Here is a 138,282-nt window from a genome sequence, read left to right as displayed (position 1 = left end):
ATGGGGTACTGAAGATTGGGAATTGGGAGTTGAACGGAATGGTCGACGAGTGTTCCGTACGCAGTGTGTGACGCGTCTCCATCTCCGTGTTTACCATCAGTTGAACCCGAAAAATATTTCACACCTTTGTTACCCACGCATTCAAATACAGACAGATGGAAATATGTACATGTACATGTACATGTATGTACATATGTGTGTGTGCATGTGGGTATAAGGTATGCTGCGTGTGTGTGTGTGCGTAGGATTGCTCGTTTGGCTGTCACTTTGCTCTGGCACTTTACCGTTCGCAGCGCTCGTTGAAATTCATTATGGCAAGCGGGAGCAGCGCCGCAGCAGCAGCGGTTGTCAGGCAAAGGAAGAGCCGGGCCCTGCCACTGAAAGGACAGCGACAGAGAGCGAAGAGATTGTCGGGTCTGGGCTGGGCTGAAGCGTGTGCTGCTGGAGAGAGGAGAGGCAGACAAAAGGCGGCGTGACAAACGTAGCGTAACTTAACGGAAGACAACAGACACCAGGCAAGCAGGGCAAGCAGAGCAAGAGAGGGAGATAGCGGCAGCCTCCGGGGAATGACTGAGTAACAAAAAGAAAAGCTCGCTACGTGGCCGAAGCTTTAGATACTCCTGCAGATCCATATTAAACTTTAACTCCACGACCGATAGTTATATGCAAGCAGTATCTGAAGACAAGCGGGCACCAGAGAGATCCTCCCAGATCCTGCCATCTACTTTCCAACCACAGCCACCCCGAATTACATCATACAATAAGTAATCGAAATCATAGTTATCGATGGCACCACTGGGTAGCAAATTAAATGCCACAATATATTCTGTAGAATCGGATATCACAGTGTGAATATCTTCTGATTTTCCATCTCTTGCTGGCTCCGAGTTTATTTGGAATTATGTTCGGTACGTTTTAAACATCTCAGCATTATTAATCATTGCACACCGTCTGTAAGGGTATAGAAAATACATATATATGAGATAGAAAATTGTCCTGGGGTATGACTAAAAACAGGCAGAGAACCCGAGCCCGAGCCCAGGCCCGGTCCAGAGCCAGACATGCGGATGGAGCGAATGGGAAACTAACTGACGAGGACTCTGCTCTGTCTCTGTCTCTAACAGCGCTCCTCCTCTGCTCCATTCAACGTCGTGTCTAAATGTCGACGACAGGCCATTTTCTATAACTTATCTGATTTTAATTGCTTCAAACATGTGCGTGCCACATCATTGTCCTCCTATCTATCTATGTATCTATCTCTCTTTTCTCTTTGCATCTCTCTCTGTGTGAATGAATGTGTGTGTGTGTGTGTGTCGACCATCCTTTTTGGCGCTGTCAACATTATTTCACGTTGAAGCGTTGCCAGAGCACAAAATGGTGGGTAGCGGATGGTCGCCAAACGCTCACGTCGTCACTCCAGACAAGTTGATGACCTCCAACTCCCTACCCACTGGTGCTACTTACTATCCGCCACCCACATCGCAGGCGGCGTCTCTCTCATGTGAGAGCTTTGTTTATCTCGCCCAAGCTGCAGCTTCTGGCTTCTTTTTATGAGCTTTGTCGGGCTTTGATGTTAATTACCCTGTAACAAGCGACGTCTTTCTCTGCCCGTGCCCGTGCCCGCGCCCTGCCCCCGTCACAGTTCCCCCCAGTCTTTTGTTCCACCCACCCCGCTGGCAGTTTGGTAAACAAAACAGTAGTCCCTCCCCACCCCCAACCACCAAAAATTGGCCCTCTATTTCTGGGTGTGTGTGTGTGTGCAGCGCTCGGTGGCCGAGATTATCTCCAAGGACCTATAAATCCAGTCATTAAAGTCAAAGTCACAAGACGCTGCCACAGCCAGTGCCTTATCAGCTTGGATAGCCTTGGATTGGGAGCGGCGTTGGGGGGCTGGGTATATCTCTTGAGCTGTCCCCATGGTCTGCGTTCTTTGGTTTTATAATAAAATTAAGTAAAATTCTTGAACCACCGCACACACGCTGCGAAATGTCTGCGCAAATCAGACGGTGCCGGGGCATATCCAGATCCAGCTGCTGCTGTGTCCTTTGTGGCTCCACTTTTTGAGTTTTCAGGCACTCCAGCCACAGCGCGATGTCTTTATTGTTGCCATGTTTGCCATATGGTCGCATCACCAGGCATCACCACCTGCTCGCGCCACTTATCCTCCATTCCAGCTGCGGCTATTACTTGGGGGCTGCTGTTTAAATTTTAAACTTTAAAGACAAATATGAATGTTTTAAAATATATTTTCTAGGCTTCATTAACCCATGGGTACATATGGCTCTGTCCTCTATAGACCTGTCCTTGGGTTCTGGCTCAAAGCTCAAGAATGTCTAGCATAATTGAAGGAATAATGGCCTCTATGGCCATCGATCCATAAGTGGTTTTTGTTTTATTAAAAGTTAATGTACATTTTCTTTGTAGCACTCACCTAATCCTTGCTATGAGTCCTGGAAGCAGTGAGCATTGAGCAGTGAGAGTCAGGAAAACTTTGGCTAACCCACATACATACATACACACATACATATGTACATACACTGTATGCCTTAGGTCTGCCGCTTGTTATTTGCGCTGTAAGTCCTGTGCAATCTCAGCCTCAAATCAGTATCAAATTTTGTTGTGGGCCGCAGGCCAATCGACCGACCCCCCAGTTGGACACTCCACTTAACCCACTGCCGTTGAGCTACACCCTCGACGGACTCTCTATTAAAAATGCTCACAAATGCGCTTAGCAGCCTGAAATAAATCTCCATACGTAAGATGACAGCTCGGAATAGTGGGATGGAATGGAATGGGAGTGGATTGGCAATCGGTTGCTGGGTATGGAGTTGGAGCGCGTTCTTGATGCCTATTTCGATGCCGATTGCGATTCCAGGCAGCAGATCTGGCTGTCACTTAAAAGCCATAAATAACTCATGCCCCGCTACGCTCATTTCGATTGCTGTCGATAGCTATCGATGCCTGCCGAGAGATTTCCGAGAGCATGGTCAGCGCCAGCTGGCGCCACTCGCATGGCCTCTAAAGGAATGGAATGGAAGGGGAATATAAGGGGAATGGAAGGGGAATGGAATGAGATAGGAATGGCAATCGTGAGGAGTGAAGCTATTGTTTTTTATTTAGCTTTAACTTTAATTTCGGATATGCGGGGGGTGGGTGCAGCACTTCCAATGCCAGCGACAGTGCCAGTGCCAGTGCCAGTTGTGATTTTACTAATTTGTCGTCGTGTTGACTGTCAAATTGGATGCCATGTGTGGGTGTCATTAATGTCAACCCCCATGGATGCGGGGCGACTCCGGCAGACAGACACAGAGACGACTCATTAATGCCACTCATCAAAACTATAACGAATGTTGAAGGGTCCAAACCCAGCCCCCACCACGCATTGGCAGCAGAGGCAGCAGCAGCAGCAGGCGGACGACACATCCAGAGACACATGAATATCCTGACACTATAAATTTGGGTTACCCTAACCAAGTTGAACCCATCCCAAACACAGACAGACAAACAGACAGACAGATACGACGGACGGAGAGACACAAGAAACAGAACGTAAACGGAGACAGTGGAAATGTGTTTTTGTGTTGATGACGCTGCTGATGGCATTTGTCGCCGTTCTCTGGCCCGTTTCCATTACGGTTTCATCCACGTCCACATCCTCATCCTCATTCTCATTCTCTGACGCCTCATCCCCATATATTCGTAGGCATTTTGCTATTTTCGCGTAAATTGCTGCTAATTTTGTTTATCGCAGGACAATTATCCAAGCGAACGAACTGACAAATGAGCCGCACACACTTGCCCCCCAAAAACCCAAGCCCAAACACATATACACGCTCGAAGGACATGTGTCCTTTGTTCTGTCCTCAAGGTACAAGGGCCATACAAACGGCATTGCTTGGCATTAAGGGATAATCTCAGTATTGAACTGAAAAAAAACTGCATTCATGGCATAGATTTATCAAGTTATATGCACGAGTATCCAATAGAAGCATAGACTGCAACTCGATCAGCTGCACGAATAACTGTTAAGATTCTGAACTGCTTTGCAATGCCTATAAATATGTAGAGCTGCTCTCTGCACTCTGAGAAGTCTCTCTCAATGCACTGCCTTCGCACAAGCAAGCAGTGCTAAGTACTTACAGTGCTGTGCAGCGGTTAGGCAAAAGCTTTCAATGCATTTGCACTCTTTGAAGTTGGGCAAATGCATAGTTTGCCACGATTTCCATTAAAGCTGTTGAATTTCAATATGGACACACTTTATGGATGGCCCTGGCCCTGGCTCTGGCCCCCGCTCAGCCACACGTTCGCTTCTTTATCCAATTATGAATTTTTGTCATTACGCGCCATGGCAATGGCAATTGGTCCTTCCGTACGGTACGTATCCCCTGCCCCACATTTCCATCACCACGCGCCCCATCCCCTTGCCATGGCCATCGCATTACCATTCACCATCTCATTCCCAATCCCCTGCCCGTCGCCGTCGCTGTCTCTTGCTCCTCTGCGGCGACAAAAAACGAACGCAAAAATCTCATTATGATTTCATTTCGTTCAAATGAAGCTCTCGTGCTGGGACTGTGTCCGCATCCGCATCCGTGCCGTGCCGCTGCCGGTGTCGGTGTCCTTGTCCAGCTGCCAGCGGGTGGCAGTCGTAGATGCTAGGTAGCTCCGGCTCGGCATTGGATTGGGAGCCGACAGTGGCATTGGTCTCATGTGTTTGCCCGCTACATGCCGCTGCCACCTTCATTGTTGTCCAGCAATTGCCGCTATGGGGCATTATTGCATCCAAAACCAAAACGAACAGCAATAAGAAACGAAGCATGGCAGCATCAGAGAGCAGAGCTTTTAATGCCCTTGCAGCTATTTTTTTTTTTGGAAACTATATAGCAAGCAATAATAATATGTAAGGGAATATATTTCTCTGCGCTACCAAATGTTCTTTAAAATCATAAGACCCCATTTTGAGGGTATACAAGAACTTGACTCTGCGGCTATTCCTATTCCTGTTCCTGGTGCTGCTCCTGCGACTTCTCCCACTACTGCCATCCCACGGCCGCCGCGGCTGCCGTGGACAACGGATAAGGCGATAAATTTATTTTAAAATAAAATTTACTTCCCCACTGTTGACTGCGTCTTCCCAGTCTGTCCTGGCCTGGCCTGTAATACCCTCCCCCCAGTTGTTCCTGCTGTTTAATTTTGTTTGCGTCGCCGAGATCCTGTTTAAATATGTATTTTTTTTTTGTTGTTTTTTATTCTTCAGCCCCGTTCTGATGTCCTTTGGTTGTCCCCATTGTTGCTGTTGTACCTTCTGCTTACCTTAACGGCAAAAAAATATTGTTGTGTCCTGCCGTATTTAAATTAAAATGTTATTTATGTCAGCTGTTTGATTTCTTAACTTGTCCCGCCCCATACACCCCCTCCTCTCCGCCATCCACGTTGGAAGGGACAACGCGCCCAGCCCCGATTCAAGGGACACAGGGCATTATTTTTTTTCCCCGTTTCTTCGTTTTCTTTTCCTTTGCTTTCCTTTGCCTTTCTACATTTCTTTTGTTGTATTAGAAGTCGAAGCGTAAGCCGCTTAGTTAGTGTTAAACGGCTGGTAGCGATACGTACCCCGCCTGAGGGCAAGCAATCGCACCACGTGGAGTGGGGGGTGGTGGGAAGGGAAGGGCCTCTGGAACATACTTCCACAATTGTGAGACATTTTTTTTTGTTGGGAAAAATATTGATTATAGAAATTTATTTCGACTTTTCTGCAGATTTTTGCTTAGTTTTTGCTAGAAATTTAAACCCAAACAATTTAATTGCATTTGTGGATTATTCGGTGAGTGCGATCTGCAAATCCTCAGCTTACCCGTTACAGTGCCTGTTATTTGCATTTGTTTCGCTTTAATTACATGACATACAAAATATTTGCTGGCATAACTGTTGATTCAGTAGCATTCCGTTGAAAATCCGTGGTAAATCAAACCAAATTGCGACTCATAAACCACAATTTAATGGCATTCCCCAACCACTGCTTAGCACTGCTTACCACTGGCGTGTTCCGCAAGGCCAGACCCACGACCCACCGCTCCACCGCTCCCTCCCACCGCTCTGGTATAGGCCTTATGGCAATTGTGCACTTGATTGTTAGCGCCTTGTTGGGCACCCAACAGGCCGAAGTATCCCAGACCGCATTGCCTGCCATATGGCTAACAATGTTGTTATTGTTGGCAATGGTAATGCCGGGCATTCGGATGCACTGGGCCGGAAGCCGCAGCCGGCAATCGGCAGAGAGCGACTTGAGAATGCACTTGACTTGAAATGTAAAGAATCAGCTAAGAGCACGCCGCAAAAAAATACGCATAAAGAAATAAAGAGGGAGCCACACCCCCTCCCCCGCCATACACACACACACACACACACACCAAAGCGAACAAAAAGTTTGCTCTCATTGTTTGGCAGAGATGTGCAAATTTTTCAGCTTTGCGCTGAATCGCTCACTCACTCTCTCTGTTTGCATACCCTTGCGATGAAGATGCTATGATTATGAGCAAATGTTCGCAACGCAAAGAAGGATCGGAGCATCCATATTAGAGTATCCAAATCTCCATATCCATGGAGGCAATCGAACGAAATCAAGTGGCGATATTCCAATCGAATTAAATAACCTGAAGTTTCATTTGGCTTCTCCATGGCTCAGAAAAATTGCATCCAAACCGGATGACCATTCCATATACATATGTACATACATACATTGCCACCATGTGGGCAATTATTCGTTCTTCTTGTGCCCCAAAGCTACTGCAAGTCTATTAATTTCTACTATACGTAGACGAGTATTACGTAGACTTTAATAACAGCCTGTATGGGTGTATGGGTGGTGTGCTGCATTAGATTTGTATTAAATCGTGAGGAATAACTAAGTTTGCGTTAGAGGCAACAGGCAACAGGCAGCAGCTACAATGAGACGCGACTAACTGTTTCTGTCTGTTCTTCGTAATTGTATTAACTACACATCTGTTCGCTAGAGTGAGTGAGCGGGAGAGCGAGAGCGAGAGTGTGTGTATTAGCGAGAGTGGGTGCGGAAGAGACAGTGTGTCAGCGAAAGTGATGGGGGATGGGAGTGGTGGAGTGGCGCAGCATCAGCTGCCACAACTAATTAGCAGGGGCCCACATGCATAGGCAAACTGCGTTAATGGAGTGCGTAATGGGTTAATTTTGGCCTGGCAATTCTCTTTCGCTCTCTTGCGCTCTGCTCTCCCGCATTATGCCTCCTCCACTGCTTTGCCGTCTGTCAATGTTTGCACTTTTGTTTAGCCTGAGCCGCTGCTGCTCTGTGGGAAGGTGTGGGTTGCATGGACGAGGGCGCTAGCTGTAACGTGAAACGTGTCGACGTCACATCCAGTGCTAGAGGCGGAGAAAGTGGCAGTGGCAGTAGCACAGTGACGGTCGGTGCCGATGGCGCAGTGGCGCAGGAACAGAACGGAGTCAGATCCTCTGCGTTGACGACAAGTTAATCACATCGTGTCCAATCATGCGAGCTAATCCCTCTGACAGGCTGCGCCGCTGGTTCGCTTCGCTCTTAACTTTGATATTTTCTTTTCCATACTCTTTCTATCAAACGGTACAGGGTACTATGGCTTGGATTCTGCTTGGGCTCTGCTTGGATTCTGCTTGGACTCTGCTTGTATTTCCATATGTATGTATGTTTGTGCCTTCGTTAAGAACTGGCCCATCCATCCAACCCTCGGTGTGAGGGTATCAAAACTTCGACAAAGGGGAGGATAACAGATTCCACCTCCTCTGATTATTATTACTATTATGGATGTAAACCTCGCAACATCTGCTGCATATCAATTTGTGGCCTCTATCCGAGCGCTTAACCTGATCCATGTCAGGTCGCCTCTTCCTAACACCCAAACAGCCGTCCACCGCCCCGAAATCACCGAGCGAGCGAGCGCCCGTCCCGTCCCACAGTTAGCTGGCCCAAAGTTTTTTTTTTTGGGTTATTGGGCTTAGGCGGCTAAGCCCCGTTCCGGACATTGGCAATTTGCATTTCCCGATTCGACATCATCGACATTTCCTAGTGGCCAATTATCGCTTAAGCTCTGCTGTGCTCAGCTCTGCTCTGCACTCCAGCCACACGTTTTCCAGGGCCTTTAAAGAGCTTTTGTTTGGGCCGTGCTGCTGTCACAGGGGGTAACGGAATGGACAATCCCTGAGACTGTTTAAAAATTCGTTTAAATTCCATTGCCAAAAGTGCCGGATCCCCTGGTTCCGTCCGCAAGTTGGAAAGTCAAAGCAAAGTGGAAAAATACGAGAAAAAGGCTGGGAAAATATGCAGCAACCGCGAAATTGAAATTTTGGCTTCGCCTGCCGCCGCGGCTTCTTTGCATTGTTGTTTGCTCCCCGACGAGGTCTGGGATGGGATGGCTCACCACCTGATCCTAAGTAAATACGGGGACAGGCCAGGCAGCCAAAGGGACACCCAGATATCCATGCATGTGGGTGTATATGGATATACTTACACTCTAAAAAAAAAACAATACGATTAACCTCAGAATACTCCGATATTATCCGTTATTAAGAACTATATACAAATTATTCAACTTAATTTACATATATTAAACAATTCACACAAAATTGCAATGTTTATAAATCCAATGGATGTCAATATAAGTTTAATTATTGCCAAACAAAATTTAATTAAATTGCATACATTTCATACAAAACTGTCCTGCTGAAGACCACTCTTTTCAAAATCATCAACTGGAGCATTCTACAAATATTTCATTTTATTTTTCTCAGTGTATATATTCGTAGGGTTTTTTTTATGCCTCGCGAGTTCGCTTTTCTTTTTAATTAAATGAAACCGGAGGAATTGACCCAAAACGCAGAATAAATAAATACTTTAGCAAGAGGATGAGGATGTGGTGGAGCAGAGGTGAAGGTGGAGGTGGAGATGGAGATGGGTTTGTCCTTCTAAGCATCTGTTGCTCCATGTTCGCCTCTTGTTTTTGTTAATAATTATTTCACTTTTTTCCCCCTCCGTCCAAGTCGAAGGAGGTGGAAAGAATTCAAAAGATGCCGCATAGCCATTGTTTACTGTAGAAACAAACCCGAAAAATGGCAAACAAAAAAAATAGAAACAAAAAAATTCCGAAAAAAAATAACAGAAACAACAATAAATATTTCACCTTCAATAAATCATTTTCCATTCCGCTGCTGGGTATCAAATCCCCCCCACACCTATCCACGCTGTCGAAATAAAAAGGGTTTCGTGTCAACCCCCAAAGTGTTTTTGCGTTTTTGTGTATATAAGATTTTAAAAAAAATTAAATCCAAAATATGTTTAAATAAAAACACAAGAGATGCCCATGCCCAAAAATCGCTACGATTTTTTTTTTGTCTAATTAATTGTAAGTAAACCGAAAGCTAAGTCGGGTAGACACATGAGTAATATAAAGATAGTAATTCTCTGAATATTTGTTTAGAGGCAAACAAAATTTGTTTATTTCGGATTTTAATCGTTTATCCAATTATGATCTGAGACAGATATGTATATAGCCAAGTCCATCTGTCCGTCTAGTTACCGGAATCTGTTAAAACAAAAATAGTTTTCTGTTTTAAAGCTCGGCTCAAATAAGTTTGATTTACATTTAAATTTAAATACATTTATCATCGAAATTGACTTTTTTGTTTGTTTGTTTTGGTTGTAACGAAATTTGAGCCACATCATTTGTCCCCAGTGGGATCTGGCTGGACTGGGCGTGTAATTAATTAAGTTCTTGAACCACTTGTGATGTGTCACCTTTTCTGGTTTTGTGCTGGTTAAGGCTCTCCTGACCATGGGCCATCATATTCAGACATATGAATGTGCATCTGCATAGGTCGTACTTCTCGTAGTTACTTCGTTACACATACATACATACATATGTACATACATACACATACTCGTATGTAACTTTTGGTTGGACATTGTAGAAGTTTCTGGTTGGTTGTTTGTTTGCTTGCTTGCTGGCTGATAAATTGCCACTCAAGTGGATTAAAAATGTTTGCAGCCGAATAAATCTGTGGCCTCGACCTGGACATTTTTCATGCACTGATGCGGTACAGTGGCGGTGCAGTGGGTGCTGCGGGAATGGTGGCTCTTACTCTCCCAAATGGCTGTCTGGCCGTGTCCTCTGCTCACATATTAGTTAAACTTGCAAAAAAGTAATCCCAAGTCAAGTTATGATAGACAGAAAACCAAAAAAAACAACAAAAAAAGGCGAACACAAATTAAAGGTTCAGGCGTTTCGCTCTATTGGAATTCCCCCCTGGCCGCTGTCTCACGCCGCCGCGTACTTTCTGGCAGTTTTTGGGGACTCATCAGCGACTCGAAGGCAACTTCAAAGGGCCTCAGAGGCAGCGCTTATTAGCTCGTCGGCATTTTTGGGCATGCAAAGGCATTTTTGAAGAGCGCTCATCTCATCTCCGGAGTCCGGACGCTGTTTTGGGTTCAGGTCAGTTCGGTTCAGCCAGCCTCAGTCTCAGCCTCAGCGCGCAGGTGGGTTCGGGTGGGTCTTCACTTTCATATGCTCACACAACGTTTTTATTTTGTTTTACAACTTTCAAGTTTTTGGTTTTTGTGTCTGTCTGTCTCTGTGTGTTTTTGTTGTTTTTTTTTTTTGTTTTCTTTTGGGGCTCAAAAATATTTCTCATGCATACATAAGTATGCTCGGGCACATTCATAAAATTCAGATTAACATATTACTTAATCGGTGAAGCTACCACCATTACCCACTCCTGCCGTCTCTTTTCATTTAACGAGTCTTACACGAATGCTGCAAAGACCTCGAGCCCAATCGAACCAGGCTCGACTGCTCGATCGCTCGATCGCTCGACCGCCCGACTCCAAGGCCAATGGCATTTTTAGTTCGACTTGGATCGATTCCATTTCGACACACATAGTTACCCCTCACGCAAATGGATGTACGTATCTGTTCAGATACTCGAAGTTATCTGTTTCTGCATCTGTTTATAAATTATAGTTGTAGCCACGTTCTGCATAGGTGTCGGGTGCGGGGAGCAGCGTACGGTGTGCGGTGTTCTGGCTTAATGTGCCTTGTCATTTGCGGGTCCAGCATCAACAAGCACGCCAAATAAAATTATTAAATATCAGCACTGTGGTGCGAGTACTGCCAAAATTGACTAGCAGATTCTGTGCAAAAATAAAAACTTAATTTACAGACATCCTGAATAGAGTTTGGGATTATAAAATAATAATAAATAATTGCCTGAACGCATTGAGAGTGCAAAATGCATGTGAAAACTGTAACTACATTTCAGATTTCTAACTATAAAATTATAGTTTCAAGTAATTCTATTTTCCATCTATGCTTTCTATATTTACAACAATATTTCCAATATTTAATGTAATTTCCACATTTAAATTTTCAACTTTCAATTTGCAACTTTCACCGACACGAGCAAAACCTCTCAACGTTTGTTATATTCCGCAGAAAAGATAAAAAAAATTAATTAAAGATCATATTGAAACCAGCCTCGAGCCACTGTGGCCACGAGTACAGCTTGATTTGGCCAAATTTGCGCAGTGTTCCGAAACGAAACCCAAAACATGTGAAATTAATGTCGATGTTTGATGGTGATGCTGGTGGCGAGCCGCTGCTGGGCTGAGTGGCAAAAAGCGACACCGAGACGGCGAGACTTTGAGACACACACACCAAAAAAAAAAAAAAGAATTAATGATGTCGAGAGACAAGTTAAGGTAAGAAAAAATTCGGCAAACAAGTTCGGCGCACGAGTTGGCCAACACACGGAGCTAACTGAGACACTCCAACACTCCGTTCGATTCGGATGCTAGTGCTGATGATGTTGTAATCTTAAAACTGGCAGCGTCGTGCAGCAGGCAAATCAGTTTGACTTCAAGAGCCAATGGCAATGGCAATCGTTGGGACGCGCACCTTGCTGCTGCTCTTGATCCACTGCAGCTGGAGTGGGGCACGCAATTCGCAGAGCCTGCACGTGCGCCTACCGCACGGCGGCTGGCTGATCGGCCGCCACTTGACCACGCACAATGGTCGCCACATGAGCGCCTTCATGGGCGTGCCGTATGCGGTGCCGCCGTTGGGCGAACTGCGCTTCAAGGCACCGCTGGCCGCACCTGGCTGGGAGGGCGAGCGATTGGCGGTCAAGGATGCGCCCATATGCATGCAGCGGGATCCCTTCCGGCGCGACATGCAAATCGAGGGATCCGAGGACTGTCTCTATCTGAACGTGTACACACCGGAGACGATCAACTCGGAGAACAGTTCGCTGCCCGTGATGGTCTGGTTCCATGGTGGCGGCTGGCAGTGCGGCGCGGGAGTGAGCAGCTTCTATGGGCCGGACTTCCTGCTGGACCACGACGTTGTCCTGGTGTCCGCCAACTTTCGTCTGGGGCCGCTGGGCTTCCTCAGCACGGAGACCGTCGACTGCCCGGGCAACAATGGGCTCAAAGATCAGCTGGAAGTGCTGCGCTGGGTGCGCACCAACATCGCCTCCTTTGGCGGCAATCCGCGCAGTGTGACCGTCTTTGGCGAGAGCGCCGGCGGGGCAAGCGTCACCTATCACATGCTGTCGGAGAAGTCGCGCGGCCTGCTCCACCGGGGCATTGCCCAGTCAGGCACCTACTTCAATCCCTGGGCCCAGCCGGCGCACAAAGGTGTGGCCGCCGGGCGAGCCACTAAGCTGGCCGAGCTGGTGGGCTGCGGCTCCTCCGGAGAGTGGCCCGCCAAGCTGGACTGTCTGCGTCAGAAGGCGGCCGAGGACATTGTGGCGTCGCTGTACGACATGTTTGTAAGTGCATTGCATTGACTCCTTAATCCCGAATTGAGAGCTGACCGTGACGGTGTTTGGCAGGTCTGGGACTTTGATCCCATGATACCATTTCCCCCGGTGATAGAGCCCGAGCATGAGGACGCATTCCTAACGGTGCCGCCGCGTCAGGCGCTGAAGCCGCATGGACTGGAGCTGCCGCTGCTGGTGGGCGCCACCGCTGAGGAGGGGCTGCTGAAGACCGCTGCCCTGCTCAATTTGCCGCAGCTGATGGACGACTTTAAGGCGCAGTTCGAGCAGGTGCTGCCCGTGGTGCTCAACTACGATCACCACGAGGATGCCGTGCAGCAGCAAATAACGAAGCGCATCGAGGACTTCTACTTCAAGGCGGGCCACGACTACGACAAGTCCAACCACCAGAACCTGACCGATGTGCGTATCGAATCTGCAAGAGGATTGTTTAATGGTTATACATCTACCAATGTACTAATATATATCCTTTTTTGCCTGCAGCTTATTTCGGATGGATGGTTTGTGGCTGGCATCGACGAGTATTTGCGTCTGCGCCTGTCCCAAAGTGGCGGCCCCACATATGTGTACCTGTTCGATCACAAGGGCGCCGCCAGCTTCTCGGAGATCTTCAAGGGGGAGCGCAACGAGTTCTACGGTGCCTGCCATGCTGAGGAGCTGCAGTATCTCTTCCCCATTGGCCGGGAGCTGTTCGTGAGTGCGGTGCCCACACGACAGGATCTGGAGCTGCGGGAACTCATGCTGAACCTGTGGGTCAGCTTCGCCCGAACGGGGTAAGTGCTATTAACTGAGCATTGGATGGGCATAAACATTTTCCGATTTCCACAGCAATCCAAATCCAACGAATGCCTCATTAAACCTGCCCCTATGGCAGCCCTCGCCCACATATCCGGTGGAGTTCGTTCGTCTGGGCACCAAATCTGATGAGGCAGCCGCTGCGCCGCTATTCCGCATTGAGGCTGAGTTAATGCAGCAGCGCGTCAATTTTTGGCGCGACCTCCAGCCGCATGTCCCCGCCAGCCATCGGCACAACGAGCTATAATCCAATGAGTCTATTTGTATACACATTCACATATTTGTGTTATTATATATCGGTGAATGGGCGTCCACCGCAAGTAAAAGAAGACAAGAAATGTTCAAATTACAATTAAAAAACAAAACTTTGCTAACATAACGGCGCGTAGATGCTACCAGACTGCTGAAATTCCAATTCCAACATGCCAGATGTGGCAAAATTTATCTAAGCCTTGTGCAGTGCTGCCATACCATTGAAAAATGGCTGAACGGTTAAATGCACAAAAACAAATGCATTGTATTTGAATATAAATAGAATGCAATGCGTAAAAGCACACAAAACATATGTTAAATAAAATCCATTATTGTTGTTTTAGTTACTTTATAAGAGCAATAGCGAATAGAAAATATATAAATTAACAGTTATTTTGTCATAGAAATAGAAGTATCGATAGTCAGCTGCTCGGGCTTGTATATACTTGTATATACAAGTATATACGGGAATGTACATACACAATCATTCATATAGTGACGAAATACCCATAGCATTTGAATTTCATTAGATTACTCATAACTGGCATAGTCCAAGGTCTGCCGCCGCCACCGCAAAGAAGGAGCTGCCTATCTGTATCTGATTGCCACAGCGAAGAAAACATTCTTTCAATTTCCGTCAGATACGACGGGCAAACGCAATTATAATTACCACGTGAACTCACGGACCGACCCCCTGGGTCGGCATTGCTAAACCACCGACAGATTCGCGGCGAGGAATAAACCAATGCCAGCCACTCACCTGATAACGACTTGGTCAAACAATCAAACCGCGTAACAGTCACACCCGCAAATGCACGGGTTAATGGATTTTCTGTTTACGAATCTCCACTGAATAAACCGCAGCGCCACAGCCCCCGAGCGATAAGGAGCGATTGAATCTCAGCTAAAGGTCTCCCCTCCCCATTAGATTTCCAGCTATGGCTGCGAACGGTGGAAGCGCTGAGACGACATCGGCGGCCCCGGGAGCCAGCAATCCCATTGACATCCATGTACGGGTGCCAACCCACGAGCGGCTCATGTCCATTGACAAGGGCATGGCACCGTCCTCGCCGACGCTGCCCAGTCCCACGATTCGGCGGAATAAGAGCGACGGCAAACTAATGGCCCAGGACATCAAGGAGGCACGGGTGCGTGTCATCTACACGGGCGGCACCATTGGCATGGTGCGCAACGAACGAAATGGTGAGTGCTCTGCCCCACCGCCTGCCCGAGCCTCTGGACTCGCTCATCTTAATTTCTCGTGCCATTTCAGTGCTGGCGCCCATACCAAATGCCCTAGTGCGAAGCATTCGCAAGTATCCGAACATCCATGACGAGGAGTATGCACTGCAGCGCTTTGGGGCCTCGGCATCGATGGCGCCGCTTGTCCTGCCCTTTGTCCAGGGTGTGGACAGAAGGATCCTATACCAGGTGACCGAGTACACGCCGCTGCTGGACAGCAGCAACATGACGATGAACGACTGGGCCCGCATTGCCAATGATATACAGGTACGTGCTTATGGTGGGATCAACGCATTGATGGGGAGAACTAATCCGCGATGCCTGATGCCTGATGCCCGCAGCAATCGTACGAGTTCTTTGACGGCTTCGTGGTGCTGCATGGCACCGATACGCTCTCGTACACGGCCTCGGCCCTGTCGTTTATGCTGGAGAATCTGGGCAAGACGGTGATCATCACGGGATCGCAGATACCGATCTTTGAGACGCGCACCGACGGCAAGGATAACTTCACGTCGGCGCTCATCATAGCCGGCAACTACATCATACCGGAGGTGTGCATCTTCTTCGGCCACAAACTGATGCGCGGCAATCGCACGGTGAAGGTCAGCTCCAATTCGCTGGACGCATTCGATTCACCCAATGTGCCGCCGCTGGCGCGGATTGGCATCGATGTGAATGTCGACTATCGTCTGATCTTTCGGCCCTGCAGCATCGAACGCTTTTGTGTGCATCTGAATCTCGACGAGAATGTCGGCCTGCTGCGTATCTTTCCGAGCATTTCGCTCTCCACATTTCGCGCCTTTCTGGCGCCCCCCATCAGGGGTGTGGTGCTGCAATCGTTCGGCTCTGGCAACATACCCTCGAATCGACGGGACCTGATCGCGGAGCTGCAGGCGGCCGCCGATCGTGGCGTGATCATCATTAACTGCACCCAGTGTCCAAACGGCTCGGTGGCGGAGATCTACGATACCGGCAAGGTGCTGTGCGATCTGGGCGTCATTCCCGGCTACGACATGACCCCCGAAGCGGCACTCTGCAAGCTGGCCTATGTCATCGGCAAGGAGAAGTGGTCGCTGGACGTCAAAAAGCAGGTAAGCCCCAATGCGAATCGCTCTCCCTTGGGGTTATCCCACAAAGTGTTGCATCTTTTGTTGCCAGATGATGCAGTCGAATCTGCGCGGTGAGCTGACATCGGTGACGGCCCCAAAGATGGAGGACTACGATCTGGTGGATGCTGTGGCGCGCTCTTTGCACCTGTCCTCGCCCCAGGAGCTGGACCAGCTGGGCGCCACCCTCTTCCCGGCCATGATCAATGCCGCCGTCGCCGAGGGAGACCTGAAGAAGATCAACAACCTGAAGGCATACGGCGCCGACCTCTCCGGCACCAATCACGACCAACGAACGGCCCTGCATTTGGCCTGCCAGCTGGGCAACGTCGATATCGTCAAATATCTGCTGCAGAACGGCGTCTCCGTTCACATACGCGACCGCTACGATCGTACCCCACTGCTGGAGGCCGTCTCCACGGACAGCCACGAGATCATCCAACTGCTCATCAATTGTGGCGCCCACCTAACCGGCTCCTCACGAGCCGTCGGCGAGCAGCTGTGCGCAGCCGCTGCCCGCGGCTCCCTCATCCGCGTCAAGTCGTATCAGTATGCGGGCGCCGATCTGTCCCAGCCGGATCCGTCGGGACGCACAGTGCTGCATGTGGCCGCGCTGCACGGCTTCCCCGAGGTGGTGGAGTACGCGCTGCCCTACTTCGAGAGGGCCAGCGAGAAGGATTTGCTCGGTCTGAGCGCCTTGGACTATGCAGAGCGTGGCGGTCACGCAGCCGTGGTGGAACTGCTGAAAGCAGCTTTATGCGCGGCCTAGAGTCGCCTTACTCCGGGCCACTGTTACTTAAGTGCAAGCGTCTAGTCTGGTCTGGTCTGGTCCTGTGGTTCCTTGTAGCCTAAGTATTAGGATATGCGTATTGATGTATTGTCTGATTGTTACTAGATTAATGTATATTACTGAGTAATTTTTAATAGAAAAAAAGTTTAGCTGATCCGCTGGATATTTGTGGGGCGGATTTTATTTGGCGCAAAACATTCTCCTCCCCCCATTGTATGTGAAATTCATGATTTTCAGTGCAGCCATAAAACTTGTTAGCTTCGTGCCTGTTGTCTACGCACACACACACACAAATAAAGATATTCAGGCAGAAGGAATACAGAAAATTAGAACATTTTTGTGTCTCCTTTCCCCTTCGCCAGAAAATCAAAATGGAGGAGAGTGAGCGTGATAAAAAACCCGAAATTTGTGGATCCAACACAGCGAAAATGGCTTTACCTGTTTCGTCCTGGCCGAATGAGAAAGCCCCGTGGCGCAGATTCCCACTGATCGGAGCAAACCATTTTGGCATTTCTTAGCATAGTTTTGGGTGTGTAGATTTCTGGGTAAGCAACGCCTGTGCCTCGGTGACGTCATCTCTACTACGTAGCTGCTGTTATATTTTTATAGCTTTGTGTTAGGTGGGCAAATAAATGGGTAATAAATAATTTAAATTATTGCTGTTGCTCATGCTCTCATAGTTTTCTTTCAGTCCAGATATTCGAGCGAGCATCCTTTAACCGAATAAATATTTTGTATTGGTGTGACACGCCCTGCTTGACTTTTCTTATGCTACGCTACTGCTATCTCGCTCTATTTCAAATCGATGAGCAAGAGCGAACGTGCGACAGAGAGAGAGAGAGAGAGAGTGAGAGGGAAGACCATTGGAGGGAGAAAGCGAATCTTTGATGTATTTTGGTTTTATTTAAATTTATTTCAAATGATATTTGATGTTTAATTAACAATGTTTCATTTTTTTTTTCCTTTGAGAAAAAAACACTTAGGTTCTTAAGATTCATGTTTTAAATATTATACTTTGTTGTTGTTTTGTTTCCCCCCGGTTCGTGTCGTTTTCTTTTGTTCTTTCTGCATTCTGCTTGGAACTGCTTCCTTTATTTTTTTTTTTTGACCATTATCTTTCTGTCGTGCTTGTGTGTGTGTTCGGGATGATTTCCATTAAATAATGCAATTGAAAGTTTGACGACGAGTGGGGGAGGACACAGGGGGCGGTAGGGGGGTGAGGTTTGGTACAACAACTGTTGAATGCTGATCTCGAAATCCATTTCCACACTTTATTATGATTTTCATATATCATTTTATATATGTATACATACATACATACATATATATATATATATATCTTTGCTACAGCTGACATCAAGTACATTTTGCTTATGATTTGCTTTTTCATCTTTTTCTTTTGTGTGTGTGTGTGTGTGTGTGTTTTCTCCTCGTTTGTTATTTTTCTCATTTCATTTAAATTTTCATTTCGTTTATCTTTATATTTATTTATAGGTTTTCTTTTTTGTTCTGTATTTCTAGGTTAAACATTTAAATACGATTTCCACATGCCTATGAAAATACAGCGCTCATACACGCATGTGTATATGCTCGTATGTATGTTTTTTATATATATAAATCTATATACCCTTTCAATGCTTTGCAAAATATTAAACAAAAATTTAAAAAAAAATTTAAAAAAAAACAGCCAAAAACAATCGCAATGAATAATAAGGAAATATATGTTCAAAAACAAATCAAAGAGAGGTTGCTCCTCCTACTCTTCTCTTTAGTTTTGTTTTGTTTATACATGCCTAAGAGGTTGCGGGGGAACGAAGGGTCTTGCTGGGGTTGGCGAAATATAGTAAACCATTCAAAATTGATTTTTGTGTGTTGCTGCTGTCAAATGTTTATAAAAACTTGATTGATTCTGCTGTAACTCTCCCATCATCTTTAGATATTCATACATATGCACATACACATATCCACAACATATCAGACCCATCTGCAGATCCTCTTGCACTGGCAGATAACATTTCGGACACATGTATGCATGTATAATAACGATTTCGATCATATAGACCTTACAATTATCCATACGCATAGTACATATTTAGTTTCTGGAATTGTTTTAATTAATCTTCAGACATATTTTATATAATATGTGATACATTAAGATCGCAAGTGTATGCTCATATATTTTCTAGATTTTCTTGCAGTTTATAATCTTTTGAATTGTGTTGTTGTTGATTTTGTTTTATAAAATGTGTGGGGGGGAGGTCTCTTCCAATTTAGCTGCTCAGTTGGTTGAGTAGATGTTTTGCTTACATAAATTCTTCACATCAAATCCATATATTTAAGTATCCAAACATACGTACATACATATACATATATATATATAGCAATACACTTTTTAGATTTTAATGTGGATGCATGGTATTGATTGGATTATAGGTTGAACCATTGAAATGACTAAAAAAAAACTACTTAAATGCAAAATGCCATCCGAAAAATAAAACTTATGATCCTTATATATCTTCTTTTTATATAATTCCCTTTTTATATGTGCTAATGGGTGAATGGGGATGGTTGGTGATAGGGGTAGAGACAGTAATGGATAGTGGGGGGGAGGGTGAAGCAAACTGTCCTTTATAGAGAGCGGCGCTGGCCTGGCAGAGCAGTTTTATTTTTTGTTTGTTTGTTTGTTTTGTTGTTTTGTTTTCGTGACATTCTTTTATTATTTATATGATTTTTCAAAGCGTTTTCCTGACTTTTTGTAATGCATTTTATTTTGCTCGTGGTTTTCCTTAATTATGCTTCTTCTTAGTTTTTTGCTTTAACAATTACATTTATCCAAGTTTTGTCAAAGCAAATAACAAACTCAATTAAAAATAAAACTGAAATCGGTTTGCATCCATTAAGAATGTTGGGTTTGTTTTTGCTTTTTGTCGAAAGTTTGTTTGTTTTTTTTAATATATAAGTTTTAGATTTTAAAAATATGTCTGATTGAAGAATAATAGAAAGAAAATAAGAGATGCGAGTTTCCACGACTCTAGACGTTAAATAATAATAGTTATCGTAAAGAATATTGTAATATTAGTTCAAAAAAAATATAAAAAAAATGCAATGGAAAATCTGAGCAATGCACTTTTTGGATTAAACTGGTTGTTTCTTTTTGCAGTGGTTTTGTTTTTGAATCATTTTAAGATTTAACTGCTTCATCTGCGAAGCCTTTACTTTCTGTTCGAGCGCAGCTCCTTTATCATCCTCCTTCTTCTTTATCCTCGAGAGCTAGTTTCCTTTTCGACTGCTCCTTCTGATGGTTTTAGTATCGCCGCCTCTTTCGTTTGCTTTTTTCTGTTGCTTCTGCGTTCGTTCGTTGTTATTGCTGCTATTGCGTCTTGTTGCGGTTTGATGGTGCTGCTGCTCCCTGATGCTGTTCTCTTTCTTGTTTCTTGTTTTTTGTTTTCTGTAGTTCTGTAGTTGTTAGTGATTCTGCTGCATGTTGGATAATTTATGGCATTCAGAGCAAAAATTTGCCCAGTAAGAGACCCAGTATGGCCGCAGCAATTGCAATTGCAATATAAAAGACCGGAATCTGTTTCTCAGCCAGCACTGGGGCATAGGGCTCGTTCGGCTGCTTGAGGACCGCTGAGCTGCGATAGCGTGTGATTTGATCCTGCAACAGAAAGATTTAATTTCCATTAATTCCATTAAGGGCAATCGTTACGGTGAACCAGGGACCCACCTTCAAGTGTAGATTCTCTTTTCGTAGTTCACTGTTGGACTCCTGCAGCGCCTTTAACTCATCGGACGAGTCCACATGCTCAGTGGCATCGGGCGAATTTGAGGCCTATGAAAAAGGATTGGTTTATTAAGAATAATTCTTTGGGAGCGCTACAAAGACACACACCTTCTCATCGCTGGACAGCTTCGTGTCTGCCCAAATTCCCTCGGCGATGACGGAACTGACATTGGTACCCGCAGTACCTCCGCCGGCGCTGCCGGTTCCACCGCCCACGGCTCCGCCGCTGGGGTTCTCTGCATTTGCCTCGGCACTGGGCATCTCGAATACGCATTTCAGCTTGGCATCCATTAGCTGCTGCGGCTCCAGCTCCTTCCACTGCAGAGGATGATATCAATGATAATGGAATGTTAATGGGGGCTTTGGTATGGTAGTCATTAGTCACAAGCCACTTACCAATTTATTCAAATCGGTCAGATCAGCATCCATCGGTGCGAGGACGCTTTGCACCATGAACTTGTGCTTGTTTTTCTCCTGCTGATCGTACATAAAGGGCTGCAGGCAGACTGTAATGGGATTGGGATTGGTATTAGATTGGTTTTCAGCCAGTCCATATGGATATTATTGAGTACTTACTTTCCACCTGGGTCGAGCGAAATGGCAGAATCTTGCCAATGTTTGGACGTACACAGTAGCGCTTTGGTGCGGTTGTCTTGATCTTGAAGACCAGTGGCACCGCCGCATTATTCCGAAGGGTCATTATTGTGACGACGGACCGATTGAAGGGACCTGAAGAAAAAGCGAATGCATTTGATTAGCAATCAATCGAATTAACAGAACCCGCCCCACCCCCCTCATTCCAAGCAACAACTGATTTGTGTCACGTCACGCCCATTGCGTCATTAGGCAAAGTTGGCAGCACCAAAAACGAAGGCAAGTTCAAATTAATTGAATTAAAAGCAGAAGCAACAAAAAGAACCAATAACTAGAAGCAGTGCACAAGAGAGCAGAGAAAAGGAGCCGAAACTTGAATACCCTCCCAAACTAATATTGGTGCTAGAAACTGAATGAATACCCTCTGAAACATCCAAAAGAATTAACAGGACAGACTGGGATGTCCTTCCATGTGGCTTAACATGGAAAATCATATTAGAGTTTCGATCTACGCGTGGGATGCAAGTGATCTGCAAGTGGGAAGAGTGCAAAAACAACAGCAGAAGCAGTGTTACGGATTCCTTTTACTGCGTGCGTGCGTGTTTCTTCCTATTCGCGTATACATTTGTGTATATGTATATGTGTCAGTGTGTGTGTCCATGAAGGAAATTTCATTAGACAAAGTCGCGTCATGCATGTGCGTCGCCCCCTATCCGCAACCCCATACTCTACACTTTACGCTAGTCAACGATCAAAGGCGGAGGAAGGGAGGAGGAAGGGCTGAGGACAAGAATGGGGCTAAGGCAGGGCTGACATAGGCACACACACACAGCAATATGAAAATATTTGTGCACAGTGGAACAAAACAAAAGTTAATTGGCGTTGCACGAGCAAAATAAATAATACTGATTCTCTCTCTTCCCTACACATGCATAGTTCTAGTTCTTTACACACATGTGTTTTGTGTGTTTTCCAATTAGTAACAATCGGGTAAATGCATTGCCACCGCCCACTGTGCGAGCTCTGTGCTGTCATATGGGATTATTGTTGTTGCTGCATCTGCCGCTGCTGCTATTGCTTTTTGGCCAAAATTCAAAAAGACAAAAAAGAAATTAAAAAATAAAATCGGCCCATGACAAGTTTTTGCGTATAAAAATAATATTGTAGCCAAAAAAGCAAGGAGAGAGAGAGAGAAAGAGACGGCGGTCAGAGAGCGCGAACGAATATCGAGAGTAAGAAAACAACGCCAGCTGCCGGCAACAAGAGCATAAGCAGAAGAAAGAAAGAGGGACGGCAGCAGTGACAGCGGCGGTCGGGACAGGACAGGACAGGACAGAAGGAGATGGATGAAAACATGGTGAAACAGCCGCACACCACACGTAGACCTAAAAAAATGTCAAAAATGTCCAACAAAAACAACGGAAATTATTGATAAGCTGCAAAAGAAAGCAGCGCCAAGTGACAAGGAAAATGAGACAAAGCAGAGACGGTGGTAAAAGAGCACCAAAGCGAGACGCAATCACACATCAAGCGGCTTGTGTGTGCTGTGTGGTGTGTTTGTTGGTGTGCGTGCGAACTTTGCAGTTTGCTCCCAGGCCCTTTTGACCTAACAAAATGAACAAATCTTGCAATAAATTGGAACTTGAAATTGTAATGGTTAAATGCTTCAACTCTTGGTGCTGCCGCCGCCGATGCGTCGTCGCCTACATTGGTCGATACATGAACAACATATGCATGTACATATGTATGTAGCAATGGGTGTGCGTGCGCGAGTGTGGTGTGGTTGGGCCAACATGCAAAATGGCCTTTCCCATCTCACACGCTCACGCGATGAATGGATGGGGAGAGAGACAAACAATAACAAATTGCTAAAGAATCAAGAGAGTTTCACTTTTTAATTTTTTACCAGTTCCACTACAAAAAGAAATATGAAAAAAAAACTCACCCACAAAACGCAACTCATGCTCCGGATCAATGGTCAGCGGAAGCTCGAAGTTTGGTTTGCTCATGGCTGCTGTTTGTATGGACTCCACTGTAGAAAAATTGCAACTTCTTGTCTGCTTTTCGGTATTCTTCCTTAATTCTTTTGTGCGTTTTTGCGCGCTGCTTGTCCTGGTTTTGCCTTCACCTTGTTGTCGTTGTAGTTGTAGTGGTGGCTGTTAAGGGAATGCGAATGCACACGGAATTGTATTACACACTCACTCAAACACACACACACACACAAACTCAGCAGAGACACGCAGCACGTAAAATTTTGCTGATTTTCGCTTACGTTCTTTTCGTTCTTCTTGCGTTTCTTCCCGGGCTGCTAATATTTTCCGAGAAAAACCTTTTTATGCTACCTTTTTAACTAGATTTCCCGATTGTTTTATTTTTTCTCTTCTCGACTTTTCATAAGCTGCGCGTTGCTCGTTTGTCGCTGCTGGCTCCGTCCGATTTGTCAGAGAGCGAGGCCAGGCGAAATATCGGTAAATTTATGCGACCACACACACACACACTCTCGCTCACGGTTAGAATATAAAGAATATACCAAACACAAATTCCGTGTTGTTGCGTACAAAAAAAAAACGATGATCAACCCTGCTTCGTGCAATGCAATTTTCTACTCGATTTGATGTCACTTTGATTCTGGCTCGGCTATTTCACTTAGTTAGTTTAGCTTTTCTTCGAATCTAGTAAAATTTTCATATGCAAATGCAGAGGCTAAAAATTCAGTCAGCAGAAAAACGCCCGTCAAACGCATGCGTTACCTTAGAGTTCTAGGCCGACCGGCAGAATTATTTAACAACGCCGTTGGCCGGCAAAATTCTGAAACAACGCCGTTTCGTTCAGCGTTGCCATACCGTTCCGTTCAATGCAACTCATGGGCACTAACCATACAGTATATAGATTTGCCAGTTCATACAACGAAAGGGGCGCAGCTGAGGTTTCTGTCCCAGCACCCCCAGGTCTTCGGCTAGGGTGCTGGGACCATTCGGCTGTGGTGCTGAGACGTTCGGGTCGTGGGCCTGAGTCGTTCGGCATTTTTTCGACATGTTCGATTCATGACGAGATGCGAAAGCAAGCTGAGAATTGCAAATGTATGTGTGTAAACAGACACGACAAAATTTTGTATCAATTCTTATTTTCCGAAACCGTTTTGAGTTTCGTTTCCAGATTACGTAAATGTGTGTGTGCCATGTATTCACACATACTGTGCTTGTGTGTGGGCTCTACAATTGTTGGCCGCTTGAATTCGTTTGAATTCGTTTTGTTTTGAGGGCTGATGTGATGTAGCGACCTATTCAGGGCCGGATCAACCCTAAGCCGGGCCCTGGGCAACCATCAATCTGGGCCCTCCTTTATTTTGTATTTTTCTCAGTGGCTATTATATTTTTTATTCATTATTTGGAGTTCTGTTTTTTTAACAAAATTTTTTTGTTATTCCTAGGGGGCCCTAGGCAACTGCTAATCCGGCCCTGAATCTATTCCCGTCGTAAGACTTCATATTTTCTTGGTGTGTTCTGTCGCTCGACTCGACGCGGGTCGGGTCGAGGCATTGACGAAGCCGTTCATAGAAATATCTTTTGCCTTGAAAAGCTGTTGTATGCGTCGGGCGCGCGGGCTAATTCTTCCATTCTCTTTTAGGCTAAACATTCTTTATGCGGCTTCGTCAATGCCCCGACCCGACCCGCGTCGAGTCGAGCGACAGAACACACCAAGAAAATATGAAGTCTTACGACGGGAATAGGTCCAGGGCCGGATTAGCAGTTGCCTAGGGCCCCCCTAGGGCTAACAGAAAAATTTGTTGAAAAAACAAAACTCCAAATAATGAATACAAAATATAATGGCCACTGAGAAAAATACAAAATAAAGGAGGGCCCCAGATTGATGGTTGCCCAGGGCCCGGTTGAGGGTTGATCCGGCCCTGAATCGGTCGCTACATCACATCAGCCCTCAAAACAAAACGAAAAACCAATTCAAGCGGCCAACAATTGTAGAGCCCACACACAAGCACAGTATGTGTGAATACATGGCACACACACATTTACGTAACCTGGAAACGAAACTCAAAACACGTTTCGGAAATAAGAATTGATACAAAATTTTGTCGTGTCTGTTTACACACATACATTTGCAATTCTCAGCTTGCTTTCGCATCTCGTCATGAATCGAACATGTCGAAAAAATGCCGAACGACTCAGGCCCACGACCCGAACGTCTCAGCACCAAAGCCGAATGGTCCCAGCACCCTAGCCGAAGACCTGGGGGTGCTGGGACAGAAACCTCAGCTGCGCCCCTTTCGTTGTATGAACTGGCACATCTATACTGTATGGTTAGTGTCATGGGCCATTCCCCACCCCAACCCTCTAACAGAATTTTGTCGTTCAAAAATTCGATATTTCCCGATTTCATTGGAAACAAATTAACCACATTTACATACATTTTTATTAATTATTTTGGGAGCATGGGGAATATTAAATTCAGCGAATTGTGTTTGATTATTTGTTTAATACTATGGAATTCTTTACTTTTTAAATCCATTTTTCTGGTATGGCAGTCCTATTAAGAGACGGGGCTGCCATATGTTCATTGGCGCCAAATTTGAACTTCAAATGAGTATTAATAGGTTTTAAAATATTAACAAAAGTCATAGTGTGTATGTACGTATCAATAAAAGATAAGTGAAAAAAAAAATAGTTATAGTTAACTTAACCTTGGCGATTTCAAATCGAAGCTCAAAGCTTAATCAAAACAGCAGCCCTGTGCATTTTTCCTCTCTCCATTAATTTACTCCAGTCCGGAATGGTCGGTCTATGAAACGTTATGCATACGATCCAAGCCCTCTACGTTTTTCGCCACGAGCATGTTTAGGATCATCCGCGCGGTTATGGCCGAATGCTCAAAGCGGCATTTGCTCGGCGCCAGGGCCACAATATCCCGTATGTGATCGGCAAGGCGATCAGACTTCGCGGGCTTCGACTGTTCTATGTATCTCATGAAGGCATACATGTAGTTGCGGAAGAAGAATCTATAGGCAGCTTTTGCCTGCGGTGCGTCGCACAAGTCGATTTGCCGCGAGATCTCCGCCATGATGGCGCAATCGGTCTTGTTTTCGATGGCCTTAAAAAACAGGTTAGTCGCCTCTATGGCGCTCGACTGCATTATGAGTATGATGCATTTATCCGCAAAGTCACGATCTGTCGACAAAATGTTTGTTATCTTCCAGCGTTCACCCTGCACCGAAGTGTCCACCTGGCCCAGCATCTTCTGGATGAGTTCTGCAAGGGCATAAGTAAATTAAGAATGGCAGTGCTGGCAGAGGGCTGCAGCTCGCTACTCACCAGGGTCTCCGCTCAGGATGGTCGGCGAATTATTTTTATAGTAACTTACAGCCAGGTTGAGGACATCGACGCGGATCTGGTCGAAGGTCGGTATAGTCCAGCGCAGGGCGTCTATGGTCTTCATTAGCTGCGACAACACTGGCCAACTGTTCTTGCGCCATTGGATAAGATGGGCATGCATTTTGACATAGGTTTTGGCCACTTTCACGCTGGCTGCCGATGCCTTATCCCTGGTCATTTCCTCAATTTGCTCCTTGCCGTTCATTTGGATGTATTCATCGGCTGATTCGACATTTAGAAGATTGTGCAGGATGCACTCGATGAGATGAATGTGATTCGAGTCGGTGAACTTGGCCAGTCCCGTGGCAAGGGCCTCCAGGTATCCGGACTGGGCGGCCTGCAGCTGCTCGACACTGTAGGGCATTGCGCCCGGCTGTAGATTCAGGTTGTAGTTGCACAAACCTTTGTTGACCCGTTCACTGAAGCTACGACTCGAAGGGGTGTGTAGGCCAGTCTTCATGCCGTTCAGTATCAACGGATACGCGTACAGGGAGAGCAGAAAGTCCGTGGAGTTCGGGCGCGTTATCATGTAGTCATCTTTGAAGATGTGCGCGGTGGTGCTCTTCATGTAGTGAATGGCGTGGGGGGCGAGCTGGCAGGCGAGGTTCCAGAATATGTCCATGAAACGTGAATGTGACATGGCCAGCTCGGCCAGTGCCTGCCAGGCCATCTGCGAGTCCTCGTAGCAAATATCCAGAAACTCTGAAAGGTTCGCCCGGTCAGGCTGGCTGTCGAGCCGGTTAAAGAAGAGAACGCGACGCGGGTTGGAGGCCCGATTGCAAAAAGGGAACGCCGTGGTGAGCCCAAGCTCATCGCGAAGCTGCAGTATCTTCTGCTTAGTTTCCACACTGGATCCGATATAGATGAGATGCGCGACCTGACGCACCACGGCATTGTATTGGCTTCTCTGCTGCTTTTTCTCTGCAAGGCTCAGGGTATCATCCTCTGCCTCCTCGGCCAGATATTCGGCCATATGGCTGAATATCAATTTGATGTGATCGTATCCCAGGAATTTCACATGTTTCGACATGGTGTCCACGCACTCGTCACTAACAAAACAAATGGGACGCTGAAAGAGTTCTTCCAGTCCGGCCAGGGTCTGCGCCTCGGTTATTTCGCCCCTATCACCGTCCAGGAAGCGCAATAGTTCGCGCAAACTAAGTTCTGCCAGGCGCGTTTTTAACGACTTGGCCGCTCCGGCGAAGTTTTTCAGTTGTCCGCAAATCAAGTGATCGCCCAGTTCTGGCATGTTCTTATTGATAAGGGTCAACACACCCGCTGACTGGCAGCAGATCACCTCCTGGTAGCTGTAGAGCATCTGGCTGGAGGCAAGCTCTAGCCAGCTCATGTATGTGTCCACGGTCACCAGCTGCAGGACACGCTGCAAGGCGTCCATCAGAATCGTGGAGTACCGATTCACCAACGGCTCAGCATTCTCCTGCTTTGGGGAGCATGTTTCATCGTAATCCATGAACTTATAGATTGCCCAATATTGTGGCTTCTCAGCGGGCTGCTGGAGGGTCGCGAGCAGCACATCGAGCAGCTGATTCATGGCCAGGGCTAGGTAGCGCTTGCGCGGAGTTGGCAGCAGTGCGCGCAATCGATCGGCGCTGTCCAGCAGATGGCGTTGAAGGAGGTTAGCCGTCTGGTCCAGGAGTTCGCTGGCATCATCATGCTTATAATAGGCAATGGCCTGCCGAGCGGACATGAGAAAACCCGTGAATAACGACAGGACATCAAAATTGTTGGAGACCAACTTGGGCACATTTTCGTTTAGATAATCGTAGAGCCGGCTGGCTAGGCAGCTCTGTCCGTAGGCCAGGCACTCGTTCAGCGGCTGTTGCAGACCGCATTTCAGGGCAATAGCAAGGGCCACGATTGTGGACATGGGTGGCACCTGGCCCACCAAATGCACGCAATCCGGATTATAGCGGTCCTCTTTCAGGCAGTCAGTGGTATTTAGTAATAGCAAGGCTAGGACGCCGCGCAATCCGTTCATGGTTTCAGTGCCAGAGGAGGAGGGTTCGGTGACCAGTTCGTCTTTCATTTTGTCATGTGGCCGTTGCACCACCAGGTTGTGCTCCATCAGCACTTTGTTGACCAGATTGCAGATCTCAGAAATGTGCTCGTCATCGCCTGTTAACGAGATGAGCTCATTTTACATGTTTTTGTTGTCTTTCTACCGCTATGTCTTAGACGCGCAACTTACCGCTTAAATAGACGAAGGTGTTGAGCCTCTTCGACTCTTTGTCATAGCGTTTGAGCGTATCGCCCAACTGGGCAAACACCTCGCAATTGTCCAGCGGAGACATCTTCACTTTAATAATCCTTGTTTCCAGCTAAATTCAAATTTAGACGCAAACTCTACGAACAGACGAGAAATATTGTGCCTCGCTGCTTTATGGACGGACTGTAAAGCAGCGACGTCGGCGGCGCTGCCTTGCTCGATTCCTCGATTTTGATATTCGATTTAATATTATCAGCTAGCTTGGACTCTCAACAGTAAAAATACAATTTTATCCTATAGATAAATAAATTTCCTACAGGATTGGCTGGTTTTCAGAATTCCCCTTGATTGGAATGCTTACAAAATAAGGTTCGGTTCAAACAAAAATGAAAGTGAAATGTGTGTGTGATGGAAGCCGCCATCCGATTTATACGATGATTTATATGACTGGTAACCGATATCTGTAACATCCACTAAAACGTCTAAAAATAATTGATGGTTTAATTTTGTATTTGGCTGATAGGTGTAAAATAATTAATAGCTGAATGTGAACATATTTTTCATTTGGCTGACTATTCAGCAAATAATATTGAATAATGTCAATCGATAGTCGAATTCCAGCGCTGCCAGTGAAGCCGATAGATGTGCTGTGCAATGTTTTTAGCAAACATTTAACAGGTGAGTGTGTGGAACATTAGCTGAATTTTACTTTAAGCCGTATACAACTTTACTTAATTAACTGCAAGGAAACCGCATGTGAAATGTCTACGTGGTGGAAACTTCGAAGGTCGCGGGCTTTGGCGGGCTAGTGCGATCAGCTGTCCGCCGCATCGATTAGTGGGCGCCTATCGGCCGGCTGCAGCAAGAAGCAAACGCGAAAGGAGAGGCAGCCAAGGCGAGCGCAAAAAGAAGCGAACGTGTGAAACGGGTCAAGCGAAAGTGGGCCAAGACCATGCAATAGGCAAACTAGTGAGAAGCCGCACACTGCCAAGACTACACAACAGCAAGGCGACAGTGGAGGAGTGTCATCATGGAACTGCGTGAGCTGCGCGCCAGCGGCTCGGCCGGCAACATCAGCAGCAGCAGTTGCAACAGCAACAGTGGCATCAGTGTCGGCGGCGGAGGCGTCGAGCTGGGAGGCATCTGTATTGGGAGCGCCGGCGGTGGTGGCGTCCAGCGTGTGCCAACCAAGGCGGACCTGTTCATGGAGCAGCTGAATGCCACAAATGCCAAAAAGGTGGCCCTACTCCTAGTCCTAGGCTTCGTCCTCTACCACGGCCTGCTCAATTGGAACTACGGTGGGTGTTTGTCTCTCTGTGTGCGTGTGTGTCTGTGTGTTCGTATCGATTTGTCCTGTTTAAACATGTAATTGAATTTGGCTTGTGGCGTTCCATTAACAGGCAGCGACTCCTGCCAGTGGCTGCTGTCGAAAGGCCGCTTCAAGGGCGACAACGAATGGCAGCCGTACGGGTGCATGGTGCACAAATACTCCCTCACGTGAGTGGCAATTCCGATTCCGAATTCAATTAACATTCTCCCATATTCCCACAATTATCATTGATAACTCTTTCTATCTCTATCTCTATCTCTATCTGTCTCCCCATGCAAATGACTCACCCACTGACCCACCCACCGACTGAAATTCCCTGCCATGCCACTATCTAACGCACTGACAGCGATACGCGGCGATGCCTGCGTTACCTGGCCTTCTTCGACAACAAGAACAACTTTGTTTTCATTGGGGACGAGAGCGTGCGCCTGCTCTACGAGCGGTTCATCGAGCAGCTGCGCCAGCTGCCACTTTCCTCCGACGAGGACAACAACGGATCATCGCGGGCCCACGACGACAGAGCAGCGGTTCGATTCGAGGACAACAAGCTGCACATGCTGGCCCAGTACATCAGGGCCGATGAGGTCAGTCCAGCGCTCATCGATCGCCTGTACCGACTGGAGACCGAGAAGCAGCTGTCCTCCGTCTACGTGGTGGGGCTGACCTACTCGGGCCTGCTCGGCGGTAATATAACCGAGGAGGTGCTGCGACAGTACAGTGCTAATCTCACCCTGCTGGTGGCCCCCTTCCACCGCCTGGTGGCTCAGACATCGCGTGTACTCTGGAAATTGGCTGATCGCGTGGACGAAGAAAAGCTGCCGGTCGCCTGGAAACTTCTAATCAATGAGGACATCGATCGGCTTAATTATGTGGCCCGCAACGTATTTCGCTACACGGAGGCCACCGTCTGGGAGTCGGCCTGGCACATTGCCAACGGGCTTCTGGATGCCGCCATTGACGGACATCAGCTGTGTGCCCACGGCCAGCGGCTGGAAGTGCAGCTGCTGTGGAACATGTACTGCAACGACTACATGAATTACAATGACGGCACATGCTGCAGCAGCTCGGAGCCGCACACTACGCTACAGATTGTGGCCTACGCCCTGTTCGGCGTGTGCATGACGCTCGTCTGCGGCATGTGTCTGCGTCGCTGGCTACTTCATCTGCGCGGCCACACGCTCTACGTGCCGCTGCAGCAGCATCAGCAGGAGCCGCATCAGCACCAGACAAACAGCGGAGGAAGAGGTGGCGCTCCCACCCATGCCCTGTCCGCACTGATCACCGACTATGGCACACCGATGGTCGCGCTGTCGCTGCTCGGCCTGATCATGGCCTATTTCTATGTATGCGACCGCACAAACTTCTTTATGAAGGAGAACAAATACTACTCGGAATTCAGCTTCTGGATACCCGTGGGCTATGTGTTCGCCCTGGGTCTGTTCTTCACGGAGGACTCGCGCTTCACCAAGGTCCTAAACAGAGATCAGACAGACGAGCTGCGCGGCTGGATATTGCTGGTGGTGCTGATCTACTATATGACGGGTGCGCAACGTGTGCTGCCCATTCACATGCACATTAAGCTGCTCATTTCGGGCTACTTCTTCCTCACCGGATACACGCACTTCACGCACCTCTGGCAGACGGGGGGCAGCGGCTCGCTGTTTGTCCGCTTCTTCCAGGCCATGTTCCGTGTTAATTTCCTCAGCGTGCTGCTCTGCTTCTGCATGAACCGTCCGTACCAGTTTTACTACTTTGTGCCACTCCTCTCCTTCTGGCTGTGCATCGTCTACTTTGTGCTGTCGCTGCCGCCGAGGATATCGTCCGCGTCGGTGGACTCCAATCCGCTGCACTATCTCTATCTGGTGTGCAAATGCATCGGCTGCCTGGGCGTGATCACGGTGCTGTTTATGTCTGAGGTCTTCTTCGAGCGCATCTTTGTGACGCGACCGTGGAAGGCGTTATTCGTCACCACCGACGACGACCTGCACGAGTGGTGGCACCAGTGGAAGCTGGACCGGTACACGGTCACCTTTGGTATGATGTACGCCGCCTGTTTCCACATTGCCCAGAAATACAATGTCTTCGATGACAACAACCATGGCAATTTGTTTGCGCGTCGCACATCCATCTCGGTGACGCTGCTGGCCCTACTGGGCGTCGGCATCTACACGTCCTTCTCGTTCCTGTGCCGCAATGTGCAGAACTGCGAGGAGATCCACTCCTACATCCTCTTTATACCCATTGTCGGGTATGTGGTGCTGCGCAACATCTCAGGGATACTGCGCACCAGATACTCCAGCTTCTTCGCCTGGTTCGGACGAATCTCGCTGGAATTGTTTGTCTGTCAGTATCACATTTGGCTAGCCGCCGACCGCCACGGAGTGCTCGTCCTGCTGCCCGGCTTCCCCACGCTCAACATGATAATCACCTCGTTCATTTTCGTTTGCGTCTCGCACGAGGTACACCGCCTGACCCACATCCTGCTGCCCTATGCCGTGCCCAATGACTGGCGTCTCGTCATGCGCAATTTTGTCATTTTTCTCATTGTGCTTATACCAGTGGCACGGTCCGACGGCATGTTCTGAGCACAATTCAATTGTCCTCGGCTCATGTGCAACGTGCACCCGTCACACAATAGCCTGGATATGTTTGTAGAGCGTGTCATTGCTGTAAGCCAATTGTGGGTACAACTTTTCGTTCATTCGACCAAAGAGCTTTAAAAGATTGGAGGCGGCACCATTTTCAAAACTTACTTGATTTTTGTTAGCTGACTTTCGCCATTCTATCCATAGCGTGCAATAATATTCTCCAACTGAATTTGATTATTTACTTTGTTCTTATTGGAATACTTCTAATCCCTTGCCATCCCTTTAAATTTGCTTTTGTTTTTCGTTCTTATTAATTGTTCAAAGACTGATCTAATTCCAGTTCAAATTAAAACTGAAAGTTATTTTCTAGCTAAATGGATTTCACACCATTCGATCGGTTGAAACTGAACGTGCAATTGTCTTATAGTTTTGAAACGCAATATATATTATATACAAACATATTTAGATATCTCTTATGCCCGTGAAAACATTTACATGCAAACATACATATATTGATATATTTTACGCATATGTATACCATTTAGAATTAATTTAGCCTTAGCCCTACGTACAATTTGCACAAATTACTTAAAGTTTCACTCATACAAATACACAACACACACACACACACACACACACACACACACACTCACACACGAAGCGGCAACCAAATGTATGTATAGCGCCAGGAAATAAAGCATTGAAAATACAAATGTTTTACTAGGTGATTTCAGTTGAGAATGCAACTGAATCCCCGGGGTATCCACACACGAGTATGGCCAGCAATGAGACTTGGTGGGGATGAGAGTTGCACATCCATGTAAGTCTGAGTTGCGGCTGCAAATTCACCAAAATTCCATAACACACAACTGGTGACATATTTTGCCTATTTGGATGTGCTTACGTATGTGCATCAGTGACAAAAAGTGACGGCGACTGGGCGCGGAAAGGGACAAGATGTATGAAAGGCTGGATGAGACATTAAGGGATAGAACAGCAACTAAGGCTAACCAAGCTAGCCAAGATTTTCAGCTAGCAAGACAACTCATGTCTATGTTATATTTTGAGGTATGTCAAGTTTCAGGAATGGATAGTAATAGTAGTGGAACGTGTCCTGACGTTACGTTACTACAAACAGAAGTGGATATTGCACTTGGGTTTACAAAATTGCCAAACTCTTCGCATTGGGAGGGGACTAGCTGCATCATCAACAAGTGGGGGACTCGGCGTTACATGCGCCCAAACGCTCCCAATAAAAGTAAGGGTAAATGGGGGTGGGGGTGCATGTGCAGGTGCTTGTCCAATCCGAGCACACGAAAGCTTCCCTGCCCACCTCGAAAGCCCTTCGAATGCCAGTCGCAGAAAGCTTTGATGCTTCGCTGGCTCTTCGGCTCCATTTAACGGCTACGGTTCCTATCAGTATCGGCTCCCGCGGCTCACAGGTTGCAGTTAGCGCCTGAACGTACGTCGAAACGGTTAGTTGGCATCGCACAACTTTCAGGGAATCCCCCAAAACCCCAAAGTGGCAGCAACAGGAACACCGCACCAGCTGAACAGCAAGAGCTCCAACGCCAAAGCCTAAGTTGGATTCCCGCGTTTATTTGCTGCCACTCTGGGGTCAACGGTTGAGTCCTGTCCAATTCTTATTCTATGTTTTTTCTGTGCTAGAGTGCAGTGCCGTGCCAACGAATCGTTTCGAGTCCTACTTGTCTTTGCAGATCTGCAGAAAGAAGTACGTGGGCGAGTGTTAAGAAATTTCAAAAAGTGCGTGTCAGTTCAATCTAATCACTTGTTTTTTTATCATTTTTTTAATGTTATTCCAGTCAAGGCCAAAGTTAAAGAAAAATCAAATGTTTAATCGATTGAAAATCGAACTTCAGCAAACACCATTATCACCAATTTAAAGACCACATTTAGTTTAAATAAAAAATATTGGAAATGAGAATTTTGTTTGTATTCTTATTAATTTATTTTTTAATTGGACACAAATCATTTCGAATCGAAACAACTGTAAAACACTTCAAGCTAGTGAAATTAGCCACAGCACAGTCTATGGGCTGTTGGTCAAACAATTACGACAACACTCCGATTGACTGCATAAGAGGTGAGTGTTATTGAGATTTGTTCTGCTCATTTTTATTTCTAGCCATATTTAAAAGGTTATTTATTTTATGTTTTATTTTTGGTTGTTTCTATTATATTTTTAATCTTTTATTATTGTTACTTGCAACGCTTTATAATCTCCAACCATGTAAAGTATATTTATTATTAGCAAGGACGACAATAAGCATCCGTCCCGAACCGTCCGTTTGATTTTTTTTAAAAATAGTTTTGAATCTGGCATCTTCTTACAAGAAAATTCTGCCGCTTCTGAAACTCGTCACAACACACATACATATATCCAATTTGTTATCCCTTCCAAAATACTCTAAAATATAGGCTTTTCTGTGAAGGCGAACGTCCCGACTGTCCCAGTCGTACGCATTGCAAGTGGTAAAAAAAACGGATTTTCAAAAGTGTTTTATCTTTTTGACTAGCCCTATAACATGGTGCTCAGGTCGATTTAGTTGACAAGTATTCGTTTCCGATATTTTAAAACCATGCTTACTCGGGACAAAAATTTCAAGGTTAAAAGCGCTTAAAAATAAATAGTTAGAACCGATTGAACCAGTTTACTCGTATTATTTTTAAATAGTTGAATATGTTAGAAAGATTTTGTGGAATAACTTTTCTTAAGAATTATCTTTTCTATAAGAGAGAATAGTAATAGAAAAAAAAAAAAAAATACAAAATGCAAAAAAAGTGCATTTTTGCTTATTTGAATAGGTCTTCACATCAAAGTTAATTAAATTATATGTCAATTGGGTGAATTATTTGTCGGCTATAATTAAGACTATAATATCGCAACAGAATGACATGAAAATGTGTGTAGATTTGCATTTATAGATTGCATCTTTTGGTCTCGGTGGACCTCGTCAGAGAAATGCCCAAATGAAACTTCTTTAGTTATGAACTTTTAGAGAACTGCTATTTCTTTGGGCTTAGGGAGCAGATCATACTAGCATAATTATTGAGTGCTTTCCACATTTCATCGATTGAACTATAATCCCAAGCTTGGATTTGATTTGTTCGTAGGTTGTTCTCTAGACCGACATTTCTCTTTGTTCATTTTAACGTTAAATGTAAAACTCATTACAAACAAAAATCCCTCAAAATAATCTTGCAGATATTTCAGTCTGAAACTTTTTAAGCACAGGCCGAAAACTCTTATAGTTTTACATTCATACATTTTGTTTGAGATTTTATGGTTTGTTGCCGATGTACAGTACGTATACGTATTCAAGTTATTGGTTTTCTTACGAAATTTCTATTTTTATTTTTAAGTGAGGGGGGGGGGGAGGGGAGAGGGAGGGGAGGGGTGGGGAAGGTTGGGGGGGGTGGGAATAAAATATTGTTTTGGGGGGGGGGAAGTGTTTGAGAAAGGTGGGGGGGGGGGGGGGGGTGGGGGGGGGTGGGGGGGGGGGGGGGGGGTTTTGGTTTTTTTTTTGGGGGGGGTGTTTGGGGGGGGGCGGCAAAAAAAAAAAAAAATTAAAAAAATTTTTATTTAAACTTCTCGTTTTTACAATGATTCAATGATTTTCTATGATTCTGAAATCAACATAACAAAAGTGGTTGTTCTTCATGGACTCTTAGAATTCTTTCTTGCATTGATTTTGCAGCTTTTTCTGCTGAATTAATTACTGTCTTGCTCAAATGTGTTTTTGTTCCATATCGTTTTCTTAGACTGAATCTATTGAATTTCGTCAAGATTTTCTCCTTAACCTAGAGGTAACATCATTGCGAGTAAAATTTAGAGTATTGCTGTTCCTTAGAATTTCTCCTAACAGTCTCCGATTGTATAAATTTTCTTCAGTTTCATTTGAAAGAACACTAAAATCAATATGAATGGTATTAATTAATTAACAACTTTAATTCTATGAGAGTGGAAATCAGATTGCTGGAACCGTAAATTTAAAAGCGATTGTTGAATATGAAGGATGCAATTTTTTCTTCCGAAAAATCAGGTGCATAGGAACTATTCAAATAATGTTTGAGAATCTGTAAGATTTGAGGAATAGTTTGAATGTTTGAGAAAAATATATATATTGTCGAGCTGAATCACAAATTGGATCGCCGAGACTAATACGTTCTTTAAGTAGGGAGGTAAGGTTTCTTGGGCCTCTTTTTTTTATGCTCAATAGGCAAGCATAAAATCAAGTTTTCTCTTAAATTTCAACCCGGAATGTTTAAGTATGTTTAATTATCTTTCTTTTAGTCACAATAGTTTTATCCAATATCTCTGAATTGGACAGACAATGAAAAAATTCCCATTTCCTCAAGATTATAAAAATATCGGGGAATTGTGAGCCACTTTTTTAAATGAAATAGAAAAAATATTTTTCTTACAAAAGGTTTATTAATATCTCTGAATGCCAAAATATTTGTTAATCAATAATACAAAAATTAAAAAATTATGAAAATCTATCTGACATGCAATGCTTGCAAATCCAACAAGTTGCGCATTTAAAATGGTCTGCTCGGTCACAGACGTTGCATTTTGCATTTACAACCGTAAAAAAACATTAAACAATAAAAGTTACCTTGTTGACTGTCAAAAACCGAGTGGATCACAATTCCCCGTAAAAACTGGCTTACGATTCCCCGGACCACTATTTTAAAAAATGGCCGCAGAAAAACTATGCCAAGCTAACTTCATGCAAAATTCCTTTTTTAATCCGAAAAATATTTGTCAAAATTCTTATCTGCGTGGATTCACAGAAATGTGCTACAATAATATACCACAAAATATGTGAAAATGATACTTTGAAAGCAACAAATTTTTGTTTGCTGGCAGCTTTCATTATTCACCAGGAGCGCTGGCAAACGATTCCCCGACCTCCCCTATGTGCAAACTGAAAAGTGTTCTACCTTCAAGGGAATTTTTATATTTAATTATTTTACATGCAAAACATATTCGTTACGTTGGCACTCTTTCTACGAAATCTCTTTTTTGCCATCTATTAAGAAGAGAAAAATGCAAAGAGACCGAAAAAAGGTTTTATAATGGTTATTTTGTTATGTTGCTTCTTATCTTCATATGTTCTAATCTTACACGCATCGAAAATATTCTCAAAGCTCAATCGAAGTGTCCTTAAATTAAGAATAAAGTTTGGATTGTGGTTAGTCCTTTTCAACGGATAAATATTGAAAACAAAATCGAATGAAGAAAAAAACATCAGCTTGTATAATTTTTGTTCTTTGTTCTTAGTACTTGATAATAATTCCAACTCGTCCACGCAGTATTAGGATATTACCCCCCACAATATAATACCGCTCACATGGCTCTGAAGGCAGTCAAACTATAATTCGTTTTGACAAATATCTTCGATATACATATAAAGAAAATGTCTGAAAATACTACATACACATATGTATAGCCATAGTCATATGAATATGACAAAAGGGTACGGACATCTCTTTGTTTCTTCCTTGAGCTGATGTGTTTTTTTTATTAATTACAGCCAATTAATGTGTGGAGTTTTCAAAATACTTTTTTTTATCTACTCTTACTTATTTTTATACTAGATGGACCTACTTCCTTCAATTCTCTTATTTTCGTTATTCATCCGTTGAAACGGATTTACCACAATCCATATTTTTTTCTTATTATAAGCACACTTGAGTTTTGAGAATTTTCGAGTCAAAGTGCCGCACGAAAACTGTTCATCAACAAGTTGCTTCGGCTTTTCATGCCACCCACACGCTCCCAATAAAAGTAAGGGTAAACGGGGGTGGGGGTGGATGCTTGTCCAATCCGAGCACACGAAAGCTTCCCTGCCCACCGCGAAAGCCCTTCGAATGCCAGTCGCTGAAAGCTTTGCGGCGTCGCTGGCTCTTCGGTCCCCATGTCTCGGTGCCGGCTTCGGCTCCTATCAGTATCGGCTCCCGCGGCTCACCGGTTGCAGTTAGCGCCTGAACGTACGTCGAAACGGTTAGTTGGCATCGCACAACTTTCAGGGAATCCCCCAAAATCCCAAAGTGGCAGCAACAGGAACACCGCACCAGCTGAACAGCAAGAGCTCCAACGCCAAAGCCTAAGTTGGATTCCCGCGTTTATTTGCTGCCACTCTGGGGTCAACGGTTGAGTCCTGTCCAATTCTTATTCTATGTTTTTTCTGTGCTAGAGTGCAGTGCCGTGCCAACGAATCGTTTCGAGTCCTACTTGTCTTTGCAGATCTGCAGAAAGAAGTACGTGGGCGAGTGTTAAGAAATTTAAAAAAGTGCGTGTCAGTTGAATCTAATCACATGTTTTTTTCTCATTTTTTTTAATGTTATTCCAGTCAAAATCAAAGTTACTAAAAAGAAGAACACAGCCAAAAGAGCTAACTCAAATCATCGAAACTAACAATTTGGAGGAAGCTCTGCAACAAAACTGTTTTGGCAATTGATCCAGATTTTTGAACTTGTACTTGACTTTCAAAATTAACCTTATCGAATTTAAAGAACCGAAGAAGACGTCGATTTCCATTGGAAATTTCAACCACTGGTGAGTGTGACATAGAATTTTTTCCATCCGTTGCTGTTGCAAGAGTTGTTGTTGTTAAGGTTTGAAGTAGCTGATGTTTTTATCGTTACTTTTCTCGTTATAATTTTCTTATAATTTAATCGTAATTTTTACTCGTCACATAAAATAATAAATTTCGCGTTTAAAGTTAAGTTTGATGCACATAGTTGCAGATACTTGTAGCCTGTGGGTGGCTCAAGGTGGCTCAAGATGCAAGCTCGCCTTGCGAATTTTTCGTGTCGCAATTTCTTAATACCTTTTACTGCGAATTTGTTATTTCACAAGTGGCTGTTCGAGTATCTTCAAGATACATTTTGCACTTTTCGCTGGGTTTCAGCCAACCTGCAACTCCTTCACTGATTTTTACAGTTTCCATTTAATTATATATAAGCGGAATTCGGCCGAAATGGTTAAGGTGAGGTGCAGAGATGCCCCTATCGTCTCCGTGTCTGTGGAGTGTCCTTGAGTGTCTAGCAGCTTATTAAAATTGCGTTGCCGGCTCGACTTGGGCCGTGCTGCTGTTATGTTGCAAGAGTTAAAGTACCTGTTGAACTATTGTTCGGATGGTTTTTGGTGCAATAATTTTGACTTTTTTTCCTTGTCTGGTTTGTTTTTTTGAATGTTTTATATTTCGGCGCTGCCTGCCGGAAAAAATATATAATTTGAAAGAATTTTTTTGCGCATGCATTCTCAATATCAATATCCGTTTAATAATGAAAATATGAATTTTTTCGTCTGAACTCTAATCTTATTTTTTAATATTTTATTTTTTGCATGCTTTTTGCATGCAGTAACTGATATTAAAAATTATGTAAATAAATATGTATGTGCTTGCCATTGGTTATTTTTCAAGAAATATTTCGGACCATTTAATGTGACTTGTTTGCTTTTCTTCTCAATAAGCTCCTCCTGCTATTTGATGATGTGCCACATTTTCAGTGCTCATTCTCGTCTTTTTCGATACCGCCCTAGGTTCTACTCACATTTCAGCTCCCACTCTGTTCATTTCTTCCGCCACATTTCATTTTGTAATGAAAGCTCTTCCCGTTTGACATTTTCCATTTGACATTGGCAAAGAGAAACTGCTTGCTGCTATCGCCTCTGCTTTTCTGTCATTGGGTTATCCGTCTGCACCAGCATAGCCCAGAGCCAAGCAGTCGAAATGCGCAGTCAGCAGCTCCTCATCTGCGCTCACTGCAGTCTCACCTGCTTGCTTTACTGCATTACTTTTAATTGCTTCTCCTATTCCAAATTTAATGCCATAATAATTTGCGTCTTATGCGTCTTACTGTACTGATTCTTTTATCTAGCTTTTGTGGCAGATTCATATTCATAATTACCCAATGTTGCCTTTCTGCAAAACTCATATTCTGAACATATGCACCAGCATGTCGTCCGCTGAAGCCTTAGGCCGCCTCCTTTCAAAGAGTCGAATCGACCCCGTCGGCACTTTTTGCGTCCAGGCCTTTTTTGGTGCACATAACCGGATGCGCAGTAGCATGCAACAGTCGAGAAATGTAATTAGAAATGAGCGATTTGGCCACAGGTGAAGCACGCGTGCCAGAACCAGTGCCGCCGACTGATGCATATTGCCAGCCCATAAGCCATGAAGATTCCTTTGGGGCTGTTTTGCTCTTTTGCTGTCGTTTTGCGGTGCGTGGAACGGGTGCCATGATGTATGTGGGTTGGCCATAAAACCGAATGATAAATCGCTCAATCAGGATGAAGTTCATTAAAAGTCTGTCGATAACGGTTCTAATTGATAGTTGAACTGATTATGGCACGTATTAATGCTTAAAATATATGACTCAATAATATCCATAGATAACCCCATAGATAACTAAGGCCAATTCTTGTGATACCTTTGTCAGACTTGTACTACCAGCATCTGTACGTCCATATCTTTTCATCCCATATTTGCCACTTAAATCTCCTTCTACTGACTAAAATATGATCGAAATGGATCACATTTATACATAAGTAATAGTTTTAGTTAATTTTCTTAAATATTTTTTGAGCTAGTTTTGTAATATAATTAAGCCGATTAATCACGATTAATTCAGTAATATCATAATCAAATTCGAGACTTTATTATTCGACTAATTTTGCTTCTTTAAATAGGACTCTGTAGATTACACCCAAAGCATAGCTATGGTTCAAAAATTAATTTAATTAATAATGCCGATTAATCACGATTAATTCAGTATTCGAGATTTTATTATTCGACTAATTTTGCTTCTTTAAATAGGCTTGATTTACCAATAGCTATGGTTGAAATTCAAACAAAAAAATAGCCAATTAAACTATTAACCATAAAATTTAGCTTCAATAATAGCGAAATGCAATCCATTTGTTCAGTAGATTACAGGCAATTAAGTGAAAACAAATTTAGTTTATTTACTATAGCTTGCATGCATATTTTGATTTAACACATGACTACGGTTGCAGAGATCTCATTTAAGCAATAATATAACGAGATTCTGCACAAGAACAAAGTTTAACCACAAACCAGTGCAACTTTGTAGACGAACGAAAGATATACATAAAGAAAGCAACGGGATAAATATTTTAGAATATTCAAAGTACTTTAGAATATCTTACAATCTTTGAGTACCGGGTATACAAAAATGTACAAGCTTTGTGGTACTTTTGGATTAATTGCAGTTTCCTGGACTTAAATTAAATAGGTCACCGTTGTCAGGAGAAGCCACTCATCCACGAATATGTACATATGTACATGTGGATACTGTACTGTACTGAGCGGCAGCTCAATTACCTGTGGCTGTGCCTGCTCTTCCAGCTGTCCGTCTGGTTAAATGTTTTTGTTCCAAATTTGTGTCAGAAAATTCATTCTGCTTGATGCATCTTTTCTATCAACTTTTCTTTTTTGATTAGGGGTTTGTGGTGTGGCTGCTGCTCAGGGGTTTTTTTTTGTTACATAGATACATGTTTATTTTATATGCTAATGCGTTTAAATTCCTTCAAATCGTGTCTGCATGTGTGCAGGTGAACGTTCGCAAATGCTTACTTATTTTATATCTAGAGCCAGAGCCAGAGCTAGAGCTAGAACTCGAGCAATGCTCAAATGTCACAATTGGTTCCTGCGTGTGCGTACAGCTCTACTTCTGTGTAGTAGGACACGAGAGACATAAATAAAAAATAAAACAAGAAGGAAAGGCTAGCTGCAGGGGACACGGCTTCAAGTACCCTTGCATTTATATAAGTATAAAAGATTTTCCCAGTCAAGTGAAGCACATTCTCATTGGATACCGTCAAATGTTCTAATAGCAGCAGAACTATGAAGAGGCATTGCTTGCATGTATCTTGGGGTATCTCAGAGTCTACAAAGATATGTTCGACTATGACTTACCGCACTTACATATGTATAATGTGCTGACCAGTTCGTAAGTTACAACGATCAATCTAAAGGTGATTTCTACTTGCATTCTTTTAACAACTTGTAAAAGATTTCTGTGCACAACTACTGCTACAATATTTGTATATCCCATTTGCCAACTATGTTCTAGGCGTAATACCCTCTTGAAGGGCAAGGGTAGTATAATAGCCAGCAAACGACTAAGTCACTCCACCGCAAAACACACGCCGGAAATAAGCTAGAAAAGTGAAATAAGATAAATGAGCCAATTTGACTTTGCGTGCGTGGCCCGGCTGTTCTCCCTCTGACTTCTCCCCCCGGCTCACCTGCTTGCTTTTGCTTTTTTCTATCCCTCTGTCTCTGTCTGCTTCTCGTCTAGCATTTTCTTTTTATGGGCAAATCCTATCCATATGCATTCCAGTCAAGCGTCACAATGATGCAGTGGATTGGGTTTGTCAATCAGCGCGCCCTACAGGGAAGGGGAGGGTAGGGTTGTAGGGGGAGGAATTTCCCAGCGAGATTTGTGTACTTACAGAGGTCGTGGGAATTTGGCAATATTTTGGCTAGAAAATAATTGAAGTGGCAACTCGGATCGGAACAAATAATCTGTGGGATGTTTTCCCTTGTGCTCCGTTTATTTAATACTCATATCAGTTCAGTTTCTCTCTCTCACTTTATAATTTATAATTCCCTGTCTACCTTGTCGTCGCCACATTCCCCTATTTTCTGCCTGCTGTCTCGCTTTGGTTCGCACGATTTCTGATGTGTGCAGTGCTTATTGTTAAATATTCCTGTTTGTCTGCCTGTCTGTGCGGGCGCGTTCATGTGTGACCTTGTTGAGCACCACGTTTCCCGCGCCATTTCTGTGGCACCTACCGCTCCCTGGTAACCCGCAGTCTACAAGCCTGCGAGCCTGCTGCAGAAATAAGAAAAAATTCGGCAAATGTTCGATATTACAGATATTAATTATGGGAAGCTGCACTGCTTGTAAAATATCTGTTTCACGGTTTTCTCCGCTAAATTCGCCGTTCAGCTCCTCCTCACCATCCTTCTCCTAGTTAAAAAAAAAAACATTTTTTTTTTTAAATCAGAATTGAAGCATAAAAATCAAATAATAGAACCTTATGCAGTTGAACGAGTTCTGAGTGGGGCTCTGATGCGATGAAAGTTGACAGCCGGATGGAAGGATTTTCCTACGCATTAGCCTGAGTCAACATGCATTATTTTAATTAATTCCAAGATTCCTTGGAAATCAAAATTTAATCAAAACTCCAATTTAGCAAATATTTATTTTTAATGAACATAGACAGTAAATAAATGCATAATAATGCAGCGTGCTTGACTGAAAGAAAGTTGTCTAGCAAATTACAGGAACATAACATACTCGTACCCATCGCTGCGTTCTGACAATATTTTTCGCTACATCTATTTATATCTGACTCTTCCATTTTTACTCTTTGCTCTTAGCTCTATTTTCGTTCTCAACGAAAAAATTCCAACAAATTAGACAAAGAATGTCTTTTTTTGTTACAGCAAAGCCAGAAAAAATGTGCAGCCTTTGAGAAATTACATACATATGTAAATAGAATAAAAATAGCACGATTTTTACCTAACAAAAAAAATCCGACTGCTGCGCCATGCCTCACAACTTCTTAAAGCCATCGCAGAATGCACTGTTCGAATTGGCTTCTGGCAATTTCATAGCACAGCCCTACTTTTCTTCTTTCATGGAACAAGGATACGACATCAGGATTATGGCGCTCACATTCTTGGAATGTTTTATCTTTTAGCATAACGTTGTGGTCAGACAAAAAATCAAAAATTTCGGCCAAACTTTTTGTAACCCGTTCAACTTCCCATAATGCCAAAATAAACATCCTTTGACGAAACTTAGACTTCAATGTCAAAATTCATACACATAAAGTGTGCAAATTTTGTTGATTGCTTACATTTTATATGGGGCAAAATTAAAACATTGAAAATCAAATAAAAAAGAATTATGTCCGACAGCCAAATAGTTTGTGCACGTATTTCGAACAAAGCCGAAGCCTTGTCTATGCGGACTGATGGCGTCGGACAGATGGACAGATGGTTAGCAGGGCTAAATGGTTACAGGAAGTAACAGATCAGTGCAGCAGTAAGCGGAGGGTCAGGGGCTTGCTCTTGGAGATTTATTGACACTTGAATTGACTTGCAGCGCGTGACTCGGTCGCTGGGTTGGGCTAGCCACCAGACGCTGGAAAGTATGCTAGAAAATTTAAAAAAGTTTTATTTTTAGCTTTTTGGCTTTTCCACTGTTCCGCTACTTTCTGCTAATGCTGCTAATGAATTTCTGACTACTGATTTTCCATCTCGTGCTGCTACTGTGGTTATTCCCCTTTGTATTCCTTGAGTTTGCCTCCTCTTGGTCTTACTCTTATTTCTTCTATGCCAATAATTCCTTCTGTTATTCTACATGATTATCCTTATGGTATTGCTCCTTACGTTCCTCCAGTGATTCATTAAGTTAATCCTCATGGTATTCTCGTCATTCTTTCTGGGTTTTATGACTGACTTCCCTTCTACTTTTGCTGGTTTTTTGGTCTTCTAATTTTCCGGAATGTTCCTTCTGAAATTCCTTTCTTTGCTATATTTGTTTCTCCTTTATTGATCGAATATTTATCGATTCTCAATCAATTATGCAACAGCCATAATAGAGTGCCTGGCGGGGTACCCCACTTTCCCCACTCACCCCTTCTGGGCTTTGGCCATTTCCTCTTGTGCGGATCGCCTCTTGTCGTTGTCGGTGTCGCACTCGTGGTCGCTGCTGCCCCTCTGGTTATTGTTCTTCATAATTAATCTGGGGGGGCAAACGTCCCATAATTAATAAGCCCAATCAACACCCATGCGATGCGATGCGATGCAATGCAATGTGGTTAGATTCGATTAAATTGGGCTTAATTGAAAATGGCTCTAATCGGCAATTCCTGCGCCGCGGCTGCACAGCCCAAATTGGAGTCTCTAGCAGGTGTCGTCACCCACATAAACAGTTTGCCCATAACAAACTCTCTCTAGCCCCCCTGTAACCCCTGTATTTGCCGTACTAGCAGCGACTCCTTCTTTTGACAGGGAATTTCTTACAGGAGGGGTGACTCGCAAGAGAGATGACAGGATGAGAGGAGAATCATTCAGCTCGAATGTTAGTTGTAGGATATGAGTGGACAGGGGAATAGTCATCAGGGATTTCGAAGTAGATGACAGCTGGAATTAAGAGTCATGACAATGATCATAAGGATGTAGGAAGCTCTTCGTAATTCAACAATAAATCGAAAAAAACATTATTATAAATAGTTAGCTATGTGAAATAAAGATTGGAATTTAGATCTGAGTGTTCGGAGTCTAGTTTAGGTTTCCAAAAGGGGAAAACACGACCAAGTCTGTCACAGAAATGCTGATTTTTGGCAACTCTATTTTAAGAATTATATTTTGAAGACACTCGAGTTGCGGACAGTTTGCAGTTCGGTGTTTTGCACGTTTCTGCAAAATATAAATAATCCATTGTCCTGGAATCAATGCCAACCATTATTCCGATTTTCCACACCGTCGACAGCCATCATCCATCCAGCCATGAGCTTGTTGCAGCGTCAGGAGGTGGTTTGTAAATTAGAAGAGCCCCACTTCATTTCAATTAGAATCTGTCTCGCAGCCCTGCACGCGGATTAGTTGTGACAGTTGCGATTCGTTCAAATTGAAGCACTCCAACGAAATAATAGAAGTGGGGCTCTGACAGGCCGTGCAACTGAGTTGCGATGATAGTTGACAGCCGGATGGAAAGTTTTTCCTACGCATTAGCCTGGATCAACATGCATCATTTTAATTGACACTAGCGGCCATGCGCGAGAATTCTTTGGAAAATTAATCAAAAATCAAATTTTAGCAAATATTTATTTGTAATGAAGATAGACAGTAAATAAATGGATAATGGATAATGCAGTGTGCTTGACGGAAAGAAAATTGGTTAGCCAAAGTTTACATATCACGGGGCGTTCTGACATATGTTTCCGTACATTTATATCTGGCTCTCCCACCACTTTAATCTCTCTGCCTGCCCAACAAAAAAATTCCAACAAATTATCATAGAATTGATTTGTTTGTTGTAGCAAAGCTAACAAGCAAATCAAATGCATTTTTGTGATATGCCATGGGAAGTCAATTTCAATTACAATTAATTAATTAATCAAATTTAAATGAGAGACCATTTCAACAGTCCAAGTGACTTTCACGAGTATTAACTACCAATCGAGATATTTCCATTGCAATTTTTTGGCATGCGTACAAACAAGATTTTGCACTTTGCTCTTTTTGTACTGGCTGCACATGCCTTTGTTCATTTGGCGCAAGCTCTCAGCTCTCAGCCCTCAGTGTCTGTAATTGAAAGCCTCCATTCAGTCTAAATTTAAAGATGGAATAATAAAGCCATTGTCTTGGGTGAAAACAATGCAGAAACTAAAGGCAGAGGAGCGCAAGTGTCAAAATTCCACAGCTTAGCAGGCTGGAATTAATAAACAGCTTGTCCACTGCTTTACACTACTTTACCCCAGTCCCACTGCTTCTTCAATTACAAATTGACCTGCTTGTTAACTCAATGAAAGGGCTCGATTCTTCAAACCAATTTTCGCACCTACCTGACAGCGAAAAACGGTCGAAATAGGAGTAGCTATCCAGATATATCCACGCTAAATTGACCATGATTATGTTGTCAGTGTTAGTGCAACACTGCAGTGCGGCTATTTGTATAAGCAAATCTCTGGCATATCTGGTCATCCAAAGAGTAGTTGGTAGTTCCTGTTGCATTATTAAACCAGTCAGTGGCTTGCATTTGATTACGTGCCACATTGGATTGGCTTTATTCACTTGTGGGGCACTCTGTTGGAGTTAAACATTGGGTTTTTGTTATTAAAATTTGATTAAAATTCGATTTAGCAGGTTTTATACTGTCATGAATTTGCTGTTTCAGCAAGTGCAGCTCACGGATTAGTTGTGACAGCTGCGATTATTGACATGTAGTGATTCGCGATTTGTATCTACATTATATGGATAAATTCCGTGTGGGCTTTTGCTGATGTGAAATTACCTTTAAATTAGTTGCGACGACAGTTGACAGTCGGTTGGAAGAACCTTTGCAAAATTAATCAAAAAATCATAATGCAAATATTTATGTTAATGAAGCGGCCAGCCATGCCAGCAGGTGTAGGCGGTGTTTAAAATGTGGAATGAAAAGGAGATTTCTAGCTGCATTAAACAATGGCAAATTATTCACCTTAAAGGGCTAAAACAATTGGCAGCGCTTTCAAAAAGAACTAGAGCCAGTGCACAGCAAAGTGCAAAGCGTTAAGTGAGTGCAAAAGGCAAAAGACTAGAAATAAAGCAGCGTCTAGTAATCTCTGCTTGAATGGAGTTGGAAAAATGTGATTATGTTGATGAACAGTCATGGGACTTAAGTATTCAGCGAGAACCAAGCTTTTCATTTTTATTGTCAGCTAAAATCAGATAAAAGTACACTCTAAAGTTCATTAAATGAGAAGTACATATATATAACCCCTTTGCTAGGATAATATGACAAAATTTAATGAGCTGACGTTTAGTTGCAGTCCTGCCAAATGTAATTTAATTTGAATGAGTTTGCCACATGGTTACCTTAGAAACAATATAATTTTATGCTTGACCTGTCCTTGTTATTTTAGTTGTTATTAGTTGTGGCATCCTCCCACGAGCATTCACACTTATGCGGGCAGGGCATATGGGCAGGCAGCCTCGTTGGTTCTGCAACTCCTACAAATAATATGAACGAGTCGAGCCGCGAGCAGCAAGTGGCAAGCCGCGAAGCGCTGAAAAAAAGTGCAACGCGACTGTTGTTGCTGTTGCTGTTCCCTTTCCGTATCCGTATCCGTATCCGTTCCCCCTATGCAAATGATATTGCAAATTCCAGGTGGCTGGAAAAGTTAAAGCAGTGCGGCTGTGTGGGGGCGATGGCGTTGGCTTTGGGAAGGGGTACTACAAATGAAGTGGCACGCCCGTGCCACAGTCTGACAGTCGCTTAAAATCTTTCCGTCTGGCTATCACAACGGCCCCCGGTCATGTCAGCTGACTTGCTCCATCACAACTGAAGTGGGGACTTTTTTTTGGCGCTCTCCAACATGCGACATTAATTTTAATTAAAAATATTTCGCCATTGAAACATTCGCCTATCAAAACCAAACCAAACCTTTTGACTGCCTGTGCAACGGGCACGTACACGTACATAATTATTAACTCGTAAAGCTTAGCTTTGCTTCTGTGCTAACTGGCAATAATTAGCATATCGCTCGGGTCTGATAGTTATATGCAGACATAGCAGCAATAACAGATCAATCCAATATGGTTGAATATTTCACTGGGTTTTTGTGATTTTTCTAGGGACATGTTTGCTTAATTTTGCTCTAGATAGATCTGTTCATCTGCTTCCTTTGACTCATTTGGGCACTACGCAGTTCCGAGTATGCTGTTCTGTTCCATGTTCCATGGCTGCCTTTCCTTCCTAGAATTCCGTAGTTCTACTGCTTCATGGGGTCATCCCACATGCGTGTATCCGGTGAGCTTTTGGTTTTTCTGCTCCCAAACTTCTAATCGAATTCTGGGAAAATTTTATCCACTTCCCTGAGCTTTTCTCATTGCATTTCTACTGCCTCGCAGTGCGCCCACTGTGCGCCTTTTTGTTTTGTAATTTGAGTTTTCTGCAAACAAACAGCAGAACGGCATACAAAATGAGACAATGCAGGCGTAAAGGCTGAAATTAAATCAACAATTAATTGTGAATATGTGAATATGTGGTAAATGTGAAGGACAGTGTTGGGCAGGCGGGAATTATGGTGCTACTAAAGCTATTGGAGCCAATGGGTGGTGGCCACAGTGGGAAACACAAGTGTCAAAGGCACCATGGAACGCTCTGATGGCAAAGGGCATTGCCAATGTGTGTGTGTGTGTGTGTGTGTGTGTGTGTGTGTGTTGCATGGGGTGATGGGAAGGGCGTGGGGGGGCACGGTGGATTGACAGCGACCACTGCGGTTGCAATCGCACAAGTGACAGGAGCCGAACGGGGACATTACAATTATTCCTGGCGAAGCCATTCAAGCCCAAATGACCAGCCATCTCCCCTCCCAGCCCCACACCCACCCGCGGACCAAATGCGGAATGCATGTGTCCAATTACAATTTGAAGCATATTAGTGGGCGGCGGCCTCCTCCCTTTGACTTGGTCTCAGTCTCAGTCTCCGTGACCGTCTCCATATCGGTCTCCGTAACGGGACGATACATCAAGCGTCAATTGTTATTGGGAATGGAGCCCCAATTAGCGTCTGATTAATTATCGCCCACAGAGGAGCGCGATGGCATGGGTGCGGGTGCGGGTGCGGGTGCGGGTGCGGAGGTCGCCACAAATGATGTGGAATGGAGATGCTTTCACAGTTGAACAGGTGGATCGCAACAGAGGTATTATATTCAAGAATTTAACCATGCGCAAATGCCAATGTGGGAGCTGCTGCGTAGTTGCTACAAATTGTTAATGAATCTCAAAGTCAGGGTCAACAGAAAAATGCAAAAAAAAAATAAATAAAATGTTCCCCCCCATTCAGTTGCATATTAAGCTGCGCGCAACTTGGGGCTATAGATGCAAAACCGTCATGCGCTTTTTATTATATTATTTAATCCCCAACAATCAGGCGCTCTTCCACCTTTGTATACATAAATGGAGGTGAATCCGTGTGCCTGTCGGCGGGAGGGGGGACCTAAGCTCAGTGCCACACAGCACTCTTTTTGCGCACTCTCTGGCGCATCGGAGAGGTCCTCTTTTCAGCCCCATTTCATTATTAATACCCATAATTTGCAGCCCCCTCAACGGCTTAGAGCGCGTGCAAACTTAATTCTTCTTTTATAAAAATTATCCAATTAGGAAGGAAAATGCGCATCAAAAAATGTATACTGTATTCTCATATCTGCGTAGTATCTGCATTGCATATTGCTGCGCGAATATGATTGCCGTTTGATAAGCCGTAATATCTGGCTTTTGTTTTTTTTGTTTTGTTTTGTATGCAGTCTGCCGCCCACTAAGCCGACAGTGGGTAGATGTGGCATAGCTAAGGGGCATGCAATGGTCTAGAGAAAATATTTGCACTTCAAAGCTGCCTTTATTGGGGCGCGTGTGCCACAAAAAGGGAGCTGGACAGCTCCACTATGTGTGTCATTTGTGCAACACACGCAATGCTAATTCAAATGCCAATGCTAGTCATTCCGCTGGTGGTCTCATGTCCAGCACATTAAGCAGTTGGTCAAGCGCAGTAGTTCTACTTGCAAGCAGTCAGCGTTGCCAGCAGTTGCATGCACATCTGTGGGATTTCCTTTGGTACGTGTCCGAGGCAGTTCTCAGTCCCTCTGAAAAAAGTATGACTAAATAATAAAAACCTTAATAAATGCATAAAGTTTTTAACTTTTAAGCAAAACCTTGAGGCAAATTTTCGGATTTTCTATTTTTAGTTCAATGATAATTAACAATATGGCAGATTCTGCCCAACTTTGGCTGGCTGGCTCTGACAGCGGACCTGAACATATTCTAATTAAATTCGACTGCACATCTGATTAGCATTGTGAAGGTCCTGTTGCGGCGGAATGTGCGCTGCATGGGCTTCATTGGTTTTTTATTCCGAGAAGTTACCGTATGCGCTGATGTGCAGCCTTTCAGGTTCTCCAGGTATTATAATTTGGCTCAATTATTTGCAATTTTTCAATTATTTCTGCACAATTTAATTTGTGTTGAATGGCCACGTTAGCTCTTAAGGCAGCTTAAGGCTGCTTGTCAGATCGCATAGATAAGAGTGTTGAAAGCTGCAGAAGCAACAGCTTCTGCTTTTGTAGCTGTAGCTCTGTAGCTGTAACGGGGGCTGACAAGATGCGACTTAAATGAGGGGCAGCAGCAGGGGCAGCAGCAGAAGGATTTAAGTCAGATGCTTTTGTTTACAGCTTCAAAGACTGTTTGTCGGCAATCTTCTTTCCCTTCTGCGCTCCCAACTGCCAACTCTCCTGTTGGCTTCTGTGTGTTCTCTTTGCCTCTGCCCGAACAATGACGGGAGAAATGTGAGCAAAACAAACTCAACGCGTCGAAGAGTGGCAGCAGCAGCTTGCTTTGTGCGCGCTCCCTGCTCCTTTTTATACCCTGGCTCTAGGAGCGCATGTAAGAGTTAAATGGTACGGGTACGATTATGAATATATTCGCTCATGCTCTCTCGTTCAATCTACATAAGTAGTCTGAAGCAAACAAAAAAAACAAAAATATGTTATACATCTGTACATTCTTAGAGCTATGCAACGGCCGTTTGTATAGCTTTTCGCTATAAGTTCAATTAAAATAATCAGATAATTAAATGTCTCTCGGTTGGAAATTCCCAAGTGCCCCCCCATTCATTATTTTCATCGCATTTTATTCACCAGTCTTGACCCTCAATGCCCCTGCCTGTCGGTCACATCGTCTCACTTTCACTCTTGCCACATCATATGTGTATTAAAGTTGTGCAAATCTAATTTCAGGCGCCTTTTTATACCCGTCTTTACCCTACTCTATTGTTTTTCTTTTCGTTTCGTTTCCTACTTCATATTTCTTGGAGTTTTTCGATGTATTTTCTGTGTTTGATGTATTTGATGTTGTTGTTTGGTGGCAAGTCCGAATGCCACTTCTATTGCCCCCTTTGCCCTTTATCGAAAATAAAAACCCCCATTGTCTGGCCCATCCCGTCCCCGTGTACTGGATTTGGGTCAGTGTGGCATAAATTATCAGCAGCGCCGTCGGCTAGAGGGGATCGCCCCCAAAAAGCAGCCCATGTCGTGACCTATGCAAACAATCACGCAACCGGAAACGGAAACGAAGAGAGGGGCACAAGTCAAGTGATCCAAGCAGAACCAAGCAGAACCCGAAGGAATAAGCAGCAGCCGAAGCAGTCGAAGCAGCAGCAGCCGAAGCCGAAGCCGAACCCGAAGCCAACTATCCATCAACTCCAGTGTTGTGTGCACACAAAAAGTTTTCAAGTGCTGTGTAATTATACAAAGTTGGAGCGTGGAGGTGTGACCAAAAAACAAAAACAAAACAGAAACAAAAACAAAACAACAACAACAACAACAACAAAACGGAAGGCATAAAGTTAATTCACAAATTAATACACTGACACACACATTTTTATGCAAGTGTAGTCTGTTTGTATGTATGTGTGCGATATTTTCGCTATATGTATTTTTCGACTTGCAACAAGGCGGATATGCCATGCCTTAAACGCCTCTGTCTTGGCATGTTGGAATGCCTAAGTTGTGTCTGCTATTTGGTTTGCTAATTAAAAGGTCCGCAGATGATATGATGTTAGCAGCCTGCAAATGGAAATGGAGTGGCATATCATGTGCCACAACACTCCCCTCTGGACTAGGTGCAGGAGTGGGTGATGCAGGTGAAGCGGTTGCCCTTGTTTTGCGGCACCACTCTACCGAGGGCACTAAACGCTTAAAACGCTTAGCAAAGCCAGACAAACAAGTCCGCCGTTCCCCCGCTTACCAGCTGCCAACTACCAGCCCGCTCTGCGCCCTCCCCCATCCAAGCAGTGTGGCCGCAACTATTTAATAAGCTTGACGCTAGCGAAGAGTCTGGGCCAGCAGGTCTCCACTTGACATGGTTGGGCTTGGGGCTGACGAACGATGAAAGAATGCACACACACACAAACACACACACATAGAGAGAGGTAAAGAGAAAGCGAGAGAGAGACTTCCGCTAGGGCGCCACTAATTGGAAGGGAGCGCGGATGTTAAGAGATTGTAGGGGGCCGCGGACTGGTACTGAGACTGGTACTGGTACTGGTACTGGGCACTGTGGCCATAGAAATTGTTACCCCATTGCAAATTGGCAAATTAGCAAGGGGTTATCACTATGGAAATTTAAGTGTTGTGCCACATCGTTAAGATGATCGGATGATACTCACCACTGAGAGGAGAGGGGCAGGCAACGCCAACCCAACGCCAACGCCAACCCAAACCAAACCCAGGAGCAAAATCATGACAAGCCTTTTTCCATAATGGACGAGCAGTTGCCCTACCAGCCCTACCAAGTCGGGTCAACAGCCCCTGACCTTTGTTGGGACGGTTTCCGGAACTGTGGAACTGTGGAACTGTCGCCTGTCTAGACGGCACTCGGCCACGCCTTCTCGGCTAACCACATATATGTACATACATACATATGTATGTACATATGTATGTATCAGTTGTTAGAAGGCAATCCCTCCAAGGGTGGCGCCCAGTGGGGAGGGGAGAGGCGGATGTAAGTAAGCCGAAAGCAAAGCTGATTTGGTGTCATTACTCTTGCGACACTTTGCACAGTTACCCCCCAAACGCAACAGTTTGTCGTCTTTGACACTATTTATTTTAGCCCCCTTTTTATTGTCTTACTCTAGGAATTCATTACCCCAAAGAGCAAGGGTTTCTCCCTACATTCTCCCTCCATTTGCCTGTCTCAACATGCTGCTCAACATTTTTAACATGGTCCAATTACTTAGTTCGCTGCCTTTTCAACTTGTTCAAATGTCGCATTATTCCTGTTTTTTATTGTATTAAGTTGTTGCCTTTTCATTCCTTTTCCACCCCATTTAATTATCACATGAAACATCACATCATCCTTCTCATCTCATTAATTTGTCACCTGATTTTATTTTCGCTTCTCTTCTCTCTCATCCAATTGTTTCTCCTCTCATTCCTTTTTGTATTTAAATGATTTCGCATTTAATTTCAATATCATGTTGATCCTATGCATTGGACTATACATCATATCACTCCTATTTCCTCACTCCTCCTCGCTCTTTATATCACTCTCTTTCTTCTTTATTTTATATGTTTTTGTCCTTTATAGGTATACGTACGAGTATATATTTGTTTTCGAGCTACTAATAACTTTCTGTCCCTTTTCTGATTTATTTATATACGTCACATAAATTGAATGATTTATATCCATTCAAATGAAAAGCTCATTTCAGCCCATTTCTCTGAAAACTGCTTGTTCCTCTTTACTGGTCATCAAATGAATGGCACTTAAACAATTTACCCATCGACGTTGATTTCAATGGGTTTTACTGTTTTTATACAGCAAGGATGGAGACTCGTTGAAGGCTGCCAAATGTTGCATAGGGAGGAAGGCTACTATGGAGTTTGTGGGGTTAGTTCCACTTCTGGTTGGAGTTACCTTTATTTTTATTTTTTTGCAGATATAGGCCATTCGAAAAATCAAACAAAATGCTGATATTACACATATGATCATAATAATAGGTACACGTTGAAAATGTTCAATTAAAATCGGGTTTATCGTACTTTATGTGTTGAAAACAAAATACATATTATTTTGTGTGTGTTTTGGTAAAATTAGAGTACCAGTATTTTACTATATATGTACATATATACATATAAGAGAAATATACTGCCTTTTGGGAACCTTCTGGTTCTAATACCAGCATTCAATCATTTGCGCTGGATATAGAGCTATTATACCAAAGAGAATGCACATTATATGTACATACGTATATAAATATGTATATACATAATGATAAAACATAATATAAATTTAATATACTACTTTAGTTAGTGTTAAACAGAGGCTGATGGCTTTTTCCCTAACCATTGGATTGTACATAGATATGTACATATTTTGGCTCTAGAGCCGAGAGTTCCGAGACCTGCATTATTTTACCTTGAACGGACAACACGACAATTGGCGAGCACTGCTTACACTGCTTGCCATACTTGACGTTCAAGCTGTGCAAGTCTGACGAATTGCTCGTTGATACTCGTAATAAAAGCTAACATTTACAATATATCCGTTCTTTTCAGACAATATGCACGATCATGCACACACACACACACCCACACACACACGCGCACACACACACATACACTCCCTTTGTAACGTAGTCCGCCTGCTCTCTATCCTCTTTGGTATCCCACCTATAATGACATTGATGCGTGTTCTCTTCTTGCATGTCACTCGAACTTGGCTTGGGTCTGTGTCTGTGTCTGCGTTTGCGTCTGCGACAGACAGTCGTCGTCGTGGGGCCACGTACCCGTATCCGTGCCTCTCCTAAAACATATTTCTCGCCAAGAAAAAGACCAAATATAGGAGCAGAAAGAAGCCCAGAAGAGAGCAGAAAGAGAAGAGAAGTGAATAGGAAACAATTAGAGAGAGAACGAAAACGAAAGCGTAAGAAAGGGGGATCGCCATGGATACCCAGCTGGATGCGCGGGTTCAGTTTCCGGCCTCGTTTCCGGATACATTCAAGAACTTCTTCGACATGATGAACGAAGATGAGGACCATGAAGGGCTCTTTGCCCACATGCTAGAGGATAAGGTAGCCCAAGTCCACATAGACGCCACTGACGCCACTACCCCAACGGTCTTTGCCCTTGCTGGCTCCGTCCCCCCATCCCCTACCCCATACCCACTCCACTCCACCCCACCCCTCCGACGACGACAATTAAAGCAAATCAGTTACTCACATGGCGACCCTGCCGACCGGTCTGCCTTGCCGCCTTTCGTTTTTCTTTGTAGGTCATACCCATACCGCGACCTAAGCCCAGAAAGATGCACCCGCAGCGAGGACGCTGCGGAGGCAGCCTGCGGAGCCGTGAGGACAGCTTCGAGCGCAGCTACCGGCTGCGGCTGCAGAGGCAGCAGCAACAGCACCAGCAGCAGCTGCTGCAGGATCAGCAATACCAACACAGGCAGCATCTGCAGCAGGTGCACAATATGCAGCGCGGTCGACGCGCCAGCATTAGCGGTGATGAATTCTATCGCGAGACGAGCGATATTACTGAATCGTTGGGCCACTACCACTACTTGGCCTCCGGACGCGTCCACACGCTGCGCTCGAGCAATGACAGGAACGCTCAGCATATCAACAATCCAGGACGCAGCCAACTCGGCATTGGACCCAGTGTTCTGAACCCGAATGTAAGTTCCAGCTCAAGTGGTTCGATGAGGCAACTGCCGGTGGCTACAACCAGCGGCAGTCACGTACCAGTACCAGTACCAGTACCACTCGGTGAGCAGCGAATGACACCGCTGACGGGCACCGACCATCTCAGGTTCATGCTTCAGGCACAGCCAGATGTCCGGCTCCAGGTAAATTACAATCTCCAAGGGCGTTAACCAACACTGCCTACCCCCCCCTTCGGATCGTTTTAATTCACAGTTAGAGGCCAGCAGTGTTGTGACGAGTAGTTACACCCCGTCCCCCGCTGAAGCTTCCAGCGAATATTGCCCCAGGCACATTGAACCATCACCGGACCCGTTGAGATTCAACCATCGCCTGCTGCCTGTCAATGGAGCCAGAGATGTGGCCGAAGCGGTCAATGCTTTGGAGCGAATGGAGCTGCAGGAAGACGGTGAAAATGTAAACTGTTTGGGGCGTTCTTTTGACTGCGGTAAGTGTTTCAGCAGATACCTAGGGGATGAAGCCTTGTCAGCTTGGGCTTTTTTGTTTGTTTGTTATTAAGTGTTGCACAACGAACAGGGGCTTTTCCAGTGTTGCCAGAGTACAGCAAGAGTACAGAGTACATGCCGGCAAGTGTTGAAAAGTGTTCACATCCAATTAGTAGCAAATAAAGTGCACACACATACATAACTTCCATACATACTCCCATATCCTAATTATCCAAATGCTGCCTGCATAACCTACAGAACTCTGAACCCTTTCTTGCATTGTATGCATGAACAATACGCGTATAAACCGCATGCCCACAGCCAGCTAAGGGGTTCCACTTCGAGGCTTTTGAGTGCGGGGCTTGATTAGGGCACTAGTCACCAGTAAGTGACCGCGCACCTCCTTTCCCTTTCACGCAGTCTCCTCCAGAATACTCCTTATATGTACATATGTCTATATGTATATGTGCGGGACACACACCGGAGGCCTCCACTAACGAGGCGGCTGTCCTGTGGCTTCTGTTGTAGCTGCTAAGCCACAATTGCCTGCAAGTAATTGAATATATAGTATTGCGGGTATTAAATCATGGCTAGACCAGGCCTGTGGATTGATAATTTCGCCAGGTAGCTCATTGCTCGAGAACCTCGTTGTTAGAGAACCTTAGAGCCAATCATTTTTGTTCATTATAATTTTATTTGTGGGCATAAAGGAAGGTTTTTGGTTGATATCGGTGAGCCTTTTAACGGAGTGCCGTTTAACTACAGGATCAAAAGTGTAGGATTCATCAATTTTAGGGGAATGCAAGCATGGTTTCATCTGCAATACCATTTCATCCTCTCACATATGTGCATATCAGTAAGCAAAGCTTGGGCCTCTCCATGAAACATGTTAACGTAAACGCAAGAACACCCACGCACACTGGCAAGCATGGGAAGGTCCTTCAGGATACCCTTGCGGAGTGTACTAATTTTAATTGAACTTGCCACATGGCGGAGTAACATCTCCGCTCACATAGAGTAAACATACAATTCCGTCACTCTGCATAAAACTTACCCCACAGCTGCCCCCCGATGGGATCGAAGTGTTGAGCAAGCTGTGTGGAAATAATTTCCACCAAACTAAAAAAAATCAAATGAATTTATCATATAATGTTAAATGCTGCCGTTAAACCAATCGATCTGCAAGGGTATTCCAAGCTCAATCTCTTATTTGTTTATTTGACTGTTAAATTGGGGGGGAAATTATTTGGCGAGAGACGCACACAGAGAGACACTGACTTTGCTGGCTGGCACAGGTGGGTTGCACCTGTCAATGTTCGCCAACCCAAACGAAGACGCGATTGTCTCTGTACGGGTCCCTCGGGTAAAGACTACACTAGGTGGTGATCATACCCATTTAGTTGCGGTTTGTCTCTGTCCGCCAGCCCTATCATGGATAACAATGTGCGTCTGCGCAGACGTCGAGTGCACTCACTCCAGTGATTGCTCAAACTCAGACTCTAACTCGAGTGAGTGCGCAAGTGCGACAGACAGCTACGACTTGCCCACACCACCGTTGAGAGCAAAAGTGTCCAACAACAACGACCGTATGTCCAGCAGCCACTAACTCTTTCGGCATGTACATGAATTATTGATGAACTGCGCTCTATTCTTCCATAGAGAATTCCCCAATGTTTGAGATGGAGCGTGTCGGGGTGGTGCCCCAACGGCTGCTGCCCATACCACCGGTCCACAGCAGACGGGGCAGCGGCGGCTATCGCGGCCTACCCGTCGGACAGCCGTGGGTCCAGCAGGACAATGATTTGAATCGAATCCCTGCTGTCCCCGTGGCGCACGGCCACAACCAAATCCGTTTTGTGGAGCCACGGAACATCGAATCTGTGGAGGACATCCAGGCTTGGCAGCCGCCGCCGCAATACGAAGAGTATATTTTAGCTGCCCAGCATCCAGGCGGCAGTCGGGTAAGTTAAGTTCTATCTGCCAGTCGAGCCAAATGGACTGCCAATTGGACAAAACAGAGATAGACTGTGAGTACAGTGTGATTCGGAGCCTTCAGGCAAAGGTCGAAGGTATTCGATAATCCCCTCGTAACACATTCGAATCCCCGATACTCATGATCACTCATCATATTCTAACAACAACGAACTCCTTCTGGCAGTCAAATATTTTTGCTTGTCTTTGTCATCCGCTTATGTCTACAGCAAGAAATGGCTCCTCGTAGCTTCGCCACCGAATCAAGCATGCAGCACTCGGGCAGGCACTATGTTCAACCGGAGGTTCATCCACGCATCTTGCACAGCGTCGAGCACAGGTAAGTTTCAGATGCGAAGCGGAGACCAGGGATATGGACTATCCCCCTGAGTAAACGCATTGCCTGATCGACTTTGTCCGTTGCAGGGAGCTCCCCGAAGGATCCAGGGTTTTGACCATGCACCAAGCCATGAGCGGAGCGGTTTCCCCGCAGTATGGCATCGTGGGCGACCACCAGCCCACCGCATACGGCGAGTTGAGAGCCCACACTGGCATGGCCGTGGTAAGTGCAATGTCCAGCGGAGCGGAGGCCATCGGCTCTGAAGCAGCTGGCTGCAACATACCAAAACGCGTGCGCCAGGTGCATATCGAGCGGGAGCCACCCATTGGCGGCGAGGCATCCACAACACAAGGACAGAGGCATAGTAGCTCGGGCATCTTAATGATGCCTACACTCAGCAGCCGCTTGGCCCCCAGGCAGCGTAGGAGAACATCCAGCATGCCGGCCGAGTGCCGCAGGGTGAGTATGTAGGTAAGGATTGCACCAATTATCTTCGAAAACCAAATACAAATCACACAAAATTATTCGATTCGAGCGCTGACAGCTGACCATCAAGCAGTGGCATTAAGTTCAATGAGTGTTCAATCTAGTGTTTATCTAGTGAAGCAGTGCAATAAGGAATCAAGTAGAGAGGAAAGAAGCAGTGCGATTCTTTAAGCAAGTGTCATACTCGTATGTAAACACAGTTTTGCATGGGTCAGCAAAAGCAGTTAAATTAAGCAGTAACTACTGCTTACTTATCTCAAGTACACACATGCGTGAATCTTGACAATCATTGCGCCTAATAAAGCAAACAAGCGGAGAACGAGTTTTTATGTCCCACCGCCAAAGCACTTCGGGGCAACTTATTGGCAAACACTGGGAGGAGGGAGGTCTTTAATCCGTGTTCACGTTCCGTGCTATGTTTATGCCATTCCCATGCACACCATAAAATACATACAAACATATGTACATACATATGTACATACATATGTACATACATATACTCGTGTGCGGGCGAGTCTTTTTGGCGTGGAACGTGTCCCATGCCCGTTTCGGCGCGAATTCCATGCTTTCACGCTAGGCAAAGTTCTTTGGGGTCGCCTGGAGGGGGGGGGCGCAATGCAAGGCAGGACAGGACATGGCTTTGCTTGTTTGCCCATGCAAAGGAGGTGACAAAAGTGTGAAAAGGATCTGTGACTGCCTTCGACAGTTTCCCTTTTCCGTCGCACACTTGACAATTCTTCTCCATTAAACGCTTCCCATTCGCATCGGTGTCCCGGGGCTCTGGGACGTGCCTGCCTGCCATTGATTCCGTTTGGAGGTTTCGCCTTGCTACGCTTTAATTGCCAGTTGCACGTTGCAACTTGCAAGCTGAAAGCTGAAAGCTATGCGCCGCAGCCAGACTACACATACTTACACTTCAGCTTACACATGTACATACATACATATGTACATACATATGTACATATGTATGTACATCCCATGATGCGCCGCAATGAAATCAATTTCGTGACTCTTGCTGTGCTGCTGTCGAATCCAAAAAGTTTGCGCATAGAAATGATGCAAAAACTTTGCTTCCAAGGAGACACAGTGGAACAGTGCGAGCGAGAAAGTGCCAGGCTGCCAGGGTGCCAGGGTGCCAGGGCACCGGTCAATGCTCCCGGCAGCTCCCAGCTGCTCCACTTTCCGCCGGCTGCGTTTTCCCATGTGGCTGGGTCAGGGGACAGGGGTAGCAAGGCTCACATTGCACAATTTGCACTCGAGCAATTTCACAAAACTAATTACATTAGCTGCAGCGCCTACGAAAGTGCAGGCCCCAGATAAGGATAGGTAGCCGAGCGACAAGTTAATGACACACGGCCATAAAAACAGTTAAATAGCAGGAGAGTTAGCTCTTGGTCTGCCTCCGCCTCTGTATTCCGTTGCCAAAAAAGAAAATACGCTGGAAAGTGTTGTCTGCGTGAGTCTGCCGCATGGGGATGCACTGGGTGGCCACCCGATAAGCTGGCTCCAACAGCAAACTATATTCTTCCATCCGTCGTTCAAATGAGTGGCGACTTGAGCAGGCAGCGACCCAGCAGGAGCAGCAAGAGCAGCAGGAGCAGCATAAAGGAACAGCCAAAGAAGAACAATGTATCAAATGTCCATTCATGCTGAATGGTAAAAACTTGCCGCCCAACATACCCAGGCTTACATATGTACATGTGTGTGTGTAGAATTTATGCATGTACATATTTACTGATATTCTTGGATACATGTGTAATAATCCCTTGCTGCCAAGCCCATGTCTGCTGCCCTCCACGAACCATGTGCGAGTATATGTATATTTTGGCTGGTTTTCTCTTACTATTAAGCATTTTTCACTGATGAGTTGACTGCTAATGGGTTTCCTTCCCCTAACTTCGGAAGCCTGGTTGCCATGTGAATGCCTGCAGCAATCCCTTGGAGGCGGCTGCACGAGCCAAAGCAGTGCAAAAAATGACCACGAAAATTCGCATGCACAAAATAACGTCTTGTGCATATTGTTTGCTATTTTGGGTATAAGTTTCGTTTAGGCCCTCAGTGCTGCGCAGTAGCTTAATTTTACCATAAAGCTTTAATTCAGATTCCGACACGCTTCATTACGATAAAAACTAAGAATTTAGCACATCTTTTTGTATGTTTGCAGTTCCCTTCATTGCAGTGTTAAAAGCCAGCGTAAGGTCGCCTAATTAAAACTCTTTTAACCACAGATGGACATCGTTTGGTAGAATTAGCAACATCTTAAATTTAAATGAAAACCAAACCAAATGATGACTCTTCTGGGTAAAGAGGGTGTGAGTTCTCCTATCAGCTATTTAATTGTGTTAGTCACTTCCTCTTCCGCCTCTCTCGTCCTCCCCTCCATCTCTCCCATATCTCTCTGTTCCACTGCCTTTCCCAGCCACAACATGCGGAGATGCGTCAGGCGGTGAAACATGCCGAAGAAGATCAGGGCATCGAGTATTACCGGCTGCGCAGTTTTAGCATTACCTCGAATGGGGTATGCAATTTGGGGGACTCCCTGCGGTAAGTTTCCAGTTTTGTGCACAGTTTTGACCAATATGTCGACCATTCTTGTCTTTTTCCTTATTAATTTCTACCCAAAATGATTCACAGAAGCCGCAGGTCACGCTCAAACAACTCAGTGACATCGGGGGGTACCTCTTCTTACAGCGGCATTCGAAACAACAATAGGTGAGTACGGTGGCAAGTAGTGCATGGCAGCATGCATCTTACACAGTCAGTGCATGTAAATAAAGCAGTAAATAGCATTCAGTGCAAGCTGTGCATGAAGACCAATAAATGACAAGCAGTAAGTATATGGCAAGAAGTGCAGTGCGTTGGTAGGGTTTTCAGTTCGATGAAAGCCGATAAATTGTTCATAAACGACAATAAAACCCTCACACAGACACCACACGCATGGCGTCGTCAGAGCTCGCATGGCGACAATAATGGTATACCTGCGGCGTTTTTCCGTATGATGCTGTGACACACACACACGCACAAGAACATTCACACGAGTACGCTCATCGAATAGTTTAATACAATTTTCACACAAAACAATTTCTGCTGGACGAAGATCCAGATCAAAGGGGGGAAAAAAAAAAGAATTCGATATGAAGATGACCGTGTGTACCGGGTGACAATAATGCCGGGAACATTGTCAAAGAAACTCGCCGTTGACGCTTTTCCCTTTTGTTTGTTATGTTTTTCCATTTATTATTTATTTATTTTGCATTGCTTGTATACACCAACCCATCTTTTCCTTTCTGCCCGAAACTATGAAGAGACGCATGGGGTAATATCATCGATGCACAACAAACACCATCCGGAGAGCCGCCCACCTTCAAGATTGCAATGCTCGGCAGTCCTTCGGTGGGAAAGTCAGCACTATCGTTCCAGTTCACGACATCGGACTATATCTGCGCCTACGACCTAAGTCTTGGTAAGTGGAATACAAAGTACTTTTAAGCTTACAACTCACATGCTACTTGTTGAATATATGTATCTACTATAGTAGTATCCTTGGTATTTTCGCGTTTGAGTATAAAACGAAATATCTCTGACCTCACGGGTATTAGGTATTCATACCTCCGCCTGTGTCTTTTTCATAGAACGTAGTACTTTTCCGTGAAACAAGACAAATGTGTGATAAACCTACAAATGTACATAACTATGTGCATTTTTAAATGATGTCAGTCCTTGTTGCTCAGAGAACAATCGCAGTTTTAAATAGAAAATCCAATTACTTTTTCCTAGATTTCTGCCAGCATATTCACAAGAATTTGTTGATAATTCCGTATTTGCGCTGTTCTGCTGTTGTATTCTTGGCTACAATGGAATGCGCATTCCAGGTGCCACTCTGAACACTTTAGGGGTAGTTTATAAGCGAGGTTAACGCTAATGGAGGATCAGACACGGGAATATGAAGGACGGAGCGACCCGGCCGGAAAATAGCCAAAAAATTAGAGAAGCACCAACGAGCGGGACGGATTGCAAGACGGATCAACTGAAAATAACGGAAACGAGAACGGAATATTGGGTATTTTTTTGTTTTTGTTTTAGGGGTACGGCCTTAACTCTTTGAGTACGGGAATAACAAATGTATATTAAGCACAATACTGCTGGCTGGCGCCTCGCTTCTCATCCATGCAACCACAATGTGCCACAGTGAAGCGTGCAGAGGGGAGCAAGCGTCTGCCTATAAAAGCTCGGCTTGCATTTAATTAGAGAGTGAAATTAGATCTAAAATTTGACTGCCTTTTGTGCTGTGGATGAGGCTGTGGATATAATAATTGGACCTGCTGCACTCTGACAAAAGGCTTTCTGCCTAGTTGCAGTTTGCAGTTAGCATTTTGCAGTTTGCAATTTGCAGTTAAAAATTAATTAAGTGTTGACTCGATTCAGCTCGATTCAAAGTGCATGCTGTTGGCGTCTCCTGGGGCAAAGTTTTCCAAAACGTAATTTTATTTCACAAGCAACCAAAATAATTAGTGGCCCAACTGTCTCTCTGGCAACATATTGCACTTTACAGTGCATAGACGAATGGAATCGAATGGGAGGCTTGGGCATGGATTCCGAATACATACTTGCGGCACTATGCATACTCGTAATATCAATCTGCGGATATGCTGCGGCACTATGGAAACGGTAGTGGACATCAAACGCACGCCACACAAATCCGTTTCCAGTCCATTAGTGCACTGCCACTGCCCCTGCTGGCTGATGTTGTGTGATGTGTTTTATGTGCTCTTCGGTCTGCTCGCCGTCTGCTCTCCGTCTGCTCTCCGGCTGATGATGATGATGATGATGTGTGTCTCGCGTGCAACATCATGTCCGAAATATGTCTCCCTCCCTCCCTCATCCCACCATTCTTCTCCTCTCTCCGCCATTCGCTTTTATTGTTTTGTTTTTGCCAAGCCTTTGAACAAAAGGCTGTCGACCAGGACGAGACCTGGGCACAGAATGGGGTTATTCGGTCTGCTCTCCGCCTTCTCCAGGTTCTGCATGGAATTCGGATGACACACAGACACAATAATATGATTTCAAATGTTAATTCACAAAGAAAACTCTGACATAGTCGAGCGCAACCTTGTTAGCTTTCTACGGACAGACAATTAGCCGTATTAACCGTGTTGCGTGTAGAATGTGGTTAGAGCACTGATTTTGAATGAAACGAAGCTAGAAAATGGTTAAAGCTTGGGTTTAAAACAGTTGATGGAAGTAACCATTCAAGAGTTGTGTGTTTAAAATTTAAAATATTTGTTTTACTCATTTACTATTATTTATTGATTGTATTTAAAATATTTGTTTTATTCATTTATTATTATTTATAGATTGTATTTAAAATATTTGTTTTATTCATTTATTATTATTTATTGATTGTATTTTAAATATTTGTTTTATATATTTATTATTTTTTATTGATTGATTGATTATTTAAAATATTTTTTTTATTTATTTATTCTTCACATATCACGGGGGGGGGGCGTTCCGATATACCAGCATATACTATATATATACTTATATATGTAATTATGTTTATAATCAGCTTGAAAGGTGTTCCATTCCTCTGTATGCCTGTCAAATCGGTGATAGAAAAAAGGGCTGTAAATTGCAAAGGAAATGAGTGTTTTTTATGAAAATATAAAATAAACTTCAACGCCATTTTTCTATCATTTATGGAATAAGTTCTGCTTTAATTTATAAATTGAAATTTTAATCCGTTTTTAGCTCGGATTTAAAACAATTCGATTTCCCCTTCATAGTCGAGTATTTTCACGCTTCTACAACGAATCTGTCTCTCTCCCTTTTTCGATTTTCCACAGAGATGGAATATGGACAGAAGACGGTGTCTGTGCTGGTGGATGACGTTGAATCGGACATTGAAGTTGTGGATCATCCCGCATGCGAGATGTCGGTGAGTATTCAAAATCATCAAAATAAGTTACCTATATGCGGCGGAGCTATCCTGTGTCCTGCACTTCTGTCCGTCTGCTGGCTGCGGCAATTTGTTGACTAAAAGCAAACCATCTAGCGTGCTGGTTCCTGCTGATCCTTCCCAACCATTCGCGTGATACCTCCCTGTGGTACATTTGTCATGAATGCCATTAATACTCGCAGCATCGTTCTTCTTGTGGCCATACACTTTGGTAAATGACAGGAAACTGACTGGAAACAGTTTCAAAAATCGAAATGTACCAAAGAATCTGGCAAAAAATAGTCGGTCTGCTCTTAGATAAATAAAACAAAAGTCCAAATAGGATTGGGAGCAATTCTCAACATTTCCCCTCTGCTCATACGTTCTCCTCTCTGTCTCCTCTCGGTACATTCTTCGCTGTCCCCTTAGACGGAGGCTTTTTGCGCTACATACAATATCGATCTGTTCGTGGTCGTCTACTCGGTGTTGGACGTTCGCTCGTTCCGGAACGCGGAGCGCGTCTTGCATTATTTGAGGGACAACGACATGCTGCTCAGCCGCGGTGCCATATTGGTGGGGAATAAGGCGGACCTGGAACGCCATCGCACTGTGCCCCAAGAGAGTGAGTTTCCCCTCTAACCGAAAGCTATTATATTCCCTTCTACTTCTACTTCTCCCTCTCCTTCTGCTTAAATTTTCTATTCTTTGCCCAAAATTTAAGTCGGCCACAAAGTGGCCACGGAGATTCCCTGCAAGTTCATCGAGACGTCGGCCGGGCTGTGCCACAATGTTAATGAGCTTTTGGTGGGCGTGGTGGCCCAGGTGAAACTCAATCCCCAGCGCCTGAGCATGCTCTCTCCGGCCGACCTGGAGCGCGTGAATATGCAGAGCAGCATCCAAAACCACAGACGCATGCACCTGGAGCGCCAACTGAGCTTGTACCGCAGCGACCACGGGCTGGGTCCCGAGGCCGATGTTGACTCCCATCGGCCGCCAATCAGTCTGAAAGACATTCTGAATGTGGGGGAGAGTGATCGGGAGGACGGCGACGAAAGCGAGGCCCAGCGGCGACGTCGCTTCCTCACCCAGTTTGAGCTCCTGGCCGCCAATCTCCGCAACCATTCGGGGCGACCTTTACCCATCAGCCCGTTTAGCAAGCGACGGTCCATCGCGGGCAATGCCACCGCAACCTCGGACAATATGTTCCCGAGACTACAGCGCCGGGCCACGGACGATTCGCATCTGGGTGGCGGCATCTCGACTCGGTCGGAGTGCAGAAAACCGCTGTTCCACTTCAGTTGCAATGGCAGGGTGAAGAAGATGACGGCACGCACCAAGGGGTTTGTTTCGTCGCTGCTGCGCTTCAAGGCCTCCCACTGGCTAAGTCGGCGCACCTCCTCCAGCTGCACCGATCTCTTTGGGATCTAAATAGGGGTATGGGGGGATGGGATGGAAATATATAGAAAGTAGTCGGGGGTGGGGGCATTAAGGTAACGAATAGACTGATTTTAAACAAAAGGAAGAGGAAAGGGCAGGGGAAAGGAAACAAAAAAGGACAAGAAAAAACAATGACATAAAAATATCGGCCATTTCGGTTGTTTCCACACACTCTCAGAAAACTTGTCCACGACCAATCCGACGGCACGGACAATAATTCAAGGCAAACAAAGAAGACGAACAACAAGACCAACAAATTACAGGGTAATCTAAATTTAAGTAACAATTAAATCCGTAACAACTTGAAAACAGGAGAGGAAACCCGATAATGGCACGACCAGCTTATAGCGGATATGACTTAAACACCAGCCATGAAAACCACAGCACAAATATGTACTTCCAAGTATGTGCTGCACTTGATCTGGGCTGATGTTACTTTCTCTGTGATGTATTTAGTTTTGTGGGCGTATCAAACAAGAGGGCCACTGCGACAAAGAACAGCAGACGACATCACAGACCTAGCCAGCCACAGGATCAGACATAACAAAAATCAAATTGAAACAGAAAAAAAAAAACAATGTGCAAAACAAATTACGAAACATTACGAAACGATAATGCTGCATAAAATATAAAAATTAAAACACTGAAGGAGCTGTAAGTTATTCAGAAACAGGGTAAATATAAATAAGTCAACCGCAAGAGTTCGGCAGATAATAATTTTGTTTTTTTTTTTTTGTGATCATATTATAAAAAAAAAAAACTCAAAAAAAAAACTAATTGGAGAGACAAATTGTTTGACAAAGAACCCAAAAGCCCAACACACACAAAAAACAAAGCAGCAAAAACAAAGCTAAATTGAATCATCAGCTGAGGATATAAAAACAATCCGACATCATAGCAAAAGATATGCAAAAAAATAAACGTTGAAAAGTCCGAGCGGACAGCTAACGCAGCTATATATACATTTTTTTTTTTTTGTATTTATAACCAAAACAAAGTAAATACCAAAAATTTATTAAAAAAAACTATAAAAAATTATAATTTAAATTTGATTGCTCAAGGCAAAGCAAAAGCATGTTTGAGTAAAGAGCCCAAAACCATATAATAAAGAACAGACAATTACAGGCAAAACTATGACAAGCAAACGCATAACGGACAGCACAAGCAAAGCAGATAGATTTTTTTTTAAAGGCATTTCTTCAAGTTCATATTAAAGTTAAAGCATTCAATTAACCACTAACTGTAGTAAATATATATATCAGAAACCAAAAAAAATGAGGAAAACAAAATCAGATGTTCGATAAAAGCACAGCAGCAGGTTTTTTTTTCTTAAGACGGAATACCCATAAATACACCAAAAATGCGAGAAACACAATTCCATAATCCACAAACAGAGCTAAAGTACGGACATACAGTGGGGCTAAAACCAAATGAAAACGGTTGGATTTTTTTTATAGATACTAAGAACTACAAATACTCAAACCAAGCAAGTTTAATCGAAAAAGAGAAAAAAAAAAAATGTTTGTGAATTCATCAATGTCTACAATTACCAGTGCGATAATTCGTAACAAATTCTTTTTGTACCTAAATAAGAATACAAAACCAACGAGCAGGACATCTGGAGGGAGATCTGTTCGTAGGAATATTCACAGGGTCTGGAGAGGAGAAGAAACTATCAAGTGTCATGTGAATTCGGAACAGGTGAGTGAACATTCTGGGTACTTTAAGTACTGGGGCCAATATCTCTATTTTGACAGGGAGCACTGTTGCAACGGTTTTGGAATGGTTGTTGATGGATGAAATTCCAATAGCTCCGGACGGAAAAAAAGTGCTGCATCTGCTTAGCTGTCGGCTCGTTGGCCATATCAAATAACCAATAATTTACAAAACTTACTCTCTAAATGTATTCGGTGTTGTGATACTCGTAAAAAGTAAATAATTTTGGCAGGTCAAGTATTATTTTCGATCTTTACCTCTTAAGCTCAATCGCCTCATACAAACCACAGATACGGATAAAAATCCAATTCCCTTGTTAAATTCACCAACAGAACCCTAACAGTAGGTGTTAGACCTCAGACGGCCTTTTGAGTTTTGTGTTAAACATTTGAAACGGGAGAGGACATATGTGCAGGGACACCTATAAATATCGACAATGAGCGGAGAAGTTGTTTACAATGGATCCATAGAGAGTCCTAAACTGTCCTCAGACAACAACAAAAATGTAATTTCTAACCATAGGAATTGGGTTTAATTAAATAGCTTATTATTATTATTATCATTTCATACAGCAAAATTAAATCACCCTTCAATTTTATTTTTCGTTTGATCTTCAATTCACTTGCTTTTTTTTTTTTTTTTTTTACTACATATGTATATTGTTTGCAGTTCCCAATATTAAAACATGGCATGAAGGAATGTTGAACAAGCTGAGGTGAAGTGACGACACCATAGCAAAACAAAACAAAACAAAAAACAAGAAAAAACCAACAGGAAGTGTAAAAAGCCCAAGAACAACAACGGCAACAAAATCTACGCATTGTTTTGGGGCTTCAGATGGGGCAGCAGAACGAAACGAAAAGTTAACAGAAGGAATGCAGGGAAAACAACAAAGAACTTAAACAAATTGAATATGAATACGTACACAGAGTTCTGCAGATACGCAGAACATACGAGCAGCCTCGTACGTGTACTAGCAATAGTAGGAGGTGTAGGAGGAGCACATCAAACATTTGAAAATGCTCATGTGAGAGTTGGGCAGCCACGGCCGGGCCAGACTAGACATATCGACTAGATGGAAACGTGACTATCTCTGGGTCAAAGGAGTTGCTCGGCTCCAGAGACGGACGGGTTACGTGCGGCAGGTGGCTCCCAACTAATAGTTGGCACAAAAACGGGGCTAATGGAGATGAGAAAAAAGGCAGGAGCGTCCATGAAATGAATAACGACTTGTGAATGGCCTCGAGCAAACGATTTTAAAGGAGAGCTGTATGTATGGAATATCGTTAGATAATCGGTAAAACCTAAGATATAGATATACAGACTGATGTCCGTATATTTATTTATTTATTAACAAGTTCCACTTACTACATTCAGCTGAGTCTCAAAACCATATTGAGTGCTTCTGTAAGCAAGAGGGATTCATATATCGTTAGGAACAATGACAAGCACACACACACACAAACACACACACAGACAGACAGACATACACTAACCAGTGGTTAATAACAGCAACGAACCACTTAAGGAACTGTCTCAATTACTGAGTGATCCAAGTGATCTTTCAAATTGAAGACACGCTCACTCAATGGACACGTCACACATCCCTCATTATGTTGTACCTCTTTTGGGGAACAAAAGAGAAAAACAGAGAGACAAAGTAAGAGAGAGATTTATCGACACATATACCCATTTAGAACTTACATATCTGTGTACTTATATACCAATATAATCGTATTCTCGATGTGCTACAATATTTGTGCTAAATTTTGTGAGAAACTATACAAAATTTGTAACCAAACTATACACAAATTTCGGATTAGATCTGAATAGAATTTTTAGAGCATGGATTTTGACTGGCAGCGCGGTGATTACGATATGTATATCATGTTTGTGAGTAACATATGCGAACGGAGTAAGATGAAATTTCGGGGACTCTTCCCACAACTCATACGATAATTTCATTCGATTCTGCATACATACATTTGTTTCACTCTGCTCAAAGTCAAATGAAATGGCAAGGAAAGGGTTTGTGCAGAAAGCATCAATAGTTTTTGTGTGTTACAAAATAAAAAAAAAGAAACAAAAAATATAAAAATATTAATAATGAATATTTTTTGAGATTTCTTCTTCCTAAAATTAGATTTTGCATTCCACAGAAAAAAGCCTCAAATTGATTTGAGTCTTTGAAGGCAAATAATACCAGCATGTTTGAGTAGATCACATCCTCACATATTTTTAGCACTTGTTTTGTTGGAAATTAAATCATAAGAAAGATCGCACATTTGTCATTGCAACTCAACTATTTTTTATACCCGTACTCGAAGGGGATGTGTGCAACGCAGAGAAGGAAACGTTTCCGAACCCATAAAGTATATTTTTATATTATTTATCGGCATCCATAGCCGAGTCGATATACCAATGTTCGTCCATCTGTCTGTCCTGATGAGCGCCTTGTTCTCAGAGACTATAAAAGATAGAGAAACCAAACCAAACCCGCCCCTCTTCGCCTATACCTGCATATCTTATCAGATAGCCAATTCTGGTACAGATCGGATCATTATTATAGACAGAATGAAGAATAATTTGTAGTTTCTTACCCCGCCCCTCTCTGCACAGCGGACGCTACCTATTCTCTTTCCCGCTCGCACACACTCTGCCCTGTGAAATGTGGATAATCTACATTGTAGATGTGGATGACAGCTGTAGCAAACAAATGTAAAATATCAATTCAAATATAAATTTAAATTCCACATATAGCATAATCTCACATATTTATATACTGACTGAGTACGGGTATAAAAGTAGAGTCGCTGCCACTGAAGCGACTCACAACGTTCCATCTCGTTGAATATCGGCTCTTAAATTAAAAAGAATATTTTTTTTTCATGCAATATACAATCATACGTATGGGAACATTGCTGGTTCTGGATACAGTTTTCTTTTTTGCCTCATAACATACATACATATGTACATATATATTTTTACCGATTAAAAGCTAGAGGTCCTTGGGTAACTGTCAGCGAAGGAACTAAATTGATTTCTTTATATTGAGAAATATTATCAAGAAATTTAGTGAACAGAACATTTGAAAACAAATATCAGAATATCATAAATAAAAAAAAAATTAATTTTACCCGTTTTTTTTTTTTAATTTTCTTTATTATGTTCACAGCTCCTACACCAATGTGCATATTTCCATATACTCAGATGAGTAGCATCTGCTTGCTGGACAAGTTTCACAATCGGCACCTTTCCCTTACGAATGATACCATAATTATTTATGTGTGTATTCTACTCAAATTTATGTCCTGTGCAAAGTACAAAATCCATGTAGCACAGTGTAATTAAGTTTAGAAGAAAGGCTGGAGGGTTCTTTACAGGGATCGTTTCTAAGGTATCGATTACCATTTCAATACTATGAATATTGTTTATAGGAATGTAATTGTATATTTTTATGTGTATATCAAATGGATTTACGCATCCATATATTTGTAAATCATCCAACCAAATTGGATGACTATATTAATCCACAAACCTATTTAATATATTTAATCGTGTTAAAGTTCCATAAAAAAAAACTTTTAGGCTTAAATGCTTAAACCAATTGTGTTTTATTACTGGGCGGCAGAGGGAATCTTTGAATACATCCCCCCAACCCGTTGGGGGTACCAATGCCAATGGCACCACCACAATATACAATTAATATTTACCTATAGCAGAGCCTTTTGGGACGAGCCATCCTGAGCAGAAGTTTTGGTTAAAGACCGCAACTTGCCCTTGCATTAACTAATTGAATATTTTGCAGACAGTTGCAGACTGCTGCTGCCACTGCCACTGCAATTGCAACCAGTGGCATTTATGTATGTCCAATCGTACATGCAAATGTAATGTAAATCTAATTAAATTTGACTGACAGCAACAGGAATAATAGCAGGAACCACAGCATTAGATTTGGCAATTACATTATAATTAACAGTGCAACTGCAGCGAGTTGGGAAGACCAAAAAAGGAGAGCGAAGGTCAAATGCATTCCCCGATATGCATAGGTACAGCAGCCATGGCCGGGGAAGCAGCTGAAGCGAGAGCCACAGAGGAAGCCAAGGAAGAGGCACAGTTCCAGTGGCAAAGCATCAAAGGAAGCACAAGTCCAGCCCATTGACACTGGCAAGGGGGCGAAGAAGCAGATGGAAGTAATTTTCGACTTTTATTCGTTAAAAATGTTAAATAAATTAAACATAAATTTACGAAAAAAAAAACACCACTTGCTTAAATTGCGCACCCGAACATCTCAATGAAATAAATAGAAAATAAATAAATTTCGTGCAGCAAGCGCATTTGACGAGACCCTTAACAGATAGAATTACTTAATGCTAGCCACCGGCAAGCCCGAGACTTCGACTCTGGCTCCAGCTCTAGTACCAGGCCCAGTTCCAGTTCCATTTTCATTTCCGGATCCGAGGGTACAAGGTATTTACACTGTCCTCTCGCGCCGGCCGCTCAGTTGAAGAAGTCGAGGATGCCGTTGAGCAGCTCGTAGGCGAAGCCGGACTCCTCGCTGGCTCCAGCGGAGACGGCCTTCTTCTTCTTGTTCTTTTTCGCCTTCTTCGACTTCTTCGCTTTGGGCGTTGTCGAGTCGGTAGCGGTGTCGGCTGGCGCTGGCGTCACTGCCGCAACGACTTCCTCCACAGCATCCTCGGCGACGGCAGCCGGCGATGGGGCAGCAGCAACAGTAGCGCCCGCCTCGTCCTTGCTCTGCACCAAATCGGTGGTTGTCTGAGCCTCACGGGTCTGATCCCCAGCCGGGGTGATGGCTGCCGCAGCAGCTGCCGCTGGCTTCTTAACGGGCTTCTCATCGTCGTCGTCGTCCAGCTCGTCCAGGAGACCGGCCAGACTGAAGCCACCGTAGTCCGCTTCCTCGGGCGCCTCAGCCTCAGCGTCATCGTCCTCGGTGTAGTCCTCGGTATCGTCATCATCGTCCGTATCCGCCTCGGTATCGGTATCGGTGTCGGCGTCATAGTCATCCTCCTCATCTTCGTCGTCGTCGCCACCAGCTGAAAGGGAGAACAGCAGAAGGATTACCATTAGTCATACTACGTTTGTTGGGGGCTGGGGCTGGGGCAAGAGCTTACCGGCAAAGCCGAAGATGTCGTCATCATCGTCGTCGTCATCGTCGCCACTGGGCTTGGCAGGCAGGGGCTCAGCCTCGGCCACCCGGAGTCCGTCCTTGCCGAACTTAAAGCAGGAAACGCGCAGCTGGGCCTCCACCTCATCGTCCGCACGCAGCTCGAAGGCCAGGCACGCCTTGAAGTTGTCCTTGGCACGGCCCAGGCCATAGACGCGGCCGCAGAACTGATTGTAGCCGCCGGGCAGACCCACGCAAATGGGGCGCGCCTTCTTGCTGGAGATGCGACGGGAGGCGAGCGTGATGTCGCCGTACTTCAATGAGACGCTCATCTCGTCGTTGCCCAGGTAGGCGATCTTGGCGCAGCCCTGTCCGCTGGGCAGCAGCGGCAGGCCAATCTTGCGGCAGCAGTCGCAGTGGGTCTCTGTGCACTTGCAGTACCGATTGATCGGGTTCTTGTCGTCCGTGACCGGCTTGACCGTGGTCAACTTGGGTGCCACTGTGGTGACAGCGGCGGGAACAGCAGCAGCAGCTGCAGCGGGAGTAGCGGGAGCAGCAGCAGCGGGAGCGGCCACCTCATCCACAACCACATTGGCAGCTTCAGCTGGCAAAGCTTCCACATCGCCGCTGGAAATCTCATTGGCGCTCTCATCGACCAGCGAAGTAGAGGCGGAGGCGACTTCATCGGCCAAATCTTCGACATCGTCCGCCTTGGGCGGATCCGCTTCTGGTGGCGCAACATTTGGGTCGATCTCCTCGGGCGGCAGATCCAGCTGCTTGAAGTTCTCGGAGATCTTATCGGTGCGCCTGAACACGGTCTTGGCGTCCAACGAGACGATGGCGGTGCTGGCCACCAGCAGCAGCAGCAGCATAATATTCCTGGAGCTTCTCATTGTCGAACTGCAAGTGGGAAAACATTAAATGGATCAGCGACTGGGCGGACTATTAATAGAGAGGCAAGGCCTCGAAATGGCATTCCCAAAAAACTGATCGAAATCGAGCGATTAAATTTCTCCGCATTCCTCCGCCGCTGCCTCTTTCTCGACGGAGACGTGTATGTATTTTTGCAAAAGAAATGAATTTAAATAAATATTGACATAATTTCTTTCACTTTTTCAGTTTCCCCAGCATCTTCTTCTTTCTGGCATCTCCCCCCCCCCACGGATGCGACGTTTTCCAAAACTCGGACAAAAGCAGTGTAAACAAATTACGAGTAAGAGCGCCTTCTAGCGGTCCGTCAATGGAAATCAACCAACAACAACAACAACAACAAAAGCGCTTTGAAAACCAACAAACCAACAAAAAACAAAAACGAGAGTGAAATCTCTTTGAATGGTCGCCCCTCTCAATAGTTATTTAATTGACGAATGGGGTTAGGCCTCATTAGAATACTACGCATTCCCCCCACTGCTTCAACTGCTTTGACGGCCACTACCAACAGGGAAGCACTGCTTCAACGGCCCTGCTTTTGTGCCAACAAGTTCGAACCGAAGTTCCAACTCCAACCAAAACAAAACCAAACTCAAAGCCAAGCTCAAACTCAAGCTCGCCTTGCGGAGAGGGGCCTGGGCTGGGGGGAGTCACCGCTGGCAAAGTGAAATTTCTGCTATTGACTCATTTACCTCTGAAGTGCTTTGGTTCGGTTAGCGGGTAGCGGGTAGCGGGTAGCTGGGAGGGGAGCTGTGCACAGCGCCTCAAGATGTTCGAATCAATTAGCGGCTTTTAACTGGAGCTCGGCCGGAGAAATGAAGAAGGCCCAAGAAGCAAAGCTGGTGTCTGGTGCTGTGCCTGCCCCGAAACATTTAAATGTGGAATATGCATGATTGTGCGTGTAACGGTTGCTGGAAGCAGCGAAACTTTTTCTAAAACTCGTCGGATATATCATGATAATTCTATTCCCACAATCACACAAGTGTTATCTTCATCTACATATGTACATATGTACCTATTTATTTATGTGTGTATGTATGTATACAGTCCCCCCTGCCCATATCTTCGCCTTACATAATTTCCAACTCTTTCACTTTGTTCCACTTTCATTTTTGTCTTCAACTGCTTTTGCCGCATCTGCTTATCTGCCTGCCGTTCATTCCAGGCGGCGGCATTGGTCCATTCCATTGATGACCTTCCCGCATGCTTTGAGGCGACAGCAGGCAAGAAAGAAAGAATACTGCCATAACTGGAGGGATAGAAAGCATGTGACCTGACAGGGCCAAAGCTCAGCCCAGTTCCGACTTGGGGTCCCATTAAAAAATGTTCCCAGTGCTGCTGTGGAAGTGGGCTTAGCCGTAAGTGTAGCCGTAACCCGTGCATCCCACTGGGTTCCATAGTGGCTATATGGATGGCTGGGCTGATCGGAATTTATCGGTATCTTAGCCGTTTTCATTTATGAAACTTTATATTTATAATATCACCATAATATTTATTTATTAACATGTGGGGAATTTTCTTTCAAAAGTCAGACTGATATTTTCGTGTTTGGAAACTTAATATGTGGGAGCTATACCCTTGACCAGATGGTTTAACAGAACCCTTTATTAAGTTACAACCAAACTAAACAAAGCCTGCCCAAGCTTGTGGTTTCATTTATCGCAATATCCATTACAAGCATTATGGCAGATTCCGATTTCTGCCTGTGGACGCAATGAGAGTATGGATTGGACTAGTAATAATTTCACCTGGGCTCGGGCCACAGCTGAGACAGAAATTCCAATACGTAACCGGGCCTCCCCGACCCGTCTTCATTTGCATTTCACATTTGGAACAAATATCGAAAATAGTAAAAAAAAGAAAAGGAGACAAAAAATATACATATATTAAAAAAAAAAACAAGCACAATGAAAAGAGAAGCCCTGCCTGCCTGCATACATATGCATGACTCCACGTGTGTCTGCCCAACTAGTTATCTCTTGAGCTCTCGCCCTCACTCTATCCCGCTCTAGACCTCCCTCTGACCGTTGCCCAATCTCGCGGATCGAGTTTTATTTTTATTTTTTGTTTTTGTTGTTGTTTTTTTTTGGCTTGCAAGAGACAGACGCATATTTTCTAATTTTGTCAATAAATTATAACGGTTGTGAAAAGTTATTAGCATTAATTAATTATTAAACGCATAGGAAAATAGAAAGTGAGTTGGGTATTTTTGTTGTTGTTTCTGTTTCTGTTGTTGAGTTTATCAGAAATTATCATAACACAATCTGCGCCATTTGACTCAGACTCCCAAGCGAATGACACGATCCAGCTAAGAGTGAGGGAGGCTGAAGATGAAGATGGCCGCGGCCCATTGAAATCGAAATTGAACTGTTAATTATTCGGTTTCGGCAGCGAAAGTGTTGACCTCCTCTTCCCCCTTGGGTGGGTAGGGCCCAAACTACTGCAAAAAAAAAAATTCCAACCAAAATTTCTTTTCTCCATCTGGCGGCGGCTCTTCTGCGAGTAATCTGCGCGCAAGGCAAGGCGTGTGGATTACCAAACGCTGCTCAAGCTGCTCGATTATGCTAAGCATTCAGCAGTTCGTCAGACTTTTACATCCTTTCATGGTGGTTTATATAATCCAACATATATACGCATACCGCATTCAGATGCTCATAACAGTGGCATACTAGTATTTTGCATAATTTGTTGTGTCTGTTTTCTGTTTTTCTTTGCGGCTGCTGTGGAGGTGAGGTGAGGTGATTTTTCTGCTTGATTTGTCTCTCGCCCTCTCTCTCTCTCTGCGTATGCATGTATGCATCTGCCTTTGTGTATGTTACGCGTATGTATGTATGTATGTGCTTACCACTTTCTTCTGACGCCTCCGACATTGATTTGTGATGTCTACGTGTGGGTGAAATCGCTGGGGCACAGCACAGCACAGCACAAACAACAAGTAGGGAGGAAGAAATCAAAGTTACCATAATAATGATGACCATAATGTCGAGAGACCCATGCCAAAATTAAGGTTAAGTTCTTTAATGCAGCCAACGGAGAAATTTTTTTCGTTTGCCATCTGCGTGGGCCACGACCACGAATAGGTCAGTGGGGAGTGGGCAGCGGACAGCGGGGAGCGGGTAACGGTCAGCGCACAACGGACAGTGTGTGAGTGTGGGCCGCATTTCCGGTCAAGGCTGACCCGATGGACCAGAAAATTAACCTTCTCAAACGATGTATTAGTGAGCTTTGAAAGCCATCTATAGCGGCTGGATTCTGCTGGATATACGAAGCATGCGCGCGCGCGCTTCGAAAGCCAACAGAAAAAAAAGAGATCACTCCGAGCGGAGGGTGGATGGAAGCTCGTTGGGCTCGGTAAACCATCTGCTTTAGATCTGTTGCCGCTGGTCGTGTCAGATTGGGAAAATCTTCTTGGCCAATTGCCCAACAGCTGGCCAACAATTGGACAGTTCCACTTTCCAGTGGCACCAAAGGCCCCCCCCCCCCGCTCAGCACACGACTTTGCCCATTAAGTGGATAGGAGAGCAGAGCAGAGAAGAATGTGATGCGATGCGATGCGATGATGGTAGAAAGTAAAACGAAGAATGTAAACGCTTCGGTTTTGTGTGTGGTTTCTTTTGTTTTGCCAAATTCAAATAAGTTAATGACGGACGAGGCCTGAAGAAGGAACGAACGAACAGAAGCACAAACAGAAGCGGATAACAAACGACGTAGATGGTTAGTTAGGTTGGTGGGTGGGGGGGAAAGACACCTCCAGCCAGAGACAGAGCCAGACCCAGAGCCAGAGCCAAACTGGTTGACACAATTTCACGGCGACTTTTACGTGCAATTGCCTTGGCATGGTCAGGCATGGCATTGGGGCTGGCGCTGTGGCTTTTCCTGGTCTTCAACTGCGACTTCAGTCATCATCTTTGGCCAAGTAAAGTGCCGACGAGCGTGCGTTCTACAACTGCTGTCTGCGACCGCATTTCACAGTTGTCTGACAAACAAAAACCGAACTCTGGTGAAACAGATGGGATGTATGGGGGGCCCCAAAGTGTACGTAGTACAGTGTTTCCAAACAATTTTTGTATTTTTTTTGGTCATACCTACCAAGTGTGCTTTCCTGGCGAGACGGGACACTCCACTCACTCGTTGGGGCAGGCAGGCACTCAACTTCAGCGGCCACAGAACAATCAATTAATAAAGGCACTTGAACCAAACAAAAAAAAATCGTTTGAATTGACACTCCGTGTAACGGCAAATCGCAGAGCGGCAGCAAAAGAAAAAAAAAACCAAAACGTTTTGTAACTTGGCGCGCGCCTGTCTGTATGTGCTGGGGCTGGCTAGGAGCTTTTCTGGGCAAGCTCGGAGCTTTTAAAGACTGAACTGTACGTTCGAAGACGCGAAACACAACTGCGACGAGTCGAAGGCATCGAGCCGAGTTATTGGCGATTTCAGCGGCTGAGCCGAGTCGAGCTCCACAGCTGATCGAGCAAGCACAAAGCGGGGCTTTCTTTTCCCATCGAACGTGTTCGCGTTGGCACCTGTTCTACACAAAAAACCAGAGCCTAACGGTACCTACAGCCATCATCCGTAAGCCGCGATACATGGGCACGTACACCAACATGGGACTGCTCACACAGCGAACATGTTCGTCTGGCTCATGCGATCGCTCGCAATTAACCCCCGCTTCGAACTCTTGTCCACTGGCCAATGGTAATTTGTGCCACTTGGCCAGTGCGGCAGCTCTCTTCCTCTTCCTCATCCCCAACCCCAACCTGCACCAGGTGGTGATGGATTACGTCTGCGGTTTCTTTGTCTGGGCCTAGAGATGGCCGCAACGATGACGCACACAGCACAAAGGAGACAAACTAAGGACCGCACCCTGGAACCTTGGAGTGGCCAAGGAACTCTGTCCGCGAGACAAAGACAGATCTTCGAGGTGATTGGGGATTGGGATTCTCCAGTCCCAGCTAGACGTGATCGAACTCCCCAATTGACATGACAAAGCTATCTGAAAAAGATCAGGAGTAGCATCTTCTTCTTTTTTTCTAAAATGGATTTAGTTCAGAGACAGCACATCTTTCGGTAAGCTGCTTCTATATAATATACCTACCTAAATATAACTTAATAAATCAATGATGTTGGCTGTTGCAAGGTAGGAGCAGTGCTATTTATAAAACTTCTCAATATTCGAATCGCCATAGCTCTAAGCTCTAAGAAATCCTGACCTTAAATTGCTTAGCGAATTTAGTTTGCATTTATAGCAGGCTATGGCGAATATTTATTCAACAATAATAATGGGATAATAATAGTTAATAGCTAAAATAAATAGAGCGGTTCTAAAATCAACAATATTTAAATTTTCAAAAGCTTAAAACCATTTAAAATGGAGTTGATCAATTTAAGGTGGCTTCCAGCTTTTGTACCATTTTGCTGCCTACAAAGACATTCGATTTTAAATTCCATTTGGCTCAGTACTATTACTATTTTAATGGAATTCAAATACATATATAATAAAACGTAAAAGCTGCCTAGTGACACACACACACAAAAATTTCTCAATCCGGCCTGCTAATAAATATATTTTATTCATTTCGATATGCCCAAGAGTAGAGATAATATATATTTAAAAAATTTCCTAGTAGGCCAGATAGGTAATACTTCAAAACGAATACGTTGACTAAATCAGTTTTCCCTTACCCATCCAGTAATAAACAACAAAATATATTTTTTCGATTTTTGAAACATTCAAAAAATTTTCCATGGATAAACTAAAAACTTCTGGTACGTAAACAATCAAATGAGATCTTAATTGTTATTAAACTGACTGAAATTCCGCTATGAATCTCTTGTGGCAAAAGCAATGGACGATTTTGGGTCGGCGACGTGCCACAGCCGTGGCGATATGGTGGAGGTATACGAAAACGAAACTCGCGTTGTCTGGCTGAACCCAAATCAGCGATCTGCATCCGGGAAGAAGGTGGCCAACATATTCGTTGAAAATTCTAAAAAAATAGCAATGAAGCAACTGAAAACTAAAGTCTCTTGGCAACGTACTGCCCACGGGACTTACCAACGAAAACTGGTGATCGACGACAAGGCTCTGGAAACGAAAACTGGAGACCTGGCCGTGGCTTCCAAGGATTCGAACTGCTGTGGAGATGCGGGATTTTTGAGTGACAAAAATCTGGACAACAAAATGCAGAAGAAAGTGTAGTGCGCCATGCGGAGAAGAAACCTGGCGGGGGCATGTCTGCGTCGACCAAAAAGTCCTCTTCCAAAATTGTTTAATTCTTGCAGTAATTATTTCAAACGCTGTGCCAATCAGAAAGTATCCGATTAAAGCACAAGCGTAAACTATATATATTTCATATTTATATAGTATCAGTTTGCTACTTTTTTTGAGGGATGGGGAAAAGGAATAGACAGAGAGAGGGAAGCGTTTGAGGGAATGTTTGAAAACATGTTTTAATAATTGATTTATATCATTCACATATGTAAGTTTTTTGTTGTATGTTTGTATATGTAAGCATTTCTATATAGTAGATAACATATGTATGGTGGTGATGCTCTCCTCACCCAATGCTTGCTATTGAATTTGCGTTCTTTCGATAATTATAAATATGTACACAAATACGAACCCCTGAAGGTGCACGCACGAGCAGACAACCCACTCAGTTGTCTTCTGCATACATACATACATACATATATATGGGCATATGTAGTTACATACAGATATCTGCAGTTGCAGAGCAATCGAGGGGATACTTGTGAAAGGCAGAGAAATGCTGAGAATTGAACTAAAAAACTCGAAAAGAACTTATCGAATGAGCGACAATAATACTCGTAACAGAACTACATACATATGTATACATAAAGTTTGCACAAAAGACACAATATTAATATACATTAAACAATTGATAACAAGGGATTGGTGGAGAACCAACTAAAAAAAAAAAATACAGAAATATCTTCAAGGGCAGGGAGGAAAAAAAAACGCGTGTAATAATTATTTGAATGCCGGCGGGGCGGCTGATTGCCTTAGAAGATTGGTATGTAGTTGTCGATTTTGGCGCGATGCTTCTGGGCCACGCACTCGGCAATCCAGACAATGTTGCGGCACTCCTGCTCTTTGAGCTTAAGGTACGCGTAGAAGACGCCAAAGTGGAACTGTTGCAAGAAGCCGTACACGTTCAGCTTGACCTCGTGCTCGAAGAACTTGTCCTCGAGTGTCTTGTCGCCGGGATTGTTGCCGGAGCCGTCGAAGAGAGCGGCATATTCCGCATAGTACTCGGCCACGGTCTTCACTTGTTCGTAGTCGTCGGCACGGGCCAGAGCGGCCAGTCCATCGGGGTACATCCTGCCGCAGTTGGGATACAGCTTGGCACGATCATCTTTGGACAGCTCGGTGCCGAATGAGTTGATCGTGATGATGATGGCACGGCGATCGGCCTCAAACTGCAAGCATACGAAGAGAAATCAGCAAATGAAGGTGCAAACCAAAGGGGCAAGCTGGCAGGGAACCCCACTTACCGCCAAGATCTCGCACATAACATCTGCGGTGGCGCCGCCCATGCTCTTGCAGAAATTGTAGAAGGCCTCCAGGTAGGCTTTGTACAGCGTGTTGCGGATGATCTCAATGTTCATCTCGTCGAGATCCTGCTCGGAAATGCAGTCGACAAAGAACGGGGCGAGCGGTGTGTCCACCAGCACGGCGTTGTACAGCTCAGCGGGCGTCGAGGCCACATGGATGGCCTCCATCTGCTCGAAGCTGCCCAGCGGATGGCACTTGGGTATCAGCTCCGAGATGGGACGCTGGTGCAGCGTGCCCGTAATGAGCAGGATGATGTTGTCGATCATATAGCCATAGGTGATGAAGTCCAGGAAATTGGATAGTGGCTCCACAGCATGGTTGCGCATATGCTGGAACTCAATGACCAGCTTCTCCCGCAGCTTGTCATCGATCACCGACACGGACAGCGGTGAGGGCTCGTTGGCCAGGAAGCTGCCGTAGTCGGTGCCTTGCAGATGCAGTTTCAGATCTAAAATATAATCGGACGGGCGAATGCAATTGAAGTTTGTCGAAAATGTCTAAAATTATTAACAAATCACAAGACAAGCTTACACATACAGCCACATACACCCACATTCACGCACATACATGTATGTATGTATGTATGTATGCATACATACAGTGCTGCTGCTGATATCAGCCACGGCCGTACGGTCACATGACAAAGCTGGCGCACGGGTATGGGGTATGGTATGTAAGTATTGTATGGAGGCGACCAGCGCCTTCTCACTCACCTTCCAAAGTCTCGCACTGCACCAGATTCAGGTAGTCGGCCTGCTTCAGGATGCCACACTTGAAGCCACGGCACAGGCCCTCCAGATACCCATTGTCGATGTTGAACATGAATCCTGAGCTGTCCATCTTTGCAACTTACAAATCAACACACAAAGCAAAAAAAGCACACGACACGCGCACTGTACACTAATAGGGGGAGTGGCGTTGAATGAAAGTCTGGACTCGGGCTGCGGGCTGCGAATCTGGCTCGATTGAATAGCGCGAAATGTGTAACAAAGCTCTGACGAAAATTCAACCTATTTTCTCAAATCGATCATATGATTTTTTTTCACGCAGGTGCTCAGTGTGACCGTGGACTTATCAGTGGACTTATCGATAAAATATACCAAACGACCATAAAATACCAAAACACACCTTGTCACTATCAAAATATACCGTAAATATACTGACGGACACGACAAGATACGTTGATATTCCTCGATTTGGATATTCGGTTTAATATTACTAGCTAGTTAGCCCTCTCAGCCATAAAAAAATAATTTTATCCAATTCGTCAATAAATTTTGTACAAGATTGGCTAGTTTTCAGAAGTCATTTTGATTGCATTGTTTACATAAAAAGGTTCAAACAAAAACAACATAAAACGAATGTGACGTCGTTGTTGGTGGCGCTGCCAGACTCGTGCAATTCGTAGTTGTTGCGGGCTGCCACACCATGATATTTTGTGACCCGTTTCTTTACCGATTCGCCTTAAACTGATCTGGCAGCCCTAAAAACAAAAATCCGCAAAAAAGAAGAAGAAACTTTTTCCTCAAAAAGGAAGAAGAAAAAAACATTTTCCGCAAAAATGAAGAAGAAGAAAAACCTCTGCGGAAAATTTGTCAGCGGTATTTTTTGTGCGCCTCAATCGAAATCCTTACTGGTCGACAATGGGTTAATCGTTCGCTGGGTTGGCGTTTACGAACTGCAGGTGTCGCTCTAGCGTTTTTCCGCTCACATTGACAGTGGCGCTGCCACTAGTTCGCAACGCAGCCCATCGGATCCATTTCTATTTGATTTCCATGAAATATTTTATACCCTATCCTTATGTGAAAATTCTGATAAATTTTGTTCCTTCCCATTGGTATGAATATGCAGTAATTTCTTCGCATGTACCGTGCTGGAAAGCGCTTAAAGCCAAAGGAACAATTCTTGCTGTGCCAATACTTGTTTCGTCAATATGTAGATATATAGATATGCATTTATTTAAATGTCCGTTTTTAGTACGAATATTATACGGATGGCAACTACTTGATTAACTTTGTAAAATTATAACAGTACCGCCTCCCGCTCGTCGTAGGGTATATAAAAGTAGGCAATCGCCATAAAGACGAGCATGTCGACGAACATGAGGCCCGCGAAGAGGAAGAACTCGCTGGCCTGCGAATCGAAGATCTTCAGCTCCGCCACAACCACAACGATGACATTGCCAAAGGCGACGGTCAGCAGCCAGCAGGCCTGCAGCACGGACTTCATGCTGGGCGGCGACTGGGAGTAGGAGAACTCCAAACCAGTGACCGAGAACATCACCTCGCCGAGGGTCATGACCACATACTGCGGTATCAGCCAGAGCATGCTCATCGAGTTGGGTGGCGTCACCTCAAACAGGCGCGAAACGAAGCCATCCCGGCTCTGGGCCACGACCAGTGCGTATACGCCACCGGCCCGCAGGCTGACATCGGTCAACGGATGGTCGCCCACCTGGACGTCGTAGTGTCCGGTAACCAGCTCGTAGAGGTCATGGTTGCGGGCGGGCATGTCCAGGACGACGTCGCCACTGCTCGTTTCGGTCCACACCACCCGCGTGGTGGCCAGCAAATTGGCCAGCGTCCTTACAAAGGACTGCGATCGGTTGGACTTTTGCACATCGTCCGCGTACCAGTGCTTGGTGATGGCGTGCGCCGGCCGCAGAAAGAGCGTGTGTGCCGTTGCCTCGTACAGCTCCTGTGTGCCATCCTGCAGCTCAACGCAGCCTGTGGGAAATCGCAAATCGTTGAAACAGATATTTACATATATAAGAGAGACTCTGCTGCCTTTTTGCTCAAAGCCGAATGAGGGAGATATAAATGTTCGCCATGTTTGACTTCCCCTAAAACATATTCATAAATTCTCAATGAAAACTTAAGCCAGGGAATCTTATAAATACATGTAATCCCACTAACTAGATCTGCCTGTCTTATACAATATACTTATTAGGTAAATTAGTTTACTATCCAATCCACAGACTGAACAGGCAAACGCTGATGGGTTTCAGAGCTTGCTAGTGGATTGAAAAAGATTTACATGAATTGTAAATTAAGTTGAAACTGCTCTAAAATTAAATACTTAATACTAATGATTATAGATGGGCCTTTAAAGCATCAAAATCCCTTCGAAAGCTTTTATTTATCTTTCTGAGGACATCAATCGTGCTTTATTCAAGTGCTTCAAGTACCTCTTTCTCCATAGATTTATATCTACCATATTCTGGCTTTATGGCATGGCATTATGGAACGGGCGGAGGGGGACTCACCTGTGGTGAGACTCTCGATGGTGTAGGTGAGCGTGAAGGTGCCGTTGCTGGTGGCCAGGCTGCCCGAGTAGTACAGGTCCAGGCCCTGCAGCGTGAAGCTTTCGCGCGCCCCCAGATTGGTGCTGAAGCGGTACGAGCAGTCGGGTATGCCGCTAAAGACCCGCAGCTGGGTATTCCCGCTGCTGGGCATGAGTGGGTAGGTTTGCTGCCAAATAAAAACCATCAATTTGGGAAGTTTTCTTACACTGAAACTCGCAGTTCCAGCCTGGAATCAGCAGCACGCCGGCCGCACTTTACATGCTAAATATATTTGCTGCGATTAATGTGTTTGATTCTTTGGTGCAGCTATCGAATTATCATCGCCTTCAACTACAGCTACTAATCAGTGGTGCAGGAAGATATATAAACACAGACACAGAGTGGGGTGCGGTGCAGACAGTCAGAGCAGAGGCAAGTGGCAAGAGGCAAAAGGGTGCTTAATAATTGTTTTTGTTTTCTTTTTATTAGATTAACTAAATGAATGTCTTTTCATATACATATACATATATGCAACGACAGTCCAGTCCGCCGATGCAACAACGACCGGCCACGGCACGGCCACGGCCACGGCCAGAGCTTCACTTACACTTAGATTGGAAATGGACACAGAGGGGGGAGGCATCGTAATCGTAGGGTGTAGGGGGATTGACATACATATACATATACACATACAATATTTATAATACACAACACAGGAGGAGCAGCATAACAGCAGCAGGAGGAGCAGGAGCAGGGCAGCATAGCCTACTCATCAATGTCCTTGCCCTTGTTCTCGACACCCTCGACGAGGGGCGGTATCTCGGTCTTGGCATCGCCAGTCAGTGGCTGCACCTCTTCCTGCACCTTATTGGGATCGTTGGGCTGATAGTAGTAGGCCATCACCATAAAGATCAGCATGTCGGCGAACATGAGGCCCGCGAACAGGAAGAATTCGCTGGCCTGCGAATCGAACAGCGCCGCCTCGGCAATGATCACCACAATGACATTGCCAAAGGCGACGGTCAGCAGCCAGCAGGCCTGCAGCACCGACTTCATGCTGGGCGGCGCCTGGGCGTACGAGAACTCCAAGCCAGTCACCGAGAACATCACCTCGCCGAGGGTCATGACCACATACTGCGGTATCAGCCAGAGGATGTTCATCGAGTTGGGCTCGGTGATTTCGATCAGTTCGAAGTCGTACACACCGCTGGTGCCGGCGACGGTCTCTTTGACAAGCAGCGTGTAAACGCCACCGGCATGAACATCGACAGATCCCACGGGCTGCTGGTCGATGAACACATCATATTTGGCGGAATACACTCGTGTGAGTAGCGTCTCGTTGGCGTACTGCTCGTAGGCCACATCGCCCTTGTTGGCGTTCTGCCACACGATCGTGCTCTGGGGCGGCACATTGGCTATGGTCCGGACCAGGGGATGGCTCTCGGAGGGCTTGTCGACGAAGTCCTCCTGCCAGTAGCTCTTCTGGGTGCCAGTGCCAGTGACATTCGCCGGGTTGATGAACAACGACCAGGCCTTCTTTTGGGCCAAGCTTTGGGCTCCGCTGTGCGCTATGTCCGGGCAGTTGGGGTCCGTGCTGCTGATCGAGTACTGCAGATCCCAGGTGTTCGCCACATACAGCTCCTTGTTGGTGTAGGCGCCCAGGGCGGGCACCTGGAAGCTCTCGGCACCAGCCAGATTGCTGATGAAGGTCAGGGGACAGTTCTCCGTGTTGAAGACGCGCAGCTGGATGTTCTGGCTGTAGGGTAGGTCGGGATAGGTTTTCTACGCAGCGACAGAGAAGAGTGGGAGAGAAGCGGTGTTGGAAAAGGTGTTTGCTTGGTGCAGGTGCTGGTACGACATCGATCGGGCAACGGGGATTGGGGATTGGGGATTGGGGCACTTACCTCCAGATTGAGCTCCACCACGCCGGAGATGATGAATGCAACGCCGGCTAGGATGCCGCCTGCTGTCAGCTTCTGCAGCGGCCGCCGGATGCCGATCAGGCTGAGGGCCGGATAGAAGGCCACATCGTACAGGGGTATGAAGACGAGAATGAGCAGTGGATTGAGCACCTGCAGCTGATCGGGCTTGATGTCCCAGGAGCCCATGTCGCCGTCCATGCGCGTCGCCTGGAAGGTCCAGCGCGAGCCCTGCTGATCGAACAGTGCCCAGAAGACGGGCAGCGGCAGATACAGGAAGAGGACGCGCATCAGCACCTTGACATCGTCGATCAGCTGGCGCTCGTACTTCTTGTCCGCATAGTCCAGCCAGTGCTCCCGCGGATTGGTCTTCTTCTCCTTGCACTTGGTGGTGATGGCCGTCCAGATGGTGCTGGACACCAGCACCACCATATTGCCCGCCGGCGGCTTCATCTTGTAGAGGGAGCGTCCCAGCACAAAGATCACCACAGAGACGATCATGAGGATGGCGGGCACACCGAACGCCAGCGGATAGCAGTTGATGTCATCGAAGCAGGAGACATCCTCGCGCAGTATCGGCGTCACCGTCGTCGAGATCAGCGAGCCAGCGTTGATCGAGAAGTAGAACAGCGAGAAGAACGAAGTTATCTGCTTGACCTGCTCCGGCACCTTGAACTGATCACCGCCGAAGGCCGAGACGCACGGCTTAATGCCGCCCGAGCCCAGTGCGATCAGGGCCAGGCCGAGCATCGTGAACGTCTCCACGGGCAGATTGAGCGGCCCGATGGCGCCCAGGGTCAGCAGCACCGATCCGCATATGTACACCATCGACAGGTACAGTATCGTCTTGAACTTGCCCAGCCACGAGTCCGAGATGATGGCTCCGAACACGCACAGGAAGTACACGAACATGGTGAACACGTGGAAGACCACTGTGGCGGTGTCCTCCGCATATCCCAGCTGGCGACTCAGGTACAGCACCAGCACAGCTGCAAAGGAAGCAAACGGAGATTGGTATTAGTGGATCCTGTATCCCTGTATCCCTGTATCCTGGCTAGCAGCTACTCACTTCGCATTCCGTAGTAGTTGAAGCGCTCGCAGAACTCGTTGCTGATGATGAAGAACACGGACTTGGGGTACGGCAGTTTCTGGGGGGGCAACGATGGACAGAATAAAAAAACGGGGGGATTAGCTACAGCTGGCATCCACGGCAAAGGGTTCAACGCACCTTCTGCTGTCCCTCGGCCTCGGCAACATTGTTAAAGTCCTTGTCCTCCTGCCATTCCTTGCCATTCTGCTCCGGCTCGGGGCCATCGGGCAGCTTCTTGGCCTCCACCGCCAGCAGCGCTTTGCCATTGGTCTCGGCCTTCGACTCGGATTCGGAGTCGGCTGCAGGTGCTGCCGCAGTTTCTGCAGAGACCTCAAGCGGAGCATCGCTAGGCGCAGACTCGGTTGGGGTTGGTGCTGGGGTTGGGGTTGTGGGTGCTGCAAGGACTACAGGAGCTGCGGCTGGGGCTGCGTTTGAGGCCTCGCTGGGCTCGCCGGCGGGCAGTATTTCTGTGGAGAGAAGCAAGGGAGAGGATAAGTTAAAAGGAGGCGACAGAGCTGACAGTCAGCAAGCGATCGCACCAAGGAGCGGCACGATCTCCGCTGCGGCTTCCATTCCAATTGTCTGCTTTGGCCAGCGAATTGCTACTGATCTCAGAGACTCAGCGACATTTCATCAGAATGGGTAAAGACAGCCTTGTACTTGACACCCAACACCCACACCCACATCCACAGATAAGAGATCTGACAGATCTTAATTTGGAGTGCGTCCACCCTGGGAGCGTGTGAATTCGGTGGCTTGGCATAAATTTTCCCCGCATTAGATGCAGAGCCATAAAGAAGCCACAGCCCCTCAGACAGTGTCCACAGCCGTGGCAGATAACGCGACTGATAGACTGATGGGCTGATAGCTCGACTCTCATCGCTCAACGCTCATCTGGAGAGCGGCTTTCCACGCCATAATCTGCTCGCGTCTCGCACCTCGCGCCTCTATGAGGCTCCAGTTGAGCTCCGCATGTTGATGAGGCTGCTGGCTACCCCAAATGGGCATGGGCACTCGTACATGACCATGCCCAGTGGGGACAAGTGTGACTCGACTGGGTGCGTGCCGCATTTGTACATCCACCGATAACCAGATGCCACCAAGCCATTCGAGCGCGCCCAGCCAGGAAGAGTCTGGCCAACTGATTGCTTGACACTGATCGGTGTCTGATCAGGCCCTTACATCGTATGTAGAGTAGGAAATTCCTTCATTTACCCATCGGAAATTCTAAAAAAAATTAATCCAAATAGACGGAAATGACTGAATGAATTTGATTGGGTCTGGGTCTGGGTCTGGATTAATCGACGATCGGTATGTATGGGCTATGCAGCTCGAGGCTTATCCATGCGGCACATCGAGCGATGCTTTATCAGCGTTTACGAGCTGCCATTAGAGGCAGCAATAAACCAGTGGAAACAATGCTGTAGAGTGTGCAGTGTACACTCCATCCACCATCCATTAACATAACATAAAATTACTTATCACTTAGTCCGCTTAGTCCGCAGCGGTGGGCTCGTTTGAAGTCGAAGTGGAAGTCGGGCAGGCACGCATGCCAATCATGCCTGGCTCCTCGCGTAATCAGCCAAACAATTCATTCATACGAGTACTACTCGTACTGCTACTCGTATTCGTATTCAGGCAAACCTACTTTGGATTTGTGTCAATGCCAAGTCTTTTATACCCGTACTCAAAAAAGAGTTAAGGGGTATATTAGATTTGTGGTAAAAGTAGATGTGTGTAACGCAGAGAAGGAAACGTTTTCGACCCCATAAAGTATATATGTATATTCTTGATCAGCATCAATAGCCGATTCGATAGAGCCATGTCTGTCTGTCTGTCTGTCCGTCTGTCCGTCTGTCCGTCCGTCCGTCTTGTTTGACGCCCTGGTCTCAGAGACTATAAAAGCTAGAGGAACCAAATTTTGTTTCCAGACTCATGTGATACACTGCTACATACAAGTGTATTTCAAAATATATATACTGATTGAGTACGGGTATAAGTAGAGTCGCGACCCCAGAAGCGACTCACACGTTTCTTCTCTTTTTTTTTTTTAGTTAATGCCAAAAAGAAACTTCAAGGATTTGATGTAACGCTGTTCAAATTGCAATTCAGAGCTGCTCCACTGCTCGATTGCTTCTGTGGGAAATCCCAGCAGCTAGACGCTAGAAATTGCTTATCAGAAAAATAGCTCCAGCTCTGGGTAATTCTTTTGTTCACTTATCTGAAAAACTTTTCAGATGTTTTCTGAATGGAAAGGGGTTTATATCAACGCAGTACAGTACGCAGTGCGGATGCACTGTATCCGAAAAATCCCAAGCACATAAATCTTGCTACAGGGCGCACGTACACTGCATGGATGACATTGCCATTGTTGTCTGTGTGTGAGTGGGGAATGACGACGCACCGCTGTTATCGTTATCGCTACTGCTATCGCTTTTGTTTGCCGATTGGCCGGCGTAGCGGTTGTAAATTGAGCAGCGACACAGAATGAAATGAGCTGCGTACAATCCACAATCCCCACATAGGCCACCATAGCACCATAGCACCATAGAGCCATAGAGCCATAGAACAGCTATTCCTATCCACTTGTTTTTCATGTATCGAGCGATTGTAACTGATTTACAAGCGATTAGGCCTTTGGCTGTTTTGGGGTTTTATGGCCCCCGTCCCGTGCCCCGGGGCAGGATGTGTACGAGTAGCAATCTGATATCGAAGCAATTTTAATTACAATGTTCAAGTGTTTTTCAGTTTGCTCTTCCCTGGAATGTGATTGTAGCTGGGGCCGGGGGCAACATCTATCAACGCAATGCTATCGGTGGTTAGATATGAAAGCCAATATTCGGTAGCGTAACGCTGATTGTCTTGTTCCTGTTCCCCGACCATCCAGCCAGCCAGCCAGCCAGCCAACCAGCCAGATTCTGCTCTGACTCTCATTCGTCGCATTCGCAACTGATGACACAATCTTCAGACCCAGGCCCAGGCCCAGGCCCAGGCTACTCAGCGTTAGCCAAGTCGAAAGCTGTAACTGAAATAGCAAATGTAAAAATAAGAAAAAAGAAAAAACAATGCCCAGAATCAATTGGACTTAGTAATCTTCGTGCATTACACAGCTCACAGCGCGGCGATTTGTCAGCAATTTTGTTTGGCGGGGGAATACCAGACAACAACAAAATAACACAGAGTCGCAGAGAGGAGAGAGGAGAGGAGAGCCGCCTCGACGTTTATAAAAATATGCAAATGAGCGATGTTAGACCGATTTGTAGACTGGCATTGAAATGCAAGCGCACTATCGAACTGAATATAATTATATGTGCACATTATATATGCACATACGTATGTACTACATATATATATAGTCGTAATATACACATAATCTACCACAAATGGGTTTTCGAGCCAATGCCAAATTGGTAGCGGCAGGGCTCCCCTGTGTGCGTGTGCCGATTGACCAATTTTGGCAACTCTTCTTTGGGCTGCACCCCGACTGGGCCCAGTCCAGCTGGTCAAGTGAATCGAAGACGGGGGCCCTCACTCCCTTCCCCCCCTTATCGGCATGATTAGAGTTCTGGGGAAAGGCTCTTCAGCCAGTTTGCCACTAATTCCGATTCAAGTGTTGACAGATAAATATATATACATATACATATGTGTGCAGGTAATCTTTATAGCTCTGCCTTGGCCGTTACTCAACGGCCGACTTCTTGGCTCTGATATGGGGGGTGATTAAACTTTCTCTGAGTAATTATTAGAGTTAATCAAGTAACTTTTCCCGTAGTAAGGAAGGATTACCAATCAATGCTTTATCTTTAAACAGGATTCGTTCACTCAAAAACATATTGGGAATATTTCTGACATTTTTACACAACGATTCATCGAAAATTTCCAACAGTATTTCCACTGCAAGCCACCTTTTATTACACGCTATAATTAACTCAATGAAATCTTAGCCAAAAAAAATGTGTACCTCTCCACTTAAATCGGAGATCATATAATTATACATACATATATATAATTATGGACATTTATAGAACAATTAATAACAATAACAATACCATTTTCCTTATCCGTCATGTTGCTGCTGCTGCTGCTGGAGTTTGCTTTACATCCGTTACGCGTCACTTGAAATCGAATAGAAATACTTGCATTTATTTATTTGTATTGTATTGTATTGTATTGTGGGTATACTCGTGTGTTTTATAATGTTGCTGCATGTATGTACATATATGTATGTATATTAAGCTACTCGTATAAATTCGCGCTTTCTTTTCTGATTCAATCAAGAACACGAAAGAAAAGCAATGCGCAAGACGTGCTTCATAAAAAAAATATGTGACATCCTTTGCCCGAAATATTTCAGAGTTCAATTAGCACACAAAGCGGTCAGAATGAACAAAAGTAATAATATACAAAAAAAAAAAGGTAGCTAAATGTGCATAAATTTTGTAGTTTTTTTTTTATTTTTACAACCAGAAAGTGTTTATTTTTTGTTTTTTTCTGATCTTGTTTTGCGTGTCTCGTTTTGTTGGATTTACGTATTGTACATTTATCGTATTGCCCGCACTGTAACTCACATTAAAACATTAAGCTAGATATACAACAACTGCAAAAAAAAAATATAGCACAAAACAAAAGCTGCAGTGCGACCCGGCAGCGACGATCAACAGACTCTGACTGATGTCGACTGCTTGCAAGCTTTGCTAAGAAGCCGTTAACTGTTGCGCTCGCTGCCTTGCTTTGCTCTGCCCGCTGCGACTGCGCGCGTGCTGCTGCTGCTGCTGCTGCTGGTGCTGCCACTGAGACTGCCACTGTCGACGTCGCTGAAGCACTGGAAGGATGACAAAAGCGTTAACTGCGATAAGCCTAATCGTTGTGTTATCGACAGTCTGTTGCAAGTACGACTATTTACGGCCCCCCCTCCCACTCTTTTGTGTCCCCCCTCGTAATGAATGGAGAGGTGGTATGCCGCTATGCCCGTCTGCTATTTATGACCCGTCCGTCTCTCATCGCTGTCAGAGCGGTTCCAACAGTAATAACAATGACAATGACAACGCCAGATCATCGTATCGTAGATACGCACATACATACATATGTAGATATGTTTGTATGTACATCTCGATTGCCCTGCCAGTAACTTATCTCAGTGCCACGCCTCGTCTGTTTCGAACTACTCGAAGGTGGGCGGGAGAGTCAGTCAAGTCACTTACTAACTATTTTCGACTCTCTCTGTATCAGCCAAAAAGTGAGAGAGAGTTTTGGGTGTATAACTCTCAGGGATGGCAGCTTCAGTACTCCCAGACTTTGCGCCTCACCTTAGATGCAGCATCTAAGGGTTATTATAATTATGCATAAACAAATATTCATTAAGAAGACATGGCCATGTGAATATTTAACTAAAACATGCGGAGATATATATCGTTATCACTTGGATCTATAAATAGTTTTAGAATAAACACGTTAATCGTACGCAGTGCCTGTGTATTATCAGACATCGTCTGGTCCTGTGCCAAAATCATTAGAATAAAGTAAACTGCCCAGGGATGCCCATTCTAAAGGCAACTCCGCTGAACAGCAACATCTGAAGCATCCCTGAAGTTACCTCAGCAGTGCCGTGGAGCACCTAGCAACTGGACATAGCTGCTCTAGGATTAAGGGCATTAAGGCAGCTGGATGTCAAAGCAATTCAGTTCGATTTCAGTTCAGAGCAGAGCAGAGCAGAGACGCTTACGCCCATCGATTGGCATCTAATCGGGCCCGGTCCGGCCCGGCCCGGCTCGTGTCGGTTTTGTTTTATGAACTGAACTTAATCGCCGAGCCGATAACTGCAAATAGTATTTATGGTTCGCTATCATTATAGCCATGCCCAGAAACAAGTATAAACATCTATTGGCTATACTCGTACTCGTACTCGTACTCGTACTCGATGGCCCAAAAGTCATTCATTGTACGAGTGTTGTTGGTGTTATTCTCACTGTTCCTGCTATTGTTATTGCTCTGTGTGATTCGAGTGGTGGGACTGGGTGGGGGGGTGGCTGGGCGATAAGTGAACTTTTGCTGTTTTGCTATTGTTGTTGTTGTTGTTGTGCTTTCGATTTGACGATTGTCATTTGGCCTGGCCAGCGCCGCCGATCGGCTTGAGATTGCATGGTGTCGATGGTATGCAATGCGCCCCGATTGAGTAACACTTAATTAAAGCCATTAAGAGTATGCCCATGCCGCATACCGCATACGAGTGGGGTACGTTATGTGTAACAGTCAATCAGGTTGCGTGCTGACACACACAGAGAGAGAGAGATAGCCATCACTTTAATGGGTAGTGGAATGTAAGGCGGCTCAATGGGAATCGGAATGCATCCACAGATATACAGATCTGCGACTGGCTTTGCAATCCTTTCGTGCCCTTCAACGCCTCCAGAACTTAGGGTTGTACCTACCAATTATGTATGTGCCAACAAGTAGCCTCAGCGCTTGTCTTATCGTTCGATCGGTCAGCTGACGATTAGATCGGATAGGAGTGCGATTAGCCCCCAGGCATGGAAAGGGGGGACACGCGCCCACGCGCCCACCATTACCTTGCCCGAATCGCACCTTGCGCTGTGCCACTTGGGTAACCGGGCCATAAATATCAAGCGAAAGCAAACCAACTGTCCAGATTGGAGAGCCTCCAAAGATACAGATACAAGCAAAGATAAAGATACAGATACAGATATACACGTTGGTGAAGATACTGGATTGATTGCCTTACTCGATCGCTAAGGGCGATGTCTCAAGTGGGGGAGTTGCAGTAATCTTTTTTTTTTTGCAAATGGAGAGCCACAGCTCGACCCCGTCATAGATCGATATCGAAGCTGATATCAACTGTTTGCTCAATGAATTGAATTTGTTTGATGTCCCTGATTGTGTGAGGCCGTGTGTCTGCTGTCACATAAATATCGGAGATCAATTTGTCACTATGAAGAAGGGGACTTACAAAAGACAGGCGTCTAGCACTTCGACCCAGTCCCAGTCCACGACATACACCTTTCAATCCACTTCCAATCTGGAGTTTCTGCTAAACGACATTGAAAACAGCAAGGGTGAGTCTTCCAACTGAAAGCCTTTAATCAAACTTTAATCATTAAATTTTCCCATTCTTGCAGTGCTTAGGCCGAGCCATCATTTGCCCTTTATGACCGATAATAGGTATGCAACGGATACAAAGGACCTCTCCAAGGGCGCCATCTCGACTGAGGTGAGTCTATGAAGCGAATGGCTCTCCCTTAACTGCACTGAAATCGATTCGAAGCGACTTTTATGGCGTTGCTGATGAAGTTTTCTGGTCTCAGCTCAGTCGAAGCCGAACTATCCGATTCCCCCACACAGCTCGGAACAGCTCGGAACGATGAGATTCGATTCGATTCGATTCACGCGAAAAACAGCAATCTTGAAACAATAACTAATGCGTATCGTAAATCTTTATGACCGGGGTAGATTTATAGCCTGCCTGGGAAAGTCCCAGTCAATGTTACTTAAGGCCGTAAAGAAAACCAAACTAAGATAGCAGCCATATGGGATCCTTAGATAGTAGATGGCATAGATTACCATCTGGTGGAGAGCCCGACAACAGAGAGGGAACAAATTTTTGCCTAACAGCAAGAGAGGCATAGCTGCACCCGCGCCGAGCTGAGCTCTGGCCAGATACAGAGGCAGAGAGACAGAATCAGCTTCGTTGATCAGCATTGAACTTGACTGCAAAAGCTCTCTGGGGGTGTGTAGTGGGTCGTCGTGTAAATGAAGCTTGATGTCAGCTTCAGCGCTGCGTCGCAGCTGCACTAAGCTCTAAGCCCAAGCCCACTGCGAGAGCAAAGCCAGTGTCAAAATCTCCGTTAATTGAGTCAGCTCTGCTGCTCTCGCTCTTGCGCCCGTGCTGGCTGTTTATCTAAAAATTTAATTTGCTTTTTGTTCTTGTTCGTCTCTTTTTTTGGCTGCCGACTGCGCTGCTGCTGTCCACTGTCCGCTGTCCGCTATTCCCTCTCCACCGTTGTATTTCTGCGCTTTAAAAGCGCAGCTTACACGGGGGCAGCGCATCATTTATCGTTTGGCAAGTGTGCTGCTCGTTTACGGCATCAACGTGGCCCGACCCCAGCATCTCTCCACCCCTCTGCTCCACCCCACTCTGACCAGCTCGTCTTAATTGCACCTGTGTCGACGATTGTTAATTGTTGTCCAAACAAAAAAAAAAATAAAATCATTGAACGTGCGTGAATTTTCGGGCATTTGATAAAATTCCAAAAGACTGTTTTACACTGTTTTACTCTGTTACTGTCTTCTGTCTTCGTATCTGTGAGTACCGTTATGTGCACAGTCCCTTTATTGTAATGGAGAACAATAATACGAGTGAAGTAAGAGCGGAGGATGGCGGCGACGATAAAGCAGCCAAGGAGCAGGCAAAAGCTCAAGCCGAGCAAAAGAAACTGGATGAGAGTGGGGTGAGTGGAGTGCCTGCCGTTACGGTTTGTAGGGAATGCATGACAAATGAGTCAAGGTAGAGGGAGAGAGGGAGAGGGAATGAAGAGAAGTCAAAAGATAAGCCAATGCAAGAAATTCGAGAAATTAAAGAGGGAAGAAAATAGAAACATGGCAAGATAATATTTACATATAATAATTTGATAATATCTAAAATCTATTCTTCCCGAAATGATATTTTGATCCTATTTTGAATCAGTAACCCAACGATATGTACATACATATTTACAGCTGGAATTTCTTAAGTTTGGTTGGATAACAAACCATTTTCGCACACAAAAACATTTCCGATCGCTCAAATGTACAATCAATGTAAATATATGTATATATACAAATGTATTTTCATATATGTATGTATATTATAAAACAAGTTTAGATTTATTAAATGATGATAGTCAGCTTCAACCACAATAACTTCGGAAAGGGTATACAAAGAAATCACTAAAAGAGCAGGACAGAGAGAGAGAGAGAGAGAGTGCAATGGGAGAGGGCAGTGCCATCTACTTACATCTACTTACATGCATACATATATTTATGTACTTATTATCACTTTCAATAGTCAATTGAGAAAGCACGTTTTATATAGTCGAACATACATATGTATGTACATACACATACATATATTTACATATTTACATATGTAATGGTAATGTAACTTACATGTACTTTATCTATAGAAAGAGCAGCAGATTCCATTGACTTTGACTTTTCCACTGCTTGTGCTTGTGCTTCTGCTTGCAAGGTTGCCGCAGCTCTGGGCTCTGGCCCACTGCTTGCTCGCAGCAGCGACAGCAGCAACAGCGACAGCAACAGCGACCGCAGTCGACCTTGAATGGCCGCGAAAATGTGTGTCAATCGAATCGAGATCCTTTTATTGCCCGCAAATTGATTAAATCAATCGCCCCGTGCGTAAATCAAAACAAGAATCAAAGAGTTGGGTTTTCTTCAGTGGTGTCGACGCTGAAATACCCTAGAGGGGGGGGCACTGTTACGACCCCTAGCTCTTAAGTTGTGATTCTTCCACGTCGCTACACTAAGAACAATCATAGCTGTGCAACAAAGGGTATCCAATGGGGCTGACCCACTTTGTAGTTGTGTGGCCACGCGAATGCATTTGCCCAGCGCCCCTGGAGTATGTTGGCGGCTTAAACAAACATCAGACAATCGCTTGAAGTGTCGATAGGCACTTCTTCTTATTCCATTGTAATCCGCTGGAGCTATGATCTCTGCCTCATCTGCCCAGTCGCTGGCCCAGTCGCGGCCCCCTGCACAGCCCCCCCAACACCCAGCAGCACTCCCGGCAGCTTCTTTTTTTTATTGTTTGCTAATTTATTTGCTCAACTCAACGTCTAACAACTGTTGCTGGCTCCGAGGAGAGAGAGTGGCGACGGCAGAGGCAGAGGCGCCCGCCCGCCCGTCAAATCAAACTTTAAAGCTCGAGGCCAGCATCAGCACATTCTTAGTTCGATTCCAAACGCTATACCCGACACACGACCAAGATCGGTTGGTCGCAACAAACTGTCGCTAGAAGACGCAATCCATTCCCAGATCCCCAAACTCAGACTCCGACTCTGACTCTGACTGGCTGTCGTTACATAAAGATTGTTATGGCATTTATTACCCGTGCAGTTGGCACCGAGAATTGCAAATCAGCTAAGGTGAGTGAGGTACAGAGGTGCAGAGAGAGAGAGAGAGAGAGCGCAAGCGAGCACTGGCTGGCTTGGCCTAGGCCGTGGTGTGAGCAGAATTCTTAATCCGTACATCAATGGACCAACAGCCAACAGCCCCCAATGGGCCAAAGAAAAAACCCGTTCGCACACACCCGTTGCTCACCTTGGCCAAGAGACGCGCGCAAACGAAAACCAAAACAAAATCGAAAGCGCAAACGCAAACGCAAACGAAACCGAAATGGCTAGCGAAAAAACGAGACAACTTAAAGCCGTATTACCATGAGAATAAACATAGGAAAGCCATCACGAGAGACACGCCTGTCAAGGGATCCACACACCTGGCCTGCACTCCGAAAATTATACCCCAGCAGCAGCGCAGCAATGGGCCCCAAAACGGTAGGGCTAATGGCAACAGCACATCAGATCAAATCCATCAATGCTCAAATCACTTTCAAAGTGAAGTTACAAAGTGATTTTGTGCATTATTAAATGAATTATTTGTGATGGCCGCCGCCACCCCAGTGGCGCTTTCACTGCGAACCGAACCGAACCCCATCTAAAGATCAACAACAACATGGGATGGGATGGGATGTATGTGACCTGGCCTTTGTATAAGTGCTTAAAAATATCCAATAAATGGTTAGAAAGTTTGAAGGGCTTTGACAATCAGAAACAACAACAATAAAGGCCGGAACATCCGTATCAAATGGCATTCGGGGAGAACTAGAAAATCTGTTTAGTAACTGTCTCTATTATGCAGAGGCTTAGAGGGTATGCTTGTGTGCGTGTTACTTACTTGGATCCCAAAAATGTTGCCAAGTCAGCGAGTGAGGCGAAACTTTCTTATCGATAAGCAAAAAAGGTTCTCTGCAACTCTTGGTTCTCGACCAGAGAGATAGGGCTGAGATCTGATAAAGAAAATGTGACCAGCAATTCGATTGATATTGTTTTCGTTTGTTTACTGCTCTTTCTCTTGGACTAGGAACTCGTAGCGTATCCCAGGTCGGTGGCCTTCATCATCAGCAATGAGTTCTGCGAACGCTTCAACTACTATGGCATGCGCAGTGAGTATCTATCTATCTTCTCTTGGTAGGAATCTACCAAAACTATTTTCAATATATGTACATATATATTTGCAGCAATTCTGGTGCTGTACCTCACCAATAAGCTGGGCTACAACGAGGAGACATCGACGGTGCTCTTCCACGTCTTCACCATGCTGGTGTACATCTTCCCACTGATCGGTGCTCTCATCGCCGATGGCTGGCTGGGCAAGTACAAGACCATATTGTACCTCTCGATGGTGTACAGTCTGGGGGCCTTGATAGTCTCCTTTGGCGCCATTCCGCTAAGCGCCATGCCAACCAAGTGAGTACAGTACAGTTTCGAGCATCGAATACTATTTTTTACTATGTCTTTTCCATTCCATCCGTCAGAGCTGTGACCATTGTGGGCCTCACACTGATCGCCATGGGCACAGGCGGCATTAAGCCGTGCGTCTCGGCATTTGGCGGCGATCAGTTCGTGCTGCCCCAGCAGGCCGTGCAGCTGGCCAAGTTCTTTTCGCTTTTCTACTTTGCGATCAATGCGGGCTCCATGATCTCGACGACGGTGACCCCAATCCTGCGTGCGGATGTCCACTGCTTTGGCGAGACCGACTGCTTCTCGCTGGCCTTTGGGGTGCCAGCCATTCTCATGATCGTCTCCGTGGTTATATTCGTGGCTGGGAAGCGGCGCTACCAGATTAATGCGCCCGCGGGAAACATGATCTTTGGCGTCTCGCAGTGCCTAATGGATGCGTTCAAGGGTTGGCTCAAGCTGCGCAAGACCGCGCCGATGCCCAGCTTCCTGGACTACGCCCGACCCACGGTTGGCGCCAAGATGGTGCACGAAACGAAGAGCCTGGCCAGGATCCTCATCCTGTATCTGCCATTCCCCATATTCTGGGCCCTGTTCGACCAGCAGGGATCGCGCTGGACCTTCCAGGCCACGCGCATGGACGGCCAGGTGCTGGGCTACCAGATCAAGCCCGATCAGATGCAGGTGGTCAATCCCCTGCTCATTCTGGCCTTCATACCGCTCTTCGACTACATAATCTATCCCCTGCTGGCCAAGATCGGCCTGCGGCGGCCACTGCAGAAGCTCACTGTCGGCCTGCTGCTGGCCGCCCTCGGCTTCTTCCTCTCCGCTGGCCTCGAAATGAAGATGGAACAGGCCGCCAGCGGCGCCTTGCCCAACGATCCGCACACTGCCCACTTGAGGCTGTACAATGGAATGCCCTGCCGCTACGAGTTCATCAGCGATGTGAGCCCCAGGACATCAGCCCCAGACGCATCCTCCCGTAGCATCGACCCCTTGGACATGTGGTCCGATCTGTCGCTGGTCGTCCGGGAGCCGGCAGATTACACCTTCACGGCCCAGGATCCGGCGGGCAAATGCGCCAAGATTCAGGGCCGGCTACATCTGCGTCCGGGCAAGGCCACCAGCTACTTCCTGGCCGACAATGGGCTACACGAGTTCCAGGACGGTCTGGACAGTGTCCCCAACATCAACAGTCCCCCCCAGCTGCGGGCGCTGATTAACACACCAACGGACGAGGGCCCCATCATGCTCAAAGGTCCGGGCGACTGGCTCCATCCGCTCTCTCTGGACAGTCGTAATCTCTCGCAGCTGCATAGAGTCGTCGTTGGCTATGGCGAGGTGGCTATCAATGGGAAGCGGGCCGCCAGCTTTCAGCCCCAGAACGGAGGACTCTACAGCCTGTTGGTGAACGGCGATGCAGCGCTTGGCTATGTGAGTTTTTTTTTCGGAGTGTTTGGAAAGGGAAATTCGAGCTTTGTTTTTACCATAATTATGCGAATATTTCTCTGGCAGGATTACAAATTGCTGGAGGTGGTGGCGCCGAATGCGGTGTCCATGCTGTGGCAGCTGCCGCAGATTGTGGCCATGACGGCGGCGGAGATCATGTTCTCGGTGACGGGGCTGGAGTTCTCATTCACCCAAGCGCCGAAGAGCATGAAGAGCGTGTTGCAGGCCTGCTGGCTGCTGTCGGTGGCCATCGGCAATATGATCGTGGTGGTTATTGCCGAGTTCAAGCTGGCCAGCTCGCAGTCGGGCGAATTTGCCCTCTTCGCCTGCCTCATGCTGGTGGACATGGTGCTGTTCCTTTGGCTGGCCCGCAACTATCAGTACAAGGACCAATCACAGGAAGCCGAGATCGACGACGATCTCGACAAGTCTGTGGGCGTGGGCGTGGGCAAGCCCCAAGCGTCCGATATCACGTCGAATCACAAGGCAGGCAGTCCGCGCCTTGCGGGTGGGATGTACTATGAGCCGGGCTATGGGTCCTATCGCAACAATGCCTACGATAATGATTTCTCGGAGGCCTGAACCCGCCGCCATCGGGCCGATACTTAATCCACATTATCCTCAGCGAATCCTCAATCGAATTTAGTCTTAGTCGTCGCTCTTGTATTTATTTTACTTTTTGTATTTTATTTATAGTTTACTGTAGTTACGTACGCTTTTATTCTGTACTTTTCTTTATTTGTGCCCATTTTTTTGTTGTACATAAATATTTACGATTCGATTTAAATTTGAATTAAGTTTAACGCTCGCTGCGACTGTTAAGAGCGCCCGTAATGTGTTACTGTTAATGCTTATGTTACTGTTAATGTTAACATGCAGTGCTGCCACCTCGCTGGAAAGAGAAGACGGATTAGACGGACTGGGTGCTTAGTGCGCACGATCGACAGTGGCTTCCCGCCGTGTGTGTATCTGTTGGAAGTGCTACAGCTAAGGGCCTGGATGCAGCCTGGATGAGGGCGTCGCCCAAATGGAAGTCTTCCAGTTTTGGGTTCCGATGCACTACTCACGAAGCTAAGTCGGGCCCGAAGGTTGCAGCCAGCACCAGGTGGCGTTTGCGCGATCCCCCACTCCAGAGTGCTGTTGCCAAGGTGTATTTGTCAAAAGGAAAGGTACTCCGATGGTTCGAGTTTCATTATTTGCTTGTCACACAATTACTCATTCAATAGCTGTGTCCCATCTTTTGGCAGAGACTTAAAATTTATGGGAATTTAAAACTTACAATTTCTAACTAAACTACCATCCGGCCGTTATATCCCAGCGAGCGAGTCAGACGGGAAATTAGTTGCTTCAGCCTGGCTATGGCAATGATCTGCTCTGATCATTCTCCATGGCTTTGCTTTGTTTTTGGTATTCTCTCAAAATTGTGAATGACTTTCGGACCACTGTGCTGTGACGGGTCATTGTGCTACACCTTGTTTCAATACACTCTGTTCGTGGCGGCAACATGTGGCAACGCCACTGCGGCCATAATGGGGACTCTGTGCTTCGTGTCAATGGAATCTATATCGGGCCGCGAACAAGGAAACAAGTGAAAAATAGTGTGTCGGGTTAATTGTGTCTTAATTCAGAAAATTAGCTGTTCCGTTGAAATAACTAACCAATAAATATATACATAACGATATTTTCGCCAACAAAAAACGAAGCACATAAAAAAGTACATTTACCGATATATCAATATGCATACATATGTATGTATCATCCCTAGAATAGGCAAAGGCAGTGACAAAAGGGTCAGCAAAATTTGTGAACACGTTTTGTGCAGAAATTAATTCAGTTTCGGGCATAATCCAAGTCAGCAATCAACGAGCCAGTTAATTAACTCATTGAGTGCTCTCAAGTGCAGCTTTAAAGTGGAAGAAAATTCTAGTTGAATGGAATGTCTGCGTCACGTTGCAATGTGACAGCATTGCCAGCAGCAAAAATTACAAGAGTAGAGAAAAAATCCATTTGGCAGTTAAACGAATGAGCGAAGCCTCAAATGAAGGCGAAGAAAACTACTCGAGTGCGAAGAAAAGGCCCTGACCCGAGCCAGCTGCCAGCAACTGCACAAAAGAGGTGGAGTGGAGTGGATGGAGGGTTCGGTCCGTCGCCGAAAAGAGGCCCCGAACGAACCCCTGGGAACACAAGCCGACGACGACGACCCCCGGCTTAGGGGATGGGATCCGAAGCGAATGTGCACCTACCTGTCCCGACAATGGCGTGGCGTGGCCTAGGCTATCGAGACCGAGGCTACCAGCCCGAGTCCAGCACCGAGTGGTGCATCAGTCCATTAAAAGTGCTCTAGCCAGCGACATGGCGTAAGCGGAGAACACAGGGAAACCCATTGTAAGGAACTATCCAGACCATACAACAGATACAGAAAAGTGAAAAAAGTTTTTTTTGTTCAATTTTTTTCCAGTGACCTCGACGGACTGAGGACCAGTGCGTTTTTTTTTCAATTGAAATGAGTGAAATCGGTGCAATCCGTGTAGCATATAAACTGCCAGAGAGACAGATTCATTTTGAAGTGGGGATCTAGTGAGCTCAGTGAAACTGTACCAGAAGGAGACCCACGCAACGGGACGAGTTGTGACGCCATGGCAGTGGAACTTTCCAGGCCCCCATCCTAGATCTTTCGTGTTGTTTGTGCTGCAATATTCTGGTATGGCCATGGCCAGAATCACCCTCTCACTGGCATCAACCCATCGCACCATTAACCCGATAAAAGAAGCAAGAAGCAAGCCCTAATCGAACTGAGGAGGCCATGGCCCGGGGTCTCTGGCGCCCATCCCTGGTGGCGCTCAATACAGCGGCGTCTTCGGGCGACTCGCAGTTGCGGGCGCGGCAGGAGTCGAAGTGCAGCGGCGTGGGTGGTGCGCACCGGCGGTGTGACGGCTGGTAAGCGCTGCCTTATAACAAATGCTTGCAACTGCACGGGATGGCCCCCAACAGAACCGAACAGTACCGCTGGCGGTGGAAGAGTTTGACCGACGCGAGCGAGAGGCAAACGATATGGAATGGAAAGCGTTCACTTGGTGCCACACGGGATACACGCGAACACGGTGCGGGACGAAGCGTAACCACATACTTCTACCAAGCGGTGCAAGCACTCGTGTGGCATTACGTGAAAGCGACTGGGATAGCAATACATATATGAGACACATATATATATATATGAGGGACCAAGAGAGTACGCTCCTCTCTTTCATGATTGGTCATAGAAATGACAAGGATAGCAGCTCGTGTCGCGTCGGCCAAACGATTTCATCGAAAGCGGCAGAGCAGGACGGCCATAGAGCAGTTTGCACAGCCCCCAATAAGAGCGGTAACGCAATATAACCACATCCCGCAAGAAAGCTAACGCATCCCTGATGTGTATAACAGTGGGCGCGCTCACCTCCCCACACACGTACACGCCGCACACACGCACGCACGCAGGCACGACGACGGCCTGTCAAAACGTAGAGATCGGGATAGCTGCCAGGGGCGATAGGCTTTCAACATAACCACAACCACAACAAACACTGCACTCTGCCCAGGCAGGTGCTGTGCTATAACACATCCCCGCCAATCAGGGATCAAGATTAATCGTATAAACTAGCAAGTGTCATCGTAACGTTCAAACCTCCTCACCTCATCAAGCCGCATCCATGGCCCATATCTGAATATTGTCAGAGTTAAATTTGCCGGGTCTCAACTGATGATTTCTGTTCGCCCGGAAAGGGCTGCTGCTTGGTAGCCACAGGGGACGGGGGCTGACCAGGGTGCGGGGATCGTAGACAATAGGTATTTCTACAGATTAGTGCTAGTGTAGCCAAGTCGCTGGATCTGTGTTGCTGTGCCACAAAAAGCCAACAAGAATAACGCCGAGAAGAAGCTGCCACTGCATAGATTCACAAGGAGTTCGGAACTCGGAGAACTATTCGCACGGCTGCAGGACATTCCCCTAAAGTTGCTCCAATCACAACTCAAACGCCCAGATAAGCCACCAAAATTCCATTAAAATCAAACATCCAGAATTAGTCGATTTTCATTGCATCCATAATGGTCTATGCAAAGACCATTATGAGGCAAAAAATTTTCATTTGATTTCCTTGACTACCCACACTCCTTGGATCCAGCCGGTCCCTATCACAGAAGATTGCACAAGCCAATTAACTAATAAATTATATAATATAAAATATAAAAAAAAAAAAAAAAAAAAAGAAAAGAAAAAAGAAAAAGAAAAAGGGGAGAACCAACAAATCAAATAAAAAGCAAAAAAAAAATGTTGCTGAAACGTTATACGATTTGTCATAAGAAAAAATAATACAAAATGTATTGAAGCTTTATACGATCTTTAATAAAAGATCTCATTATGAGCAAAAGAATGAAAAATGTATACAAAAAAAAAATACAAAAAAAAAACCCTTGTTGGTCAATCGTTCGACCTGCAGTTGGTTTGCCAAGGCAACCGTCACATTCTATGCTGATAATGAAGAAATAAACTTATGACTTATGACAAATCGTGTGAACACTAACCAAAGGTAATGCAAATCCTTCAGATAGTGGCCGGCGAAGACCCCAAGCGAAATGTTTCACAAATATTTGAATATTAGAACCCATTTAAAACAAAAAATGCACTCATTATTTGGTGACTTGCTTAGACAAGATCTTTAAGATTTTCCAAATTTGTGTGTGGTTAGGCGAAATGTCCTGCAGCTAAATGGTTTAGTTTGGGCTCTGTTCTCCCGCCTGAATTTGATATGGAAGCAGATCCAACGGAAAGAACCCAAGATTTTCACATACCGGACCGGATCGATCCCGTCCATCCATCCATCAGCCGGCCACAGCCAAGAAGCTCTGCCACATCTCAGAGAAGATTCCGCTAACCAAACGATTTGTAAAACTTTCAGGTTCTGCCTGGAGGATACCAGTTACTCTTTCTGTTTGTTTTGTCTATTTGATAACCCACCCCGCTCCTCCCAATTTCCACCATTTATATCTACCAGCTTTGCTCTGTCCAGACTGTCGTCCATTGTGTGCTCCTACTTAAGCCCAAGTTTCCAGTTCCCCATTTACATATGTGTGTACTTTTACTCACAATTAACACTCCTGCAATCCATACGACAGTCCCCCACACTAATCGAGCTTCAATATCACTCTCACACACAGTTAAACTTTCATATACACAATCGTTCGGGTTTCGGAAAACGCGTCGAAGCGTTGCGTGGTCTTGAAACGTTTTCCGAAACAGAGAATTTCGAATTTACGTATAACGATAAAAAAAAAATAAAACAATAAAAAAAAAACCGGTAAGCGTGAGCGCGCCGTGAATTCGAAAATGGAAATGAAAAAAAACATTGCCAAATAAATGACTTTGCAGCACCGTTATACGAAACTCAGAAAAAAGGAAAAATCCAAACAAAAAAAATATATACAAATAGTTTTAAGTAAGAAAAAAAAAACATTTCCAATAAAAAAACAAGCAAGTCAAAAAAAGCACCGTTATACGCGACGACAGAAAACCGCGAAAAAAAATATATGTGAAAAATGGAAACGTTATACGTCTGAGCAACATAACAAAAAAAAAATAAAAAATAATATTTTGTGGTTTTTCTGTATAACGTTATACGTCGCTGTATTCTGTTATACGTCTGAACCGAAAAAAAAAAAAATACCAGAACAAATGTGTTTTTTCTGTATAACGAATAGAGTATGCGTTTATGCATCCTCATTGATTGGCAAAGAAACAAATATATTTATTCTGGCTACGTTATACGTCCTCACTGATTGGCAAAGAAACAAATATGTTTGTTGTTTTTGCTGTCGCAGAAGGCTGCAAATATTCCTTTGCAATTTTTGTGTGTTTCTTTGAGAATCGGTAAGGACGCGACAAGTCGAAACAGGAGACTACAAATCTGTGTGCGGGCGATGTTGCATGTGTGTGTAGTTTCCTGTGCAGCAAAAACTTATTTAATTGGAGTCGCAAAATTAAATGTCCTGTGTAAAACTATAATTAAATTGTTTCATTTGGGTTGGGCCACAGAAGAGTGCGGGGGCCTCTCACACGAAATTGCAATCATCGCTGGAGAAACCAAATGGGAAGGTAGCAGCATTGAATGGAACCACTCCAGGAGAGCCGAATAAATAAATATACCATAAGAACTTCGGTAATTCGATAATTGTTATTTTTAAAAGAATTTACCATAATATGAATTTTTCTTTTTTGGTAATTTAGCATTTTTGGCACTAATTTTCCTCGAATATCAGTCTAACACCTATATTTCCTGCTTGTTCGCGACCGGTTCGGTTATCCGCGTCGTGCGTCATGCGACAGCGCCCCTCGGTCGGTTGGGCGGGAGGAGGGGCCGCGTTTCTGCCTGGGATCCGCGCGTAACTCGCTTCGGTTTTGTGTCGCATTTACAAACATTAATAGCCGCAAAATGTGAAATACTTTCGATAAATAAAAGCGTACATGAATCGCTATGCTGTTGATATAAGAAGCCACCTATGAAGGAACTACGAAATTTCACAATCTTTTCTTTTGTCATTATAATAGATATAGAATACATACACAAAAGTTATTAGACAACCTATTGACTGACAACCGGTAACAAAATCCGAGTAAACAAAAATTAATCCCATATGTATTCGAAAAGAGGCATTTGAAAAGAGTTTAACTTCCATTAAAGGGTATACATAATATCTTAAGATATACATACAAACATACCCATACATAAATGTACATTGCAAACAGAAAATTAATCAATAAAACAAACCATTTATAGAGTTGGATAAGAAATAATTCAAGAAAAAAACCAAACTTTATTTATCAAATGCTTTTAAAAAACTGTTTATAAAAATTGTTTTCCAAAAACTCGATTGATTCAAGTTACCATTGTAGAATATTTTCTGTAGACCGATTGACCTATCAAGATCTAAAATAATTCAAAGTACTGGTCTATGCTCAATATACTCATTGATTTAAAGCGGTGATTAATTAAAAAAAAAGTAGCGACCTTCCTGATACTTGTGATAATTAAGAGACTTCGATAAAAACATCGTAACAGAATCTATCCACTTAACATTTTTGTGAGACTTACCAATTGATCTCGAACTCTCTTAATTTTTCAAATGTTAATTAGATACAAATCTGTTTCCATATTTCCGTAACTGTTTTTTGTTCCGCTCTACTTAAGATCAATTAGAATTAAACGATTGAAAACGAAAAAAGTTCATTCATTACAAATTATTGTCCACCTTAACACTAAAAATTAAACTAATTAAAGGACTGCGACAAGCAAAAGTTCGTTCAGAGCATCCCGCAGCTCAGCTATTTCACCTGCTTCATCTTCAAAGTCGCCTTCCTCCTCCTCTTCCTCCGCCCCGTCCTCCTCCTCATTCTGCATCCATTGTAGCATATTATCCAAATCGTAACGCCGTTCTCCCATATTCATTAGATCCATAGCATAGACTCCCATAAGAAAAGGAGAAGCGAACGCCATCACAAAGGACGGAATATGGACGATATTCGTGAAGATGGTATCACCAAACATATAAATAGGGGCTAACGGTATCGGTCGGAGATAGTACCAAATATCTTTTATTATTCTTTCAATTATTACGACATTTGTTGGCCCCCGGGCTGGCGGTGGAAAAAAGAAAATTGCAATTCGTTGAAAAATCTCCATAGTAAGTAACTGAAAAATAATGTAGTAATAGAAATTTTGTATTAGAAGTTATATTTTCTTATAAATAAATAATTTTTGTATTTTTTTTCGATTTTAAACTTACTGCTATCCTTGTTAAGGCGATACTGAGCTCTGTAGGAGAGCACCGTACAGGGTAGCACGAAATTATTTATAGACGCCTACTTTACATTCAATTTAAGTTTCGGAAACAAACATACCAATGCAAGCAGAATCAAAAATAAATAGTACTATGCTAAGACTGTAAGTCACTTGTTCCTTTATATCCTCCTCAAGTGGCAAAGTTACTTAATATTTCTTGGGGAATTGGTGCTCGCTGTTCAGTGGAAAAAAACGAGCCAAAAAAGTGTTACCAGTGATTCAATGTATCAATAAATGCACGAACACATTAATGGATTATATAAAACACCGAGTCCAAAGTAAAATTCTAATAAAAAAGCTGTTATCAACGCTGAGAAACAACTTACTGGGAAAAACCCAGTAGCTCTCAAAAAATGTCAGGCTATAAATTAACGATAGAACAAATCGATTGTAATCCGACAGGGACCGAATATACAGGCACTACTAGCCAAGGAGGAGTTCGGAAAGCCCCGCAGCTAATCCAGGAGAAATATGCATAAACAGCTGTTCCGGTTTTGTTTGATCCGGCAAACAATACACCGCCTCTACTGGAATATACATAGCTTTGGAAAAACAAACAAATGCTGGTCTTGCTCTATGGATGAGCCACTGCCAGGACGAGAAAGCTGGCAGGCAGGCAACACAATGGATTAACGTCTGAAAATCCGAAAAATTATAATTGTTCGCTGACAAAAGCTGACTAGAATGAAACGAAAAAAAATTATAATTGCTTGCTGACAAAAGCTGACTGATATGAAACGAAAATTTGGAATTGCTCACTGACAAAAGCTGACTGATATGAAACGAAAAATAAAAATGCTCTCTGACAAAAGCTGACTGATATGAAAGGAAAAATTTTAAATGCTTGCTGACAAAAGCTGACTAATATGAAACGAAAAATTATTATTGTTCGCTGACAAAAGCTGACTGATATGAAACGAAAATTTGGAATTGCTCACTGACAAAAGCTGGCTGATATGAAACGAAAATTTGTAAATGCTCTCTGACAAAAGCTGACTGATATGAAAGGAACAAATTTTAAATGCTTGCTGACAAAAGCTGACTAATATGAAACGAAAAATTATAATTGTTCGCTGACAAAAGCTGACTGATATGAAACGAAAATTTGGAATTGCTCACTGACAAAAGCTGGCTGATATGAAACGAAAAATTGTAAATGCTCTCTGACAAAAGCTGACTGATATGAAAGGAACAAATTTTAAATGCTTGCTGACAAAAGCTGACTAATATGAAACGAAAAATTATAATTGTTCGCTGACAAAAGCTGACTGATATGAAACGAAAATTTGGAATTGCTCACTGACAAAAGCTGGCTGATATGAAACGAAAAATTGTAAATGTTCTCTGACAAAAGCTGACTGATATGAAAGGAAAATTTTTAAATGCTTGCTGACAAAAGCTGATTGATATAAAACTAAAAATTGTAATTGCTCGCTGACAAAAGCTGACTAATATGAAACGAAAAATTATAATTGTTCGCTGACAAAAGCTGACTGATATGAAACGAAAAATTAGAATTGCTCACTGACAAAAGCTGACTTATACGAGCGAAAAATTGTAAATGCTCTCTGACAAAAGCTAACTGATATGAAAGGAAAAAAATTTTAAATGCTCGCTGCCAAAAATATGTTCCTTAAATATAGCCGCGTGCAAAACTGCAACATTTGACTTTACTTACATTTTTGGTTGGCATATTTCTTCCGGCGTATCAAATAACTTCAAATTAAAAAAAAACTTAGTTAAATGATTCACCAAAAAAACAAGACTTATATCTTTAGCATGACTAAAACAGAAGACAAGATACAGATTGTTAAAGTGAGAGTACTGAATTAGTGTTACAGTTTTGCTCGTCAGTGTACATATGTACATACATATGTACATATGTAAATGTGCCATTTCAAATAAATCAAACAAATAATATTTTTTATTTTTATGTATTGTATTTATTTTCCAGCCCCACCCATTCTGCCCATTCCTCATTTATGTTGCGCCAGGTCTGCTCAGGTCGCTACATCAGCCCTCAAAACAAATAGAGCTGAAACGCCGTAAAAAGATCGAATATTTTAAAATTGTACAAAAATCATTAGCTCACATGCATATTTATATATGTACTTTCTAACTGAGTGCCGTGTATATCCGTGTATCTGTGTAGCCGTGTATATCCCTCTCGTTTTAAAAAACCTTCGGGCTTTAAGCTCTTTTCGTGCGGGATAATAATAAATATGCTTTCTGCATTATTTTTTATGCATGCGGATGTCATGTCGAATATTTTGAATATTATCAAAAATACATTTTTTTAAAACGTAGTGTGCATAGTTTTAATTAGCACCTTGACAACAGAGCATCCTACTCAGTGGAGCCGTAAGCATTAAAAATAAAGGTCTTGGCATTGTGATATTACCGTTCAAAACTGTTCAACTAATCTTCACTTTGGCAGCTGAAGTAAGAATACATGAGTTTCCATTTAATGCAACACTTAACGAACATATTTGTAGAAGTTTTCAAATTGTTGAGGCTTCCAAAAATGCCGCGTTTGACAGCAGGACTTGATGAGCAGATCACCATCTTCTCGCCATCGGGCGATTTACATCAGATTGACTTTGCCAAGAAAGCCGTGGCCTTGGAGAACACCACAGTGGCCCTGAAGACTGAACACACGGCAGTTTTGGCCACCCAGAAGCGAATTGCCGACAAGACCATCGTACTGCAGTCGGTGAGGCATTTGTGGGCCACCACCCCAAAGATTGGCTGCTGCATGACCGGTCGCATCGCCGACTCGCGCTATCAAGTGCGGTGGGCCCTTAACGAGGCCACAAAATTCCGATACGCATGCGGCTACGATATACCGGCACGGGCGCTGTGCGAACGCATTGCGGACATGAATCAGCTGTACTCGATGCATCCCGAAATCCGTCCGCTCGGCTGCAGCATGATTATGATCGACTACGACGAAAACGAACCCACGCTGCACATGACAGATCCCTCTGGGGACTTCAACAGCTACAAGGGCTGTGCGCTGGGGCCGCACGCTGACAAGGCCGAAGCGTACCTGGTAAAGCACTACAAGCACTATTTGCCGCAGGAGCAGACCATCCAGCTGGCCATTAATTGCCTGTGCACTGCCATGGATATTGCGTTTGAGCCACTGCACTTGGAAGTGGGCCTCGTGAGCAAGGATCATCCGGAGTTTCGTATTCTGGATGAGCAGGAGATTGCCTTGCATATCCAAAATATCATGCTGTCTCAATAATGTGCCATACACCCAATACACAACATTACATACTGCAGGAGGGGGGGGGGGTCATGTATTATTATATTATTGTTATTATATTATATATTATATATATATATATACGTTGAGACGTAATATATATACGTCTCAACGACTGCCGCTTAAATTCCATTCTCTGTTAATCCGCCACATCCTCTTCATCTTCCTCTAGCTCTGGACCCGAGTCCACATCGGCCAACATCTTCCTGCCGATTCCAGATTATCCAATTTCGATTAAAAATTGTATGCAAATGTATGATAATAAATATATATATATATTATCTGTACTATATCATAATCTTTATGAGGGTTGTACTGCAGTTTTGCTTCTCTTGTTGGTTGTCCGATGAGTTCTGTCGTGGATCGCGCATTCGGTTTTACTTTTTCCCTTTTCCTAACCCTGATTGTAGTACTACTTCTTGTAGTGACTGCTGATAAATTCTTCCTGTTCCCTGATTGTTTGTGGAGCTTCCCAAAGTCCCCCTGCAGCGTTATCAGCTGCTTGTCTATCGATATTGATCACTATTCGCCATGTTACATTTCAAATTAAAAAAATGTAAAATTTTCTAACTAAAATATTAGAAATAAAGTCCACAAACCGAACAAGAAAACTCGTTTTAATTTATATTTATTAAGTATGTTTATTTTTAGAAAAAATAATTCTTTAGCATTCTTTTTGTGGATGCTAGACATCTCTTTTCTCATTTGTCGTTACTCGTTTTCTGCAGGGAGAAATTGTTTATAAAAAAAATCATTTATTTAATGTAGTTATATTAAGACTTAAGCGACTTAAGAACTATAAATACACAAAATCATCGTTCAAATGCAAAAAAAAATATACTCTAAATAAATCGCTTTCTCGCTGCTATTTAAGTAAGAAGATTAAAAAAAATATATATGTATATAGAGCTCTGGAAATAATTTAAAGTAATATTTAATGGTATGCATAATATCTAATATATAGAGTAAAAAAAAAAATTGAGATGCAAGTGTCGTTGGACAACAGCTCGCAAAAGGAAGCTCAGCGACTGAGTTTCAAACTTGTGGCTAACCATATGAATTAAAATGGATCAATGTACGGATACAATTATAAAAAATATAGGTATATAATCTTCAAAAAAAAATAAAACACTTATGCGATTAGTGTGGTAGCGAGGGGGGGGGGTGTGGTCGGCCAGGCTGGGGTTGTCTGTGGTTTGGTGGGGAATGCATTGATCGATGTTCGATGTGGAGCGACAATTGGTGTTAGTTTCCATGGGGCAAGTATATATTTGGGGCATTGTTGCGTATGTGCGAGTATATGCTTGTGTGCGTGTGCCAGGGAACATTGCGATGTGTGTGTGTGTGTGTGTGTGTGTGAGTGTATGGGTCGGGTGGGGCACAGTTGGTACTTCTCATGTGGAACCATAGAAGGACTGTGCGGGACCTCCTCCAGTCACGTTCATCCGCCAGCTTGTCCTGCCTCACTCTCCTCCTCCTCCTCCTCCTCCTCGTCCAGTCCTATTCTTACACCTACAACCTATCTATGTACATCCTGTGGGGATCCTTAGGGGGCGACGTGGCAGCATTGCATTGCTTGAGATTAACAGTTTCCATGTACGGCTAGAAAGTTTACACTAGAGACAATCGTGGTTGGTCCCACTGTGCTAGTGGGCATGGGCATGGGCATGGGACTGGGAGTGCATCATCTGCGCTGGTTCAGCATCTGCAGATAGTACTCGCAGTTGGTGCAGTAGACGGCTGGCGCAATGACGTGCCGCTTGCGGCACAGATTGCACTCCACGGCCTTGGCCGAGGCCTTCACGATGGCATTGTTGTAGACGCGGGTGGGTATGGCTGTGATGGCCGCCGGTGCCGAGCCAGGGCCAGCTCCTGGGCTGGCCGACTCGGGCAGACCATTCTGCAGGGCCAGCTTCGTTTGTGGCGGCGGTGGTGGCGGTGGCAGGCAGTCGGCTTCGCCCTTGGTCCCTGGCTCGAAGCTGACCTTCTTCTGGGCAGGTTTTCCATTGGCAATAATCAGCTGTTGCTGCTGTTGGTTTGGCAAAGGGTAGTAGGGTCCGCCTGTGGGCTGGTAGCCATGTGGCAGTGGCACTCGCTGATAAGGCGAAGGCAGTGGCTGTGGCTGTGGCACTTGCTCGCTGGCCGCTGCCTGGCCATTGCTGAAGTATCCCAGGCTCAGTTGCGGCGATGGCTGCTGTTGGTGCTGCTGTTGCAGCTGTTGCTGGTGCTGCTGGTGTTTCTGCAGCTGCACTGAGTAGGTCTGTGGCAGTAGATGGGGATGATGCAATGGCCGGGGCATGCTGGTGTACTGTGCATCGATCTGGTGTTGCTGCTGCTGCTGCTGCTGCTGCTGTTGCAGTTGCAGGTGTTGCTGGCTGACGATGCCACTCATGCTGGTGCGATGCTGCTGCTGTTGCTGCTGCTGGCGGTACATCTCCTGCTGCTGTTGTTGCTGCTGCTGTTGTTGCTGCTGTTGTTGTTGCATTCTCTGCACATATCGCTGCATATCCGTTGCCGCTGGTCTTCCCAGCATGGGAGAAGGCTGCTGCTGCTGCTGTTGATGTTGAAGCTGCAATTGTTGCTGCTGCTGTTGCTGCTGCTGCTGCTGTTGCTGCTGCTGCTGCTGTTGCTGCTGCTGCTGCTGCTGGTGCTGTTGTCGGGGCTGCGGCTCCGTCTGCAGTCGGAGCATGTTCTGCTGCTGCTGCTGGATCATCTGGGCCGTTACCTTCTCGTTCGGGTGCTGTGCGGTGCGCAGTACGCGCTCCAGTATCGGGTTGGGTATGAAGTCGTCGTCCTCTTCATTGCCGGCCGTTGCCACCAGGATCACCTGGTCGCAGAACGACACGCTCTTCTTCTTCACCCGCTTGGGTGGGGCTCCAGCGGCGGCACTCTGGTTGAGCGTCTGCTGCACCATCGAGTTGAGCAGCTCCACCTCGCGGATCTCCTCGGCGATCTGCGACTGCGACATCTCGTACTTGGGCTTGGGCAGCATCAGCTGATGAGGCAGCGGCAGTGGCAGCGGGAGAGAGGCACGCACTGGGCCCGCACAGTCAACCTCATCAGCGTCGAGCTTCGCCTGGCTGGGCAGGCCGTTCATCTGGGTGCGTGGCTGGGCCAGGAGCTCCTGCGACGCGTACGACCGAATGGTGGCCGTCTGCTCGAAGCGGTGCGCCAGATCGCGCACGCTGCTGGGTGAGGAGGCCTCCAGCTTGCGCTGCATCGTGCGCAGATCGGCGGCCTGCTTGGCCTGCAGCTCCTTCAGCCAGGTGGCGTCGCTGCCGGCTCCCGTCTGCTCCTTGCGCAGCTTGAGCAGATGCTGGCGCTGCTGCAGCTGGGCCAGGATGCTGGTGGTGCCCTCCAGTGAGTCGAGTTGCTGCTGGCGCTGCTGCTTGTTGGCCGCCTCCAGCTGCTGCAGCTGGCTGAGCTGCTGGTTCAGCGGCTCCAGATCGAGCTCGGGTGGCGGCGGTGGCGGGAAGTCCTCGCTGGCCTGCCGCGAGTGGCAAACGGAGTGCGGCGGACTCGGGTACGGCGGCAGCTCCATCGGCGGCAGCGGCAGCGGCAGCTCCTCCTGGCCCTGGGCCATGCCCAGCATTTGCATGTCCTTGAGCGGGCTCTGCTCGGAGTGCACCTGGGCACAGGTCGTGATGATCGTCTGGCAGGAGTCCTCACTGATCGAGGTGTTTGAGCTCATGGCGGAGAGGTTCGACAGATTGGCCTCGTGATGGAATTGCTGCTGCTGTTGCTGCTGCTGCTGGTGGGGCGTCAGGGCGGAGCTGGTGCGCATGGGCGGCGGCGGTGCCACCTTGGGCACGGGCATGGTCAGCTGGCGGCCACTGCCGTGGAAGCTCTTCCGCATCAGTTTGCTTCGCTCCAGATTGGGATTGGGATTGCTGCCGCTCCCACTGCCCACTCCCACATTACTGGTGCACGGCCCAGTGCCCAGCGGATAGTCAAAGTGACCCTCGGAGATGTAGCCGCTCATGGCCAGGGCGTGCTTGCCCAGGCCCACGGCGCTGTCGTCCACGGAGCTGCCCATGAGGTGGCCAGCGGTCGGGGCGCAGGGATGGTGCAGCTGCAGGTGATGGTGATGATGGGCTGGGCCGCTGATCGGCGCTGCGGCGTCGTCCACGGCCTCGGTCAGATCGGGCATGGAGCGGTTCTTGCGGCGGATGAGGCCGCCCATGAGCAGCTTGCGGCGTATCTTGTGCTGCTTCTTGCCGCTCTTGTCCTTCTCCTTCTTCTCGTCCTTGTCCTCCTTGTGCTTCTTCAGCGTGTCCTTGGCATTGACCAGCAGCGTCTCCGTCAGCGAGAACTCCCTGGTGAGCTTGTTCCGGTCCTCGCTCCGGCTGCGCTTCTCCTTCTCCTTGTCTTTGTCCTTGTCCTTGCGCCCGAACAGCGAGCGGCTCTCCCGCTCCCGCTCCGGCTTCTGGCTGCTGGCCGGACTGCTGCTGCTGGCCACCACCTGCTGCTCGTACTCGATGGCATTGTCATCCATGCCCACTGAACCAGAGCCAGAGGCGGCAGCGGCCAGCGCCTTGAGCGGGCTCTTTCGCTTGGGCAGCGTCGCGTAGATCTCGATGTTCTTGGAGACGGCGCTTGGCACGAGCTGCTGCTGCAGCTGCTGCTGCAGCTGGAGCTGCATCTGGAGCTGCTCCTTCTCCAGGGTGCGGTCCTTGCTGTTCTGGCGGACGTGCTTCACGCTGCTGGTGCTGCCCTCCCGCATGTGCTTCAGCTCGGGCATGGCCTCCGATTCGGCGCCCTTCTCCACGAGGATGCGCCGGTGCAGGCTGCGGGCCCGCATCACGCACGTGTTGTGCTTCATCCGGGCAAAGGTCATCGTGTGCGGGTTGCTGTAGGGCGCATCCATGGCGGCCCGGGCCCGGCCGGCGGCCGCATTGCACAGCACCAGGGCCGTCTCCAGGTCGTGCGACTCCTCCACGATGCGCGACTTCTCCAGCAGCTGGTCCGCCTCGTGGCAGAGCTTCTCACAGTCCCCGGACAGGGCCAGGCCATGTCCGACTGGGACTCCTGCTCCGACTCCGACTCCTGCTCCTTGAACGTTTCCCGCCCCAACTCCGACTCCGGCGCCCATGCCCATGCCCATGCCCATTCCCATTCCCATGGCTGCCTCGGGTATCTTGGCCAGCTGCGGATTGAGGATGTGCTTGGGCGGATAGGAGTCCGTGGAGCTCAGCGAGAACGAGTCGTAGCCGGGATCGTAGGGCAGGCCGTGCCGCGTGGGGCTCTGCGGCACCGCCGCCACGCCCCGCTTGGCCACCATGTACAGGTAGGGATTGTCCAGGGTGGTGGAGCTGGCCGAGCTGGCGCTGTTGCGATCCCCCGACCAGTTGCCCGAGTCCCGTCTCCGGGGCTGGTTCAGGTGCTCGGGCATGGTCAGCCCGTCGCTGGGCGGCGAGCTGCCATTGGAGGCGTGGCCGGAGCTCGACTCGGCGCTGTGGCTGCGCTGCAGCTGGAGGTGCTGCCGGCGCGCCAGCTGGGCGCTCAGCATCGCCTCGATGGGCTTCCGATTGAGGAAGCCCCCATCCTTGTCGGCATTGGACGTGGCCACCGAGCCGGGCACGGCGTTGATCTTGTCCTGGATGACGCTCAGGTTCTGGTACTGTGCGCTCAGCACGTGCTCCACCGTCTTGCGGCTGATGTAGGCATCCGTCTCATCGGTGCCCGCCCCATTCGACATGGGCATGGCCATCGGCATGGGCATGGGCATGGGATGGGGAAAATGCTCTTCTGGATGACACTCAGATTCTGGTAGTCATTGGTGGGCGTGCGCAGGGGCGTGGGCGTAATGGCCCGTCGAGTGCTGCCCAGCGAGGGCTTCTCCGGGCTGGGTGTCACCGCCCGGCGCACCACCGTCGCGGCCAGTCCCGCCGCCGTCATTGAGGCAGCCGGCGAGGGCAGCGATCCGGCGACGGGCAGCTGATCCATGCCCGCCGCGGAGCTGGGCGGCTGGGGCACCGCGTACAGCAGCAGCAGCGGCTGGTAGCGGCCGCGACTGCACTTGTCCACCACTCCGTCCCAGCTGGGACCCACCTCCTTGACGTTGGCGTCGTCGAAGTACACCCACACCTTCAGCTTGGTGTGGAAGAAGAAGGTGGTGTAGTGCTTGCCGTAGTAGGAGACGATCCCCACCAGCTCGTGCTGCGCCTGCTGGGCCCAGCGCTGCTCGCTGACCTGATGGAAGACGTCCGCCAGGCGCAGACTCGTTCCGACCGCCTTGAGCACGGCATGCACCTGGTCGGCGGCGGGTCGTTCCGAGTCCCAAACGATGCCAATGGAGACGACATCGGGACGATTGAGCAGCGCTCGGCGTATCCCGATCTTGGCTCCACAGGTGTTCTATGGATGGATGGCTGATGAGTGGGCTGTGTCTGTGGATAATATCTAGTGTGGGTTTACTTACCGGACAGTCGCGTATGTCGCCCATGTTGCCGGCAGCTCTCAGCAGCTGGCCAAAGCTCAGCTGCTGGTGGCTCTGCAGGGCCAGGCTCTTCTGCGATGTAAGGGCCGAGGCGGACACATAGTGCACCATCTGAGGAGGACAAGAATCGAGTCAGCATCGTCGGCATAGAAGTGGATTGGTTTATGGTCAAGGCGGAAGTGCGACTCCCACCATCTCTGCGGCACGTGCTGACGTAAGCCACAGAACGCAGAACGCAGATCGCAGATCACTCGATCACTGAGCTGCACCTTTTAAGGGTTGGATTCTACGCTGGCTGGTAGGTGTCACCTCACTCAGTCTCGCGCGTAAACTGGTTCAGCGGCTACTACAATCCACAATCCACAATCTGCAATCTCCATGGCCCAAACCCGTTTGCTGCCATCGCCAGCGATCAACTGCGATCGGCAAACGATCGTTTAACTGTTACACAGATCGACAGCAGAGCAGACGGTGCAAGTGCAACTGCAGCAGCAGCAGCAGAAACAGCAGCAGTCTGCTGTCTGCAGGTGTTCCCAATGCTGTGAGACCCACGTCAGAGCTCTGTAACTGTGATTCGATCACTGATCGCCGCGTTGGAGGTGGAATAGCTGCGACTTGGACTTGCACCGTTAACCTGCCACCTGTACAGTTGGAGGGGTGCTGAGACTGAGACTCACCTGCGTGAAGGGAAGCTGCTCGGAGTTGGCCCCACACTTGCAGACACTCTGCTCGATGACGCGCATGGCAAAGCGGCGATGGGCAATGCAGGCACTCGACTCGCACGAGTCCCCATCATCGGACGAGATGTGCGAGTGGACGCGATGCAGCAGCAGCTCAAAGCATTCGGCAGCATCGCCCAGGCAGCCCAGCGGAAATCGTCGTCCGGCCAGGGGTCCACTGGCCAAGGCTCGCCGCAAGGGTTCCGGACAGAGTGCGGGCTCCGAGCTGGTCTGCAGCTGCTGGAAGAGTTCCTGTTTGGCGGAAGGGGGTGGAAAAAAGGGAGGAAAAGTACGATTATAGCAGGGTTCAGAGTGGATCAGTTGGGCATTGCTAAGCGGTTCCCCAGGTCAGTTCTTAATCTATTCCCGGACTTACAATGACCGCATTGATGCAGCGATCTCTTTCCGCGATTCCATTGCTGATTCCTCCGCCATTCGAGGGGCTGTGGTTGTTGTTGTTGTTGTAGCCGAGCACCGCCAGCTCCACGCTGCTGGCCACCTTGGCCAGAGCACTCACCGACGCCTTCTGCTTGCTCTGGCGCGTCAGTGTGGCCGCCTTGTGGCCACCCTCGCCCGCCTCCATCATCATCAGCTTGCGCGGACTGCTGCGGGGCAGGGTGCCGCCGCCATTGCTGCCCATCAGCTGGTTCAGCTGCTGATGCTGCAGCGTTGTGGCTATGCTGGCTGAGGGGGCTGCTATGGACTGGGGTGATGCCGGCACTGCTGCTGCTCCAGCGCAGCCCTGTGCCACCACATTGGTGGGCTCCTTTCGCTTGTACCGAAACTTGATCATGTTGCTCCCTGCGCTCGCTCCGATTGGGTTTCGTTGCGTTTCAGTTGGGCATTTCACTGTAGGGTTTTGGAATTTTGGGAATAAATTGCTGAGGTCAGTTCGCTGGAGTCGAGGAGGCGGCCTCAAGGTTTGCCATTTGCGGAGAGGGGAGGGGAGGATGGACTGTTTCCCTGAGTCAGCGTCGAAAGGGGAAGTGCCCCAAAAGACGTTGACGTCGTAGAACGGAAGTGCGAAAAGAAGCAAATGAAAACAAAAGCGAAGCGTCAGCGTCAGCGCCCCCTCCCTGCAGGGAAATCAAAACCTAAGCCGCAGATATCGATTTGAACTCGGACTTCGACTGGGGCAGGGGCAGGGGCAGGGCACGTGCTGATGGATAACTGTCGCTGATCGGAAAGGGTAGCCGGGAGAGTCCATTGGATCGATAGCAAGCGCTGCGACAGGTTTTTGGCACACCCTCAAAAATGTCTAAACAGAAAACAGAAAACTGCCCGAAGAACAGAGTTTTGGCATGGACTTTCGCTTTTGGGTCTTTTGGCTCTCGACCTCATTTGCGGCCCCGATCGAAAGTTTCGTTTCGCCACAAAACCGGTCCAGACTCCGTCTCCGACTTGGAGCCCAAAGTTCTCCGCCTCCTTCAGCTGCTGTATGGCTGTAGCCATATCCCAGCAACCGATACGAGTTCCAATGCAGCAGTACACACTCACATGCATCGCTGTATGCTGTATGCTGCCACATCAAATTGCATGTGCAACGGTCAGCGCTACGGTCTAATGTTGCTGCCACTGTGACAACTGCTGACGCCTTGAAAATGAAGTCGCTCCGCATAGAACTCGACTCCAGGTTCAGGTCCAATCCCAAAGCGATACCAAGACCCAACCAAGAGCCGACACGAACGACACCGAATGACGCCATCTGCGACATATGGCCGAGACACTTGGCTCTGTAAACGCCTTTTTAATTTTTTTATTCATTTCATTTCACTTTTGCTTTTGCTTTTGCTTTTGTTGCCGCTGCCTCTGCCAATTACAATTGTTTGGCCAAGAGCAGCAGGCAGCAGCAGGCAGCAGGCAGCAGTTCACAAAAATAAATGCTGATGTATAAATGCAAACATATGGCTGGGGGGGGGCTATACTTTATATAGACATGCGATACCTGGAATCGAATTGGGAATCGGCACAATTAACACTTGTCAACTGGCTAAAGTGGCCCGACAACAAGGGGTAGCGGGAAGGGCACTCACTGTGAGCTGTGAGTTCATCATTCAGGTAAAAGTGAGTGCATAGGAGAAGAAGCCCTTGCATGCGAGGAGTGGTATGGGGTATGGGGTATGGGGTCTGGGTATATGGTTGATGGAGAGACAAATATGGGGAAATAATGCCCAATGGTATAGTGTGCAACACAACTGTACGGCAAGGCAGGTGGCTCCAAGGGGATAGGGTCCCAGAAAACTGCAATTAAATGAATTAAATTGCAAAGCAGCGACAGCCAACCAATTCAAGCCAAATACAACGTTCAAAAGTGCCTCATACAATCGGATATATTGATTATAATAAATCGCATACAAATTAACAACCAATTGGGAAACTCTTTCGGGCCAAAAGCCCGCAGCAGTTGGCTGACTGGCGCCTGACCACACACCACACACACAGGGAGACCCACCCCAAAGGTGAATCACAACATCCAAAGCACACACAGACAACGAATTCGAGTTGACTGCACTTTCCGTGACAATTGTGGATGGGTTTTTATGGGCAGCGTAGAAGAACGGGGAACAGAACAGAACTGAAGATAACAGAGCTAAAGCCAAGAGCCAAAAAAAGTGTTTAATAAGCGGAAAAGCCGAGCGGAAGTTGCGGCCAAAAAGAGCTAGGGGAAATAGAGGGGGGGTGGAAGGGGGCTGCAACGATTTCCAGTTTTACTTTTTTCCCTAATTGTTTTTCCAACTAAACAGGTGGAGGGGGGGCAGCAGAGAAGGGAAGGGGGGGGGGGGGGCATGTTGTTGTATAATTGCCCATTCATTGGACAAAACAGTTGCATGTTAATTAGAGCTCCAGCGCACACAAACACGGGACACGGACACGGGACACGGAGACGGACAATGCACGGACTAGGGCCAAAAATCAAACGTTACGCTCTTTAATTTCCATTAGCCGAGAGCCACCCATTCGATGTGTGCCAATCCGCAGAGCAGACCAGACCATGGACCAACCTAAGCTGTTGCCACAGCACCAGCCACCAGCCACCAGCCACGAGCCACCACAAAGTGTGTTGGCGAATAGCTTTTGGCAATGCAATTAGTTGTGGCCATTGACCAACAATTGGCTCAAAGTGCGCCGAATGGGAAGCAAGGCAATTCAACGGAGAGGCAACCATTGGATGGCGACTCCTTTGGAGAGAGAGTGACAGAGAGTCCTTTGGAGCAGCTCTGCTAATGGAAAGTCTAAACATGCAACTAGTATTTTAGCTGGAGTCTTTTCCAGCTGCGGAAATCCCCTTACTATTTATTGAGCAGCCTCAGCGCAAGCTCAGCATTGTGTGGATTTTGTGTGTTTTGTGTTTTGAGTTTGAATTTGAGAGTTGAGTTTTTGTTTTGCGTTTTGCGTTTTGAATTTTTGATTTGCGGGTCGGCGGGCACTCGAAGGGGAACTTGTAGTCCTTGAAATATGGCCTGGCACTGGCGAGTATTTATAGATCTTTGCACACCTCAATCAAACACAAACAGATGCAGAAAGACATGCGACAGAGCAACAGACACAGAGAGCTACAGGCAGAGTTGTAGATACAGCTACAGCTACAGCTACAGCTAAAGATACAGCCAGACAAGACAGCTGGCTGCATAGATAGATTTGAGATTTGAGAGCGGTTTTGTTTTGTTGTTGTTTTGTATTTGAAATTGAAATGCAAACAAGTTGGAAACAGCAGTTGGCCTGCAGCTAAATCTTTTCGTTTATTATTATTTATATGATTATTGCGGTCTTTTGTTGCTGCTTGGGAGTCTCATGATTTATGAGCTTTAATTGTTAAGCCACAAGCGGGGGCTAAAACGCTTGGCTCAAACGAATTTTTATGGCAAAAAAACTTCCGCAATTACAACGGCAACAAGAGCAAGAGCAAGAGACAGAGCAAAGACGAGCAAAGCAAAGCCAGAGACAGAGCTGGCAGAACAACGGCAAGAGCTGACCTTTTTCCCAAGCCAAAGATTGAGAGATTGAGAAAAATCCAAGAGCAGCGAGAAAAGTAGTCGGAAAACTGGATAGGTAAGGTAAGGATGGTAAGGTAAGGTAAGGTAAGGTAAGGCATGGCATGGCCCGGGGTAAATGTGAGAACCCGAACACGTGTGCAACCTGCCACAGACAAAAGGATGCTTGAAGAACTGAGAAAAACTCTGCACGGAGATAGAGCCAGAGAGAACCCGCAAGATGCACAGATTGCGCGGCACGAAGGCCAAGAAGGCCAAGAGGGTAGACGGTGGACGGTGGACGGTGGAGGGTACAGCAAAGTGGCAAGTGGAAAGAAGTGCCTCGCAACGGCTCAGGTAGACAGGTGACCGGGCCCAGCCTTGGGCCCAGGCGCACGTGAGGCGGCTGCCAATCGGTTGAAACTGTGGGGACTAATGGCTCTCTTTTACATATGCCAGACATGCGCCAGCATTTTGAGAATTAGCCATAACTACGAGTACGCTCAGTGCTGGCCCCAAGAATCCCAAACACACATTAATATGCTGGGCCCCACAGACAACAGAATAAAGTCCAAGTCCAAGTCGAAGTGGCAGTCAAAGTCGCTGCCAAAGCAGCCGATGAAATCGATGAAGATGATGATGGTGGTGGTGGTGGTGGTGGGGGCATGGCAAGGATGGTGGTGACATATGCCCCAGCTCGAAGACGCGGCCTAAACCGAAGAGAGTTTGTGGCCCAAGTCTTTCGTTGGGTTTGGGGTTTGGGGTTCGGTTTCGGGTTGATGGCTTGCATTTCAAGTGGGGGCGGAGACCAGTTGGCGGGTCTATGCAGAGGAGTACGGGGCACGGGGCATGGGGCATGGGTACTGGTTTTTATGGCCTGGCAATGCAAATTGAAAATGCAAAGTGCTCGCCCCGTGCCACCCTCCTGGCTCTGCCTCTTCGTCAGTGGCCCACAAATTGCACTTAAATGCTAGCTATTCCCTCTCTCTCTCTCTCTCTCTCTCTCGTTCTTTCTCTTTAGGAGCATGTATTACATACATATTAGATAGTATGTTGTATATCTGTGGGGAATATCGCGTGATTCTCTGGACTTTCCCTAGGGAAAGACAATTGGCCTGAGAAGCCAGCCATGGCCATGGCAGCTCTGGCAGCTCTGGCAGCTCTTTTGCGCTGCGTGCGATGAGCAGATTAATCTTTAATAAGCAGCATAAATGCATTAGCAGAGAGATGCCCACTGTACAGGTCCCTCCCTGGTGGCATCCAATTCCAGCCGGTTTCCGCCGCAGGACGGGGGGCAGGGGGCAGCTAACATTAACATACCAAAAGATGTCTCACAAAAGGCCAAAAACTTTGGCTGCCAAATCGATGGATGGCAAACAAGTTAGCGGTTGCTTTGCTGGCTAAGTGGCTCATACCGCTATGGACCCACATGGGTCGAAAAGACGAAAACAAAGCCAAGAGCCAAGCCAAGTCAGTGGCTATAACTGGAAATCTATTTGAGTGGAGCAGCGTGGAGATCGGATATCTCCAAACTCGAAAACTATGCAAAACAGCTGGGAGTTCTCATCTGCAAAGGGGCAACTCTGATCCCATGGAAAATCAAAGAACTTCCCTTCAAGTGAGGATTCTACTTGGATCTGCTTTAGGGGCTTTAAGGGCAAAAGCTTTCCAAACTATTCCCAATCCACGGGGGCAAACCTTGAGCTGCTTCTTCTATGTGTGGAATACTTGTTGCATCGCTGCACAACTTACGCCGGCATCATTCTAATAGGGGTATTCATGTACATGTGTATTCCAGGCTCGTTGCTCGTTTCTCGTTCCTCGATTCTCGCTGAGTTATCCAAATCCCAAATGGTTTTCCAGCTAAAAAGTTACTTTTGCACATTTGCCAGTCAAACAACTTCGTTGTTGTCGTTGTTGTTGTTGTTCTTTTTGTTGTTTCTTCAACTTTTGTCGAACTCTTCAACTTTTGTCAGGCACGGACAACGGGCACACACACACACACACACTCAAAACTCGAAAAAAGAAAAACAAAACGAGATATGATTGAAATCAGCGTTTTTTTTTTATTTTGCCGCGCGCGCAATTTTTTTTCGATTCTCGTTTACTGTTTCTGGTGGCTGGATGGTTCGGTTGGATCAAACACGTCCGCACTGTCTCGCGACTGAAACTTGTTTGGGCCGCTGCCGCTGCAGCTCGGTTTCAGACCCAAGACCAGCCAAGAGCGGCGTCGACAAACAAAAGACGTTTCTAGGGAGAGCGAACGAGACAGGGAAGAGCAAGCGAGCGAGCGAGCGAGCGAGCAGGCGAGCAGGACCGGTTATTGTGAGACGAACAAGAACTTCACTCTTCTGGCGCGGCGCAGCGCAGCGCGCTCACCTGAGCAAACTCTGAGCCCAAACCGAACACGAAACGAACCACAAAACAGGCGCAGGGAGGGGGGAGTTTGTCTTGTAGTAGGGCAAACAGGTAAATGTGTCTTGGGTGAGCAGGTAAACGACAAGTCTGCGTGTCTCTCTCAGCATGGTTCTCTCTCTCCTCTCTACGCTCTCTGCGCTCTCGCGCAGTGTGTGTTTGTTTGACAGGAGTCACCCTGTGCTTGGCTGCCCAGATTTGCCTTAATTCAAATGACAAATGCAGCACAGAAGATGAAAAAAGAAGACGACGAACGGGAAGGGGGTGGGGGCACGGGCAGCAGATGAAGTGGCATCAGGATCAAGCAATGCAGAAATGTCCCAATCAACTTAAAACTTAGATAATAGCCGTAGAACCCGTTTTGAGCCGAAAGCTCTTAGAGTCGTCTGTGGCCATGGTTCGAGTTGGAAGATGGGCAGTTCCAACTACGACTACGACTCCGGGCTTCAGCTTCAACTCAAAAACAGTGACTCAGAGCTGTAAGCGGAAACTACTAGGTATTACCGCATGTCCGTAGTGACGCACTAAATACATATCGCCTGCCCAGCAACCCGCTGAAATTCACAAGAAAATCCCAAAAATAAATTGAACCGATTCGACCAACAACAACAACATCAATACCAAGGTTCAGCCACAAAACAAAAAATAAAATAAAATAAGAGCGAGCATCAAAAACGAAACCGATAATAAAAGACAATAAAAAAAAAACACGAGGGTACAAAATTTCATTTTATATCTTTCAGATTAAAGCAAGGGAGAGGCGAGGGCGAGGGATTTTAAAGTGGGGAAAAGTAAGCCACGTTCCGATGCACGTTATCGTGTCACTGTTGGTTATCCTCTCCCACTCCTACACATACATCTACATACACATCTACATATCTGTTGCGCAGGGAAGATGCACTCGGCTCTCCTTGCACTTGGTCAGAGATAAGCGCAGCTACTTACATACATATGTACATATGTATGTATAACGCTTGCACAAGTTATTATAATCTGCACGAGATGGAGATGTTAGCTACCCATTGAACTTACATTACAACGCACACAATACACAATACACACTATGTACATACATACATACATACATACTTATGTACATATATGCAATTATATTTATCTGGAAACTGATCTGGATCTAGCAGCAGCAGAACCATTTGGCATTTGCTTTCTTGTTTGTTTAGTGTCTGATGCCTGAAAGCTTCTCCTTTCATGACTCAAAGCTGCAGTAGAGCCGAGCCGAGGCGAGGAAGCTGCAACTTGAGCCGCAGTTTAAGTTGGAGTTGTAATCGGGTTCGTGTTTGTCTCGGGGTTCGGGTTCGGGTCATGACTCATGCAGGGGGGGCGGGGACTGGCACTGTGTCTCTGTTTCTGCTTCTGCTTCGCTGTTAAATTGATTGATGGGACGGCGGGACAGCGCAAGCCACAGTGGCGTCTGCCTGCAGTGGCTGAGTGTGGGGCGAAGAGAGGGAATAGCAAGCGATGATCCATCCACTGTATCCCAACTATCCATTTATGTGATCAGCATTTATGTATATGTTTTTTAAGTAAACAGAAGTGTAAACTCCAATTTTAAGCTCGAAACCTTGCACACATCCCCATACAAATGAGTAGCTTTATGCAGATGATCGGTGAATATTTGATCCCTGTTCATTTGCGTAGAATATCTTTCTTTCTTTCTTTCTTTCATATCATTTAATTTAATTTCTTTAACCCTCTCCCAACTTGCTTTGGCCCATCATTTGACAAGAGACAACTGCGATTATTTTGATGGATTAGTGGATGATCAGTTCTATGTGCAGATACCATCTGAAAGGGCAAACGAAGAACCCCTGCAATAATTGATGGCTTCTACGACAGACTTTGATGGCATTTCTCTTCGGAGTAAACTAAATGATGCTATGGCATGGCATGGTGTGGGTTTTGTTTTATTTGCCCACAAAAAAAAAACTGGAAACCTTCAGACAGCACGTCGAGTGCATAAATTCGAGAAAAGAAAAAGAAATAAAAATTAAAATTTACTAAAAATTGAAGCTCAAGCTAAGGGGTGGTGGTGGGGGGAAAGAGTGATTCATTCCACGGCGAACTACTGAATAAAGATGGGTCTTTTGGGTGTTTTTGTTTTTGGCGAGATTTGTCCGCACTCTGACTCTGGGACTCTGGGAGCCATTAGCACCTGCTCTTCCATGCTCGTGCCCAGCGATTCTCCACCCTGCCCATGCCCATGCCCATGCCCATGCCCATTCCATCTACTTGGCTATCTCCCCCCACCATTGGGCCCACCTTTGTTCATGTTAATTTCATTTTTATGCCCGCTTGAGCAGAGCAAACAACAAACCCCGAAAATAAAATAAGAACCAAGAAGAAGGGCCACAAAATGCATCAAAGGCTGCACTCGAAAAATGAAAAACGAAAAACTTTGTTTGCACTTACTTAGATACGTTCGAGATTAAAGAGAACCCACAGCAACAACAACAACAACAGCAACAGCAACAGCAACAAAGAACAAATCTGGAGTATCCATGTGGATAGAGCAAACAAAGCTTACGATAAGAGCGCTCGGCTGTGAAGGTGGATGGGGAGGATGGGGCTGGAGGAGAGTGCCTCAGAGTGGCTTATCAAAGGGGGGCACACGATCATCCTCCTCCATGTATCTGCCTCATCGTTACGAGCATTTGTATGAGGTACAGCATGATAGCTGAGATGAGATTGATCTTTGATCTCTTAGGTCTTCGGAAGAAGAGGACCTGCGCGGCATTGTCTGGCTTCCTTAATGACTTTGTCCTTGCCTTGTCAAGCCTTGTCTTTGCTGATTTCCCATTAGGAGTGAGGCGAGTCGTCGATGCGGCAGTGTCTTAATGGGAATTGTGCATTGAGGCATGGCCAGATGTCGAGAACTTTTCCCTGTATCTCTGCCGGCACCCACACTCCACACTCCACTCCACTCCGCTCCACTCTGAAGTGAACCATATAAAGTGAAACACAATCAACGGGCGGCGGGAAACGGGAAACGGTCAAAGTGATCGCAATCGTGGGAGTTTCCCACCAAAAGGGGCCAATGTCTTCTACTTTTCTTAGTTAAACTGCCACTCCCGACTCCCGACTCCCACTGCCGACAATTTTCAAAATTAAATAGTCTTGCCGTCTTTCCCGCGGGCTAAAGCTGGAAGGAAAATTAATTTAGCCCAAGAGGCGACTCCACTCAACCGAGCAGCGACAAGTGGCAGGCAGAGCCAAAAAGAGAGCCCCGTACAGCCCGAGAAGAACCCACCAGCAAGAACCAAAGAACCCAAGAACCAAAGAACCAAGCATAATTAATGCGAAAAGACAAAAGTCTTCGCTCCTCCCAAGCCCAGGCCCAGGCCCAGGCCCAGACCCAACCACTTCTCAGCGGCTTCTCTGGGCAGCCCTGTCGCAAACAAGTGCGAGGGGGGGCAGTGACTATGGCAACCAGAGACGTGGGCAGTGGGGTGGGCTGTGCGCTGTGGGCTGTGGGGTGCGTACTGGGGGGATAACAAAGCGTTCAAAGCAGTCAAAACAGAACAGGCAAACAAAAACAAAACTAAAGAAGAGACCAAAGAAGGAACCAGGCACCAACAACGGGCCAACACTTTCCACTTCGTCGTCGACAAACGACGTCATCAATGCAGGCACACACACACACACACACACCACAGAGAGAGAGCGAGAGAGCTCGTGAGCGAACGGTTGAACTGGGAACACCCTGTGAAACGTTGCTCAAAAGTACAGTCACGTCGTTGCCTTTTGTCTTGACGGTAACTGCCGAGTTTTTCCCGAACGTCACGAGTTTGTCGCTTGCCTACGGGCCCCTAAGCCTAACCATGGAAGATGTTCCTCCTCGGCCACAGCATCTTCTGCTGCCTGCCCCCCTACCCCTAGCCACTCACTCTCTGTGTGTGTGTGTTTGTCTCTTTCTTTCGTTCTTTCTGGCTAATGATAATGATGATGATCATCTTCTGGTCTGGTTTTCTTGGCTTGCACAAACATTGAGAGGGTGACTCCAACTCCAACTCCAGCTCTGACTCTGACTCCCCGACATCGGCTTGGGCATCGGCATCGACTCGTTTTCTGTATTCAGTTTTTCCACTTTATGGAAATTCTCGTTGTAGGAGTTCTGCCACACAAGTCCCGATGGCTGGTTGGATGGGGGAGGGGGGGCAAAGTTTATTGACTCCCAGAAGGATTTCGAATGGACATTTGCATAATTCGTTTCCCTGTTTTGGGACTAGAAAAAGGTGAGAAGTTAACTAACTGAGAGCCACATTAATCACAATTTCGGCCACTGGCATTAAGCGGGGCAGGAGCGTTGAAAGGTTGTCACGCTACAGCGGATCCTGCAGGTCCTGCCACGGCTCGACGAGCGGGGCGTGACCAGGAACAGGACCAGGCCACAGAAACAGAAACACATGTGTGGAGGGGGTGTGAACAGCCCGCAGAGCCAGTTACAGGTAACAGCCCATCGATCGGAGTGGGAAAATGATTTCAGATTGCAGGATTTGGTCCTTTAACCCACACATATACTCATACACACACACAGGCATCCTTTCTCAACTGCTATAGCAATTGTCTGGCTGGGAAATTCAGCAACGAAAAATGGAAAATGGTAAATGGAAAACCATACACTTGGCAGCTGACAAGAGCGGAAAGCGTTGGGTGCCACTTTCAAGGTGCGTGTGAATAAATGAGGACGGGCTCGGGAACGGGCTCGGAGACGGGTAGCGGGTAGCGCTGATGCACACGGAGACGGACAAGCGAGACAAGACAAGACATCATGTTCCTCCACACCATCACTGGCTGACTGGCTGACTGGCTGTTGGCAATTAAGGCGAACAGCAAGAAATCTGTTGTGGAAAATCTAAATCTGAAAATGCATACATCCAGTGTCAGACGGGCGCACAGGAGAGTGGGAAAATTTCCAGAGACGCCTGCACAACTGACCTGACCCTGGCCATGGCCCTGGCACGGCTCTTAATTGCTTTATTTGCTTGGGTTTCTGTTTAAGCCCGTTTAACAATTCGTAGTTGCGGGCTAACAAAAAAAAGTGGGCAAAAAAGAAGAAGATAAATTTTCCGCAAATAGGAAGAAGAAGACAAAAATATTTTCCACAAAAAGGAAGAAGAAGACAAAAATATTTTCCACAAAAAGGAAGAAGATGGTGAGTTTTGACACGAAATTCCTGCTGCATACTTTCGGGCGGGCATCAATAAAGCGTAGCACAGCAGGCAGGCAAGCAGCGGGAGAGAGAGAGATAGAGTGAGAGAGAGGAAGGGCTACTTATGTATGTATATAATTAATAATAATATAATAATAATAATATGCAATTAAAGTTTAAATAATACTAACAATATAAATGTAACACAAAATACAAAAATTAAAGGAGGGAATCTTGGCTTAGCAATGCCTCGTGGTTGGTTTGTGCACCCGCTAAGTGGGTACACGCTGAACTAAAATTTCGAACTGGTTTCGAACTTACCTTTAGAGCGCAGAATATACAGTCTTGGCCGCCGCATACATGCTGGTTAAGGCCCCGGAACGAGCGTCGAAAGGCGTCCAAGTGCCACAAGACCTGCAAGAGTCGAAAGGGGGAACTCTGTTAGATATCTCTACAAAATCTCCGCTGAGTGTGTATAACAAGAGAGGCGGCCCAAACCGGTTAACCCGACGCCATCTTGCCAAAGATCTTGAGCTTGCCTGTGTGCCTGTCTGTGTGCCTGTTGTGTGTGGCTTGTCTGTGTGCTCGTTGTGGCCGGGAACAAAGACTCAAGAGAGTTGCGTTGCGTTGCGTTGCCCAAAAGTCGCGCCAAAGCAAAACCCGTTTCGCACTCGGCCACAGCCACAGCCACAAAGCTGCAAAAGCTAAAATCATGTCTGCAGCGATCTTAGCCCGCTGCGACTTCGACTCTGAATCTGACGCCAACTTTGGCCGAGACTGGGTGGCCCCCCCAGACGCAGAGGAAAACCCGCCAGTCGGGTCTCCGGCTCCGCCAGTCCGCCAGTCCGCCAGTCCGCCAGTCCACCAGTCGTTTCTCCATTCCCTCTTTTGGGGTTTCGTTTTTTTTCTGTACTTTTTGGCGGCCTTTTGTTTGGTGGCGTTCGTTTTCGTTGCGGCCTGGCCTGGCATGGGAGCAGGAGCAGCAAAGCCCCAAAAAGCTGTCGGGTCAGAGTTCACGCGATGAATCAGGACAGTCGATGGGCAGGGGAGGAGCAGCCCCAGAGAGTGTCCCGTCATATCGATGCCCTCTCTCTCTCACTGGCGACCGAAGGGAGAGCTCTAATTGGCATTTGCTGGGCGAAGGCCCCCTCGGGGCACTCGGCTGTGGGCTCCCTTCACTCTTTCTAATGGCAAAGCGAAAAACTCCATTCGATTTGGAGCACACAAACACACACACACACACACACACACACACAAACACAGTTCACAGATTTTTGGGCACCCAACTGTCCGAGCAGCAGCTGCATTGGGCCATAAGTCCCAGTACCCAGCACCCAGCACCCAGCTAGAGCACGAGCCTGTTTTTGTTTTATCGTACAAGAATAAAACTAGCAATAAAACAATAAAGCAATTTAACTGTACATATAGGAGAGAGAGAGAGAGACAGCTTAACATTTGGATGTGCTCAGAGGAAACAAAAGAGTATTAAGTAGAGAAAGAACCACAAAATATGCTCCACTTGGGGCTCCAAAATAAGCAAATTATATAGGCAAATATATATGTATATTCGATGGCAATACTTAGTGGATGGATGATGGATGGAGCACAGAAAGAGAGCTAGAGAAATATAAATGGAACAGAGTTCCAAGAGTTCCCCGGCAATGCTCCTCCCATGCCTATGCAAAGATGGGAGCATCAACGAGGCAAATGGAATGGAGTACAGACTGCGAAGGGAACTGGGAAATAGCATGCCCAAAGCGTGGCAGAAAGAAATGATTTCCTGTCGTTTTGGGCATTTACAAGCCAATTAATCCCCTCCCCACATCGACGATGGCCAATTGACAAGTTCAGCCCAAAATAGGAAGTCATTAGTGTGGGCACAGAGACAGCCTGTCCGCGGACCCATCCGTCTACTTGCTCCTCCTCTACGGCCTCTGTCTCTCTCTCTCTCTCTCTCTGTCCCTGTCTTGCACTTGGCACTGGGCACTTGGCACGTGCTACCGAAATTTTGCTGACTGCCCACACACGCCCACCACGCCCCCAGTCGGCAGTCTTCCGAAAGAGCTGCAAGGCCTACACACATTTTGACCAAAATGCCGCGTGAGCCAATTAGGCGGGAAAAACAAAATCAAATTGGAAATGCTTACAAACATACATACATATACATATGTACATATATGTGAGTAACTTATGTGTGGCTGTGTGTGTGGGTGACTACCCACGTGGGGCTCCAGCGGAAGTGAAGCGGGGGCAAGGGATTCGGATTCGGACTCAGACTTAGACTCCAGACAATGTGGGTGGTCGTGGTCGTGGTCACTGGGTACAGAAGGTAGCAAGGGGAAGGAAGTAGGAGATGGAGATCTACTCCTAAAAGCATTGCAGGGAAAGGTTCCAGGATCATAATGAATATGCTGTCTGGCCTGAGCCAAGAATTCTCTGACAATGGATCCCCCAATGGATCAGCTCTGCACGCAGTTCAATCCGAATGGCAGCCAATCAGTGCTGATTTATTTCGTTGCCAACTTCGATGGCTGCCGCACTTCATTTTCCACACGCTTGATTTAGCCCTCGAGCCGTGACTGGGCAGTCTTCGTAGCTTAGTTACATAAGCAGTTCGGCTCAGCGAAGAGGCGGGAGAAGCAGCAAGCAGAAGAACCAGCTACAGAACGGAAACAACGAAAGACTTAAGCGACAAACTGCGACGGGAAAAGCCCTTACGCTGTAGTTGCTGCTGCTTCCCACTGTGTGTTGCACGTTGCTGACCACTGGCCAATGGAAAATAAAATTTGTGTGTGTGTTGTGAAAGTTAACACACACATGAGAAAGAGAAATATGTATATGCCCAAAAGATTTCCCTTGCCAGCCACAGCCACACTTCCATTTCGATAAGTTGGCCACAGCCGTGGAAGTGGCAGCAGCAGCAGCGGCCAGCAGAAGAAGAAGAGGAAAACGAAATTGAAAAAAATTAAATATAAATATTTAAAGTTTTGATCATAATTTATGCTGAACCTGTTGCTGTTGCTGCTGCTGCTGCTGCTGGGGCTTTAAATGTGGCTGTTGCTGTGTGGCTATACCCTTTGCCTGATCGGAGGTTACTATGATTCTCATCATCCACAATGCTCATAGCTACAGCTGAAAGTTGCAGCTAGCTGGAGGCAGCTAAACATAGTCCAACAAGCAAGCGAATTGAACTGAGTTCGGAGAGAGCATCTTAAGGTTTGGTGTTTACTTTTTTAACTTTAACTTGTTGCCGCTTTTGTTCGGGGGATTTGTTCGATTGCTGTTGGCATTGGCACAGCTGCGCATATACCCAATGCCCAATGCCCAATACCCTCAGCACTAGCCTCCTGCCCCATCTCCCCATCTCCCCACCTTCCACCTTCCACTGTTCAGCTGCCCCACCTGTGTATCAATCGCAGCCTCATTCAAATTGATTAGCATACTAGTTTTATTAGCTGGAATTTCTCTATAAATACATTTGAAATTTTTGAATTATTTCCAAGCGGCTTTAGGCCTCAGGCCCCCGGCTCCAGGGCTCCTCCCCCCCTTGAGAGTCTCTTTACTGGAGCGTAAAACAATTGCGGCACGTTAGGGTTAAAATGCTTGCATTGCGCCGACTGACATAATTAAGTTAACCCAAACCCAAACCCAAAGCCAAACCGAAAACGGCCACGGAACGGGAGGAAATTCAATTAAATTAAAGCGAAATGTTTAACGAGACTTGTGACAGCAGCAGCAGAGGGAGACTGTGACAGAGAGAGAGAGAGGGGGAGAGGAAGGGGGAGAATGGAGTGAGATAGGGTGAGGTTGCATTTGTTGCACAAGCATTTAGATATTTCCCAGGATAAACAAACACGAGACACTGGGCACCGGCACTCGTAGTGGTAGGAGTAAGCAGTAGAAGAAGAGCGGCAGCAGGTAGCCCTCGCAAGCACCAGCACAATGTACGACAGATAGACAGATCCCTTGCTCATAGCCATCTCAGGCATTATGCTGTCACGCTCACACACACACACACACACACACACACACACACACACACACACACACAGAATAGGAAACAAAGGATCTACGGGATCTGCGGCATCTAGGGCTCGAGAGACCTTCTTCCTCAGTGTTCCCGGGCAGCCTCGAGTTGTGCACCCGCTGAGTGATACGAGGCTGCTTGGCTGCCTGGTTCCATTTTCATTCCCAAAATGTTGCTTGATCCAGTTATAGTCACAGCCACAGTCATCGTTATAAATAGTTGTGCGAGTGCCGCGCATTTGTGCCTTATGCAACACCCATAAACGAGGCTGAGGCTCAGTCGCCTCATAAATGTTTGTTAACTTTTCACTTCATGTTTTTTCTTTTTGTGCTGTTTTTCATGCGGGTGGGTGGAGCGGGGTGTTGGAGCAGTTTGCATGCCACTGATCGTTGGGCGTTTGTGGGGGGGAGTCGCGCCATGGCAATCCACGGTTGGGTAAGGTCTGGTCGGGTCTTCAGTTACATGATCTGACATCATTTGACACATTTGCACACTTTGCGGGTATCTGCAGCACCTGTGTGCTCATCATTTGATTTCCGCATGGTGTGTGCCGCGAGAGAAAGAGCTCAGTGGAGAAGGCATGTGATCGGTTTTTGTGATCTGATTGACTCGCCATCGATCAGCACAGGCATCGATCAGCATCTACTCTGCCTTCGTTGCGCATTGCTCTGCTCTGCTGTGATCTGTTCTGGGACTGAGACTGAGACTGTACCTTAACCATGGATCACATCTGACCCGCGTTCGTTTCTGGCTGAAACTAAGCACGGAAACTCTTTTATGATCTGCTCTACGCCTGCCCTTGCATTATCCCTTTGCCTTAATTCCCTCCCTGAGCCCTGCTCTACCCAGTTCGCTTCTTGGAAAACCTTCTCTCGGGTTCTTTTTTCAACACTCTGTGGAAGCTACAGGTAGGGGAAATCTATAAGCTACATTTCACATTTGATCAGCTAACTTCTGTGGCCACTTGCTTGAACTTCTCTCTCCCCTCCCACGCGTGCCCCTGCCCTTGCATGCCGCGTTGCACGCCTGAGGGCCCGATGGTGGGGTGAGGGGCGGGCACAGACAATTAAAAGTGCGCCTACAACAAAAATTATTTCACTTTTGTGGCTTTTAATTGTCAACTGCAGTCGCGTTTTAATTTCTACATTTCCCAGCAAAAGAGAATGAGAACTTGGCGAAGAACAGAGACAGAGAGAGAGAGAGAGAGAGCGAGTGAGTGTGTGTGGGTGTGTGTGTGTGTGGGAGCAAAGGTTGTCGTTGCCGTTGCCGCAGTTGACAGTTCAAGTGATTCGGTAAAATGATTTTATGGCCATTCTGATGGCTTACTCGCAGTCGTAGTTGTAGTTACTGTGGTAGTTGCAGAGAGCTTGAACCCCGCTGACCTTTGATGCGTTCGGTTCGTGGTTCTGGCTTGGTTCTTACCTTGCAGGTCTGAAAAAATGCCCCAATGTTGTTTTTGGCATTGATTGTTGCTGTTTGGGCATTCTGTGGTTGCTGCTGCTGCTGTTGCTGTTGCTGCTGCTGCTGTTGGGCAGCCAATGGGGCATGCGGCAGTGCTGTCTTAATGGCCACCGTATCCATATTGAATGAGTTTTGGCAACCGAACAGTAAGGCTATTCCCCGCGCTTTGAGATCAGCACATGGTTGTTGTTGTTGTTGTTGTTGCTGTTGTTGCTGTTGTTGCTGTTGTTGCCACTTGCAACTTCCGCCAGAGGAAGCCCGAAAGGGAAGTGTTGCGAGTATCGACAACCCTTTTGCTTCCACTTCTTGGGCAACTGCTGCTGCTGCTTCTATTTTTTTTTTGCTGTTGTTGTTTTCCTCCACTTCTGGTTCTTCTCTCTTCCAGCTCTTACACTTTTTTTGGTTCTTCTTCTCGTGCTTCGTTTTGCACCTGTTTGCGTTCACTTAACTAAACTTTTTGTTGCTGTTGTTGCTGTTTTTGTTGCTGTTGTTGCTGTTGTTTTTGTGTGTATTCGAAGGTGTTTGATGTTCGCTCAGCTTGAGGAAAAGCTTGAGTTTTTTTTTTTTTTGGAGTTTTCTTGCTTTTAATGTCACGCAAACATAGAGACATACAAAAATAAGCACACACACACAGACACGAATGGGCTCTTAGTTTGTTAGTTTGTTTGATTGTAGCTTTTGTTTCGAATAGTTTTATGCACAGTTTTTACACACACAAAAAAAATTGATTTTTTCTTTTTTTTTA

General features: G+C 45.9%; 14 protein-coding genes and 1 long non-coding RNA gene across 23 annotated transcripts; 8 read left to right on the top strand and 7 right to left on the bottom strand.

Annotated features, from left to right (window-relative positions):
* Positions 1 to 11,822: 11,822 nt before the first annotated feature.
* On the top strand, positions 11,823 to 13,983 carry LOC111066265 (venom carboxylesterase-6). Its single transcript, XM_022354735.2, has 4 exons — positions 11,823 to 12,822; positions 12,886 to 13,233; positions 13,315 to 13,604; positions 13,660 to 13,983. The coding sequence occupies exons 1-4, from the start codon at positions 11,920 to 11,922 to the stop codon at positions 13,871 to 13,873; spliced, it is 1,755 nt and encodes a 584-aa protein (XP_022210427.2). The 5' UTR covers positions 11,823 to 11,919; the 3' UTR covers positions 13,874 to 13,983.
* A 385-nt stretch (positions 13,984 to 14,368) lies between these two features.
* On the top strand, positions 14,369 to 17,091 carry LOC111066222 (L-asparaginase). Its single transcript, XM_022354656.2, has 4 exons — positions 14,369 to 15,081; positions 15,152 to 15,387; positions 15,462 to 16,211; positions 16,279 to 17,091. Exons 1-4 carry the CDS (start codon positions 14,817 to 14,819, stop codon positions 16,993 to 16,995), a joined length of 1,968 nt encoding a protein of 655 aa, XP_022210348.1. The 5' UTR covers positions 14,369 to 14,816; the 3' UTR covers positions 16,996 to 17,091.
* A 2,671-nt stretch (positions 17,092 to 19,762) lies between these two features.
* On the bottom strand, positions 19,763 to 24,163 carry LOC111066223 (vesicle-associated membrane protein-associated protein B/C). 4 transcript variants are annotated; one of them, XM_022354660.2, is made up of 7 exons: positions 24,145 to 24,163; positions 23,340 to 23,550; positions 21,377 to 21,529; positions 21,197 to 21,306; positions 20,909 to 21,118; positions 20,744 to 20,848; positions 19,763 to 20,674 (listed from the first exon to the last, which is right to left on the bottom strand). In XM_022354660.2, exons 2-7 carry the CDS (start codon positions 23,401 to 23,403, stop codon positions 20,519 to 20,521), a joined length of 798 nt encoding a protein of 265 aa, XP_022210352.2. In that variant the 5' UTR covers positions 23,404 to 23,550; positions 24,145 to 24,163; the 3' UTR covers positions 19,763 to 20,518. The 4 variants fall into 4 exon arrangements, with proteins under 4 accessions (XP_022210352.2, XP_022210349.2, XP_022210350.2 ...); XM_022354657.2 differs by lacking the exon at positions 24,145 to 24,163 and adding an exon at positions 23,667 to 24,131; XM_022354658.2 differs by lacking the exon at positions 24,145 to 24,163 and adding an exon at positions 23,737 to 24,131.
* Positions 24,164 to 25,923: 1,760 nt separating this feature from the next.
* LOC111066224 lies at positions 25,924 to 29,400 on the bottom strand. The gene is made up of 3 exons (XM_022354661.2): positions 28,988 to 29,400; positions 26,719 to 28,914; positions 25,924 to 26,655 (listed from the first exon to the last, which is right to left on the bottom strand). The coding sequence occupies exons 1-3, from the start codon at positions 29,088 to 29,090 to the stop codon at positions 26,189 to 26,191; spliced, it is 2,766 nt and encodes a 921-aa protein (XP_022210353.2). The 5' UTR covers positions 29,091 to 29,400; the 3' UTR covers positions 25,924 to 26,188.
* Positions 29,401 to 29,786: 386 nt separating this feature from the next.
* Positions 29,787 to 33,551, top strand: LOC111066256 (N-acetylneuraminate 9-O-acetyltransferase). Its single transcript, XM_022354715.2, has 3 exons — positions 29,787 to 30,303; positions 30,406 to 30,502; positions 30,682 to 33,551. Exons 1-3 carry the CDS (start codon positions 30,036 to 30,038, stop codon positions 32,918 to 32,920), a joined length of 2,604 nt encoding a protein of 867 aa, XP_022210407.2. The 5' UTR covers positions 29,787 to 30,035; the 3' UTR covers positions 32,921 to 33,551.
* A 1,373-nt stretch (positions 33,552 to 34,924) lies between these two features.
* On the top strand, positions 34,925 to 67,568 carry LOC111066255. Its single transcript, XM_022354710.2, has 14 exons — positions 34,925 to 35,027; positions 39,304 to 39,509; positions 56,022 to 56,332; positions 56,533 to 57,105; positions 57,176 to 57,407; positions 59,065 to 59,366; positions 59,607 to 59,716; positions 59,803 to 60,175; positions 62,622 to 62,746; positions 62,837 to 62,914; positions 63,508 to 63,665; positions 66,049 to 66,140; positions 66,570 to 66,762; positions 66,862 to 67,568. The coding sequence occupies exons 3-14, from the start codon at positions 56,204 to 56,206 to the stop codon at positions 67,566 to 67,568; spliced, it is 3,072 nt and encodes a 1,023-aa protein (XP_022210402.2). The 5' UTR covers positions 34,925 to 35,027; positions 39,304 to 39,509; positions 56,022 to 56,203.
* A 5,911-nt stretch (positions 67,569 to 73,479) lies between these two features.
* On the bottom strand, positions 73,480 to 79,735 carry LOC111066264 (uncharacterized protein ZK546.14). 2 transcript variants are annotated; one of them, XM_022354733.2, is made up of 3 exons: positions 79,434 to 79,735; positions 74,426 to 75,318; positions 73,480 to 74,347 (listed from the first exon to the last, which is right to left on the bottom strand). In XM_022354733.2, the coding sequence occupies exons 2-3, from the start codon at positions 75,309 to 75,311 to the stop codon at positions 73,794 to 73,796; spliced, it is 1,440 nt and encodes a 479-aa protein (XP_022210425.2). In that variant the 5' UTR covers positions 75,312 to 75,318; positions 79,434 to 79,735; the 3' UTR covers positions 73,480 to 73,793. The 2 variants fall into 2 exon arrangements, with proteins under 2 accessions (XP_022210425.2, XP_022210424.2); XM_022354732.2 differs by having other exon boundaries at positions 79,438 to 79,735.
* Positions 79,736 to 81,002: 1,267 nt separating this feature from the next.
* LOC111066305 lies at positions 81,003 to 81,692 on the top strand. Its single transcript, XM_022354791.2, has 2 exons — positions 81,003 to 81,114; positions 81,192 to 81,692. The coding sequence occupies exons 1-2, from the start codon at positions 81,093 to 81,095 to the stop codon at positions 81,545 to 81,547; spliced, it is 378 nt and encodes a 125-aa protein (XP_022210483.2). The 5' UTR covers positions 81,003 to 81,092; the 3' UTR covers positions 81,548 to 81,692.
* A 90-nt stretch (positions 81,693 to 81,782) lies between these two features.
* Positions 81,783 to 84,000, bottom strand: LOC111066304 (V-type proton ATPase subunit d 1). The gene is made up of 3 exons (XM_022354790.2): positions 83,638 to 84,000; positions 82,864 to 83,372; positions 81,783 to 82,788 (listed from the first exon to the last, which is right to left on the bottom strand). The coding sequence occupies exons 1-3, from the start codon at positions 83,762 to 83,764 to the stop codon at positions 82,372 to 82,374; spliced, it is 1,053 nt and encodes a 350-aa protein (XP_022210482.1). The 5' UTR covers positions 83,765 to 84,000; the 3' UTR covers positions 81,783 to 82,371.
* Positions 84,001 to 84,857: 857 nt separating this feature from the next.
* LOC121403874 (peptide transporter family 1-like) lies at positions 84,858 to 86,432 on the bottom strand. The gene is made up of 2 exons (XM_041591912.1): positions 86,190 to 86,432; positions 84,858 to 85,650 (listed from the first exon to the last, which is right to left on the bottom strand). Exons 1-2 carry the CDS (start codon positions 86,410 to 86,412, stop codon positions 84,947 to 84,949), a joined length of 927 nt encoding a protein of 308 aa, XP_041447846.1. The 5' UTR covers positions 86,413 to 86,432; the 3' UTR covers positions 84,858 to 84,946.
* Positions 86,433 to 86,681: 249 nt separating this feature from the next.
* On the bottom strand, positions 86,682 to 93,892 carry LOC111066353 (peptide transporter family 1). 2 transcript variants are annotated; one of them, XM_022354883.2, is made up of 6 exons: positions 93,785 to 93,892; positions 93,266 to 93,331; positions 89,355 to 89,683; positions 89,196 to 89,274; positions 88,112 to 89,115; positions 86,682 to 87,989 (listed from the first exon to the last, which is right to left on the bottom strand). In XM_022354883.2, the coding sequence occupies exons 2-6, from the start codon at positions 93,282 to 93,284 to the stop codon at positions 86,973 to 86,975; spliced, it is 2,448 nt and encodes an 815-aa protein (XP_022210575.2). In that variant the 5' UTR covers positions 93,285 to 93,331; positions 93,785 to 93,892; the 3' UTR covers positions 86,682 to 86,972. The 2 variants fall into 2 exon arrangements, with proteins under 2 accessions (XP_022210575.2, XP_022210573.2); XM_022354881.2 differs by lacking the exons at positions 93,266 to 93,331; positions 93,785 to 93,892 and adding an exon at positions 89,756 to 89,804.
* A 3,332-nt stretch (positions 93,893 to 97,224) lies between these two features.
* LOC111066354 (peptide transporter family 1) lies at positions 97,225 to 102,974 on the top strand. 3 transcript variants are annotated; one of them, XM_022354888.2, is made up of 5 exons: positions 97,225 to 97,678; positions 100,368 to 100,449; positions 100,525 to 100,753; positions 100,822 to 102,178; positions 102,260 to 102,974. In XM_022354888.2, the coding sequence occupies exons 1-5, from the start codon at positions 97,568 to 97,570 to the stop codon at positions 102,773 to 102,775; spliced, it is 2,295 nt and encodes a 764-aa protein (XP_022210580.2). In that variant the 5' UTR covers positions 97,225 to 97,567; the 3' UTR covers positions 102,776 to 102,974. The 3 variants fall into 3 exon arrangements, with proteins under 3 accessions (XP_022210580.2, XP_022210581.2, XP_022210578.2); XM_022354889.2 differs by lacking the exon at positions 97,225 to 97,678 and adding an exon at positions 99,148 to 99,373; XM_022354886.2 differs by lacking the exon at positions 97,225 to 97,678 and adding an exon at positions 99,752 to 99,781.
* A 768-nt stretch (positions 102,975 to 103,742) lies between these two features.
* LOC121403880 lies at positions 103,743 to 108,611 on the top strand. The gene is made up of 3 exons (XR_005967527.1): positions 103,743 to 104,578; positions 104,652 to 108,384; positions 108,453 to 108,611. It is a non-coding gene; the product is annotated as an uncharacterized LOC121403880 (long non-coding RNA).
* Positions 108,612 to 112,374: 3,763 nt separating this feature from the next.
* On the top strand, positions 112,375 to 113,356 carry LOC111066302 (proteasome subunit alpha type-6-like). Its single transcript, XM_022354787.2, has 2 exons — positions 112,375 to 112,506; positions 112,560 to 113,356. Exon 2 carries the CDS (start codon positions 112,589 to 112,591, stop codon positions 113,312 to 113,314), a length of 726 nt encoding a protein of 241 aa, XP_022210479.2. The 5' UTR covers positions 112,375 to 112,506; positions 112,560 to 112,588; the 3' UTR covers positions 113,315 to 113,356.
* A 1,647-nt stretch (positions 113,357 to 115,003) lies between these two features.
* On the bottom strand, positions 115,004 to 138,028 carry LOC111066225. Of its 2 annotated transcripts, none has more exons than XM_041591923.1 (6): positions 137,499 to 138,028; positions 132,371 to 132,463; positions 120,452 to 120,745; positions 119,757 to 119,885; positions 119,070 to 119,692; positions 115,004 to 119,031 (listed from the first exon to the last, which is right to left on the bottom strand). In XM_041591923.1, exons 1-6 carry the CDS (start codon positions 137,655 to 137,657, stop codon positions 115,020 to 115,022), a joined length of 5,310 nt encoding a protein of 1,769 aa, XP_041447857.1. In that variant the 5' UTR covers positions 137,658 to 138,028; the 3' UTR covers positions 115,004 to 115,019. The 2 variants fall into 2 exon arrangements, with proteins under 2 accessions (XP_041447857.1, XP_041447856.1); XM_041591922.1 differs by lacking the exons at positions 132,371 to 132,463; positions 137,499 to 138,028 and adding exons at positions 120,870 to 121,342; positions 126,217 to 126,645.
* Between the last annotated feature and the right edge of the window lie 254 nt (positions 138,029 to 138,282).

The sequence above is a fragment of the Drosophila obscura genome, unplaced genomic scaffold (assembly GCF_018151105.1).
Source record: "Drosophila obscura isolate BZ-5 IFL unplaced genomic scaffold, ASM1815110v1 contig_165, whole genome shotgun sequence".
Lineage (NCBI taxonomy): Eukaryota > Metazoa > Arthropoda > Insecta > Diptera > Drosophilidae > Drosophila > Drosophila obscura.
This window is presented reverse-complemented; position numbering and strand designations above follow the sequence as displayed.

Excerpts from the sequence above, each read along its gene's own strand:
- LOC111066223 (XM_022354660.2), bottom strand. The coding sequence starts at position 23,403 with ATGAGCAAACCAAACTTCGAGCTTCCGCTGACCATTGATCCGGAGCAT. Across the intron at positions 21,530-23,339 it reads GCATGAGTTGCGTTTTGTGG|GTCCCTTCAATCGGTCCGTC; the intron begins GTGAGTTTTTTT and ends CTTTTTCTTCAG. Across the intron at positions 21,307-21,376 it reads TCGCTCGACCCAGGTGGAAA|TCTGCCTGCAGCCCTTTATG; the intron begins GTAAGTACTCAA and ends ATCCCATTACAG.
- LOC111066305 (XM_022354791.2), top strand. The coding sequence starts at position 81,093 with ATGGATAAACTAAAAACTTCTG. Across the intron at positions 81,115-81,191 it reads GGATAAACTAAAAACTTCTG|CAATGGACGATTTTGGGTCG; the intron begins GTACGTAAACAA and ends TTGTGGCAAAAG.
- LOC111066353 (XM_022354881.2), bottom strand. The coding sequence starts at position 89,789 with ATGGAAGCCGCAGCGGAGATCGTGCCGCTCCTTG. Across the intron at positions 89,275-89,354 it reads AGGCCGAGGGACAGCAGAAG|AAACTGCCGTACCCCAAGTC; the intron begins GTGCGTTGAACC and ends TTGCCCCCCCAG. Across the intron at positions 89,116-89,195 it reads CAACTACTACGGAATGCGAA|CTGTGCTGGTGCTGTACCTG; the intron begins GTGAGTAGCTGC and ends CTTCCTTTGCAG.
- LOC111066302 (XM_022354787.2), top strand. The coding sequence starts at position 112,589 with ATGCCGCGTTTGACAGCAGGACTTGATGAGCAGATCACCATCTTCTCG.
- LOC111066304 (XM_022354790.2), bottom strand. The coding sequence starts at position 83,764 with ATGGACAGCTCAGGATTCATGTTCAACATCGACAATGGGTATCTGGAG. Across the intron at positions 83,373-83,637 it reads GCAGTGCGAGACTTTGGAAG|ATCTGAAACTGCATCTGCAA; the intron begins GTGAGTGAGAAG and ends ATTATATTTTAG. Across the intron at positions 82,789-82,863 it reads TTATGTGCGAGATCTTGGCG|TTTGAGGCCGATCGCCGTGC; the intron begins GTAAGTGGGGTT and ends GTATGCTTGCAG.
- LOC121403874 (XM_041591912.1), bottom strand. The coding sequence starts at position 86,412 with ATGGTTTTTATTTGGCAGCAAACCTACCCACTCATGCCCAGCAGCGGG. Across the intron at positions 85,651-86,189 it reads CATCGAGAGTCTCACCACAG|GCTGCGTTGAGCTGCAGGAT; the intron begins GTGAGTCCCCCT and ends GATTTCCCACAG.
- LOC111066354 (XM_022354888.2), top strand. The coding sequence starts at position 97,568 with ATGGAGAACAATAATACGAGTGAAGTAAGAGCGGAGGATGGCGGCGAC. Across the intron at positions 97,679-100,367 it reads AGAAACTGGATGAGAGTGGG|GAACTCGTAGCGTATCCCAG; the intron begins GTGAGTGGAGTG and ends CTCTTGGACTAG. Across the intron at positions 100,754-100,821 it reads CTAAGCGCCATGCCAACCAA|AGCTGTGACCATTGTGGGCC; the intron begins GTGAGTACAGTA and ends TCCATCCGTCAG.
- LOC111066265 (XM_022354735.2), top strand. The coding sequence starts at position 11,920 with ATGGCAATGGCAATCGTTGGGACGCGCACCTTGCTGCTGCTCTTGATC. Across the intron at positions 13,234-13,314 it reads ACCACCAGAACCTGACCGAT|CTTATTTCGGATGGATGGTT; the intron begins GTGCGTATCGAA and ends TTTTGCCTGCAG. Across the intron at positions 13,605-13,659 it reads GTCAGCTTCGCCCGAACGGG|CAATCCAAATCCAACGAATG; the intron begins GTAAGTGCTATT and ends CGATTTCCACAG.
- LOC111066256 (XM_022354715.2), top strand. The coding sequence starts at position 30,036 with ATGGAACTGCGTGAGCTGCGCGCCAGCGGCTCGGCCGGCAACATCAGC. Across the intron at positions 30,304-30,405 it reads CCTGCTCAATTGGAACTACG|GCAGCGACTCCTGCCAGTGG; the intron begins GTGGGTGTTTGT and ends TTCCATTAACAG. Across the intron at positions 30,503-30,681 it reads GTGCACAAATACTCCCTCAC|CGATACGCGGCGATGCCTGC; the intron begins GTGAGTGGCAAT and ends ACGCACTGACAG.
- LOC111066224 (XM_022354661.2), bottom strand. The coding sequence starts at position 29,090 with ATGTCTCCGCTGGACAATTGCGAGGTGTTTGCCCAGTTGGGCGATACG. Across the intron at positions 28,915-28,987 it reads CACCTTCGTCTATTTAAGCG|GCGATGACGAGCACATTTCT; the intron begins GTAAGTTGCGCG and ends TCTCGTTAACAG. Across the intron at positions 26,656-26,718 it reads CATCCTGAGCGGAGACCCTG|AACTCATCCAGAAGATGCTG; the intron begins GTGAGTAGCGAG and ends ATGCCCTTGCAG.
- LOC111066225 (XM_041591922.1), bottom strand. The coding sequence starts at position 121,286 with ATGATCAAGTTTCGGTACAAGCGAAAGGAGCCCACCAATGTGGTGGCA. Across the intron at positions 119,886-120,451 it reads AGCAGCTTCCCTTCACGCAG|ATGGTGCACTATGTGTCCGC; the intron begins GTGAGTCTCAGT and ends TGTCCTCCTCAG. Across the intron at positions 119,693-119,756 it reads GCGACATACGCGACTGTCCG|AACACCTGTGGAGCCAAGAT; the intron begins GTAAGTAAACCC and ends ATCCATCCATAG.
- LOC111066222 (XM_022354656.2), top strand. The coding sequence starts at position 14,817 with ATGGCTGCGAACGGTGGAAGCGCTGAGACGACATCGGCGGCCCCGGGA. Across the intron at positions 15,082-15,151 it reads GGTGCGCAACGAACGAAATG|TGCTGGCGCCCATACCAAAT; the intron begins GTGAGTGCTCTG and ends GTGCCATTTCAG. Across the intron at positions 16,212-16,278 it reads CGCTGGACGTCAAAAAGCAG|ATGATGCAGTCGAATCTGCG; the intron begins GTAAGCCCCAAT and ends TTTTGTTGCCAG.
- LOC111066255 (XM_022354710.2), top strand. The coding sequence starts at position 56,204 with ATGGATACCCAGCTGGATGCGCGGGTTCAGTTTCCGGCCTCGTTTCCG. Across the intron at positions 59,717-59,802 it reads TTGCACAGCGTCGAGCACAG|GGAGCTCCCCGAAGGATCCA; the intron begins GTAAGTTTCAGA and ends TGTCCGTTGCAG. Across the intron at positions 62,747-62,836 it reads AATTTGGGGGACTCCCTGCG|AAGCCGCAGGTCACGCTCAA; the intron begins GTAAGTTTCCAG and ends AATGATTCACAG.
- LOC111066264 (XM_022354733.2), bottom strand. The coding sequence starts at position 75,311 with ATGAGAAGCTCCAGGAATATTATGCTGCTGCTGCTGCTGGTGGCCAGC. Across the intron at positions 74,348-74,425 it reads CGACATCTTCGGCTTTGCCG|CTGGTGGCGACGACGACGAA; the intron begins GTAAGCTCTTGC and ends TCTCCCTTTCAG.